Source organism: Semicossyphus pulcher, unplaced genomic scaffold (genome assembly GCF_022749685.1).
Source record: "Semicossyphus pulcher isolate SPU_LCO1_2020_fin unplaced genomic scaffold, fSemPul1.0.p SCAF_7, whole genome shotgun sequence".
In the NCBI taxonomy this organism is placed as follows: domain Eukaryota; kingdom Metazoa; phylum Chordata; class Actinopteri; order Labriformes; family Labridae; genus Semicossyphus; species Semicossyphus pulcher.
In genome coordinates, this window is record NW_027211748.1 from 17,506,258 (window position 1) to 17,628,345 (window position 122,088).

The window sequence follows — 122,088 nt, forward strand, 5'->3', positions numbered from 1 at the left end:
CATTGTTCACCTGCATTGTGTTACATGGGAATGAGGACGGCAGGAAACCTACCTTTTGTTGATCTCTTATATTTTGTATTATCACACCAGTGCTGCTGCACAACACCGGAGCACCCGAACACACACACACACACCTTCACATTACATGCACGAGTGCTTCGACACTTCAAAGGCTTCAGCCGGCGCACAAAACAAAATTGCAGGAGGTTAAATTAGAAGGAGAGCACGGGCGCTTCTTCTTCAGAGGGAGAGGAAGCACGTCGGAAGGACCTTTAATCTCCCACAACCCTGCCAAAGTGAACACCCGGAGGAAATGACATCACACGGTTCACTGTGGTGCTATCGCATTGCAAAAAAAACCAAATCCATTGCTGCCCCAGATATTATTGTCCCCAGCATGACAGAGGTCATGTTTCGTGATATTATAAGTTTGTCACTGGGAGGCTGCTGTGAGGTGTTATGTTGCTAATCCAAGCTGACAATGGAGGAAAAAGTAGTCCAAAAAAGACATTGTGTTGTTTTTCAATAAGATGATGTACAACTAATTCATTACAAGAGTCATTATTTATTGTAACTATATAAAGTAACTAAACAGTCCCACTTGACTCACTTGTTTGTGTCTGGTGGTTGTTTGCTACATCCGTAAACATTAGCTTTTTATAGTAACCTCCAGGGGCATCAGCTCACTGAATTTGGGAGTTTAAATAAAGTTTCAATGCTCCAAAATACAACATTTTTTCCACAATCTAAGTCAGGTTTTTGTGATCAACTAGCTTAAACATTTTGTTTAGGCTAGCTATTTGCGTGATCTGTGTGCATTAAGTTTTTCTGGTGCCTTTCTTTTTGCAACATTAAAAGCAGGAGTGTTTAATCCTAAAGTCCCGTTTCTCTGCACCACTCACTTGCACGCCGTTGTCTATAACACCAAAGAAAGAAAAACAACAGCCTTAAACATGATTCTCAAGTTATGAATTGAAGGGGATAAAGTGCAAAAACAACATCTGATGTAAATTGTAACCTTTAAAATAAGCCTGTGCTGCTCGGGCAGCCCAGCTTAACTCATCATCTCCGTCTTTGTGACAACCTATAATTGCAGACTTTTTAAGCAGCCCTGGAGATGTGTCGTAGATAAGCTGTCCAGCTTAACACAGTCAAGGCTTCTCGGTCGTTTCCTTCAGGCACGGCGCTCCCGTAGGCGGCGGATTTCGTGCGTCGTGTCATATTTCAAAGATGTAGTTCAAAACACATTAGACTGAGATGACTGATTTGTGTTGTAATTAGCAGGAGAGAAATTAAACATAAGCATCATGGTTCTTGCTTGTTTCTGTCAGTTTTCTAAGCTAAAGGAGATCCCCGAGAGCATGAAAGGCCACAGGAGGACAACAGTTGTTCAGGTGATTAGTGGTCACTGCGTTAGTAAAGGCAAACTCTTTAATTACAGAAAACACCAATGGAGGTAAATACTCCGTCATCTGATAGCATCTCGGGTAAAGTAACCCCAGCCCCCTCTTTTCCCTTAAACACCAAACACAGAGAGCAGGTAACGAAGCTGTAGCCCTGAGGTCCCTCTGTCTCCAGACTAATCAAGAATGACAAAAGAAGTCAATCTTACTTGTTTTGTTGGAGAAACATTCACGCAATATGAAGCAACTGCCAGCGATCAGAGTTAATCTATGTTACCCAGCACAGGTTGGACAGTTTATTCAGATAAACCCCCTTACTACTTAAAGAACATTTCTCTGGAACCAAAAAAATATGCAACTTTCCTCCGTCTTTTCTGAGGCAAATGAACAGCTTGCAAAATGACAGAAGCCTTGTTTTAACTTGACTCATCCAGCTGCCACTTTCTGTGATTATCTGTAATTAAATTTAACGTACTGAACACAAACAGCAACGCTGAACAGTTTTTAAACAGGACTTTATAAAGTTTATTGGAAAAGCGTTATGACACTGTATGAGTAAGTGTTCTCTAGCTGGATCCAAAGGCAAGTTGTTCCAAAGCCAAAGGACAGCTCACTTTCAGTCTTTAATGTTGAAAGAGGACTTTCGAATGGAGTGCAGGGGTATGACCCCAGAGAGTTCACACTCTCAAACAGGCATGTAATTAAGAACTGTGAACAACAACTCTGTGAAGATGATGCTTGTGTTTTGTTGTTTAACGTTAGTTAAATGTACCTACTGAAATGTATCTATTGGTTTTGTGCATTTGGTATTGCTCATTGCTTCAATAGCGCCCCCTACACAATTACCTTTTGTAGCGGCGGTAGCATGTTACACGTATGAAATTTAGGTAGGCACATTCAACATCCTAAGACTTGAAAAATAATTATAATCACTGTCTAAAACCAGCAGGAGGTCCGCAATTTTAAATTGATTTTCATAATATAGCATTTTTTTCCATTTTCAGGGATCAAATTTTAATTAACTCCTCTTAGGCCATTCATCTGTTTAAGCTCAGAATGAGTCACTTAATAGAAAAGAGAAAAGGAAAAAAAACCCTGAGTTTTTGTCAAACAGCGTGGCAGCTGAGAGCCGTCTAATGTGTATGTTTTCCCACGAAACGCTAGATGGTTTGTAACTCCATTGTGCACACTCAAATCCAACCCAAACATTACCTGTATGACAAGCTGCTACATACAAGTGTCCTCCCAGAAACAGTTCATCAGTGACTACAGATAAACCACAGATTAATACTTCTTCAGAACAAAAGCCTGGCCACTTTTTTTATGGTCAAAGATCAACGGAAAAGTAGAACCGGAACAAGTTGTCTGTTGCAGTGAAACAGTTTGGAGGTTTTCTATCATTTTCTGATAAAATCAGGCGCGTTGCTTTGATGATAAATCATTTAGAAACGCGTGTGCCTAATTAACCATGTGAGAAGATGTGTAAAGAACTCGCTGTGGTGCTGCCGGCTTCATTTTTCAAGCTGAGTCACCAAAACCGCAACCGTGGGTGTGCCGTTTATTTTCCCCTCCATCAGACTTCATCTAGATAACAGAATTTGGCGAAGATTATGAAACAGGAAGTAAGTCTTAACATATCAAAGTCGCACATTTGATATTTTTTTAATTGGTCATTTGTGACCAGGCAGACAGATTAATATTGCTTTCGTCTCACGACTCCTCATTATCTTGGTTCTTTTGCAAACACTGAGTGACAAGCCTCTGGATTTTTTAATCAGTCAACAGCATATATTACTGGTGATAATTGTTTTTGGGCTTTTCTTTTTTTGCCTTTATTTGATAGGACAGCTAAGGTGAGACAGGAAATGTGGGGAGTAGAGAGTGGGGGAAGACATGCACCAAATGATCGGCAGACCGGGAGTCGAACCTGCGATCAGTGCGTCGAGGGATGTAGCCTCTGTATATGGGGCGCCTGCTCTACCAACCGAGCCAAACCAGCGCCCCTATTATTGGTGATAATTGGATAACATAACTTGAAGTTGTTCCAGTAAATTTTTCTAACAATCGAATGCCTAATAGTATTTAGATAAGATTAACCACATGGGGAGTTTTCAAACTCTTTGGCATGGATTCAATCTCCTGCTGCAGATCAGATTAAAAACTGGCACATCACCAGATTCAATAACCTCCTAAGCAATTTTTCTTATTTATTAAAAACCCAAGATAAGGCTGTTACTTTTGCAAACAGATCACGTTGCGTGATCATGCAGTCTTGGAAAAACAAAAGCATGTGTAAACTGATTTCAACGCTGAAAGTCACATGAACCTCAGACATGCAACATGTGCTAATTACCTAATACTGGCACTGTGGTCATCCTGCCATGATTCCTGATCCTACCTCAAACGATGAGCTGCCAAGTGATCAGAGCCGCAAATACATGTCTGCCCTCTGAAGAGGTGATGGACAGCAAGACGTTACACAAACAAGTCACAGCTTATACTAGCAATTATCCCTTCTTACTCTTTGTCCTGCGTGAAATAAAAATACCTCTTTGATGAACTTAAGATGAGTAATAAAGAATGGCACGAACCCTGCGCAGTCTTGTTCTCGTTAACAGAAATACTGATGAGCTGCATGAATCTTGCTCTCTCTGAATTACTAATGATGCTCATATATCTCCTCAAAACAGCATAAAAAAATACTCTGCATGTACACCCACTTTTCCAAACAAGCACAAAAATTACATTTTAAAAAATTAGATTAAAAACACTGCATTACGTGGTGTTGTAATGTGTTAAAATCGTGTGCCATGATCATGGAAACAATGCAATGCAAAGTGCACGTGGAAGAAGGAGGACTAACGTAAAACGGTACCAGTTTGCATAGGTTAAGGCATCGAAACAGCTTGGTAAGGTTGAGTAAAAGATCGGGGCTTTGTTTAAAATAAGAACTTACGTTACGTACACAACTTCACTAAAGTTGTACATCTGACGAAAAGTAACAAAAGTCAACCTTGCCTTTGATCTCATACAGAACCCAAACTCTCCTTGGTGAAACACCTGTGTGAGTACGTTTATTTAAAAAAAAAAATCACCTTCCGTTTTTATCACCACCACATAACACGGTGTTAAGAGGTCGTGTTCACGATTGTCTGTGAGATGAGCATACTATAGCTAAACACACAAGACTGAAGACTTGGTGTTGGATGAATGTTTTTGTTGTGTTCTGTCTCATCATTGGATTAGTCAAAATAAATAAAATATAAAAACGTCATAACAGTACTCTTAAAGGGATTAAAGCACTGGAAGAAACTGAAACTTGTGTTTTTACTTTTAGTCACTGAAAAAATAAAGAAAAAACGTGACTTAAAAATAACAATGACCTGCCGTTCCTTCCTTCTTTGACTCTGTTACAGAACATTCTCATGATCAACACACTCATGTCTCAAACATTTCAGAGTTACTCATTGGGAGGCTCAAGCTGCTGTGACTAAGATTTAACTTCCCCCAAAGCACAAAATGAAAATAATGCATTTAATATTGAAGGATTTGATTTGATAGAGTTGTCAACCAATGCCAATGACTCACAGACGAGTTTGCCAACCTTAGAAAGTTCTTGCATTCCAAACTCACTTTCTGCTAAGTAATCTGTTTAAACAAATAAAATATGCTCATTGGCAGAAAGCATTTAATGAAATTATAGCAATTTTTTTCTTTTGTCAAACAGTAGAAGACTAGCGCAATACATTTCTGACTCAAAAAATCTGACGTGGCATCATCATATATTTTTACCTCAATGTTATTTGTTAAGTTACAATTTGAATTTCATGTTTACGTATAATATGGGCCACTATAACCTCACTTGACTTTCTTTTACAGATCAGTAAGAAAGAGTATGCATTAATAGTTGCAACAAACCTTTAATCCCTTTTTCATACAAAGATTTTCAGCAGTGTCGCCTTTAAAATCCAACCATTGTACAGTAACTAAAGAAGCTTTAACTAGTTACACCTGTTATACTGAGAACACTGTGTGCTTTCCTTGGTTGATGCTGGAGCTGGAAACGCTTTCAACTCAAGTAAACGCCTACAAGATCATAAAATCCCCAACTGGACAATGAAGTTTGAGTTGTTAAAAATTTTATAGTGAAATACCCCTGCCTGTTCTCCCAGCCAAGCAGAAGTCAAACATTTACTGACCCTAAAAATAAATGTTTTCTGCCGATTGTATAATTACATGGCGCGGGTAGCGGGGATGTTAGCGTGTAATGTGATGCCGTTTTGTGTGTTTGTGAAGGGAAGGGGTTGCGGAAAGGGGAGGGAGATGGGGCGGGGGAGCTTTGGTACAATATAATTAAAATAGGATGGCCTTCACAGAGCTCAACTTGTTATTGTCTTTAAAACCTCACAAAGACGGCATGTAAAAATAGACATGTGGCAGAGGTTTTTCTTCTTCTTCCTCTATATTTTTTAGAAAGATTTGATGAATGAATTCTGCTTTGAGGTGGTGACATTGATCAGCTTCTTTCTATTTACTGAAATGGCGGCCTCAGCGTGCCCTCAATCGAGTTTTTGTTCCTGCACATACCAGTTGCATGTATGTCCGCTGTAAACCTGTCAACACAATAAATCCCCTCACTTTAAAAGGTCCTTAAAAACTTCAGGTAAACCTTCAACCGTTGGTGTTCCCTGAGTTTCACCCCAGACTTGCCAGCGCTCGGTTTTCTGACTTATGCAATTCCATCCAAGAGGTATTTTATTGAAGTGGTTGCCTATTTGCCCGCACATTAAACGCCTAAGGAATGCGTCCCTGGGTTTGCTGAGGTTGTTTTGATGTGCATTCAAAAAGCCGGTGTGTGTAGAAGGAGCTCATTCACAGCTCACAGGCACTCAATGGCTTCATTTGTCCCTGAAGGTAAACACTCACAGAGGAGGCCCTCAAATATGGCCTTTTCAAATGCCAAGGCCCCCACGGCTCTCCATCTTATGTGACAATGAACAAATTCCTATTCAAAAGCACTTACTGTGCGATAGCGCAGCATTGTGGTGCCATCAGCACACCTGGGTAAATGAATGAACCACTGTTTGACAAAGCATGTTTACAGGTTACGGCACTGTTCGTGACATCCGTGTTTGACACATTGAAATCCGTCCAAGATAAATACATTTACTTGGGATTAAAATAATTCTGTCATGAAGCCTTGTCTGACTTGTTGGTTGTCAACCTTTTTTATTGGATGTATTCCACAGACATGATTGAGTGCGCTCCATCAACAAAATGCTGGCCATGTTTGAAATGTGTTCTTGCGGTTGTATTAAAAGCTTAATGTTACTGTGCTGTAATGAAAGTGTAAAAAAAACAAGCTCAACATGATTTCATACAATCAAACTGTCGAGAAAACTGGTAGATTCAATTTGGCTACTTTAAGGCAGCTTTTGCAACAGGTTTGTCCATTATATTTAGCTTGCTATTCAACCTGTCTACCGGATACTTTTAGATAATTATAAAAAAACATCAATTTTTGCTCACTTTTTAAACAGTTTATCCACTAAGCTAACTTGTAACTGTTTGTCCATTAGTTTTAGCTAACTATTTCAACATTACTCTAGGCTGACTTTATAAACTGTTTGTCCATTAACCTATAGCTTGCTAATTCAAAAGTTTATCCTTTACTTTAAGCTAGCATTTTAACTGTTTGTCTATTACTTAGCTAGCTAATTTACCAGTATATCCATTACTTTAAGCTAGCATTTTAACTGTTTGTCTATTACTTAGCTAGCTAATTTACCAGTATATCCATTACTTTTAGCTAGCTAATTTAACATTTTATCCATTACTCTAAGCTAGCTATTTCATTGGTTACTCAATCACTTTTAATATCTACCAGTGTGTCCGTGATTTGAAGCTAGCCTTTTCAGCAGTTTTCTAAGATAGCGTTTTCATTGGTCTATCTGCCACTTTTAATAGCTATTCCAACAGTGTGTCTGTTACTTCAAGCTAACTATTTAAAAAGTGTATCTATTACTTTTAGCTTGCCATTTTATTTATCTGTTACTTCTAGCTTTTAAAACCGTTTATCCATTACGCTACATAACTCTGAAGTGCGCAAGTCATCGACGTGTAGTTCATAACTTTAGCTAGCTTCTTATGTCAACAAATTATTTATTCTTTGAGCTCTTTTAGATGTTTCCAACTTTTACATAACTTTTCTACTGCTCATTCATTACTTTAACTATTTCAACTGCTTCAATTTAAACTAACGATTGAGACTTCTCTGCTAATTAGCTGACAAGTTTTTAAAAACTGCAACAAATGGTGACCACTGACCCAAGATGGGTAGCTTACAGGTTATTTATGCTCTCTTTTTTGTTTTGGTTTTCTTTCCTTAGCTTTTCATGTATCATCCTAACTTAAGAAGAACTTGTGCTGTAAAAGTAAGTTGGGACCACTGGTTGTTACCTTAAATACCTTTGTTACCTTTGGTGATAATAAGTTAAATACACTCCCGCATTGGACACCTGCCAAATGCTTGTGCACAATCGTTGGCATCTTCGTTGGCATGAAAAGCAAAATAAAAACATTAGGTTGAACATGCCAATGGAATCTGCTTCTCAGAATTAAAAACAACAAACAAGAGGAACAAAAGTGAAGCCTTCTTGAATTAAACTCAAATACCATTGACAATGTCTGGATCAGATAGTCAAAATACCGAGACACCACAACAAATTTTACCCTGCAGGTTCCCAGCTTGCTGCAATGACTCATCACTGCTACAGTCTATCCCAAGATGCACCACGTGGTGTGGCGGCATTCCCAGGTGAGGTGTGTGTTTGATTGTCTGTCATATCTTTCATTCACCTACACACAGACAGCCCTGTGAAATCCTGACGGTCTTCTCTGTCAACGCCTCATAGGGAGATATGTGGAATAACTTCAGGGCCAACAACAACTATGAGAGACTGTGTAGGTGCGAAGATGCGTTTTTTTCCTCGAGAGACGCCTCACATTCCCACGACACCTGTAAACTTCCACTCTGACTTGTATTGTTGATGCAGTCAAGCGACGTCCCACACAAGCCAACACTCTCATACCATGATGAAAGGAGTGTACTCTTGCATGACGAAAACCCACAACAAACAACTTTTAAACCATCTGACTGACAGTTTGTTCCATCATCAGATACACAGACAGGTTGCCAGGGTGTGTTTTGTTTTCATTTTTGCTCATGCTGTTACATACAGAGTGCTTCCCCATAAGTAAAAAAAAAAAAATGCTATTATAGATATGGAAATAGTCAAAACCTTGTTTTTATCACAATCAGACTCTTGTGTTTTGGAAGATCCCTCCTTCAATTTCTTGCTACTATGAGAACTGTTTAATTGGATTCTTGTCAGTTCTTCTTTTAGCTCTGGTTTGGTTTCCACCACCTCCTGAGAAATATAACTTGCTCTGTCACTGCGAAATGCTTCTCTGTGTTCAGCAACTAGCTGCTAACTTTGTAAAACCAATTAACTAAAGATGCTAAAATGCTCCATGTTGTTGCAGGAAAGAAAATGGTTAGTGCAGCTTTAAAAGACATGCAGTATGAAAAATATTTATTAAATGTTAGCACATGCACAAACATGTCTACATACATATCTATACATGTGAATGTCTATACATATACATCGCTCTGGGAAATGCAACTCTTTAACATAGGAAAAGAAGGGGGACCACATTGCATAGCATTTGTTTATAGACCCTCTAAGAGAGTACTTATTTTTTTCTAGCTTAACACATCTTAACACCGATTAAATAGAATGAGCATGAGAAGGGGGAATTTCCATCCGAGCAGAATCAATCGTCTTGCCAACAGAGTGACAAAGGCTATCAAATCCTAATTTATTTTGTTCAATTGCAATGTGGGTGAGGAGACCCCAAATACTGCAATAAAAGGGTCGGGGTCGATCTTTAATTGTATTAAAGATGCTTTCCCAGAAAGTGATGGGCAAGACCAAAGCATTACGTTGTTAAATCTCATGCAACTAGGGTTCACATCCTTATACATTTTGGATAATCTTGCTTTAGTCCAATGGGCCCTATAAATGAGTTACCATTGAATAAGACTGTGTCGAGCACAAGTGTGTGCCCTTTTATCTGCAACTTCCCATGTCTCGTCAGGTATTCCCTCCCCCAGCTCCAGCTCCCATAAGATTTGATGTTACTTAAGCCGCTTTCCCACTGGTCAAAAAACCTGCTAACACCCGGCTTTTTTGCTTAATGGGCAAGGCTACAATCGGCATTCAGACCCGGGTCAAATGACTGCAGTAGACCCGGGTAATTATCACCTCGGCTCCAGTTGGCATTGATAGGAACACAAAACCTGTGTCAACATGCTAATCTTCTACCCCTTCCCGATGCTATGCTCCGTTGGTAACTTCTGTGACTCCTTGTCATCACAGCTACAAATTCCACACATCTCCGTCCGAGCAGCGCTCGAACATCGTTCCAAATTTGTCAGCGCAGAGTTTGATAAACAGACTTAATGAGTAATAGATACAATAAATACCTCACCACCGTAACATCATCTCTGTTGACTAACCCTGTGATGTCGGACGGTGACGCAGCAGAAAAAAGACCGACAGGAGTATACTCCACTGGCAATGGGAACAGAGACAATCGGCATTTATAAGCGGGTTTTCTCGGGTCTGAAAAACCTGCGTCAACGTGTTGAATTTAGGTGGGACAGGGGTATTAACGAGGTGGTTTGTAAAGAGCAACATTGTTCTAGATTAAGAGGCATAAAGGAGGCATGTTTTAAAATAAATGTCATACTATTGTTTTTATATCAGGGCTGAAAATATGTTGACATAGCTAACATAAGATCAAGACTTATGTAACTGTTTTGTATCTTTCATAAAGTATTTTATGTTTCTTATTCATCAAACCCAAACCAGGACCCGTCTAAGGCTTAAGTATGAATCTTCATAGACTATCATTGTACGATTCAAATGTTCCAAAAGTCAAACTGTTGCTGGCACAGACTGAATTAACAGTTTTGCAGTAAGTGTCAAACACATTACTTTTGTTTTGGGTGCACATCTGGATGGAATAAGTTTTTCTAGCACACATGTTGTGAGTTTTGGCACATCTCTCACTTGTGTTTGTTCAGAAAACTGTTTGGCAGACGATGTGCCACCTGATGAGGGCGAATGAATTCAGTGAATGGATGACTTTTGCTGTTCCAACAATGCAGCTGCCTTATCGCAGAATTAATCAAGATGTAATCCCTGATGAAATTTCTGTTTAGATGTGCATACTGATTGACTTCTTGTTTTATCTGAACTCGATAAGCTTGTCTCTGAGCCTTGGATTGCTCAACTGACCTGCACAAAACAAAGAGAAAGAAACATCCTGCGTATCCACTCCATCAGCATTGTTTCGGCTCACCCCATCAGTGTGCAAATCATGTAAATTGCAGGGAAGGGTGGGTACGCATGCTGTAATTTCAATGGAATATGTGTGCTTAAATTAGAGCGCGGCGTGGTTAGGGGGGGCGAATGAACCGAAGCGCTGGGGCCGCTGGCTGGTGATTGGCTGTGTGTTGTGCTAACAGACAGGGCCTTTCCACTGGTCGTGACGGGCGGTTCTGATGTGGCCGACCACGCGGGCCTGATGACGGGGTTGCATGTGTTCCTTGACCCTGACCATAATGGACAACTTTTACCCGCCGGAAGAAAATTACAGCCCCTCAGGAATGTCGCTGTTATTATTTTTCCTTCTTCTTCCTATAAAAAAGAGAGGACATTTCAGCGTGTAAGCAATCATAAAACCATTGCAGCTAACCATCCGCTGAGGGACATTAGCTTTTTTGTCGTTGTTGTCCATGTAGGAGGGTAATAGATGATTAAGAGGGAGTGCAGATGAGTTTATGGGGATGTTCTGCTAAATTAGACAAGGAAAATCAACACATTTGACTAATTTCTTCCTCTGTAACCCGCCTACTACTTCACTTACTCTCTTCCATGGCTGAAATCACTTTACTTCTGTAGAGGGAGTGGATGTCGTACATTGTAAGGAAGTGTGTGCTCAGGTTTTCGTTCAGAGGGAACTCATGTTTCAAGACTTTCCCACACCAAATTCTAACAATACAACTCAAACACTTTAACACATCTCTCATGGGAGCAGAGCAAGTTTAACTCCCCTGAGATTTAAATCATCCTCAAAATACATCTCCTGGACGATTCCTCCAAACCAACCTGTGCACGCTGGTTAAACTAAGTGACTCACTAAAGTCCTTATAAACTGAAATTGCTTGATATATTTGGCTGGAGTCATTCGGGTAAATTTAACAGGGTCTGTAAGAAGCTAAATAGAATAACCACATGGGTCAACACTAAAAGTGAGGCTGGTTTGGCTCTGCAGTGGATCCAGCATCTGTTTAAGAGCTATGAGCCTGACACAAATGGGGAGCTCTGGCTCATAGCCTCCTTTGGAAAGCGGAGCCCAAACAGCACACAAACAGGTGGCAGAGCTGAGCTGTTTCATCTCTTGGTAGTGAAACTCCTCATTAGGGTTTAGGTGAAGAGATTCCGTTGAACTTTGAGACACAAACAGGTTTTTTTGGGGTCCTTTGGTCCTTCTGTTTTTTGAAGTTTGGAGATAAAGATCACTGGGATTAGCACAGCTTGAATTCACTGAAATGACTCTGAAGGTCTGAAGGGGGATGGGGGGGTAACTGAGGTACCGTCAGTGATCATATCTGCTGTGGAGGATCAAAGGAGAGGAGCCTCAGCCCTCAGGGATGCTGTTGCCTCTTGTGGCTCCTCACCTCGCTTCACCTGTCCCGTCAGGTGTGTAGGACAGGAGAGGAAAAGAGAGAGAGGCGGGGATGTTCGAGCTTATTATGTGACAGATGAGAGAAAGGAAGAAGGCAGGCGAAGAATTCCCTTCAAACATTTTACACAGTGTTTAGGTAATGAAAGGTGTCCTGCAGGCAGATCCGGATCCATCATCTAAATTAAGTGGCTGTGTAAAGCCCTGTGTTCTTTGTGGACATGCATACCATTTATGGATTTTGACTTCCTCAATTCCATGCACACATATACTTCTGGAAAGACATTGCTAGTTTTAGGTTAAAGCTATAATTTTAAAAATTTTTAGTAAACTAAATATCTGTTAAGTAGCTAATAGGGTAACATTTTTATCTATCCAGGATGATTTATAATGACGAGTAGAAACCCGTTCCTGGAAATTGAAAAAATCAATCTTGGAAAAAGTTTGCAAGTATTGTAAAGTTTATGAACATTGTTGTTAATAGGCACAAGACCTCAGAAGAGGTCTGTTATTATATTCACACTTTAGCTCCTTTTACTCTGAGATGAACAGCTACACTATGTATTAAAGGTCAGAGCTCATTGTTCCTTTCACAGTAGGATTTCCTGTGTAGTTGACAGAGGACATCGGCACGCTGTCTCAAACTGTGACTCAGCTATGTGTCCTGCTCTGTCGAGCAAAAGTCACCTGGTGATTTGCATGTTTTTATAATTTCCCGTCTGTTAAAATCAGATACCAGCACTGATTCCACTGAAAAGTCTCTGGTGTATTCTCTTTAAAACAATAAGTGGAGCATGAAGCTTCGAGGAAGCACATCCCATTGTGACAGTGAAACATTTGACAGGAATAGCAGTGAAAACTTTCCACACTGTTGAAATGTAGCAGGGAAACAGCAGGGAATTATTTGACACATATTTCCTGTTCACACACTTGGGGCAGCAGTCTTTGATTCAGACCTGTAATTTATCGCTCGAGCGCTCTGTGATCTCCTGTGGGCATGAGAGTTAATTGGCCCTCTGTGTAGATGTTGAGATAGAGATCACAGCACTACAACCTCAGCTTTGGTATGCTGACGGATGGCAGCTGAAGCTTTTCTAAAAACTTGTGAGAGTCGAGAAGTCAATGAACCCCGGGGTGAAAAGGTCAATTTTTCACTTAGGTTGCGCTGATATTTCCTTTCTGTGCAACATTATAAAAACAATATTTAAAGAATATTCTTTAGTCAAGTGAAAACCCCATACTGAAATTAGGGATTACATTTGTCCGAATAGTGGCGCTAAAAAGACAAAAGCCTCCTATTCACTGCATGTCAGGTCTTGGTTGATTCATACCTGATCCTCATAGCAAAGCTACATAACACTGCAGTGACTTCTTCTTTAATTGTTACTGTATCTATCGGCATCAACAGTCGACATCTTCACTTTGTCGATTTACAGCAGGGTTTTAAGCACTGCCATTGTTTACAAAAAATGAGTGACAAAAAAATGATGGTCGCCCTATGATAGCTGTGCTACTTAAACATAGCGGATTGGGCAAAATATCTAAGTGACAATTCTCCCTGTCCAATCCATGGTCTAAAGTATTTAACTTCCCCTTTTAGTATTGGCTCAGCTGTTTTGGTACCTCAGCGAAAGTGGTACTAAAATAGGCCAGGAACTATGCACAACCTTTTACCAGTGTAAAACTAAAAAAAGAACAATTCAAGTATGTTGAGTCAGAGAGCTCGGATGACGCGTTTCCATCTGCTCTCATTGTATGAAATTGAAGCCAAAATAGTGACAGGCGCTGCCGTCTTGCAATGGTGATGTAATTTGGAGCCAGAGTTGCGCAGTAGAGATTGGCAGGTGGAGCCGGCGTAGCCACTTCTGCTAACCAAAACACTCACTTGACTTACCGAAAAAAACAGCAAGGTTCCTGCACGTCGCCGTGTTTAACAGCTTCTTGTGTTGAAGCAGACGTCCGCAGATATGGAAACTTCAGTGACTGTTTGTTTTATGTTTCCTCTCTCAGTTCGGCTGCAGGATTTGTCAACAGAGCTGTCAATCATCCTTTTTACAGCATCAAATAACTAATTAAAAATTAACTTGTCAGAAAAATGAACACTTGGACGTAAATCAGCATGATAAGAACTAACTATAATAACAGAAACCATGTTTGAGAAACATTTATTTGACGTGTATTTTGATTTTATAGTTTGACTCGTGTCCCACCTGTTAACATGGAGGAGGTGGGCTTTATGAGCTATACTGCAGCCAGTCAGCAGGGGGCGCTTCACTTTTAGGGAGCTGTCATGTCGTCCATCATTTTATACAGTCTATCTTTAACATGCTACCATTCTCATAACGACACTCAAACGTTAATATGTTGATGTTTGGCAGTTTGGCAGGTCCACCATGTTAACCATGCTAGCTATCATGTTAGCATGCTAGCTATCATGTTAGCATGCTAACCTTTGCTAATTAGCACTGAACACAAAATGCACCTGAGACTTAATACATTAGAATATATAGAATATCAGATATAGTTGAAATATTACAACCTATAGCTTTATAGCAGGCATGGCTAATAATGGCCAACATTGTTATCAGTCTCAATGAAACGTCACTGCTGTCTTTCAAGGAGATTTATGTCCATTTAAAAAAATAGGATTTATTGCTGTGGAGTCGTCATAAAAGAGTTTAAAGAGTTTAAGTAAACGAACCCTCAGACTGTACATCTCAGGCTGTCTGGCACAAAAGCATTTGAGCTGTTAATGCACATATATACCAGTAGTGTTTTTCCATTGAGAAATACTCAGTGTTACAATACCTCCTAGGCCATAAATCAGGCACAATAATTACAGAGACAGTAATCTGTTTAATTGCTGTGAGGTGGGCGAAGGTTGTGTCTCCCTGTCTGCACACCTAATACATCATCTACACATTAATCAACGTGGGAGGCAGTCTGCGACGGCCACTCCTCCTAATATACAGTAGTTACTACATCAGACTGCGATGTGAAGACATGCTGTGTTTGCTGAAAGTCTGACGAAAGAGTATCAGTTGATCTCATTAATCTGGTTGGAGATTATCAGTAAGTAGCGTTCATTACACGTGTGTTTATGTAGGGATTGCAGATGTGTCTAATTTACATTCACAGACGTTATTTTTCTGAATCTAAATGCTGCAGGATGTTTGAATTCTTAAATGATCTTTGTCTTATGCACACGCACACAGTAAGCCAACCACGTGTGCAACCACCCTGCCCCTAATCATAAATGGGGGGAACTTTTAAAGCTCTCTGGAGAGACCCCATCATTGCACCACTGAAATATATACCCATCAAACAAGCTATTTCTGCTCTCAACTTCTTCATGTGGTTGAATTTCTATTTTTGCCTCAGCCTTGAATTTAAACTGAAGGATATTGTATACCCTGACCGACTCTCATTGCAAATTATATGAGGGGGATCATGTGCAGATCGGATGAATCACAGTAGGTTATCGTAACCAGCACAAAGTCAAACACAAGTCGTGCTGAAAGCGTCCTCAAACCCCTGTCCCAAGGATGCGTCCCAAAGGTTTATTTTTACTCAGCTGTGAATGGTTATGGCAGCAAACCGACATATGGCTGTAAGATTGAGTGGTCTTGGTGGAAAATGGGGACGGAAATTATAGAGTCGGAGAGCTGGTGTCACACAGGCCTCTCATTCCTCCTCTTCTCCACGAGCTGATCGGGTAAATACATGAGGTTTCCCTGGGACTGGGAAACAGTAACAGGAAGGGTTCATGTGGATGTCGGTCACATGCATCACCTGCTTTAACAACAGGAGAGTTTTTATTGACCTTTTCATCCGTACAGTTCACAATGCAGGCCTGCTTTCTTTTCAGCTGTATCCTACTTCTAAGTTTTAGAGTAACAAACTTGTATAAAGCTCCGTAAAGCAGATTTCATTTAAAGATTCTTTTTAAAGTCAAACTAGTACAAAAAGTTTTATTAACAGTGGATGTAAGGCTTTGAAACGTAGGTAACCAAAAGTAAGGAAAGTTTGAATGGGGTTTGGTTAGATCAAAGTTCAGGGTTAAAATTACACAAGAGAAACATCTGCGGCAGTAAAAGTCACAATCTGACAGATTTGAAGATAAATCCTCCAGATCTCCTCTGTTTTGATTTGCCTTTTTATGTCTCCTTCATGTAATCCTTTTATGTTGGGAAATGTATCTGAGACTTTTCCTACATGTATTGAATTTCAATGTAATTTCAGAATATTTCATAAGAGAAAGTTTTGTGTGAATATTGTAAGCTGTAGAAATGAAGTTAGATCATGTATTTTATTAAAGTTATAAAAACAAGGTTACTTTATTTTTGGCAGCATCTTAAAGGGGACATATTTGAGCTATGCAATCAAGTTTTGTTTTAAAAATCGTATACATATTTTAATTTAATTATTTTTCTCAGCCTCTCCTTCCTCCTGAAACGAACAAGCCGTTTTGCACATACAAAGGTTAGACCTTAGCCCCGATTGGCTGACAGTATTTGGAGTCACTCCAAAGTTATAGAAAACATGGCTGCTCTTGGATCGGCTATTCGGCCTTATATGTACGAGCCAGAATCGGTATCGGAACGGTAAGTTGAAATCTCGACAACGACTTGACTACAAGCTTGTGCAAGAAGGCAGCCTGAGGTGAACGACGGCGAATGCCGATTGGTCGATTTCAGCTAAAGCAAGGTTCTACGTAGAAACCTACAGCTGTTCTGACCGGCCCATTTCAGAGGCGACCTTTTTAAAAATGTCATTCTTGAAAAACACGGAATGATGCAGTTTTCACTGTGAACAATAACACCCAAAAATGTGAAACCCATGAAAATATGAGAACATCCATTCAAAAGACATGGCCCCTTTAAGTTTACCTCAAGCTAAGTCCTCCTAGCCTCTGATTGGTTAGTTCAGTTACATGTGATTAGTAGTGAGGAAGTGTTGAAGCTGATGAAGACTGGAGAACATTCACTGCTAAGAAAGTAATCCATCTCCATCCCACTCTTTATCAAACCCTCTGTTTACATTATTTAGTAGCTGAAGAACAAGATGAAGTAGTAGCTCTCACACTTCCACACCTGTGAGCCATTAAGCACTTCTTTTTTTCAAAGCATCAAAAGTAGCACAGCTGGAGCAATTTGCCTGTTGCCTGTTTTGATTACGAGCTCCTAAACAGTCGTTTTTATGGCGGCATGGAGCTGCTTAGTCACTTTCTCCTGCCCAAACTGTCGCTGCGCATCACATTTGGGGCAATTCAGTGATTTAAACTTGCTTCTGACCGTCCCCTTTGATGTCGAGCATGTTATACATGGCTTGATAGTCTTGGAGAGTTTGTTGTGGCGCGGGACACACTGTACTTTGTGCGTGTGTTTACTCTGCTGCTGTCTGTCTAGGGCCCTTTTTCAAAGAGCTAGCATAAACAGCAGCTGAAAAAAAACGATTCCAAATGAGACACAATGAAGGATCCAAAAAACCGTTTAACCTCAGTAAGCAAAGGCTGTCCCCAACATGAGCTCATTGATCGGACTGTAATTACCAGGACTTTGAAATCAGCTATTGTCAAGCAGGAGTTGAAGTGGAGTTGCTGTAAGGGGACAATGAAGCCCCGCTGCAAAACGTCTAGCGAGTGACACTGATGTCAAACACATGTTTCCCCCCGCAGCCCAACAGAAATAGACAAGCCTATTTAGAGGGCTGGTTTGCATGCAGGCTCCAAGGACTGATGTTTGCAATCTGGGAGCCACAGCGGGTTTTTACATGATCAGTAATTCAAAAAGTGGTCGGCCAAAGAATTCCTCTTGTGCCTCTTTGTTTTGCTGTTGCCATGCACTTGTGCTAAAATATCATTTGGTGCTACGGGCCGGCATTAAGACGGCAGAAAGTATGTCGGCCGCCGTCCAAAGGACCTATCAAATGTCCAGAGGAGCTGCGGAGGGGAAAACACAAATATTTTCAGTAGCAGGGAGCGAAACCAAAAGGCGCTCTGGTGGACAATCAAAGTGAATTAGGGGGTTTCTCGTGTGCGCGTCGATGTTTCTTACAGCTGTTACCGTCCAGATAATATCCAGATGTAGGTTTTATAGATTTGTAGCTGGTTAAAAAAGCCAGTTGAAGGACAGGGAGTAGAGGTTTGTTTTGCGGTACTTATAAGGATCTGAAATTGTCATTATCCAGACTGCAAGGTGTCTCTGTGCTCGCTGTGCACTTGTCTTTCTTTATGCAAAATATGAAACACAACAGAAGGTTACCGAAAGCTCCTACAAGCCTTTGAAGTGACATCTAACAGCCAGGTGTCCTTTGCTGTCTCAAAGAGGACAGAGGAGGATTTTACCCTCTATTGTGCCACAAGAAAAGACTTCTCAATTAGCATGCTGCCTCCAGCAACTTTTATTTTGAAGGTTTTGTTCAGTGAGAGAAAGATCTTTGTGATGAACCACTCAACACACACTGGCTTTTCCTCTTTCTATGTATTTTTAATAAAGGAAGACATCTTTACTTCCTTCTCACACAAGTGGGACACATCTCTGTGTGTTTAGCGGGGGGTTGTTTACTTTTAAAGACCAGTGCAATCACAAGGCAGTTGTCAAAGGAAAACATTATTCAAACTGCCCTGTAGATTTGGCCTCAGGATGTAGAGAACCGTCATTTTAGATATGTCATTTTCACATAATCCCTCAGCAGCGCCGGGCATGTCGTGGCACTGCAGCTCCACAGCGTCGAGGAAACAAAGATGTGTAAATATAGAGAGCTGGAGAAGGACCGGGGGCTTTGACTCTCAGTTTGGATAAGTGTAAAAAGAGGACGCGTTAAGTAGCTGACAACACAAACTGACGCGCAGCGAGTGCCTTTTTTTCTTTGTTTTGGATGCTTTAACAGTTACAAGGGTGGTTTTCCAGGAATCTGAGCAGCTGAACCCTGAAAGTTAGGCTGAAAATTTACTCACTTCCCTCTTCTCTTTACTTTCTAAACACGTCTACAAGTTGTTCCTGTAAAGTATGAAGCTGCATTTTATTATTTTGATAAATTATTCATCTTAAAGTTATTTTTCAAGCATACATTCCCTCATACCAGCTTCTTTATCGTAAGGATTTTCTGCATTTTTATGTGACCGTAAACTATAGACGAGTAAACTTTCTGAAACCACAGCCTCTCTCTAACCGTCTGTTTGTTTTGCCACACGCACATGAATGTCCGAGCTGCGTGCCAGCGTCTCTCTCGCCCTCTCTTGTTTCCTTCACTGACCTCTATGTCTTTGGCCTGTCGGTCAGAGCCTCGATCCAGATGTTTGGATCTGGATCTCCTCCCGTCTCTCTCTGTCCCTTGTGTGCATTTTGTGGATGTTTTGCTTGCGCTGTCCTTTTTGTGCTCTTTTCAGGTCTTGAGGTCAGGTTTGCAGTTGCCTAATGTCCTCACATTTACATTTAAATAAATGTCTGTTCAGTCACTATCTATCGCTCAATGAGATAACACAATGGTGATTGAGCCTATGGCCCACTGATGAAAGCCTTTGCATTTGCAGTAGCACAGACTGGCTGTCTGGTGCGACTTTCGCAGAAAAAAATCACAAACAGTGCCCAGTTAGTGACGTGTTTTCCATCACCCAGCAGTGGTTGGTCTATCAGAGAGGGTAGGCGGAGCTAAGCGGCTGCTTTTCCGGTCTCTGCAAGTGTTGAGATGAAACGCTAGTGTGCTATGGCTGAACAAACGAAGAAAAGATCGATGACTACAGATACAACGTCAAAAATAAGTGAAAATCCCCCAAAAAAGAAAGAAATTCAACATTCAGATGAAGGCAAAGAGTCTAAAAAGGAAAGTGAGGAAAATCAAGAGTTACAACTAAAACCAACTGTGGACACTGCGACACTGTCTGGATATTAGAGTCTGTTTATCGCCATAGGTGCCGCCAAAGAGAACGAAACTGAGATCTTCAAGATTATTACTTGCACAGCCGAGCTAAACTGGTACCCCATTTTTTAAATGTTGGTCTGAAAAAAACCCAGCAATTTGAAGACCTTTGCATAGGGCTATCGACCGACATTTTTTACTATTTTCTTTCTGACAATGATGATTGGGAGTAGTAGAAGTATCATGGCTATAAGATACTATACTGTGAAATCATCGGAAACATAACTCTCTGTTAAGTTCACACTATCACATTTTAGTTTGTGCACGTTACATAAAAGAAATACATATTAATATCTGTATGTCTTTTTGCTAAGCTACACCAACTTGTTCCAATACCACAAGACATTAGAGTAATATTCATCTTGTAATCTGACTCTAACATAAAACAAATATGCTCATTTCTCAAACTGTCAAACCTTTCCTTGAATCGTGTGCTGACCCTCGTATTTATCTGGCGGCCTCCTGGGGGGTCTGGCCCGCAGGTTGGGATCTGCTGCTCTATAATAACACAGTGTGTGTATTATGAAATGGGCTTTGATAATAAGGTTTTACGTGCTCTACTGTACTTGCTGATCTTACAGACTTTAGACTCCTCTGCTGATGAGTCAGTTTCCAAGAAAACATAACCAAACATGAGATCTCTTAATGGGAAGTAAATATAGTAGCACTGCTGTGCACTTTGACCCTCATTACACTACAAGTGAATGGCTCCATGTGAAGGCTGTGATGACCTACTGTCACGTAGTGCCCTTTGCTGTCTCTACACACTATCTGTCAGCGACGTGTGGGCTGGAGACACTGAGATTACACCAGCATCTCAAGGCCAGTCAGCTATGCGCTCTTTAAGCCAATATTGTTCTTAAGTCTGCTGCACAGGAGGATGGAAATTTCCCTGCACTTGAGGAATACCCTCCTGTAAATCCAGCCCGGACCGCACACAGCGAGCTGCTGGTGTAACAACCATTTCAGGTATTTCATCTTTTCTGTCTCAAAGTGACTCATCAGCTGTTTGGATTTCCCAACCATGCCAACAGACTTCACACAGGTGATAATCGGGGCACCCTGCATGCCTGTGAGGGGAACGACCTGTCTTGACGTCACGCAGAGATCAGAGTCCTGATGCGACACGCGAGGATTTCCCTCCGTTGCTAGGCGCCGGGTTTCCGTGTGGAGGCAAACACGGGGTTCCTGTTCGTGGCACACCTGTGTTTGAAGTTGACACTGCCACGCTGTCCAACCTCTCTACCTGTTGCTTCATCGCAATGTTGAGTAACCATAGTTATTTTCCACTGACAATAATCACACTAAAGCATCTGCCATAAAAATGTGACAATAGTGTTGGCATGGAAACCAAATAACTCCCCGAGGGAAAAGGTGAAGCTTTTATGCTGTTAACCTGTTATAGCATGAGAAAGTGCATTAGTTCCTATCAGGTCAAAGCTAAAATTATGTATTTAATTAAGCATGTGGTTAACGCATTAATCACTGGGTAGGAATGACGTCTTTGAAGTTGCTGTGACATAAATGAGCGGTCTGTTCCTGTGAGAGAGATGTTATTCTAACCCTGCGGTAAGTCTTTGATAAGAGAGTTTGTGTTGACGGCAAATATTTGTGAACATAAGAGAGGATACTGCAACCGAAGCTTCTGTAAGCAATCACGCAACATGAGGTGTATGTCAGGTCTCCCCTCCGACCCCTCAGAGGCTGAATTTGCTTCATGAATGCAGCCTTCTCATCACGGGCCAAATACTCACATGCTCTGCCAAGTATCACAGAGACGGATGCTCAGCGAGGGAGAGCACACGTAGACGAGCGAGTGTGTGCTGTGAGGATTTTATGACCTTACAGTAGAAATGAACATGTTAGGAACAGTTGTTAAAGTGTCTGTATGACGAGACAATCCTGTTTGGGGTAGACAGTAGCTAGGTCTGTAAGGGCTCGGCTTGGGAACCGAAGGGTGGCTGATTGAAGTCCCGGTACGGACCAAGTATGGAGCTGGGGCTGGTAGCTGGAGAGGTGTCCTTGAGCAAGACGCCGAATCCCCAACTGCTCTTCTTCTTCTTCTTATAAATGTCTGATTCAGAACCAGAGCTCTACTAACAACAGCTGTGAATGTAATCTGATCTAAGTATGTGTCATTACTACTCTCACACCTACAGCAGACATGTTCCAATACTTCCTGTTACTGATTCTGATACCAACATCTGAGTATTATCAGATAAAGACTTTCCAACCAGTGAGATAACAATAAATATACCAACTATAATTTATTTTAACAACTGTAATGGTTTAGTGGCCTAAAAACAAGCAGAGCTTACGTTAGCAGCAGCTAAACAGGCCGCAACTGAATTCTTCTGTTAGCTAAAGAGAGTTAGATTAAGTCTTTTTTTTTTAAACATGAAACTGCTTTTTTGTGTTTCAACAGATTTTAATCATGTTTACTTTAAATAACCAAGAAAAATTCTGCCGCAAACGCGATAATGGGAAAACAGATTGCTTTCGATTGCATTTTTTAGACACCGCACTTTCTCTCTTCACACGTTAATTTACCTGACGTGTTCTTTTCTGCAACTGACAAAAACCGCAGTTGCTTGCGGCAGCCATCGCACATTTTTTTGGCCTTTTATGCCTGTATCTTAGAGAGAGAGAGGACAATGGATAGTGTCAGAAACAGGGGGAGAGATAATGGGGACGATGAGGGCTGTAGCCTCTGTATAGGACGCACGTTCTAATCGCTGAGGTAACCCGGCGCCCCGTTATACAGTATCTTTAAAGGCTGTGTAGGCTATATAAGGTACATAAGGTGAAGTTTTGAGGGAGTGATACATTCTGGCACGAGATCAGTGCGTTGCCTAGCACACTTGCCAATTCCTGATAACACATTTTAGGCTGTATCTGAGGTATTTTCAAGACTGTTATTCAACTGAACTCTAACACAGGCAGGGCTAATTTAGGTCTGCAAATCAGCAAAGTTCAACTAACTCCTTAAACAGACAAAAAAATGTATATGACATTATCTACATATCTCTTTTCCTCCAAGTGGGTCAGAGAATCATTTTCTCTTCCCAGACTTCTCACACCTTCTGTGCTAGTTGCTCAACAAAAGCAGTTTGTTTGCAAAGAGAATTTAAAGGAAAGAAAAAAATTATGTCACTGCAACAATCAAGTCCGTCATGTGACCGCTAAGAAGGACAAATCAGGCATTTCTAAGTCATTGCGACATGGACTGAACCTTCGGCACCTGCTTGGAGTGACTCACTTGTATTAAGAATATCACAGTCCCCTAACAGGACTAACTTAAGGGATGACCTCATGCAGGACCACTGCAGTCTGGCTTGGCATGAACAATAGCAGGTCTGTGCTGTGTCCATCCTACATTTCTCTCGAGCATGTCTGCGACCGCTGACCACGGCTTGAGTCACATCCTTCCCCGCTCTCCCGCATGTTTACGGAGCGCTGGCGCTCAATAGCCTATGATATCACGCGCCCTGGGTATTAAGAGTCGCACTGTTTGTGAAGACCTCCAGCACGGGGTGGAAAGAACCATCCAGGGTGCGCTACAAACCACAAGCCTGATACAGGACCCCCCCTTTCCTCCGAGTTTTCCCCTGCGTTCAGCATTCCTCATGTGTTTGTGGGACAGGTGCCTGCGGATGACACTATGTCAGCTCAGTGTGATGACTGTGGTGACATCACACACGAAATGACGCAGGGAGGCGATGGAAAAGTTTCTCTAAATAGACATTTAATGATTTAAAACAGCGTGGTTACACAGAGGGAAAAGGGGAAACAGGTGTCGGGGTGGAAAACAGGGATTTATAACAGATATTCGGTTCACTTTGTAACTTAAATGACCGCACTTCATGTTTTTATGCAAAGCTGAATGTCCGAGGAGTCACACTGACTAAGAGAAAGCACAACAGCCATGCAAGAAGGCATCGCTATGGCATGTATCAATGGCATCACATGGAGGTAATGATACAAAAAAAAGAGTGAGCTTTTAAATTTACAACAAATAACACTGAGTTCATTAACATGTAACAAATATATACAGATAATCAACAAATAGGAATTGTGGCAGAACAAAGCAGCTTCTTATCTCAGACTGACCGGAGCAGGTGTGTTTGACCTGTGTGCAGGTGATTACAGTAACTTTACATGAGATTTGTAACATACTCTTTTAACCTATTTGACCCTATTTATAGTTTGTGTACATCTCTGCACTACTTGGGTTGGGTGTAAACTTTACTCCTGCTTTCCTTAGCCTCGCTCACGTTCGGAGCCACACAGTAGTTTAACATAATTACTTGTATTTTGCCTAACCGTCAGCTCCTTCTAATATTTGCACTGATGACAAATTAATATACCTTCAAATACAAAAACAAAAGAAAAAGTAGATACTGACAGTTGATCTCGTGACTGACACCTGCCAATTGATAGCACATTAGCGGCTCGACTCCGCCCCCTCTGATTTCCACCTGCCCACTGCCTACTGGGTCCGGAGCTGGTAATCTGTGGAGGAAATGAACAAGGCTTAATCAAATGTACAAAGAAAAGGGGGAATCGGACAGAAATCAAGTGGAGGCGGCTGATGCTTCCCACCCAGAATGAATGAAACATAAAGGAAATGAGATGAGGATGTTTGGCAATTAGTGTCAACATTAGCAAAAAGACCGACATGTGCAACCTTGGTAATCTCAGTGTGGAGATCAGGGAAGCTCAACAAAACCAAAAAAAAAAGAAAGTTCACTTTCTCACATTTCGCAGGACGTTGCCACATTGCCTCATGTTCTACACTGTATCCCCTTTTCATAGAACTGCATCATTTAAAGGCTGGTTCCCACCACATTGCATTGTATTGCCCAACTGTTGCCTAATAACTGCACATATGGGCACTCTGCACAAGTAGTACTGAACTCTTTAACCTACCTCCATTCTGAGTGATGTAGCGCACCCACGGCAGGGCCTGATACCCACTCTTCTCAATGATCTTCAGGTAACGCACCTGCAGAGGGAAACAAAGGTGAATGACTCGTTTGAACATGACCGATAAAGGAGACAAAAAGTCTTACATGTACCCCAAAAACAGAACTCTATTGTGTGACTACTTCTGCTTTTCATAGAAAGTAACACTGCTGATCCTAAACCTGACTTCAACTTATTCTGTACAGTGTCTCATCCCAGCATGCACTGGGAGAGGTCCAGCACACACCCTGCACAGGATGCATTTCTTTCACTGGGCTAACACAAATGGACAACTTAGAGCATTCAGAGCTGAAGTTGTGGGAAGTGCTGATTTGAGAACTTGGAGCATCCAAAAGAAATCCACACAGACACAAGGAGAAACTTCGACCTGATGGGTTTGACTCAAGACTTCCAAACAAGCACTAAATAGCAATGTCTTTAATTGTTCGCAGGTTCTGAGCATGTAGTGAGCTGTAATTATAACAAGTTTGCATACTAAAAGTGTACTTTTAATACATTTTTCTCCCATAAAGCAATGCACAAAGGACATGGAGGTTGCACTCATATATTGTATCATCCATACTGTGTCATACTGACTGCAATTTTATATCTATACTATTTAAAGATATGATGTACTGTAAGTATGAATTGGAGAGTGAGCGATTGTGTCTGATCATAGCCAACTAAACTCTACTGTGTCTATTATCACCTCCGTACAGCTCTGTTGAATATGAACATGAAGTAGCGTACTACTGATTTGAATGACAAACTTTGTGATCTAGCTTACATACAGAGCAATGGTAGTGAAGTTCAGAGTACTGCAGGGGTGGTTTGTGAAGTTGCTATGAATATTTCAATGAAATATTTGACTTTTTACTCCGAGTCTGTTGTGGCTCTGCAAGCGGAAAGCTTTTGCCACCTTTCAAGCCTGCAGGTAGCAAAGTATCGAAGTTTCAAAAGACAGATTTTCAGTAAAGTGCTCTGAAAGCTGCAGGCCGTACGTTGTAGTAAGAGTGGTGTTGTTGACGAGGAAGCAGTAGTATGAGTCACTCTGAGAAGGAAGCAGATACAGAAGAACTTTCAAGGGACACAGAGTGAATTTACACAACTGTAACATGCTGTTTTTTTAGGGTTGTGAGGGGAAAAAAATGCAGTATTAGCATTATCGACTACAACTTTCACAAGCTATTAACCAATATTTCACCAGCCCCGTGTTACCACAGAGCTGAATTACGAGAAGATGCTCTAAAAATAAACTGCCAGCCTGACCATCACTGAACACGATTGCACATCGGTTCTGCCGGTCAGGTGGGAAAAAACCCTGTTAAAACATATGTCAGTGTTACAATCTGTTCATGTTCTGTAGATTTAATGAGATGTACTGTATTAAAAGTTGAAATATTACTTTATTTATTTGAATTATCTTTTCTATCATCATTTAACCACAATGACACAGAGGATTTACTTCCCTGTGGTGTGGCATTGCATCTTGTGTTTGCAGTAAGAACCCGTCACCGTGCCCTACAAAAATAATTACAGACATCTTTCACGCTTCAGAGTGTTTTTGCAACAACTTTCAGACAAACTTTCTGTAAAACGAATAAATCAGACCTTTGCTCTCACGATTAGCAGAGACGCGAGCGCGGACATTTTAGGGCTGACGCGACCCCTCTCTGGGAGAAATCGCCGGTTCCCAGCTCAAAGCGGGGCAGACAGGGCAGGAATTTGTGGGTCAAAGATGGCAGCCCTCTGGTGAGGCCTCGGCAGTGGCCGCCTTGTTATTACCTTCCACTACACAGTGAGGTCAGCGAGAGAGAGAGAGGGAGAGCGCCGTGGCCACCAGACACATGACGACAAACACACAGACACGGGATCAGCCGGTTTGCCTGCGCAGCACTTCTTCCAGAACCCAGCAGCCAGACACGCAGTCGGCCTGACCGTGGGTACGCAGTCAGCAAAACGCCACCAGAAGCCATCCTCCGCAAAATATCATTATGGCTTGTAAGATGAGAAGGGGAGCGCAGGATGTTTGTTGTATCTCGTTCGGTAAGTACAGACTACATGTGTGGTCTGGATTTATCAGGATTTTGAGAGAAGCCATGTCCCGAAAAGCATCTGCCAGCTTGTTTGGGTTCCCTCAACATCACCTAAAGACAGGAGAAAATGTAACTACAGTTCTGCTCTTACTGCCGCCCGGCCAAAGTGTGGGCTTCCTCCACTTCTAGTTAAATTTACAAGGTGCTGTGACGTGCATCATACACACTTGACATGTGCTGTCCTCTACACTTAGTGGTAGAGTTAAGAGGAACTTTCTCATGCTTTGATATTTACATGCGTCTAATTAAACTTCACACGGCCTCTTCTCACACATAGAGTAGCTGCTACTGGCTGCATTAGAGTCTGAGACCCGATCTGCTGCTGCCCTGTAATGAGAGAAAGGTTACAGGCCTGACACAAGAGTTCGGTGGGAATATGATGTTTAATAGGAAGCCTGTGAGATGGTGGGTGCACCACTGTGGGATCACAAACACTGAGCAAAGTCTTAAAGACTTGAAGGTATCGTGGAGGCTTACAACATGGGAACTAAATGCAACTCAACAACAAATAGTGATATTTTAGGTATATAATTGCAGAGTGCCGGTAAAAAAACATTTCCAATACCGCTCTTAACTTTTCCGACCGAGCCGTTTTACTTTACATGTGAAGATTGAAAACTTGAAATAGAGTTTGGGGCTGAACCCTGAAATTGTTGACTCAACTATTTAGTAGAGAACATGTTGAGATGTCGCGTTAGAAGAGAAAAAAAAGTCCCCCGGGTGCAGTGTGGTTTTAGAAGCAGACCCTTTCAGGTGGCTTGACAGTTGTAGATTTAACGGAAGAACAAGTCAAGTTTGACATTTGGTCTGTTTCATATGTTTCAGGATATCGTTCAGTTCAGTTTAGACGGTCTACTGAACATGAGAATGTAAGTAGATATCGTCATTACAGCTTTTCATGACTTTGAGACTCACTGTATCTTGTTGAGATGTCCATCAATAGAAGGCTACTAAAGCTAAGAATCTTTTATGCACATGCTTTGGGGTTTAAAGTTTCCTGATCATAAACTTTTGTATGTATGGTAATTCAAAGTTAATGTATTGTATACAGTGTGCTGAGTTACTGAATATCTGCCTGGTACGCCTGTTGCTCTGCAGCACATAAGAAGACACTCCAGAGGGTCAAAATCGACTGCCCTCTCCCCTCCCATGAGGATATTTACAACACATGCTGCCTCAGAAGAGCGTGCAGCATCCCTGAGGACTCTGGGTTCATACCATTTGCATTTGAACTGCTGCCCTCTGGATGGCATTTCAGGGCAATCAAAGCACAAATTAACTGTTTTTATGCCAGAGCCACAGCTGCAATCAACATGTGAACATTGACACCGTGCAATAGGACTACACTTCCGCGAGCAAATATGAAATACAAGGGTGTGTGCAATACTCAGGAGGGCGCAATCAGCAATATTGTTATTCTTTTTTAAATCTCTGCAGCAGTAAGGACGGCCATCCAATTTTGTTTTACTGTACTTGTGCACTACAATGACGATAAAGGTCTATCTATATATTAAATAAGTGTGATCTTTTAATGACTATAAGTTAATCCAGGCAGATACTATTACTGATAATCATTCTAAAAAAAGCAGACACTCACCACCTCGCTCTCATCCCTGTGGCAGTGGCCAAAGGATGAGTCCAAGTCAGCAATAGTCCAAATGTTTGTATTCAAAAATGCTTCATGTCTGTGTTGTGTGTAAAAAGGTTGTGTACATTGCTGTGGTCAATAAAAAGGCTGCATGTTAAACGTAAATAGAGTGGATTGTTGTTAAAAATGCATTTTTGTATTTTAAACAACTTAACCACTTGGTAGAAGGTTACAATGAAAAACTCAAGTTTTCTGACGTTAGTGTTCAAAGGAACTAAGAAAAAATATATTTTCCCATTGTTTCTTTCTGTCTTGTACAATAAGAGTATAAAAAAATACGTAACTTTAAAGTAAAAGCCTTTTTTAATTTACAATGTTATATAACGTAGGTAAAGGCTTTTTCTCGTGAATCTGCAGAGCCTCTCCACACCTCCCGTTCACCATGACTTCATGCGCTTGCTTTAATTCGAGCATCTGCTCATTTATGGATTGGCAAAGATTTAAAAGGAAGGAAGGAAACAAAGATTATTTCTTTCAGCTGCCAAATTACTTTGGAAAATCACGAGCATTCTTGTTTTGCCGAAACCACGCCAAGTAAAAGTATTATATATTTCAATTAACATCAGTTTGTTTCCGTGTGGGCTGCGTAATGTCCATACAACTTAATAACATTTTATGGACTATCGAAGGAAATGTGGAGACGCTGGAAAATATGACCTTAAGCTTATTTAATGACAGTTTAACAGAGAGAAGAAATTAAAGTTATTTAACAAATAAAAAGTGTGTTAGGAGAGATTCAGGCCCCCAGATGTTGAGATTTGAGATGTCAAATCTGTGGTTGTTCTCAATCTGAGATAAGAAATGTATATATACTTTGTATGCTTATGCTGTAGTAAGAATTGATTCATGCTAAATGACAAAGCTTTGTCGCTCTATTGATATAACTTCCCCGTGCCTGGCAAACACTAATTTGTTATATATCTTAAAAGTGTGTTTTAAAAAAAGAGCGTTTATAACCAAAGTCTTTGACAAAGTCGTGTGTTGCTACAGTTCAACACAAACCATAGGAACTGATTATCTTTTTTTAAATATTACTTTTTTTGGCTTTTGCCTTTATTGGATGGACAGCTGAAGAGAGAAAGGAAATGTGGGGAGGAGAGAGTAGGGAATGACATGCACCAAATGATGGTCGAGGACTGTAACTTCTGTATATGGGGCGCCTGCTCCACCAGCTGAGCTACACCAGTTTTTTTAAAGAAAATTTTTTTGGCTTTTTATGCCTTTGTTTGAGAGATAGGTCAGTGGATAGTGTCAGAGGCAGGGGAGGAAAGAGTGGGGACGACGTGCGGCAAGGGGCCGATGGTGGGCGTCGTACCCGGGGCCACTGCATCAACTGAGCCTCTGTACATGGGATGCGCAATTTAACTGCTGAGTTAAACCGGCGCCCCCGGAACTGACTGATCTTATATCCTACTAAATAGTGAAATCTGAGGGAACTGTGGTGGAAAGATTTATCGTATTTACAGCGGAGAATCTAATATTTCAGAGTGAAATAAGAATGACAAACGAGATCGTTCATGCATTTGGCTACATGAGCAATAATCTTTTAGTCTTTTCATTTAAAGAAACGTCCCTCGTTATTTGAGGCTGAAAAAAATGATGAAACGTGTCGTTTGTTCCTAGAAAACTACAATTAAAATGAATGCACCAGTAATTTACAACCTCTGGTTTAAACATCACTTAAATGAGCTCATGTTTTAGATGATTAAGCACAACGTGGAATGAGATCTGGTTAATGTAACACTGGGGTGTAATTTTACCTGCAAACCTTCCACTAACACAATGATATGATTTATGGTAATGGCATAATATTCTAAAATAGAGATTGGCAGGTTGCCATTGTTTCCTCACATGACATGAGGAAACTTAATTTACTGTGGTGCTACACACGTAATCACAGGACAACTGTGATTATACAGTATGTGCAGCACATCTGTGTAAATCTGCGGTCAGCCAGAGTTTTCATTCAGACATGAAGGAAAAGCATGAGCTTCTCTCTCAGCATCATGGGAATTACAATCAAAACCCAATAAATCTTCTTACCTGTAACTAAGAGAGGCATTTTCTATCACTGTGATTAACATGAAGGCAGAGAGCCATGACTAAGTCAGGTTTGTTTAACACTCTACCACAGAAGGAGCCTCACACTTTAACTGTGCTCCCTTACTGCCCCCTCTGGACAAAGACAGGACAGGAGAATATGAATTGTTTAAATTCCTGCTCTGGAGAGAGAGTTTGTCCGAGCTGCTGCGTGCCATAAATTCTAAATGCAGGATGACAGAGAAACAACAAAGAACCGCAAGATATTTGGACTATGCATGCATGCATGTGCACTGGACTGTAAACAAACAGCAAGTGCAAAACAGAACTGCAGCATTTGTTTGAGTCGATTCCCAGATGGGTTTCCACATAAACACACAACAGTTTTTTCATTTTCCTGTAATTAAACTCGATCCTTATTTATTTAATAGCTCCATGTGGTACTGAGTTTCAGCTTATTTTACCTCTACCCGTGTAGGTTAAACAAATAACCCTGTGGAGTTGTTTGCAAATACAGACTGACAGAGGTCATGTGAGTCTGTGTGCGAGACGTACCTGGATGCCTGAGGTGGTGAAGTACGGGATCTCAAACTTGACACTGATTGGTGGCTTCCCCTCCTTGTCTTCAGCCTCGACACTCGGCAGACCGAAGTGGGCTCGCATCAGATACTCTTTTCCACCCTGTGACAAGACAACAAAAACTCTGTAACACTCTGGAAACACCACCAAATTAAATCAAGTGCAGAAATCAAATGACACGGCCAGAAACAAGACTATATGATACTCATGAGTCATGTTTGCTGCTCACAGGGAAGGACTTGATCGACCAGACGATCTCGCTGTTCTCAGGCACCCACTTCACGCTGCCCACTGTGGTCTTGAACTTGGGTGAGTCAGCGTCCGTTGGCACAGGAATGTGGATCTCCACGTTGTTGGCCGTGGAACGCCTTTTGAACTGGCTCTTCGCCTGAGACGAGAAACAAGCAGGTCAAGTTAAACATGATGTCCCGCCTAAACAGCGTATTAAAGCAGGGCTTAATAACAGCTTTGAGCGCGTATTAAATGGTGTGAAACAAGATATGAACTAAAAGAACCACAAAGTCCCTGAAAACCATTACAATATGTTCTACTTTGCTGACATGCCTTGAGCCAGTCAGGACAGAACTACCAAACCAGTTTCTTAACTTTTTTTCTTTTAAGTAATCACTATGGAAACCTTTTTCGACAACAACAACGTTGCTATGAATGTCCTGACAACTTGTATAACAACTGAAAGTGACGTACCTTGATCATGTACTCGATCCGACTGTGGGAGTGCTTCTCAATAACAGATTCAATCCAGATCAAAGGCTTCACCTGAGACACAAACAACATACATATTTTACCCACAATTCATTTTGAATAGGTTCAGTGACTTTTAACATGCATGTAATTCAAATGGCATGTGACACGATCGCCACCTAGTGAACAGGAGATTTTACTACAGCAAGGACCAATTTTAAGCCCTAGAAGGGTTGGACAAAAATGCGGTTTGTTTTCACTACAACCAACAAAAACAACAAAATGTCATGTACTAAAGTTTGCATTGTTTCAAATCAGGGTCCTCAGTGTTACTGGTTATAGATTTATGAGATCGATACTGATTTTGATTGGTGTTCACACTCTCTTCTTGCTAAAGGTCAGAGCCACTAAACTTTTTAACGTAATACATGGGGGGCTGGAAGGTGTCTGATCCTCAGTACTCACATGAGTGTTGAGGCGGTATGACATGAGCTCAAACTCTCCATCGGGAGGAATGAAGGAGATGGTGCGGTCGTTCTCAAAGCGAGACAGGCGGACACACTGGTGAAACTTGACATCTTCCAGCTCTACTGATTTACTCTTCCCACCTACAGGAAAAATACATGTATACATTTTAAAAGGAGAAAAATAAAGGAAGAATTGCATGAGTCTGAAGTCAAACAGCATTTGCATTTAACTTTTTTTCCAGTCAGCATTAGGAAACAGATGGATGGGATGAATGACAGGACAATACAACCACTATCTGGAAGAATTGTCTGACTCTTGCGTCCTTTGAAGGGGTTATAAATTACCAAGTAAACTTCCATCAATCCCTTTTTAACACAAAAGGACCAAAGTCAGTAACATGGCAGAACTCACGTCCAGTGTTTTCAAACAGAACCTTGTCGTTAAGGCCGAGCCGCAACTCAGGCATTCCAGACAGGAAGACGCGCATCTTAATGGAGCCGACGATCTCGCTACGTAGGACATTGCCATTGGCACTAACCTGCAAATAAGAGGTATTATTAGTAACAGTGGGTCAAAGAGAGACAGACAAACCCATCAAGGAAAGCATCAGAGCAATCACCCAAGCAGCCAATAAAAAATTCCGCAAAATCAGCTGCCTCATGTTGTGACGCACACAGGGAGGAAGTTTACAAGCGCTATGACCGCCATTCGTTAAGCAACACAGCGCTTCTAAAACAAGGAGTTCCTACCAGGAGGTTGACTGACTCAATGACGTCCAGGAAGACCTCGTTCTTCCTGTACTTGATGCCCTCTGACCTCCAGGAGACAGCGTTGGTGACTGTGGCGGGGGGTCTTGGGGCGCCGGTGTCAAGCTTGTGCCCCTCCTGGGTTATGTATCTGAGAGACAAAAATGTAAACACTGAAGCAAAACAGACAAAAGGGGAAATCAACTGTCTGCCGTGGTGAGTTCCCAGAAAGCATCAAAGAAGAACAGAGAGTCTCATGGTTTCTATAAAGGGAGGATCGTCTGACTTATTGCTGAAGACTGGGGGAAATCCAGAGTTAGCTTGCTACACGTCTACATCAACCACAATCCAGTATGATTAAACGGTCAATCACAAATCTGTGTTAACCACATTGCTGAGAGTTTAAACGTTCATCCAGGACAGTAGCCTCCATATGACTGCAGATATAGCAGAATGACAATCTGTAACATCGGATGTAACGGCTTCACATCAATCAATCAGATAAAATCTCTGAATGTTAAACACTGTGTGTCACACTGGTTGTTAAAAACACAATGAAATCATGAACATAAATGCTTAAAGAAAAAATTGATCAACAACCCCTTATAAATAAAATAAATAAGATGAGCATGTAAAACTTAAGCTCTAAAGCTCATACACTCTTCAAAGCTTTCTTTCTATACAGTGTGAAGTATAACATGTGACTGATGACGTGAAAATCAGCAGCTTCAGAAACAACTTCTTTTAGTTTGACAGTTTTTAAAGTTTTGCGGCTTAACTCAGTGGCAGTCCAGTTAGGGTGATATAAAGAGAGAATAGTTGTGAAACTTGCTGAACTTGCTGACACTTGAAAGACTTAAACATGGGAACACTTAGGCTACACCTTATATTATGTAATAAAGTAATGCATAAAGTAAAGCACATTCATCAAGCAAAGGAGCGTGTTCAGAGGCAGACTGCTGTCCCAGTCCTGCTCCACAGACAGACTCAGGAACTCTTTTGTCCCCCTGGCCATAAGACTCGATAACTCCTCTCGGTGATGGCAGGGAGAAGCAAACAATGCAAAGACTGAAAAGTGAATTCACATGATGCACATCTGCACTAGGGATGCACGATATTATCGGCCCGTTATCGGTATCGGCCGTTATTGACTTAAAAATGAACTATCGGATATCGGCCAACACGCCGATATCCGCCGATATATTAAAGATAAAATAATGGGCTGCTGCATACTTGATTAAATGGAAGTTTTTCAAAGTGTCTGAAATAGAAAGCAAAACTACTATTTGCAATGACTGCTCAGCTTCGGTGATGTGAGGAGGAGCCAAGGCAAAGTCTTTCAACACCACAAACCTGATTAACCATCTCAAGACCCGTCACCCCGACCGTTGTAACAAATGTGATAAGAGTATCACCATTATACTGTACGCTAATTCCAATACAGAAGAGAGTTGATGATCTCTGCAATTAGGTGTGCGGGAAAAAAATATCGGTATCGGTAATCTGCAAAATGAGTTGTAAAATATCGGCATACCAGATATCGGCAAAAAATCCAATATCGTGCATCCCTAATCTGCACTGTGCCATTTTTGCATTACTCATCAAGTTTAAATTTGCACCACCGCAAAACAGCCACTACTCAATGTTGCAGTGTATAGTTGTAATTTTATGAGCCTTTATTTTTATTCTTGTTTCTGATTTGATTATTTTCTTTATTACACAGCTGTGTTAAAGTTCCTGTGAGGAACTCGGTTTGTGTTGACTTTGGCGCCCCTTGTGGACGAAGCCGTACCTGTCTCTTCGCTGATTTTGTCCTGTACATGCTTAAGTGGTGGTTTTTAACAATAAATCTCATTCTGCTTTCTTTTAACAGTCATGTGTATTGCTCACTATTTGCACTGGAAAATTTAAACAAAGGCAGCGTGCAGTTTATCACTTCGACTTACACCTACCCCCACCAGCAGTTTCAGGCATTAAAAATAACTCTATGGAAAGAATCCATCTTGTTGCTGATGGTCTGTTTCTGTAGCTCAAATAGATTAACCACAATTAATTTCAGTCTGTTTCAAAACCAGCAAAAAAAACATTCCAAGGTCTGCTATTTCTCCATAACAGACTGTTGCTATGAAGAACAGACCATTGCTAGGGAAGGGCCTCTAATCACACAATCCGGAGGACTAACTGTAACCATATGAATCAGCCGCTAAGTAAATTTGACGCTAGTCTGTTTACAGAGGGGAAAAAAGACGAAACAGAGGACAGAAAGCAATAAACTCTGAAGGGGTTCCATTCGGCTACAACAACCTGCTCACCATGAATTATCCCTTACACAACATATAAAAGCCCAATAACATTATCTTTTTATACAGTCTCTCTGAAAAAAAGTATTTTTAAAAAAAGGAAGAGCGACTATGAGACTAAAAGTATTAAAATCAGCAAGTTGTAGTACTTTGCTACCAAAATACAAGGGCTGCTTTACGTTTTACAAGCCACCAGATGTCACCAGAGTGTGTTTCCTGAGTTGGAAGGCCTCCAGCTTCTTAACTGTTGGGACTTCATATGTTTTTCTACATCATATCATTGTTAACAGAATAAATGTGGATTTTTATAGCTTGTCAGATAAAACGTTGGACTCTAGGAAAGATAAAACATTTATCATGTCATTTTGAGCAATATGTAGACTAAAGAACTATTTTTAAAATAGTCCAAAGATTGACCAGTAAGGGCAATATGAATTTGTTGCATTTCTTATGAATGTACATAAAGTTGACTGCAGGCTGTGCATAGGAGGGTACTCACTCTTGCAGAATCTTGCTGTCTGTGGTCTGAGGATAACCAAAGTCCATCAGCTCATCCATCAACTCGTATATGATGACAAAGTTATCTCTGATGCTCTCTTCCTCCAATTCTTTGAAATACTCTGAAAAAACCTGAAGATCACAAACACTGTTTTATTATCATGTTTACCTATCATTCTGTACATAAAGTATATGGTTGTATCCGTTTTGTTTATTATCTACAACCCTACCTGGACAATTTTGTACAAGAAGGAGAAGACCAGTGAGACGCTAGCATTTTTCTTGGATGTTGCAACCACTGATGAGGTGTATGTTAAGAATGACACAATACCAAATCTTGACAAATTGCTTGTTTACAAATATCATACAGTAAAAAATAAGGATACAGTAGAGGTTATTGTGTTTGATCCACATGAAACGGACTCCTCCGTGGGCCAGGATTGGAGAAAGAGTCCCCTCCTCCTCTTTGTCCATCAGCAGGGTCATGAAGTGCTCGATCTCTGACATGTCCACATCTCCACGGTAATTTCGGCACACCAGGACCTAAAAGGAAAACAGAGTATTTGTGAATCCTGCAATATCAATTTTATAATATTAGGGCTGGGCAATATGACAATATATATCGGTAAAACAATATGAAAATGTCTATCGTATGTGTTTTTCTATATCATCTGAACTGCTTTACTGCTATTTTTACATCTTTTTGACAATAGTTTATGTTCTAAGCCTTACACGTGGGAGTGAACCATAGAGGGAGGCGCTGTTTATTAACATGGACATTAACGTGCGGAAAAGGACTCAGGCTCAGCCCAAGCAAAAACGGAAACTCTGTACTTTTTATTTGTCGATTATTAAATTCACACAGGATTATCCCAAAAAATAAGCTTTACCATGTGGTGAGGGACTCATTACACTTGTTAAATTACCAGAAAACATGCTATATCGTGATATATATCGTTATCAAGATATGAAATGTCCTATATCGTGATATAGGATTTTGGCCATATCGCCCAGCCCTATAAGGACATAATAACTAGCTGCAGTGTTGATGAAAGACCAAGGACTATCAAAGCTTCAAAGTAATGACATAGTTTAGAAAAAACCTACCATTTAAATTCTCAAAAAATTGCAAACAATTTTACGACATTACCTGAATTGTTTTATAGTTTAAGAGTCAACTCATGAATGCGGCACACAAGTAGCTGCCTTGTCCACAATGCATGTGTTGTTTTGACTCTTTTACTCCATCAAAACAGAGCTTTGGGCGGAACAAACAATTTTAAACCTTTATGCTGGATGTTGGAAATAGGTTGTGTGTTTACATAGAAAAAGCAGCAAGTAAGCGTGAAACTCAACACTTTAATGGGAGTTTTATCAGCATCTTTACATCTCCTGCTGCTAACAGCTGGTCACCTGTTTAATAGCCTGCGTATCTGCCGTTGTCGTTACGTGGCCTTGTTTTCTTCCGTTTTACCCATAATGTGTTACTAACCTCCTTGTTTTTCAACTATATGAGGGCTTAAATTGCGAGCTAACCCCATAATTTAGCATATAAACCTCTGCCGCTGCATTAGCTAACTTGCTGCAGATTGAGCCACATCATAATCTGTCACTGAGGAATGTGTTAGCTAGGCTAACGTTAGCTTAGCAATGCAGCAGTTATCTTACCTTTCCTTTTAAATCCAAGACATACACCGCACTCGCAGACATCTTGAACTAATTTATTCGAGCTTAGTTCAGCTCGTTACCAGTACCTTGTTGTTAATATTTAATAATAGCCAGTTATGGGTTTACATGAAAGAACAGACATTCATTCATAATACTCAAAAGAGGAAAGCAAAGCAGACACCCTTCCCCTTTCGTCACACCATGTCAAAATCTAATGAGCGCCCCCTGTGGAACGGGAGGGTGTACTGACAGTAATAGTATGACCGCTTAGTGTGGTGTAAATGGCCTATATTGTTACATGGAGGCTTTGCATCAGACAAAACGGAACAACCTGCTTTCCTCTGCCGCCGATTATGGTTTAATCTTGCAGCTCCCTCTACTGTTTGGATGGTTAATCTGCAATAGAATTGAATGGATTTTATTATAATTAATCAATATTTATTTTATCAGAACTCTGACTCTTTTATCACTTCATATTTTGAAAAAACATCGAATTCTAAAAACTTTGGCTTCTCTTAGTCACAGGAGCATTAGCGAGGTCTGTTACTGAGTTATAAAGCCTGGGTTGATGGAGATGTGTTCAGGACTCTGTGCATGCCAGGCAGGATCTTCCACACTAAACCCTCCACCCCCTTTTTTATGGATTTCACTTGTACAAGATTGGACAGAAGTTGGAGATCGATTATCAACTCAAACATCCCTTAAATTGACATTAAACAGTGTACCCTTGTTCATGAAGACAGTAAGAGAGTGTTATGTAACTTTTGTGTGTGCAATCTTTTTGTAAGCCTGTATCAACCAGCTTTTCTTGCCTTTCTTATCTGCCTTGGATGTTGAATTTTACACAATCAGTCCCTTATTATGTATTTCCATTGTGATTGTGCAAACATGTGTGTCTAATTTGAACTCATTAAACTCATTCTTTTCATTCAGCTGCACTTAATTAGTGCAAATCTTCTTTGTCATAAGTGCTGATGTGACCGTCCTCCCTAACTTAGTACTGAAGCCTAATAAACGTCATCATCTCACTGACGATAGCTGTGGTACTGTTAATCTTAAATGGCAGCCAAGCCACAAGAACTGTCTGCTTCAGAGGTGAAAAGACTCCTGAAACACAAGTCGAAGTATTGCTTCTTCATTTCACTATAAATATAGCTCTTATTAATATGTTAGTGTATTTCAATACACAAAGCTACTTGAGTAATTATTGAGGTAGTACAGGCTTAGCATTAGGCCTTAAGGATAACTCAAGAACACAAACAGCTGGTACTTTGCACAGCTGTGTTTTGTGTACAGAGGCCGAGATGTGAAGTGCTGACGGTTTAAGAAGGCGTACAAGACAACATTTGATGCTTGAAGTTTGGTTGAAAACAAAGAGAGGAAATAACGCATCGATATTTGACAAAGTAAACACACATGTCTTTGAAGAGGGGACAGAAAAAAACATGTTTTATGAGTGAAAAGTGGCAACCATTTTAGTTTCTTTCCCTCTTCTAAGATCACCCTCCCCTTCTGGTGTGAACAGCCTTTCAGCACTGAGCTTGTGCAAGACAACTGTGCCTCATCAAAGTGACACGTCTCTCATCTCTTGGCCGGCAAGATGGAGTCTAGACATTGTCAGAAGTCATAGATACAAGTGGACAGAGTTACAGAGCCAAATATAACAGATTGCCCCTTCCCTCAAACACTTACATACACTATACACAGTGTGTATGTGTGTGTGTGTGGCTGTAGTTGGGGATCAGTGGATGTGGTTGCGTAGTTAATAGACATGTTTGTACAGAAGCCTCGGAGCTGAACAGGCCTGGTGACGTGTTTACTTCTGTTGCTGAATGGGCTTGTTTGAGTAAACTATGAGTCAGTGCATCACATAGGTGTTACGCACTTTTTAAGTCATATGCAGGTGTTGCCACAGCAAACTTTAACAGTATGGGATATTTTTTGCCTCCTTACCGTAAGGAATAAATACATTTTCTGTGATGCTAAGAGTGTTATACAGTTACAGCATTTTAGCACAAACTAGCATCAGTCAACGTGTCGCCTGCATGACATCAAGGAATTAAGTCTCCTAAAACTGCACTACTTACTTACTATGTACTCTTCATGGCAGCGTCCATATACACTCTAATCTGTTCCACCATTCCCATGGCTTTGTGATTTATACTTAGCAGGACTTCGACTCTACTCCCAAGGCGATCCTGTGGCTTTTGGGGGAGTTTTTACCATACAAGGAGAAGAGGAGTTTAGCTCGGTTTCCTGTGGGAGGTTTCTGATTTCTCTCACTCCGCATCTGATTCACTCTGCCTCTTATTTCTCTCTCCCTCACCTCCTCCTCCTCCTTCTTTCTCCCTCTCCTCTCCTGGTTCCTCTCCAAACCTTTTTTTTCTTTTCACTGTACAACCTAAACAAGATAAAGAATTTTAATATTAAAAGAAAACATCACAAAAACACTCCCAAAAATAATATTTGACTTCAAATTGTCAGAATTGTATCTTAGAAATGTGTAAACATGACACTGCTCGCAGTGAGCATCCTGGCAGACCAAATAAGGCGCACAGTCACCACTCTTTATCATTGCAGGACATGATGTAAGCTTGTTTTAGCTATCAAACTGCCACCACTTTCATAAACTTCTGCCAAAAAAGGGCTGCAGTTTCCCTCCCTTGCTAAACAGAATTCTACAAGTGCACTTACAGTACTATTGCTCTCTAACTCTGAAAGAGAAGATTTATGATTGTACATGTATGTTTCCCTTTGGTAGATTTCTACAGGGGGATGTGACTCCTGTACATGTTGCACATTGTGTTTCACACTGTTATTTACATATTGATGGATGGACAGAGCTGAACATCCTAACAAAAGATCTCAGACATTCTGACATGTATGGGATGACTTTCACAATACACAAAGGAACATTTAATACACCTATTTACCTGGAAGAATTCTCAAAATATTAAGAAGCTTGGTTTTTTTACTGGGCAGCAAATACACGCCCCCATTCTTGCAGAAAACACAGACTCTCAGGGTTGATTTTCAGCTCACACTTGATCACTGGTGTCCTCTGTGCCAATATACAGCCGGTATAATATCTGTGTATAGAATAGCATCAAATAAGGGGGTGCAAACTGCAGTGGTGTGAGTGCAACTGGAAAATCAAGAGATGCATGAGTCCGAGTTTATCCTCAGATGTAACTAAAGGGGCCTCCGTACGCCTCACTGTTCTTTGACTTTGCTTGTAATCTTTATTTTTAGCCGGGGCAGCTGGGACAGGAGAGTTGAAAGCAAGCAAGCAGACTGGTCCATTAGTGATGTCATCAGCACACACAGACACACACAGATATGCCCCTCGAACTCAGAGCGTCGAATTAAGATTTGTCATGAATTACAAAATAAACATCAATATTTATTCTATGTTTATGTTTTTCTCTTTAAGTTTGCTTTTCTCATCATTAATTTCTAATATAAACTAAATAGGAATAACGTGCAAACTCATTTTCTTGGTGCATAAAATCTCATTCCTAGAAACCATCGCAGTAAAACAAGTCATATCCGCTTGTCAACCATGTTTTTCTGCATTGTGTGCCTCGAAAATTACAGCAAACAGGTCTAAATAGAGTTCTGTCAAAGCAACAGTAATTAAGAGGATGTTAATTTCAGGAGACCTGTGATTTATGTCCGTGCAGCTCGACTGTTAAGCCCCGTCTGCCTGTTGTAGATCACACGCAGACAGCTAGCTCTTTCCCCAAATTTTCTTTGGCTGGATCATTTTCCATACAGCCCTTTTTCATTCAGCGGCAGAATGAAAACTATGTCCTTTTCTAACCAACTCTGGTATTAACATCAATTTGAACATTCCTGAGGAAGAACACAGGCGTATGGATATGCAGCTCAAAGGGGGGGAGAAAAATGAACCTTCAGTAACTCATATTACTAATGTGAACAATGTCCTTTTGATGTCTGGGCTCCGGATCAGTCTGCTGCTTCTTATCAGATATTTCTCTCATTGCTCCTGTCCAAAACAAAAAGGCCATGACCCAAATAAGGAGAGGGCTGGGATGTTGCCAACACATCTACACCATGTTGTTCCTGCAAAGAGCCTTGAAGAGGTGAGGTTCAGATTAGGGAGGGGGGCACAGTGAGGTCTAGAGTAGCCAAAGTGGGGAGTGGCGGAAGGGGTAAACGGTGGGAAAGGGCTGTCACTAGAGACTGGGGCTGTCTCCAAACCTCCAGTCAAGTTTAAATCACACAGAGCTGCTCCGACTCTCACTTTGCATCCCCCTCTCCTCTCCTCCTCTCCTCTGCTCGCTCTCTCTGAGCTCCCTCCGTCCGTCTCTCTCCTCCTCTCTGCATCTGCTGGTTTCTCTCCCAGTCAACCTTCTGAAGGATCTTCTGAGGCGTCCTCCTCTGAACATCTGCAGCAGCTTTCACCTGAAGAAATAAAAAGTTATTTTACCTGAGGTTTGCAGAGGCTGACACCCCACCGTCACCATGGAGGCCATCAAGAAGAAGATGCAGATGCTGAAGCTGGACAAGGAGAACGCCATCGACAGGGCGGAACAGGCTGAGTCCGACAAGAAGGCAGCAGAGGACAAAAGCAAGCAGGTGAGACGAGGCTGGTGTGTTGGCCCGACAGAGCAAGGTCTTGTATAACATTAACTTAAAATATAGTGAGCTAGACAATGATTTAACATTATAATAAATTGTACATTCAAATATAAAAGATAAGATAAACTTTTTTGATCCCATACAGGAAAATGTAAGTTTCACAGCAGCTTAAAGATGTACTTGGAGCAGATGCACAGCTAAAAAAACAACAACATTGTAACACTTTTTACATTATGAGCATGTAAAATATACAAAATAAAGCACAGAAATAAAAGGTATATAATGTATTATACACCTGACCATTATACAGTCATAAGTACAAAAGGAAAGATTTTAAGATAATTAATGCAACAAAATTAGTAATGGATACTTTGATTTGACGCCCTGCATATTTCTGGTTGGGTTCTTTTCATTGTACATTTTTTGTACATATTCTATATAATGATGAGTATCAAAGGCATTTTTAGTAATGCTGTCATATGGTATCAACTATATTTAGTGGAAAAAATCTACTTTTTTCACATTTAGTTGCTCTCGTCAAAGTTGTTAATAGTTGCAATTCATGTACCTATATTGAAATGAGTGCCTTGGTCTCTCATCCACTAACAAGCCACATTTAATAGGTAAATAGTTTCGTTAATTACAAACATAATTTGGATTAAAATAAACAAATTAATATATACGCATTACAAAGCCACCTCTGCAGACGGGCTCAGTATTAAATGTCAAGCATTTCCCAAAGCACCAAATGCTGATTTGCACTGAGCAGCTGATACTGCGCCCCTGGGTCGTGTCTTCTGTTGGGCAGGAAAAGGAGGAGGCAGTCCACAGGGATGCACGAAAATATTCGCAAAGTGACGACTGCTCAGATACTATCTACAGTGAACCTGAGGGGTTACTTGACACTACCAGAAGTGTTGCTGCAGGAGTTAAAACAGCACATCTATAGCAGCTGTACTTAAGCAGAAGAGAACTGCATTACCCAGCATTCTTATCTGAATTTAAGTCAGCATCATATCAAAGCAAAACCTATCTGCACAACCATATTTGGTGCTGCATTGCTAAAGCCTTAGACAGCTTGATGGTTTGAGGGCTCACTTAATGATAGCATGCTTGTCCCCCTTCATACACTCAAAGAAGAATCTGGAGATGTAATGGGATATTTGAGGTTTCCAAAACGGGGCAATTATCGCACAGTGGGAGGTGGTGTCGTCATCATGGCGGTACGAGAGGAATGCTAGAGGGCAGGGAGTTTGAGAGGCACGGACAAAGCCAGGATCTTCATTAAAGCAAGTGGAAAGAATCCACTCTCTCCGGTGGCTAATGCACTAATGACACCCTCAGAGAGCACAAGGAGTGACAGTTGTCATTTGGCACCGCGCATATGGACCCCCAGCATGTCTTCCAGATCAAGAAGCAGTCAGCATGAAATCCTAGAAGATTACGCCGAGCTCTTTAGTTTGTTTGGATGGCAGGGAGACAAGCAGCGCTAAGGGATGCTTTCTTTGCTATTCTTGGCACGATGGGACCGACCTCAGAGTGCAGGAAAGCTGACGGAAGGCGCTGGAAATACACAAAACTAATACTCAATATCAACATACATAACAGACGACAGACTCCAGCATAATCTCACAGTCCAGACTCCTTCATGGAGGGTTTACTTTGGGACTATTTTCTCCCTAAAAAATAGTCCTGATAAAAATGTTTGGCAGCATGTTCTGTAGATTACTAAAGGGAATGGGAACACATGCTTGCAGAGTAGCTAAATGGGTGGCAATGTAAGCCGTTCTCCTGTGGGGTGAAATACATAAACAACTATTAGATGGATTGGCACAAAATGGTGTTTAGACATTTATGGCTCCCAGAGGATGAAGCCCAATAACATAGTTGTTACCCTGATTTTTTCTTACTTGCCACCATGAATTTCATATTTGTAGTTTTAAAAGGGATGTATGCGCAAATATTTGATGGATTGCCGTGGCATTTGGTGCAAACTTGCATGTCCTCCCCTTCAATTGTCCAATAGTTTGTTTTATGACCAATCACCTTTAAAACTGATGTTCCCATCAGCCTCAGCTAGCAGACGTTAGCATGAAAAGCGCCGACTGTTTAAAATAAGTAGAGGTGGACTTTCTGATCTCAAGCTGATGCAGAAACCTATCTTATGGCCAGCAGGGGTGACTCCACTCTTTGCAAAAGAAGTCCATGAATGAAAGTCTATAAGAAAATGAGCTTTCTTCTTATTAATTTGTTATCTTAATCAAGTTTCAGGCCGTCGTTGTCGTCATGGTTCTTTTTTGATTTATAGACCTATTTCCAGTCAAATAGAAGCTAAACAGGATGCTTTAAAGGGGGTGTAGTATGCTAATTTCAAGCTTTGGTGCACATTGGTGCTTAGTGCAGGCCCTCATACAGCCTCTGCCTGAAACGACTCAGTCAGCTCTGTCCCTTTAAGAAACCCCACCCCTACAAGCCCACTTTCTTCTGATTGGCCAGCTCTCCAAAGCCTGCTGAGGAAGTCAGTGTGTAGAAAAAACTGTGTGAAACCTGGCGTTCACAGCAGTCTGCAGACTGAGCTGAGAAGCCTGAAGATTACTCCAACATACTTTTATGTTGGAGTAATTGGATTTGAAACTTCACCCACGTTTAGTCTGGACATCCAACATTGTAACATTATATATATATGTCTTAAAATGTTAAACAGCATAATACCTCCTCTTTAAGGTGTACATGGCTACCTTGGGATAGGATAGTTTCTGCCACAGCAACCTTGGATTGAGGCATAGCAACAGGTATCAGGCTGCTAGTCCAAACAAAGTCACTACCGGCTCAAAAATAACACGCCAAACTTAATGGGTAATTTCCATTGTTTTATACAGTATGTGATGCACTAAATTAAAATAGTGAACTTATTTAATTTTATACCAGCTAGACGCCACCATGCTAACATCATATATGTTGCGATATGTTAGCAAACTGATCTTAGCATTCAACTGAAGCTGCAGTCTTCAAAGTACGGCAAGCAACTTGGATACTTGTAGACTTCTAGTCTTGTCTTAAGAGACATCCAATATAGCTTGGCTTGGTATCAATACCCCATACATGAGAGTGGTTCTAGGTATTGAACAAGTCTACTAAACTGGTTTTCATCTTTAAAAAACCCTGTCTAAAATACTGATTATTCGATCAGATTTTTCCATGCTGTGTTTCACTTATCCTTTCTAAGTTCTGTCCCTCCTGACTCTCTGCCATGTTTGTCTTCTCTCAGCTGGAGGACGAGCTGCTGGCTCTGCAGAAGAAGCTGAAGGGAACAGAGGATGAGCTGGACAAGTACTCGGAGGCCCTGAAGGATGCTCAGGAGAAACTGGAGCTGTCAGAGAAGAAGGCCACAGATGTGAGTTAACCACAGCAGATGCCATCTGATACACATTACAGTGGAACACCACAACGTCTGAGTTTCAGTCTTCAGTAAACTATTGATAACCACTGTTTCAGATGTTCCAGCTAAATATTACGCCATGACTGACAAAAGACCAGTGATAGAGACACGTCCAGATGTGATTTTTGATGAAATCACTGAATTAAGTGCTGTTATTACTCAGTCTGAGTGTTGTTGTTATATCTCACACACTCCCACAGGAGGCCGTGCCCGGACTCGCTCTAATAGTTTAGTGGTGATGATTTTCTAAAGTGATGAAACATAGATCATTGCAGAATGATTAAAGCCCTGAAATTCAGAGAAAACAATCATTTAAATCTTTATTGAAAGCTATTTATCGAGCTGTACTTAAAAATAAGTGCCTCATTTCTAAAAATCACTTGTTTCTATGATTTAATGAAACAAGGCATCAAAGAGGGCTGTAAGTAGGACCTAAACACTAAACCTTTGATCTGTTACCCAGCACCCATTGATCAAACACAATGTAGAAGGCAACTTAAAACACTGAAGTGACTCCTGAAATTACTTGAGTGTTGAGAATCATAATGTGAGTTATTGGTGTATCACTGAGGCCTGTAGCAAAGCTTTTCCTCAAGCACAGACAGAACTTGGCCAGCCTGTAGCCGACCAGGAATCCCAGGAATGCAGCTTAAGCAAACAGAGAACCCCATACTGCAGTTTCTAATGAAATCAATGCTCTGGCCTTTTTTGGAGTGGAGGTTTTCTCTGCTTTGTTTGGCCTTACAATAAATATACCTTATCTATGACGATGGTGAACGACCATTCACCTTTAAAGAGCATCTGTCTTTTGCAGTTATGTCGCAGTTGGCTGGAAAAGACCAGATCTGAGGGAGTGTTGTCTTTTAGGTAGAGCGAGAAAACATGGAGACAGACAGACTCAACTTAGTTTTCTTTTCTGGGACGTCACAACCAATATCATTGATATGACACCAAAAATACTTTTATATTGTGGTTTTACTCTGTTTTATTGTCTTGTTATTTTTTACTTTTAGGAAGATATTGAGAAATAACAAAACCATGTTTTGTCATACACAGGTATAATCACTAAAAGTTATTGTTGTTATCTATTAATGTGTTATTTTCTTGATAATTACCTTTTTATAGGTTTGGTATTTAAAATCTCAGAAAATAATAGAAACAAGTTCCTATAATTACAGTTTCCTAAAGCCCAATGTGATGTCTTTGGTCTGACAAATGGTCGCTAATACAAAGAAATACAGTTTATTCTTAAATATGATTTAAAAAAAGAAAAGAAATTATATTCTCACAACCAGTGAAACCAGTGGTTTGGTGGAAGATAAAAAAAAAACCATTAGGGGCCTGATCCATTGTTAAAATAGTTGCTGCTCTTTTGTTTAAATCAACTGTTACAGCTGTAAAAAGGACACTCAAATTTAACTAAATAAACTGCTTTAAATGCAAGTAGTCCCCTCACTATGTCTCAAACATCCAGTGACATCAAGTGAGATAAGATCCCAAAGGTTAAAGGTCAGATTACAAATGATTTCTTCCTCAGATGACCTATCAGATGCCAAAAGATCTGTTTTTGTTTTTAGATGTTTCCACCACTACTAGACGACTTGCTCTAATGTCATTTTCACTGCTAAAGGGGGGTGCTGATATGTATAAAAGTGACACCAGTGACAGAGAAAATAACTCAATGGAGAGTGAGGAGGAGGCAGAAGGGGGCGCTGGAGGAATGTGTCGCCACCCTATGGCTGTGGGTCATGCCTGCAAGCAAATCAATTTACATTCCAGGCCGCTGCAGGTCAACAACCCCTGTTGAAGAGTATTATTGCTGCCACACCCAAACCCCAGACCCTCCCTCCTCCTCCTCCTATAAAGTAAATCTTTGGACCTTTGGTTTCTATTCAGTTTACAACTCTCTCCCTTTACACTTTTACAGTCAATCCCTTAATTTGCTCCCCCACAAAACAATATCCGATCATATGTCATGATTCACATGAGATATGATTCATCAGACTGGTGAATTGGATGAATCACAACTGTACTCTTCCTCTCGTGATCTCTGCCCTGTTTCCTTCTGATGAGAGCAGAAAAAAATGCAGCCAAAGCAACACCTTGCGTTTGCCATATAAGTCCACAATAGAAAAGGCAGGCTCACAGAGAATTTACACACCTCTTTTGTGGAGGAAAAAGAGCAGTGCCTTCCCCTCCTAAATCCTGTGATGTCATCCGAGACCAGGCTTCTTCACAGGATTGGAGGATCTCGCCATAAATTTCCTGAAAACTCCCTGCCCTTTTTTTTTCTCCCCATCCCAACAGTGCACGTCCCCTGACTTCCTGCCCGAGAAAAAAAGTTTTCTTCGGAGCCTGAAACCCCAAATCAATAACTTTGTTTTAAGGACACAGTCAGTCGATAAAGACTGCTACTTTTCTCCGTTTGCTTCCTTTGCGTTTGATAAAACAAAGAAATCGAAATAATGGAGGTGGTGAAGAAGAAAATCCAATCCCTCCAGCAACAAGTTGACGATGCAGAGGAACGTGCACTGGAAGTACAAAGGGAGTTGGACACTGAACGGGAACTGCGCGAAAAAGTGAGAAAATGTATCTTTTATCCAACGTCTGTCGCCTTTTTCATTGATCTTTAATAATCGCATACCTGTTCAGCACCTTTATTGAGACTTATGTAAAGATTTTAGTCGCTCTTGGACCGCAGGTAGCGATTTACATCCTCCCACAACGCTGCTTGAAGAGTTTCTAATTTTCCCTCCGTATCCCATTAGCAAATCGGTTGTTTTTATATTGTAAGGTGTCAATATAGGTCGTTTAAGGGGCTTATGGGAAGTTGAGGCATCGTTGTAGCAACATTCCTTCGCGGACTTTTGTTCGGCTGTGTTATCTAACCCAAACCCGCCCTATATCTTCTCAAACACGTAGAAATGCAACTAGCGCCCTCAGTTTTACATTAACTGTCAGCGTGGTTGTGAAATACTAAAAAGGGCCATTCGTACAACGTTTTAGAGCTGGGATTTTACCAAATATATGACAATGACACTTGGTAACTAGTTTGTTCCTGTTTTTTGCTTTGTTCTTCTTGCACTTTAAGCTGTTTAGACTGAATAAAAATAGGCACATATCTATAGAAATTACAAGCTAATATCCTTCCTCCTCCTCCTCTTCGGCCTCTACACAGGAAGAAGAGAGCAGACATGGTTATCTGTGATATCAGTCCCACAGGAAACAGGCCTAGAACTAGTAATCTGTTGTCCCACAAACATACATGGGTGTACATTACAACAGTTACAACAACTGAGCTGTAAAAGGTCAGATGTGTCAGGGTAAAGCCTGTCACTGTTTTATACCAAATCAGCAGTTTACAGAGTATCTGGTCAAGCTACAAAGTTCAGAACTCACAGTGGTTATTTAGAGTGAAACTGATTACCTGTAACAGATCTGACCTACATGACTGAGAAAAAACAGGTTTCAGATATATTATTGCCTAGAGAGTTTTGGGATGGGTTTCAGATGAAACATAGGCACAAAAAATAAAAATGGATAAATAGCCCATATTATTTACACCATTTGACCACAATGAATAATATACATTAGAGTATAACACAAAATAAAAGTGGCATAGGAGGAATTAGGAAAGGAAAGGAAGATACATACAGAGAGTAATTTGATGTGTCTCATATAATAAAGATGCATAATTATATAACTATTGATTAATAGATAACAATATTTAGACGTTTTAACTGCAAGAAATTAGTATAATTCAGCTGATTACACCATACTGCAGTGTTAATGAGACCAATGATTTGATAATATATTGCTAGTTTTCAACATGCAGCTTAAGCTCTCCTAAACTATATCCTTCCTCTTGGGGCTGCAGCATGTTTCCTGTCCGACCTCTGACCTTTCTCTCTTCCTCTCTGTGTCGCTGTAGGCAGAGGGCGATGTGGCATCCCTGAACCGCAGGATCCAGCTGGTGGAGGAGGAGCTGGACCGTGCTCAGGAGAGACTGGCCACGGCCCTGCAGAAGCTGGAGGAGGCTGAGAAGGCTGCAGATGAGAGCGAGAGGTGAGAATCAACAGAGATCAATGAAAATGTATTAACAAAATATTGTAGACAGAACATCCACTGCAAAGTTGGATAATGATTGTCTTATGGCTTTCAGATCATGTTAATTATTGTCTGGGTTCAACACAACCCTTGATCTTAAAGCAGGTTCCTCCAGTTACAGGCATAGCGGTATACATGCAAATGTTAAGAACCATAAATTGGAAATAAAAACAGTGACAGAAACTTCATCTTTCTTTAAATTCAGAGGGTCCCACTTTGGCCAAAATTACCCACATTTTGATTGGTTGGAATCAGTGAAGTAAAGTCTCATGGGATGAGTAGGCCAGGCACATTTCAGTTGTTTGAAGTGGATAATCTGGCAGAAATCTGGAACTATAAGATAACATGACACAAAATAAGATCAGGAAGGAAACTGAGTGTTTAATTAAAGGTGTTGGCTTTATAAGAAAAAGACCCCCAAAAAAAACGAAAAAAGATAAATTAGAGCAAAAGAAACCAGGAAGCCAAACTATAAATCAAAATAACATGGAATCTACATACAGATAAAAATGAGTGCATGATAATTTCAATAAGGAATGTCCAATTAAAAGTTTTATCAAGATAGTAACTTCAAGCATCACAGAGTCAAATTAATTTAAAAAAAACAATACTATAAGTTAAAAAGTGGTTAATGTTCCCACATTTCTTGAAGAAGTCATTTCTGTCTATACTTTTGTCAGTTGCGTCCAGTGACATAATTCCTATTAGATCATTTGTAGTTGTCATGGAGACAATGAAAAAGGTGAAAAACGGAGTCCTAGCATTGGGACAAAACGTTCTAACCTGTGGTGTCTTTGTGGTCCTGTTGAACTAAACACTGTCTGTCTTTGTGATGATCAGAGGCATGAAGGTGATCGAGAACAGAGCCATGAAAGATGAGGAGAAGATGGAGATCCAGGAGATGCAGCTCAAAGAAGCCAAATGCATCGCTGAGGACTCGGACCGCAAATACGAGGAGGTGCGAGCACGAAGGATGACCTTTTAAGATTACTTTTAGGTTTTCATTTTATATATATTTCTCTCTCTAAACTTTTCTTTTGTCTTTTTCAATGTCAGGTTGCCCGTAAACTGGTGATCCTGGAGGGTGAGCTGGAGAGAGCAGAAGAGAGGGCAGAAATTGCAGAGCTGTAAGTACAACTGCACTGAAGAAGCACAAATGTCATTCGGTAGTCGCACAGATAACGGAGACAAGTATTTCTCTCTTCATACAGTAAGTGTGGTGACCTGGAGGAAGAGCTGAAGAACGTCACCAACAACCTGAAGTCGCTAGAGGCTCAGTCTGATAAGGTGAGTGGTGTTAATCTCGAGGATGTTTTTTTTTATTCAATGTAAATGCCTATATGATACGACTTCTTAAAAACTGTACATCTTTAATCAAACGAAATGATTCTCATCCATTTTTCTCTCTAGTACTCTGCGAAAGAGGACAAATACGAGGAGGAGATTAAAATCCTGAATGACAGACTTAAGGAGGTAAATTCGATTAATCTCAAGCTGTATCCTCTGGGACGAGCTGTGACCGGACATTTAACATGTTTTTTGTGTTTTTTTAAAGGCGGAGACCCGCGCAGAGTTCGCAGAACGGTCAGTGGCCAAGCTGGAAAAGACCATAGATGACTTAGAAGGTACGTTTCATTTGAATCCTTCTATTCAATCCTTTCCTGACTTTACTTACCGCTCTCAATTTCCTTATTCTTAATCTCAAATCTGATTTCTCTCTTCCTTCCATGTCTGCATTTTCCTCTGAACCGCCTCCTCCTGCTCTTGCTCTCTCTGACCTTTGACCTGCAGACGAACTGTACACTCAGAAGCTGAAATTCAAGGCTATCAGCGAGGAGCTGGATCATGCCCTCAATGATATGAACACCATGTAAACCTTGCATAAGCTCTGAATGTTTTCACTTTCTCTTTGTCTATCCTTGCCTGAATTGAAGCACTTTGTCTCTTCTCTTCTCCCTTTGCTCTCTCTTGTCCTTGCTCCTTTTGCATTAGTACAATAAAGATATTTCTCTTTACCCTGTCTTCTTCTATTCCTTTAAAGCCTCGAGTGTGTTGTTTTGATCTGCCCGCTCTTAATCTATTTACTCATGTAGCCATGCATTTTATATCTGACGTTACCTTTTATTGCAGAGTCCCTAGCAAAAGCGAAAGAGGAAAACTTAGGAATGCACCAAGTCCTGGACCAAACGCTGCAGGAGCTGGGTAGCTTGTAAGACGCCAAGAAGAACATCAAACAATAAATAAAAAACAAAGCATTTTTTTGTAAAAGATATTTTCTACATGCCATCCATTGTCTGTAATTTCACTCTTATTCCTGGTAGCTAAAACACATGTACCCCCTTTTTATATATTTATGTTTCTTTTGTTTCTTTACCTTTTTAAATAATGGTTTTGGGTCCATATGATATTCAGTTTCGGTGCTGGAAGTTGTGTTGTAGACCAAACTCTGAGCACAAATAAAAGTGACGATGATGCTGATGATGACAAAGTGAGTTTTGCATGTTATGTTGGCTGTGTGTGTCTTCTGTTGACGTGTGTGTGTCCTTCAGGCTGTTTCAACGCACAGCCATAAACTAGGAGCAGCAGAGACAGCTAACCCCTCAATTTACAAGTGCTAACATGCACAGTGGTTTTTGTTCTGCTCTGCTAACACAGTGAATTCCTCAAACACAGAAGTAAAAATGGAGCTTAGCTGCTGGCAGCAGCAACTGAGTACTGTTTAATTTATGATACATTTTCATATCACCACATAAGGTTAATATCAAAGATCACGGTATCCTCACAAAGTCCTAAGTGGCTCTCATTATAGACTTTTAGTAAACCATTAGTGTAAGCTAGTTAAGTGAGACATCTTTTGCAAGATAACATTCACCAACTTTTTTATTTGGTTTTGTTTCTACAAAAGAAAAGGAATAAATGAGTAATAGATACTAAACCAAAGTAACTAACCAAACCACACATGACAACTGAACAACTTGGAGTCAAAAGCTCTGAAAGCAGCAAATACATTTTAACGTTCACAGGAAAAGCAGTGACTCCTATAAAATGCAGTACTACAATGTAGTACTACATGTTCTATTCTTAAAAGGATGCATCAGAAGATGTGAAGTATACACCTTTACTCCACTACATTTGTCTGACAGCTTTAGTCACTTTTCACATTACAGTTTTTCATCCCCTTCCTGTTATGTGAAAAGCACCTCCAGTTTGATATGAGTGATTTTGCACGAGATCCTTTCTGCTATTCTGGACAGGACAAGGACAATACAAACATACTGTATATCGAGCTTATACTGTGGGACATGATATCTGCTGATTAAACAACCCAACAGTGTATAAAGTAGTTAAAACTAAAACAAATCGTATTAATAGTAAAACACTGAAAGGTACAATTCTACTGCATAATTGATGGTTTCACTTTAGGCACTTGCAGTAGATTTTTCATAACGCCACATACTTTTACTTTATTAAGGTCTCATTGCTGGACTTAAACCTTTATCTAAGTGTTTTTATAGTGTAGTATTAGTACTTTTATTTAAATAAAGGATCTGAATCAGAGTTATTATAGTTTTGCAAATTTCATTAGGTTTTATTTTTATTTATTCTTTCATTTTTGATTTCAGTTAAGTTTTACTTAGTTTTAACTTAGAGTTTATAAGTATTTTTTTATTTTGAGGAACTGACTAGTTCTAGTTTAGTTTTTATTTAGTTTTCGTGTTAGTTGAAGTTTTTCAGGTATTAAGAGAAAAGCCTTGATTTAAAGAAGCTGAAAAGGGTGGTATGAAAGAATGCATGACATCAAATATGATTTTCATTAGGCTTTTTTATTCGTCCAGTTTGAAGATTGTAGTTTTTATTTTTATTTCAGTTAACGAAAGTATTTCTTAATATTGCTAGTTTAAGTTTTAGTTTTCGTTAGCTATAATAACCCTGATTCGAACAGCATAGCCATAGCCTACTTATTTCACGGAAGTTGATACCCACATTTTTTGACAGTAACGCCCATTGGTCCCAGTAAAATATAAGCTCCAGGTGTATTCCGGGCCAGTAGGGGGCCTCATTTCTATACATTAATATATCTGCTTCGCCGGGCGGGATTTCCGCAATAATATCAAGTATGGCGAAGACATACGACTATTTGTTTAAATTACTGTTAATCGGCGACTCTGGTGTCGGGAAGACCTGTGTCCTGTTCAGGTTTTCAGAAGACGCCTTCAACTCAACGTTTATCTCAACCATAGGTAAGGTTTTGGTGATGGAAACTGTTGTCTTTCTGTCTGTTTACAGTACGCCAATGGTGTGTCCGAGGGGCTCGGTCTAATTGCTGGAAAGCTAGCGATGAGACGTTGATAGCTCAAAGTACTTTCTTTGTCATTAATACGCTTCTGTTATTCTTTTAGTTGTTATTAATGTAATTAACTCGTTATTAAGAAATGGGATGGGGAAACATTATTATATGTGTGCTTTGTAGAAGGCTACCGCACGAGTATATGTTTCTGCTGATTTATCAACTCATGCCGGGTGGCTCCCCTGTTAGCATCGTTAGCATCGTTAGCAGTTAGCCGAATATCACTCACATTAGCCATTAGGCCTTGTCTACATTCTGGAAAGACACCGGAAAGCCTGCTATTTAGCGCGCAAAAGCTGACATATGCAACCATTAAAAAAACGTTGTTTTTTATGTACGTATCAAGAATTCATATCAAGAAGATAATAAACCGTGCCGACGTTTATTATTGTTGGCGCAGCAGTGTCAGCTAGCATTTGACAGGTATACCAAGCTAGCAAGCTAACGTTATGATTGAAGTGTATGTTCCTGCTGTTCCCTCCAGGCATTGATTTCAAGATTAGGACAATAGAACTTGACGGAAAGAAGATAAAGCTACAGATATGGTAAGTTTATCCCAATTCCTTTCATTCACGAAGTGTGGCAAGGTGGCAGCGTTTTCCAAATGTTTAGCTAATAATTATTAATAGCACACACTTAACTCCAGGCAAGCTTCCTTTCAGATGAGGCTGCCTACATGTCCTTTATACTCTTACAACTTGTAAGAGTGTATTTCTCTCTTTATCTATATAGTTTCTGTGCTCAGCAACAAAACCACTGGCTTTATATCCTAGTAATGTATCACTCCAAAACCTTCATTGATGTCTAATACACCAAAGTGTCATACCTCCTCCCTATACTACCTTGTTAAAGTCAAGTTAAGATGAACCAACCTCCCTAATGCATACCTGTCACACTTAACTGCAGAAAGAAATTGATGAAATTCGGTTTTCTTTTATTTTTAGGGACACTGCTGGCCAGGAGCGCTTCCGAACAATCACAACAGCCTACTACAGAGGAGCAATGGTGAGTTTCTTAAGTGTTTTATTGTATTTATAGACAAATGCCACTTTCATTTGAAGCTACAGCTCCTGAGCACTGCCAACTATCAACACATCTGATAACCCTTTTCTTAACAGGGCATCATGCTTGTCTACGACATCACCAATGAGAAGTCTTTTGAAAACATCAAGAACTGGATAAGGAACATAGAGGAGGTGTGTATTAGCTATGTCCTGTTTACTAATTCCTAAATCATCCAAACAGCAACATGTAGCAGGTTGTTTAAAGATTTTACTTTTCTTGATTCAGCATGCATCAGCTGATGTTGAGAAGATGGTTCTTGGCAACAAGTGTGACATCAATGACAAGCGGCAGGTGTCCAAAGACAGGGGAGAGAAGGTGAGAAGTTGTCACTGGGTTATATTAAGAAAAAACAACAACATTGGTTTCCAAATGACTCTGTTGTAAAATAAAAAATAAAACATTAACAGACTTAAAATGTATGTTAAATATATGTTTAAGTAATTTACTTCCATTATTTTTTTAGCTTGCATTGGAGTTTGGAATAAAGTTCATGGAGACCAGTGCAAAGGCCAACATCAACGTGGAGAATGTAAGTAGCCATTCTTGTTTGAGTTATGATATGGCTAGCAGTTCATATATGAATATAACAATATTGGTATTTTTGATTTGGTTCACAGGCATTTCTGACACTTGCTAGAGACATCAAATCAAAAATGGACACAAAATTGGTAAGAAGAACTCTATGATAGATTGATATTTTGCATTGTGTGAAATCTACAAATGTAACGATTACTTTTCACCATCTCTTAAATATTTCTTTATTTGAAACATGTTGCTCAAGTTTAAAACTTCTACCAATAGCAGCATGCTTATTGTTGTGGAAAAGTTCATGTGCATTTCTGTAAATAGAGTTTTTGAACCTAGAGCAGCGACTTAGGCAATATTTGTACATAACACAGCAGTGACCTACTTATTTGTCACATTTGCAGGAGGGTAACACGCCGCAGGGGAGCAGTCATGGAGTCAAGATCTCGGAGCCTCAGAAAAAGACCAGCTTCTTCCGCTGCAGCTTACTCTGAGGGCAGAGGCCTGCGACACAGGCTGCCAGCTGGCTGGACATAAATGGACTGTGCTTGCTCTTAGCACTTCCTTCCCCTTCCCTCTTTCTACCCATCCATGGCCTGTCCACCCAGTCCACACAAACCATTATATTCCAAGTAAGCAGAGGACATCCACTCCTCTACTCCTCCTCTGAAAGCTTCCAGTGGTGCAACTCTTCCATATTTAGGAGATCTGTTGTCTTCATGGGTCAGAGTGCTTGACTGGTCGAGGACTCAGCCAGGAGCATTCTCTACATGTTCCTTATCACAGAAAAGACAGGCTCTTACTTCTGATGTTAGTCTCTTTGTACTACGCATTCATACTTCACACAGCCAGTAGCACAACTGAGGATGAGTAATCGTTAAATTAATGTCAAGGTTTTGGGATTGCAAATACAAAAAGTGATATTTATATCTATTTTTATTAGTGCTCTTTCCTGTATCCTGTTATAAATTCCCACCAGAGACTGAAAGGCTTGAACTTAAGTGAAACAGAGTTGCACATGCTTTCATTTTCATTTCAGTCTTTCAAAATCATATCATGCAGAAGGCAGTCAAGGGTCAGAGAGAAATTGGATTGAAATGTGAGTTCTTTTGCTTTGCAAGGAGTCCATGACAATCACTTGATGTGTTTCATCTTGTCCCAATCATTACACACTGCCTCTAACTCTATTGAACCTTTCCGGAAAAGCTTTCAGGTGCTGGAAGGCGGTTTGGCAACACCAAAAAAGAGCGTTGGGAGATTACAAGTTTCTGCTCGAGCTTTCTGTGGTGTTGTAACCTGCAAGAGAGTATTGAACATGCAAAACTGCTCAGTACGTCGTTTCAAAAGAAAAAAAACTGCATTTTAACACCACAATTTACAGAAATATCACGTTCTGCATGCTGGTCAATATAAATAATCCTCCACAATCAAGAACTGTGTAATTAGAGAGGCTACATTTAACAATTATTTTTATTATTGGTTACATGACCACTTATTTCAGGACCTATTTCTTAAGTCTGAAAAGGGTCAGTGTCTCTTAGAGGCCCAGTTTGCCGATTTCCAACCTCAGTCCTATCATGCTATTATGGGGAGCTAATGCCATTATGGTAGGGGGAAAAAATGAAATTTCGCTCTGTGCCTTTGGAGTATGCTTTCCGCTTCTCCAATGGGCCCTGTAAAACCTCCGCTAAAGCTTACTAAACTTGCTAAACTACACTTCCTCAATCCAGGACATCCGCCTCCAATGTCATGTCTACATTGCCTTCAGCGATCAATGTCCTTGATTGGAAAACAGTAGTATTTCACTCCAGCGTCTCTCGCTGGGCCGTTCCTTTCAGAGGGAGGGCGCAATGCACCCTGGGTGTTGTAGGAATGCAGAAGGGGCGAAACCACGAGCTGTTTGTAAAACTTTCTCCGCAGCTATGGCGCCAATTTCATATCTTATTGCTTCTATCGTTTACAGAGAACACCAGCTTTGACTGACTGTTTTTCCAGGGGCAAATTACTCCTTTAAGGTTCTCTAAATCCAAAGTTATAATCTCCAGTCAACAGTTAAAAAAAACACAAAGAAAAGAAAAGAACACATTTGAGACCCTAGAAGTAGCAAATGTCTTGTATTTGTGCTTAAAAAGTTCACCTAAAATGATAATTCCACTATTAGAATATTACAAGGCTATTTGTTTCCTTGTTTCAGCTCTAAATACTATGACTTGAAGGTTTTGTAGCAGCTCTGATTCATCGTTAAGCTGAATGACGTCTCTGGTTTTAGGATCAAAAAGTTTCACACTGTAAGCCCCTTCTCCTGCTATCCACGCAGCTCTCCTTGCACTTTACCAGTAACTCGTGTTGTGTGTGTAGTCTGTGCCAAGTGATAGTTTCGCAATACAACAATACAATTACTTAGTTGAAAAAAAGTTTGATCTATTGCGTCTTGGTGGTATAATGGGCATAATTCCTAAATTTTACTATACCTACTTATAAATGACTTAATCTCCTTTTGCTGTTTCACTGCTAGTGATGCACTGTCCTGGTATACGTTCACTGAAAACATGCCCTGTCGTACTTAAATATATATATATTTATATAAAGGAAAGTAATTTGCAAGCCTCTGTTTCTATGCTACTGCCCTGCCAAATTGTAGTTTAAATTTTTTTCTTTTTGGCATATTACACGAGCACTAGCTTGATGTAAGCTGAAAGGTGGTCCCATAGTATTATTGTGCATTTACTCGTGTGTTTGTTTGATTGTAGCTCCTGTAGTTTGACAGCTAGGTGGCACCGCAGGCACAGTACGTGTTACAGGAGACCACCTGAACTCCAATTTGAATCAGTATTTTAGTAAGAACACGAGCCAGAGTGAACTACACTTGTGTATCCAAACATATACCCACTTTTTAACATTTAAATCTTTTTCAATTGTTCCTCATGTTTCCCTCCTACATCTGTTACTCGTCTGAAAATCAAACTCCTATATGCACATTATAAAGGGAGGATCTGCTTTCGCTTGCCTGCACTTTTTTTATTTTGTTAATATCAAATAATTTGGGACCTCATGACTACCATGGCCATTTGTCTTAACCGCAAATACTCAGTTCTGTCATAGGTGAGCTATGCATTGTGAATCTTGGACCTGTGCATATTTGTGTAATGTAATTTTCAGACATACCTGTAGGCCTGTACAGTTGAATGTATAGGCTTTTTGTTTTCGTGTCATTCACTGAGCCAAAAACGGGACATGCTCTGTTTGTAGAAATGGCATTGATACATCAAAGTGAGTTAGCATGACGGAGGGTGAAGTAGGAAAAGTCTGGATGTTAAAATGTGGAGGTAGAGCTGTCGTCTCATTCGAGTGATGCTGTAGCTTTAAGTCATATAAACAGAAACGTAGGGAGCAGACTGTTGTGGGACTCAAAGCTGTGTCGTTTTCAGTTGAAATGATACTCCCTCTTTGTTTCTGTTTTTTAAATCATATCCTATCACGCGTCATAATTTACCTTTTTACAGCCATATTTTCATTCCATCGATTGTGAAGTTCACAGGGAGAATAATACGAGACATTTTGAAAAGAAGAAAAAAAACATTGTAAATATCACACTGAAAAAAAGAGATCTACTTTAATTGTACTGTACTTTCTAAACCCATATGATAATGTATCTACAATTTGTAGATATGTGTACTTTTGATTTAATAAAATAAGATTATAAAACGTACTCTACATCAGTTCACTGTCTTTATTGGCTGCCTGTCAGAGGAAACAACACTGTCAGTTGACCCCGTGCTCCCACAATGCAGCTTGACTGCTTTCATGACAAATAGCCGTCCCTTTATTGGCCCGCTTTGACCCACTGGAATATTCTGGCATGTGTTTCTTTTATAGTCGGCTGTAACTGAATCCCTTTTCATACAAAACACAAATCGACTGTTGATGGTCATAGCTAATGAGCCCTGTCTTGATGGGTTGGCTGATGCCACCATCTCATGATAAAGCTGCAGTCACAACATGACGGGTGTTATTTCTGCAGATCGACATAAATATAAATAGACGTGTGCAGTAAGGACAGTAAGGCACCCATTGAAAACAATTCAAAGTCGGTTACAGTATCTAGTCTGAATGATATTTGTCAAAGTATGAAGAACATCAGAATATCTTTGGTTACAGTTTTTATTACAAAATAAAACACATAAATATAGGCATCACAAGAAGAGAAAGTTGTTTTCTGAAATGTCAGGATTTCTGCAATTTCCAGACATTGTGCATTATTCAAAGTCCGTCCTTAGCTGGTATTCAAAATATAAAATGCACTTGATTTCTTCATTTCTTCATATCCGTATGTGGAAGGTGCTGTGAACACAAATTACAATGCATCATGTTTGATTTCCTCCTTAGAATTCAAGGTAAAGAAGGGAAGGTAAGTAAATGCATATTGGAGAACAATCATTCGTACATAACATAAACACGTGTCCTCGTGTATTGTATATAGGTGGGTTTAATGTGATTCGCTGGCCTACCTGAGGAAGTCTGGGGCTCGAACGATCATGTGCTGGAAGTCTTCCAATGACAGACGTCCGTCGTTGTCCAGGTCGGCCTCGTCGATCACCTTCTCGCACACCATCCTCACCTCGTCTTCCGTCAGCTCGTTACGGGTCAGTTTGTTCAGTGTCTTCTCCAGGTCCGACTTACAGATAAAGTCGTCATTGTTGAAATCTAACAAAAAAAGATTGATCTAGTTGAGCAAATATTCAAGTCAAGTCACTCTAACCAGCAAAGATGAATTGCTTCCTGTCTGTGAAGGTTCTCAGTAATCCAGGTCATGGTAATTCTAAGCTTAATCCAAGTTCTTGAAGACGTTTCACCTCTCATCTGAAAGGCCTCTTCAGTTCTAAACTGACTGGTGGACAAAGCTAGAAATATAAGCCTCAGTTAGAACTGAAGAAGCTTTCAGATGAGAGGTGAAACGTCTCCAAGAACTTCCACCAAGTCCATTTGCCTTTTGGATTAAGTTTAGAATTAATGCTTCCTGCTTCTCAAATGTGACCAGTTTGGGCCATTTTTTGATATTATAGGATACTATATTAAATATATTTGGATTTTGGACTAATGTAGGCAGACAAAACATTAAATTAAATATTTCATTATGGCTTCTCCACTATTTTCTGACCTTTTTATGGCCTTAACAGATTTATAATTAGAATACTTGATAATGACAATAGTTGTTTTTTTACAGCTACTATTTATTGACAATATTAAGTGTTTTAAAATGGGAATTCTTGCTACATACAATTGCTTAATAAATATGGGGAGAAAAGAGTTGGGGATGACATGCAGCAAAGGGCCCAGGGAGGGAGTCGAATCTGCGGCCACTGCGTGGAGGACTGTAGCCTCTGTAAAGCCCCTTTCACACACGCACTCCTGAAATCTTCCTGAAAATTTCAGGACTGTCTGACGGCAACATTTTCTAGAGTTACCCTTTCACATATATACAGTCTATGGGGTAAAGTCGGGGTCAAAAATTCGGCCGTTTGCGTTCACACAAGCAGCCCACCGGGGTAATATCAGTAAATGTTCAGGAGTGCAGTGCATTTGTGAAAGGGGCTTATAAAGGGCGCCTGCCCTACCAACAAAGCTAAACCAGTGCCCTTATATAATTACTTCTGCTTTTGGTTTCTGTAATCTTGGTTACAGGTGGGCATGTTATTGCCCCAGGCAGTCAGGGTTGGACTTGACCCGTTAGTCCCCTCATCATACCTTGTTCCTCCAAGCGGAGCATGACAGCCCCCTGCGACAAGGGGCCAGACGTTAGTTTGTGTGTATTTTCTATAGGTCTGAATAATGAATGAGAAGTTTCCTCGACCCATGACCACGCTGATGTGTACGTAACTTCTTCATCCGTCAGCGTTTGTTAATTAGGGGGGACCTTAGTGCCCAGCACATAGCGGGCTTTGAAAAGCTCTTTGGCTCTATAATGGGCTGGTTAATCTTTAATAACATTCCATGCACCATCCGCCATGTTTACAGCTCCAAACCCCCTCACCATGCTGCCTTTGCATGAGCCGGTACGATATTAAAATTAAAAAGATGTTCATTTCTTATCCACTGAAAATTACTGGGGAAAATGTAGTTGAAAATTTAAGGTATTTAATGATTTTGTCGCACAAAAGCGGCGCCAATAATGGTATCAGGGTGCCTATTTACACTCTTTAGTTACATGGTAAACTTAATCTTCCATTTAACTGCCCCAACAACTAATTTGGCTCTGTTTTATCATCTTGATAGTTGATGCCTGCCACAATTTGCATGTGCATGATTCATTAACAGAATTTTAAACAGTTTGACCCCATCCTGTTAAATAAACTGGAAATTTCTGTGCTCTATATCCCTAGCTTGGTTTGTGGCAAAGGAAATCACTTCACTTACCGCTACAAGCCTTTTTTTTTAGCATATTGGGTTTTAATATTATCAGAAGAAAGGTAGGTTGGCATTTAAAGGGGAAAATTTGTTTAATTTCACCACTTGTAGGGTTATTTACCGTAGATTTTGAAGGCGTAGTAGGCCTTGAGGTCGCGCGGGGCCATCTCACTCAGGACCGAGAACATGTCTAAGAAGTCGTCCAGTGTCATGTTTCCCTCTCCGTCCTCTGAGAAAACCTCAGCGATCCTCTGGCGAAACGGGTTGTCCTGAACAGAGGGGACACCTGTGCTGTTATAACAGTCTGATAGAACTTGTGTTAATAATTCAGTGCATTCAGTCATACAGAACTATGAACAGGTGCTTGTTGGGTCTGGTGGCTCCCCTGTGCTCTAAAACTGTGTTTTTATCATATGTCCGATTTTTCTAAGCGACAACATTGCTATAATTGGGAATGACGCATGAAGATGAGGGAAAGTATAATCCCCACAGTCAAACTCTCCCTTTCTCTGGTCATGTCAGAGAGCAACGTGTTGACACTCCTGTTTACCTTGCTGTCATTGTGTAAAGAGGCATATAATTGACCCATTTCCAACAAGTGTGCCCTGAGGGACTCACCAGCATCCTTCGAGTTTAAAGGAGTCGGGTAACGTATAACCTTTCAAAGAATTCTGTCGATTAGTTGGCCATTAATTATGGATTGGGAACACAGGGAGAGAGCGGGTCTGTAGGGAGTGTGTGGACCAGTGGGTCTACCTTCAGCTCGGGCATGCTGCCAATCAGCTCGTATGGTAGCTTCACATCTGGGTGGCTGGTGTAGTCAAGAGGAACGAGCTGCGGAGCCAAATCCCGATAGCGGTAGAAGAGTCTAGGAAAGGTTTGAAAAATTTACTTTCAATATTATATTACCTGATATCTTTAATATTGTGCGGTTGTGTATCAAAGAGGGGCGACTAAAAGAATGTTAGAAAGGTCCTGCTCGTCATCTGCAGCCTCTATTTTTCTCTATATTGTGGTGAATACGGATAAACAGGGTAAAATTAACTACATTAAAGTTTCTATAGCAGGATTTTAAAAACCATGTGATCTCGATGGTACACTGCCCCACAGCAGACCAGGTCTCCTGATACTGTAGTTTAGAGTTACAGTGTAGTACTGTGTAGATACCAACAAAATTCAGCTGTGTCAGGTGTGTTGCACAAGTATGACTCAAACATTATCGGTGAAATAATTGTCTCACCTCAGAATTTCTTTCCTTGTAAAATATGTGCAGTCCTGCAAATGCAATCAGATGATGTCAGGAAAGTGACGTTATTGCAAAATATAATAAGATGCATGTGTTCTTAAACAGTCAGCTGCTCAAATACTCGTGCATACGATGATGGAAGAATCACTCAGATATTCACTGGAGTAATAGAAACAAAACCACACTGTAAAAACACAGTCATGCATTTAAAATTCAAGAAAAAGTATCGAAGAATTGTTAACAAAATGTACTTAAAGTATTAAAGGAAGTAGATCCAGATCAAATCAGTGTTTTGTTATTAAGTTTTTGTTACAATAACATGTAAGCATGAAGTTAACCACTTATTTTAGGAAGTATTATCTATAACAGTGCTTTATATACCCTTAGATAATCATGTGTTTTTGTGTTAAATGTTAATATAAAAAGTAGCTAAAGTCACTATATCTTTAAAATAAATTAAGTGAGGTAAAAACTACATTTCCCTCTGAAATGTAGGAGAGTAAAAGAAGCATCTTATGGAAATAAATAAACTACAAACACCTTGAAATATTACGAAAGTACAGTACTACTACAAGTACTACAGAAGCTGTGACTAAGCTTTGTTCAACACTATTACTAAAGGATGAACCACCTTTTTTTTTAAAGAAGAAAACATTGCAAAGAAGTCTTAAAAGTGTGCTAATCTTGTTCACAGATGCCGGTAGCCAGTTTCAATAAGAGAAGCGCTCTTTATAGTCGTCTCTTTGAGAAAGAACAGGAGAGACACCCACCTGATAGGCATCTAGCTGCTGTGCTGTAAAGATGGTCTGTTTATTCCCCATGTCTGAGCGCGCTCACACCGAGCTTCAGGTCCATCGCTGCTCCAACATCAAGTGCTTTTTTATGCTGCGTGGATATGTCAGATATGAAATACTGGGACAAAAGGAAGCCAGAGCCAAAGAGGAGATCGGGTGACGGGCCCTTTGGTCCCCATTATAATGGCAGCATTTCATCGTTTTCTCCATTGTGAATAGCAGCCCCTCTGACAATGAATAAGGGCTGTCGTCCAGCATCATGCCAAGTGGTATCAACCCCCTTTAGTGCCACTCCATGGCCAACGCCTCGGTCACTGCTCAGGTTACACTCTTTAGAGGCAGGGTTTTGTCGTGGGCAAATAGGCTTTTTGAGGGGAGACAGGTTTAGTCTCGGCTGAGAACTTGATTATTGGATATTTATCCAATTATTGAACACATTCTACTTTTTAGATTTTGACCAGGTATTAAAAATAGGTCTTAAATATTTGGAATTGTTTGTTTCGCATAAGAGTCATAAGACTTAAGACACTAAAATGAAACTAAAAATACTTCATTCAAGGATATCTACAGGTCTTGAAAAGTCATTATGGTTAGCCAGCATACTTTTGGCTGGTATAATGATTATCTAAACATTACAGGGTACCTCTAAACCCTGGAATTGTTGAATAAATGAAACATTAAAGGTTTTTAAAGAAGAATGGCATTTGTTCTTTTCACTTTGGCTGCTTCTGTCATAGGTAAGTCTCTTTAGCTTAGTTAATTCTCTTTGCAAAGTCACACAGTCTCTTTATTAATTGTTTCATCTTATCCACAGAGAGAATCCTTCTTAAGCTAAATTATAACTCAAGTTTTTACCTTGTTGTACATTGTTACCAGTCAATCTGCCAGTATATGTTTCTCTGTCATGTCTGTGTCTTTTATTTTACTTACCAGGTTACCCTTCCTGTGAGCTCTATTACACTGGTATAATATAAAGAGAGGCTGCACCCGATTTTGTTAACATAATTTTTTTGTTGTTTGAGCAGTTCATTGTCTGACCACCCTACTGTGTTTGATATTTTCTCTTTACAAACCATTTGATTGACACACTGACACGTTGACCTTTGTTTATGTTTCTCTGAGGGATCGACCTGAATGTCAGCCAGGGTTATAAGGTATTTCACCGTATCCAGAGAGGTGCTGATGTGACTTCTACGGATGTTGCGTCCTCTCATCACCTCCAGTGTGATTACAGGTTAGATACCCAGATGGTACAATCACATGGCCCCCACACCTGCTTCTGGGTGGTTTTTGTAGTATGTCTTTCACAAGCACAAGTGCACACATTCTTGTTTTGCTGGGTTTGAAAGCAGACCCCAACATCCTTAATACAATGCAGTCCAAAGTCCACAGCATCACCACCTCTGACTACAGCCTAAAACATTATAAGCTTCACAGCGGTTGTTTTGTTGCATGGCTGTGGCATTAGATTGCATTAAAGTGTACAGGTGTATTAGTAAATCAGTCTTAGTTTACTATTCTATATAATCAAACCGCTGTACGGTATGTTCACGTTTGCTCAAGCATGTAAGAGGGTGTTTACAGTGTGATGATGCAACAGTACAGTATAAAACAAGCTGAAAAGTTGTTTCCTTTTTGTGGTAGTTATTTATTTTTTAAGATATACAATCTACAATATGTTTCAACTATCAGGTTAAAACATAGATTTACATTCATATTGTTCGACTTCTTTTCATGTCAGGCTTGTCATCGGTGTACAGGAAGGTCTATGGGAGGCTCTCTGCTGTTACACAACGATCACCCTCAATGTGTTCAAAACCATTGTTCTTATACATCCAGTATAAACCACCCAGAGCACCTCAGCGCCCTCTGGTGGTGACATATAGGCTCTGCAGACCGTTGATGCTATTCTGGATCTGATCGGGCATCCTTTCAGTCTAAACTAACCTGTATTCTGCTCTTTTTCCTACTGCTTATATTAGAAAAGTGAGACCAACAATATGGGTTTGTTTTTGTCTTCTTCATTACGATACTCGTCCACAATGATAACTAGATTATTCTTAGTATAAAACAGTTTGTTCTAAAACCTTTTTTTCCCCCTAACAGATCTTTCCCCAACAGATATTCCTCAGTGGGAGTCCTCATCTTGGTTGGAGGACAGCTTTCCAACGCGAAAGACTTCAGAGGTAAAGGCCTCCAGCTTGTCATGTACAACTCTCTTTACCCTTCCCATCCTCGATTTCATGGTACTTCATCCAGGTGAGTTGCATCTGCAGTGTTCCAGTGTGTTTTATATATAGTTTACACACCTTTAAATCAGATTGATGCGGTTTAGTTATACTAAATCAGAAACAAACTCAACAGACCGACAGCATCTTTTTCCAGTTCTGTGACCCTACTCATCACAATCAAACAAAGCGATGACTCTCTTCATGCAACCTATAGAGGCCACAATAACAACGGATAGCAAAGCAGTTTAGGAGGCAGTGGATTTAATATTGATATCACAATCTTTCAATTTGCCCTCTTCTTGGTAGAAACAATGCTAGGATTGGGCAAAGTTGCTCTCCAAAGAATCGTGAAAGTTGGCTTATTCCTGCAATTTCAGGGCTGCAAATTTATGGAAGGACTTTAACTAAATATTGTTTTAAAAATAAAAAAAATCACAGTATAATCTTTTGTTTCTCCATTTATTCTGGCTGTCTAATAATTCACAAAACATAAAATCTACACATTTACATCTGTCACAGGATATCACTTCCATCACTGCCATATATTATAATTTATGGATATTTACATATATTACATTGCCACATGTTGGACTCAGCACATTACTCATTAGTCGCAATTGAATTTTAAAGGGCAGCTGGCAATCTATGCACCCAAACCCTGATTAACATTGTATCACTAATGAGTATCTGTGTGGCCCAGCTACAGAGACTAGGTGTTGTCAGTGGCAGCCGCAGCTTCCAGCCACCATGTCATTATACTGTTTCAGCACCACATTCTCGTCATCATCAAAGTAGAGCAAGTTGATGGAGAAGAGCTTGTCAGGCACGCAGCACGGCGTCTCGATGCCTTTCATCAGCTTGAGGGCGTTGATGATGGACTGGACGGTGGCGTGGTTGGTCGGCCTCATGTTCTGGCCCAGGGGGAAGGGGCAGGAGCCTTTGCAGTGGTAGGCGTTGTAACCGCGAGGCGACACGATCCAACCAGACCAGCCGATCTCCTCAAAGTCGACGTACAGGGGGAGACGCTGGCAAGGCGAAGACACACCATCCTCCTCGCTGTAGTCCAGAGAGCGTGCGCTGCGGGAGGGTGGGCCTGACATGGGGGCTTGGGGCAGGATGGAAGTGGCTGAGGAATCATTTGGGTCTGGTGAAGGAAAGGAGAACGATATGTTAGAACGTTATATACATCAGTTTCCACGAGCCTTAAAGGTCCCAAAAGTACAAAGTCGAGCTATATTGGGGTTGAAATGGGGTACAGTATAACATTATCTGTTTTCTTCTGATCGCTCTTATTTTCGTAGGACAACTTTCATAAGAATACGTCACAGCAAATGTTGATTAAGCTTTGACAGACTGGTACAATTAGGATTGCAGCTTCATTCAAGAACATTAAATCCTTCACTAGGTCAATTACTACCAGAACACATAAGACAGGAGAGGGGGGTTGGGGGCCAGGGTTTCCCTCAGGCCCCATGATTCTTATCTACACCTCTGCTCATCAGCAGTGTGTCCAAAATAATACCTGGAGAAGCTGTTCAATTAAATTGCGTTAAACCTGAAAGAAGTCTCACCTAGGCTTTCAATTGTAGTAGAGCGGCGACCATCGTCGGTGAAGAGGACCAACATGGGCTGTTTGCTCTGGTGGTGGTTACGTCCTGAAGCGAAGCGGATCAGTTTCATATCCATCTGGCTTCCTCCCAGTGTCCGAACCACCACATGGAGCCCCAGGTTACTGCCTTCATCCATCGTCCAGGAGCGGACCTGCACAAAGAGGTTGACAATTAAAATACAGAATTCAAGCATTAATGTTCAGAGATCTACTGCAGGAATAAATGCAGGCCTGACGGAGAAGGGGATACTTACTGCTTGTGTAATGGTGAACACTTCCCAACCAGCAGAATGGACTGGGATGAGTCTAGAAGACAGCAACTTCCTCTCCTGTGTGTTGTTGTTTTTGCTGGGGTCAAGCAGCTGATAGACACTAACCTGGAAGTAACAGAAGACATGGAGGATTACTGTTGTGCTCTTTGCATTTGCATGTTTTTACCTCATGTCATTAGATAATTTCGTTACCAAACTTTTTTTGATGGTTCATACCTGGCAGAAGTGATGTCTTTGAAATGTCACAGTTGCCTGAGGTCGCAGTTTGAAAAGATGGAGCTCTGCAGTGAGGATTTTCTCAGTTCTTGCAACCGTGGACAAATTGAACCTGTACTCCACCTGCTCACTGCGCACTAAAATGGAAAATGATATCATTAGAAACCTGAACGAACATTGTCTAAACTACTCAGGAGCAAAATTAAGCACGCTCAAGAATCAACTCTTACATTTGTCAAAGAAACTGCGCACTGTATTCCCCTCCAGAAGGTTCGGGTCCTTAGTCACACCGTCCACATCAGCCACCGTGTTGTACAGATCAAGCATGTACTGAGGAGGCTGCTTGTGTCCATGGATAGCAGGGGGATCCTCCATTCCAAAAACTTCCAAAAGTCTCTTGATAGCAGCTGAGCGGACTTCCTCCGGCTCGTTCTCAACGGTGAAATGATTCTCCAGGTAATTGAGTGAAGGCCGTGCAGCGGCGGTGCAAACCAGAGCCGCGAGGCTGATCACGAACATCAACATCTCTGAGGTCTGAGTAAGTCCTTGGTGCACCCGTGTCCTCGTATCACACAACCAGCCAGTGACTTGGAGTTGGAGTGAGTGAAGGGTCCTGGAGGGTCGACTTTTTATATCAAATGGTCCCGTTCACTCCTCAGTGCCCCCAAAGTCTTGGTAAACAGCAGTAAAGATGCTATTTGGTCGCAAATGTAAATCACCAATCAGCGAATGTAAAGGGAGACTAATGGCGGCGTTAACAAGGTGTGAACCCGATTGCAGATGCTATTCAAGCCCATTGTCCCTACGTCTGGCAATAAAGGCTCAAATAAACTAAAATCAGACTTTGAAAAGGTTTGGTACTGAGTACCATGAGTAACTATGTTGTTGTGGAATTTATGTTTTCAATTCTATGTCGTTTTATAGTGTAAGAATGTAAAGAGTAAACAGAATCAACTTGGGCTGATCTCTTGAGGAAGTGCACTCTCCATGGGAGGTTAACTGCGCCTAAACGAATCCATCAAATTAGAATAATGGCCACTGTGTTTTAGGTGAAAACCAATTACTTCGATAAAGAGACGGGTGTCGCTGGCTACACGTCGCGAGATTTACATAACTGCTTATCAAGTTCCAGCTGGATAATCACCAAATTTGCAGTTTTATTTTGAAGAGATCTCCTGCGGTGGCGCTTGCAAAGATCACCTTCTCTTTCAGACAGCTTATTGTTTAGTTCTCCTAAAAAAAACTGCGAATGCAAGTTTTCCGTGTATATTGTTCATCAGTTTGACTAGTCGTTCTAAATTTACAGTGAGAAATCCCAAAGATGATAGGATTACAGTTTTTAATGCGTACGGTCTGTAAATACGTATTTTGAGTGCAGAGGTTACCCTGCAACACTTTACAGAACTATCTTTAATTTGATAATTGTTTCTAGGCATAAAATCAATCATTTATCTTAGATTTTTCTATATGGTTTATTTTTTCAAGCTTATTGAACTCTTTATTTAGAAGTTCAGAAATGGCCAAATCACTGCGCCATTTGGTGACTTTGATCTTTACGCACAGTTACGCACGAGCAAAAGACAGGTGGACACTGAAATACACTTTGTTCCCCCCCGACTGAAATAAACATTTAAGGGATCAAAGCTTTCTTCTGCGTGTCACCTTGAAAGCAAGTCATAAAACCTCTCCTCTTAGATGACAGAGAAAGAAAACACAAACTGTTGTTTCACACGTTGATATCACAATAAGGACCTTTTAACTACGTGCACGTGTGTTTTTTCAAACAGGCATTTGTAAAATAGGATGGCTTCGGCTTCTTTCAAGTGCCTCTTCAAAGACTTATTTTGGCTCTTTGAAACATCAGACTCAGATACTGATGCACAATCATTTAATCGATCTCCTATAGTCCTGCAAAGACCTGCTTTTGAACTCCATCTTTTAAATTTACTTTTATAGTTTATAAGTTACTTCACCCTATTCTTGTAATTACATGTGTAAAGTCTGGTCTGTGGTAGAATTTATAAAGTATAATTTTAAGTTTATTAGTGTACCTGGGATATACCTGCCATACATTTCTAAAGTGTTTTATCTTTTATTAGCAGTTTAGGAAAGTGTGTTGTGCAGTGATCCAAAAACAAATCAAAGATTTCTGTATTAATTTTATTTACAAAATTATCATTTTTTACATATATTACATATAATACAATAATACTTTAGGGTAGCAAGTTATTAGACAAATGTGTAAGCGTATTTAGAGGGGTCATCAATGCAGCTTCTGTGAATTCAAACAGGAAGTTGTTTTCTAGTAGATGGCACAGTCTTTAGCTCTGGCAAAGGCAGGAAGTGATGGAGTGGACAGTGCGGATCTGTCCATGCTGGTTCAGGAAGCTGTGGCTCTCGTAGCCCTGAGGAACGCAGGAGCTGGCCTGTCTGTCAGCCCATAAGTGGCAGATTTCTGGATCAGATGGACTCCTGCAGGAGAGAAATTTAAAGAACATAAAAATCAGTTTTTGCTGTAATTTAAACAACCACTAAACATGTTGTGCGTGTGTTGCCTTAAATCTAAATCCATCATAGACAGACAATAATTAAACTAACATTTAAAAATATAATGAAAACCTCAATTACAATCACCTACTGTTGATATGTCGAGTGACCACTGACAATTAAGTATGTGTACGTGTACGTTATTTTGTGCTTATACCTATTTGTCCATTGATATATTGAAACTTTTTATTGTCTTTTTTAAATAGAATAATTCCTTATAAGTTCTTATAAAGGTGGTATGATTCTGATGGATTTGCAGATCTATATTATAACTCTGCAATATGAGGAATAAGACAAGTAAAATTCTTGTCATTTATCCCATCCTTCTATCTCAAACTACCCACCACTCTTTGACAGTGATAACAAATTATTGCTGTGCAGCCACATTTACCAAACAAGGGCATAAAACTGGATTCTAAATTTAAATTCGGGAGCCAAAACCATCCAAAGATGCTGAATATGTCAGACTGAATTTAGGGAGACAAAGTCTAAAATTTGACCCAATACATCTGTACTTGCATTCGATTGAATAGTGAAGCTAAGAAAGAACTTGGAGACTTAATTTGAAATATTTCACTCAGTGTAAACGTGAAATGAAAGTTGATAGAGAATATTTATGTCATACTTCATACAGTGTGGCAAACAGTGGTTTTTGTCAACCTCAAACCTTTAAAGGGTGAATAAAATAAGAAAACTGTCGGATATAGGGTTGATTAGATTCAAAGATAGACTTTTTTGTATTTGTTTGTACAACAAAAGTCCACTGACATAATGACATCTTTTCATTCGATTTTGCCGATTTTGATTCTGCTACAATCTCAAGATAAAGCAGAAGGTAGAAGAGGGACATTTGGTGTAGGAATTAAACTAAAAAGGTAAACATTCTGAGTGCAGAAAGTGTCAGAGCTCACAGGCAAATGTTATGAGTGTGGCTGAGTGTGTGTGTGTGTAGCAGCAGCTTTGTTCGTACTTACCTGAGAAGACATCGTTTTCCTGTAGTGCAGCCACCCAAACATCTGCCCACATCTATTTCCTGTGGAAAATTAGCAACACAGAGAGAAGGCCGTCAGCTCACAGCTGGTCACACATATTGACACAGTTCAGTCTGAGGGGGCAGATGCTGTTTAGCAAGTTAACTGCTTTGATTTGACACCTGCGGGGGCCATTTGTGTTTGCGCTGCACTCGCACCTTTGGTGCTGGAGGAGACCAACTGTGTCCAGGAATTCAACTTAAAACTTGTTAAAAAAACAAATCTAAAACTTTGTTTAACACAAAAAATCTGATGTTAAAATGACAAATAATTACTTTTATACTTGTGATATTTGGAAGCAGTGGAATAGCAGTTCAAGGGAGAACAATCCTCATTGTCTACATGGCCAATACAACAATTTAAATCAGAGTTTTCTGTATTTTCCAAAATTAACTGTATTTTTCAAAATAAAGATGTTCTGGGACTCAAATCTGCCAGTCCATCGTGTATTTATTGCTGGTTGCGTCTGAATAAGCATGTAACACATCCTGAAGTCTGGCGGTGCAGCCACCGTCCAGAGGATTAGCTTGATTAAGTGCTGTCTCCCACACATGTGTCTGATGAATAAAGATACTTCATTACTGTCTGGCACCCAACTTGATCCCCCGTTTCCTCTCAAGTTGATTACAAAAGGAAGTGTGAAACCGGCCTCACAAATGGATCACTCCACTGGTGTTAAGTATGTCATGCTAATCCAACAGGAAATGAAATTTATTTTGAAAGGCTGGATTCAAAGATCTAAAGACTGAGGAGTTATGAGCGATAGAAACAAAAAGGGACCATATTTTTGTGATAGTTCAGAGTGTACACTTACTTTAAGCCTCTCCTCTTTGACTCCATCAGCATGGTGGACTATTTCATAGTAATACTCCACATATGGGACCCTGTAGCAGCTTTCCTTCAGCTCACAGGCCGCCACCGTCTGGATAAGGTCCACTTTGTTTGGGGTTTCCACCAAGGCTGAGTCAAACTTAGTGGGGACGCAGGAGAATCCCTCTGTGAATGATTGATAAAGTCAAATTTAGAGTTATATTTACAACTAAATATAAACCTATGATCAAAATGTACACAAACAGAATAAGGGTAAAGAGTTGTGTACATCAGTAATGATGATAGTTGAACTTATACTTAATATAATGAATAGCTGTGAATCAAATACTCCCAGTGCAGGGCTGCTTGCTTACAGGCCTCCAGTGAATATAAATATGCCAATATTACATGTTTAATTTAGACCTAAAGCCCACTTTTGATCAACATGTATCAATGCATCAGCACAATGACACTGGGCCCGTTTTATCAGGGGTTTACAATATATGATAGACGATAAGAAAAGGAAAAAGTCCCAATACCACTGAAACTTGGTAAATACCTGTAAAATATACCACCTATATTGTTTTAAATAGGCTGTATATTACGTAAATAATCTTAAATGGGCCTATTTTTCAGCTGGTCGGCTGCTGCTCACTCAATTAAGTCCCTCTTCCGGTATTAGTTGTTGCTAATTATAACAGACAGCTTTGCATCAGGTACATACCTGGTTCCCCCTTGGATCTGGAGCATCCTCCCACGTCGATGACTGCCTCATACGGTGTGTCAGAGTAATACGTCTTCAGTGCGGGCACGCGCATGCACTGGCTCAGCTTGATCTCGCAGTGACACTCCTGGATCACTTCCACCTCCCGGGGTCCCTCGAACAGGAGCACCCGGTCAACACGCATCCCGGTCGGCTCACACACCTGGTTCATCCCGCAGGAGGGCAGCTGGGTCAGGGGCTCTGGGCTCTCTGGAGCTGAGGGTCTGCGTGTTCTCATCTTTTGTGAGACGAGAGAAAATATAGGTTTTTCTTAGACATGTCGAAACACGTTTTTAGCATGTAGGCCTAAATGCTTTACTGTAGCTTAAATTTCGAGACACATGTTTTAAAATCTGTAGCGCAGGTTATGATTTGTTTTATTGTTTGATTAATGCATATTTTCCCATCAAAGTCGTTAATTTGTCAAAAAAAAAAGCAATTGTTTTACTTAATACTACACATAATATTGATTTAATTATCAAGTAATCTCAGTTGGAGTTTCAACGTTGTCATCTTAACTGCAAACGTTTCAGCGCCCCCTTGTGGTCGGGAGGTGGAACTTCACTTACTTTTTTGCTCCTGAGAAATTCCAGCATTGAGGAATGTTTTGCGTAGTCCTGCTGTCCTGATTCACGTGAAGGCCTGGCTGCTCCCCCACAGTGAGACCTGCACATTCCCACATCAACACTGACAGGACTCCCAGAGATGTCTGGTGAGAGACAGACACACACAAACACAACTGATTTAATACAATATTTCTATAATATTAATAAACCAATTTTAATGATCTCATTTGCTTTTAAAAATCTCAATCAGTTTGACTCTCCATACATGTGGAGCAGGCTTCTGCAGAAGTATTACAGACATGCATTTAATACCAGACTCATGCATTTGCTGATAGATGATTGAGTTCTCTCATGTGGGCGAATGTGATGCTTTACCTTGTCCAATGTAGACAAAGTGGCTCTGTCTTTTGCAGCACACTCTCTGTGTGAACAGGTTTCTGTGATCTATGTGTTTGCTCAACACCCCGGTCACTGGAGAACACAACAAACATAGTGTGAGTTAACATTATCAACATTTTACTCCATGCTTTTATTTTGAAAAACTAAAACATAATATTTTCCAAGATGCAGTTTCAGTTTCACGAGAACTCCCACAAAAGTGCGGGAACTTTTTTTCCTCAAAGTCATTTGTAATAAAAAGCAGTATTTAGAAGTTCTTTAGTAGGCCTATAATTTATGAAAAAGTAGAACCACCCCTCTCACAAATATTCTTAATAACAGATGGATGGCTCTAAGTTTAGAGTTTTCTCTGACTTATTATTTTCTTTTTGGATTTGCAGGAAAAAACTTAAATATTAAGTTAAACAGAAAGTAAACTGACTCCACCGTGATGAGCACTTAAAGAACGCATATGAACACATCACAGTTTCTTGCATCTTATCCTCCTACGACTCATGTTCACTGGTCATATCACATGCATATACAAGTATACTAGAACGTGTTGAGGTCTATCCACACAGGGAAAAGCAGCTTCTACACACATCACATCAGCAGTAGAATAAAGAGCAAACAGTACTTACAGGTGAGGTGGAGGGCACACAGAAGTAGAAGGATCGGTCGGGGTAGATCCATGACTGTAGGCTTATTCTGCTCCTCAGCTGCCAGATCCTGAGTGTCCCTCTGCTCTCTGACGCCTCTGATATTTATACGGGATCAAGCTACAGCCCCAGAAACAAACTCTCAAAGTGGTGTGGAGCCAAGAAAAAGTGAGAGCTAATCAAATTTCCATGCTGAATGCTTTGTGGGATGGATTCTTACAAGCACTTCAAAGGAAATCTCTGCAGCTTTTCTGTTTCTGCTGCGTGGGACCCAGAGGCTCGAGTGTGTCGACCGGCCCGAGCTCACACTAATGAAGGGCTTAAGTAGCCTTGAGCCATTAAAGTGTCGCTCAATCAAAGGCATTAATCATCTTTTATCTCAGGGGGAAGGTGTTTAGCACCTCAGACTTAAAACAAAACCCGGCCCAAACACACAAACAGGATCAGCGTGGGGGCCTGAGCCTCCCCTTCACTGAACTCCAGCACCTTTGTGTTTATTCAACATGACGCCAAATGGCCAGACCTCTCAGAGCAGTCAGCTTCTTCTCTCAGGAGGAAAGAGAAGGATTAAGGATTGGAATAACATACTTTATTTAAGTAACCAGTTTCTTACATGTTAATCTTTGTTTATGTATAATATGACTGAGGTAAAATAGAAACTAAGAACACAGTATGGAGGCAAAAAGACACTGAATTGACCTCATGTTTTGTCGCCTAAAGGGATAACCTAAATACTCTGTTTCGCTCCTGTTTTCTGACAAACTAAAAAATATTCCCAAAGTCTAATTTTAATCACATAAAGGAAGTTTAGCTGTTGGTATTTTATTCCTTCCCCGCTCCTGTCTTAATAAGGTGTTAGTCCTTCTTTGATGTGTTGGTCTGATCCCCTCATTTTCCCTGGGATCAACGGATCATCGTTCAGAAAGCCATCGGCACTCAGACACCCTGATTAAGGTGACGCCCACAGCAGTTTCTATTGCTGATTCCTTTATTGAAACTGTATAATCCTGCTAATACCCAGATTACTTTTTATTAACTTGATTTAATCATTTCAGTCAGGAGTCAGACCAAACCTTAATGTGTTTTATGTAATTTAAATGTATGTTGTGTTTTGTAAATAGAATCAACTTTTAATAAGTATGTCCTAATTTCACCAGAGGTCAGAGGTCATCAAGGTTGAGCCTCACACCCAAAACTTTATTTAAATACATTTTCATGCTGGACATTTTTAGACAGGAAATAATCTTAATTTTTTTGTTCGTAGAAAATTTGAGTCACAGCTTTCTTAAAGTGCCTGATTTAGTATATTATTATCTTCAGATACATCATAAGCTCAATAGCAACTGGTGAGTGTTGAGGGTACAAAGACTGTGTGTGGATCTCTCCATCACAGCACCCCTGTGGGGGAGTTTCCAGGGCACCCGACACATGCCCCTTTCCCATTGAATTAAGCGCATTGACACAGGGTTTTTCAGACCCCGGGAAGACCTGCTTGTAGATGCTGATTGTCTTTTTTCCCATTGCCAGTGAAGTATACTTCTTTCGGTTTCTTTTCTGCTGCGTCACCGTCTGACGTCACAAACGCGCTCGAAACAGGGTTAGTTAACAATGAAGATGTTACTAGGTCTTTATTGTATCTATTACTCATTCAGTCTGTGTATCAAACTTGGCGCAGACAAATTTGGAACGATGTTGGAGCGCTGTTCGGATGGAGACAGGCGGAATTTGTAGTTGAGATGACAAGGAGTCGCAAAGGTTACCGACTGAGCATAGCATTGCGCCGGAGAGGGGGCGAAGATTAGCGTGTTGACGTGGGGTTTGTGTTCCCATCAATGCTGATTATAGCCTTTCCCACTTAGCTAGAAAGCCAGGTGTTAGCTGTTTTTTTGACCAGTGAGAAAGCGGCTACAGATGTAGCAAATTGTGAGCCTTGTTCCTTGGGAAGACGTTCTGGGGTGGATTAGTATATAGAATCCATTTTGTCTAAGGACAGACCAGTCTGTGCGTCTGTGTCCGTCAGGAAAAAAAGACTAGTCTGCGACTTCAGAGCTGTCTTATTTTGGTATGCGCGCTGAGCAGATTAGCCATCAGTAATCGATCAATACCTTGGAGAATACTCAAACACCTAAGAAGAAACAAAATTGAACAAGATAAGACAAGGATGAGAAAAATGTCTGTAAATCAGTTACACTCTCAAAGACTGTAGATGCTGCTGATGTGGTTATAATGTGAATATATTCTGTTTTTTGTACTGCTGCACTCAAGAACTTCTTGTCTAAATTTTTACTTTATTCTTTTAATCTAATTGATTTGTTTTTTGTATCTATTTTTGCTAAGTGTCACATGTCTTTTAATGTTCTTAATGCTCTGTTTTTAATTGTGTAAAGCACTCAGTCTCGATCTTACATACTAATACTCAGAAAACAACCTGTTCTTTCTGTTATTAATAAGGTCAACCTTTTACCAACCTTTTTTTTATGTTGTTGTTTCAGTCCAAAAAATTTAAAGAAGTACCCCTTTTTTTTCCTCTAACAAACACACCTGTTTGAATGCAGCCTCCCTCCCCGCCCCACTAAACCCAACAAATTAATTCACCATTGCACGTGCTCAGATGATTACTGATTGGTGATTGGATTAGTGAGGCGCTATAACCTCACAGCTTACGCGTTATGATGACTGTCAGACATCCCTGTGTCCACTGTGGTCTAGCAGAGGTTGACAGGAGTGATGGCGAACAGACGGTTCATCAGCATGTCTGTAGAGACAGTCTGGCCTTGTGTCCGTCTGGTGTCAGGGTCAGTGTCTGGGTCAGTGTGTAGTCTGGTCTGAAGGTCACGGACTCGCTGTAAATCCACTTCCTTTAGCTTTTGGTTCAGGTTGTGAAGGTAAAGTAGCATTTTTTTGTTTGAATTGATGGAAAATGAGAAGACTTTTGATGTTTATTTGTTACCTTTGCAGCATTCAACAACTTTATCTCTTGCAAACTGCAAAACAGTAAAATTTGAGTTATAATAAGAGTATGAGCACTTTTAGTCTTTATAAAATGTTCCAAACTGAACTACTTTATCTCTTCTTCCTCACTCCCTCGTCCACTCACAGTAATGCTGCTCATAAGCAGTACATATATGTAGTGATAATCCCATCAAGATGCTGTCCAAGCACTTACAGGTGGTACGTTCACGTCTAGGGGTTAAAGAAGCCTCTGTAAAGCCTGGCTATTGTCTGCGTGGGAGGAGTCCAACGCTGTGGGATTACAGGGCGTCATGCAGTGGTTCTAGATTATAAACCAGGCGACAATAGTGCGGCATAGGGAGACAAGAGGCGAGGAAGAACAGCAGGACTACCGGAGCATCTGGGCGTCCTCAGGCTCTGCTCCTGATGCATGCAGATGGTTTTGAGTTCATATTCTGCTCACATCTTTTACGACCACTTTTTTCATCCAGTTTTTGGTTCTTGGGAATTTGTTTGCTTGTTAATTTAGCTTGTGCTCTGAAATCCTTAAGAAATCGTATTTCACAGGAAAGCATAGGACCTTGTCTTGGACCCGCACCATGTCTTTGAACAGCAGGAATAATAACATCAACACAGAAAGGAGCAAAAAGAACATAAAAGGCAAAACATGTGAGTACAGACATCGCTGAATTGAGATTATAGGATTTTATGATTTAGACGCAGTAGATAACAGTTTTTAATTTTCCTTTTCTATCTCTCAGGGGCTCACTTCAAGACGACTCCACGTCAGGAGGAGACCTTTACTCTGGAGATGAAGGAGAACCTGACAGAGGAGCAGGAAGTGATGCAGCGCACTGCGCTGGGGAAGGCCTTTTATGATCTGAGCCACTCAGAGAGGGTGATGAATGATCTGATGTTTGGACGGCGGGTGGGGCTTTACGAGCTGAGGGGAGAGATCGGCTCCGGAAACTTCTCCCATGTTAGATTGGGGATACATGACCTGTCCAAAGGTGAGCGGCTGGGTGCTTCGTCTTTTATTTTTACAGCTTAAGTGATCAGATGGACATGTGGCTGTGACGATTGCAAGGATTTAATGAGGATCTCATGTTGGTCACAATTTCAAGCTTCTCACATTGTCTTATTTTATGTTGATAATTTGAAATAAGGGGCCAAATGTTAAGTAACATGAAGATATTATGTGAGTTTAAAGGTCCCTATCTGGTTATGATGCAATGAATGTGCAAGTGTGCCAGAGTTATTACAGTATTGATATGTTTTTATGAGGTGGTCATAAAGGCCGCTCATTCCTCCCAGGTAAATAAAAAACCTGCTCTGTAAACACTTCTGATAATTTAGGTCATTTTAGAATAGAAAATACTTTGTCTACTTTTTGAATGCAAAAGGCAGAAATGTGTCGTTGATTTGCGTGTGCAACTATATGCCATATAAAACACAGGGCAACACATTTACAAAAGGTGGCACGTTTAAAACCATTCAGAACACTTACAATAAAAACAGATACAATAGAGCAACATTAGAGGTTCTAAAGGATGGATATTAAAGGGGTGTTCAATAAAGTGCTATGTGCAGTGTGAGCTGACTTTAAAGTGTCCTTACTGATTCAGATATTTTGTAGCAACTGGGACAAACCTTTTATATTTATTAAGTATTTTTGATACATATTTTATATAGATATAATTTTATAAATAATTTCTATATTTATTTTAATTCATATCTTGATTTTGATACATTTAAAAACTATATTTATTATTATAAATATTTTTGATACATATTGTTTTATTTAAAAAAATGTATGTTTATTTTTATAAATATTTTTCTCTGCATAGAGGACTGTACTTTTTGCCTGAAGACAGAAGTTTTCCTGTAATATAAATAATCATTCAAGGTTTCATATTTCTATTCCTCTTGCAATTTAAATAATTAATAGAAATTAATATGTCAAATGGAGTTTATGTATCATAAAATGTAATGTCTTACAACCCTTTAATTAAGCTATGTAGACAGACAATGATATCGCAATATAAAAGACGAATCTGAAGAGTGAAGACAGGATCACTGATTGCCAGTGGTGTAAAATCAAAGAGGACTTTTGCAGCTTCAACAGATGATCATCCTTTTAATTTGCATCTGAAAGTTTAACTATCTATGTGACACACAATGTTTTCTTAAGGATTTCTACAACAACAATTCAGTGGTTGCCTGATTCGAATATTAGTTTGAAACTTGCAGTTTAAAATGAATGTACAGACATCTAGATTAATTTCATGTAAGTTACCTAAATCAGCATAAAGCAATATGTTACTTCATGTCAGCCTAGTGTGGGTCGATGCAGAAGTCAAAAGATGTTGCTAATCTCATCAAACGGGCATCCACTAATCCATGAAGCCTTCAGCGTTCCCAAGCCTGGAGCTTGTTTGCATCACGGCAATGCTGATGAAACACTGCTCTAAAAGCAGTCCTTCCTAACATGAGATAGATTACATTAAATAAAAGGTAAAGTCTGTTTATTTCCTGTTATCTCACTTCCTGTGTCCATGTCTTCATCTGATAGAAAGAGTGGCTGTAAAAATCCTGGATAAAGCTCGCCTGGACAAACAAACACAAGCGCTTTTCGAGTCAGAAATCTCCTGCATGGTGAAGCTGGCTCACCCCAACATAGTGCGCCTGTATGAGGTGGTGGAGACGATCAAGCGGCTCTACCTGGTGATGGAGTTTGCCAGCGGAGGAGAGCTGTTCTCCCGTATCAGCACCAGGGGGCGCCTGTCGGACCTGGAGAGCAAGCTTGTGTTTTCTCAGGTCCTGTCTGCTGTCAAACACATGGTAAGACAACAGCAACTTAAGGTGGACGTTGTGAGTTATTTTTGTTGTAAGTGAGTTATTAAAGAACGGACTAATTTTTAAAGCAGAGCACATAATTTTAAGATATTTTTAGGGAAGCCTTCTCGTACCTAAAACAAACTTTCTAATTGTCCTGTAAGTAACCAAATCTAAGCGCTACAGTCTCAATCTGTGCTCTCTTTCCCCAGCATGATAATAACATTGTGCACAGGGACCTGAAGGCCGAGAACGTCTTCTACACCAGCACCTACTGCATCAAAGTCGGTGACTTTGGTTTCAGCACGTCCTGCCAACCCAACGAAGTCCTCCACACGTTCTGCGGCTCTCCACCGTATGCAGCCCCTGAGCTGTTTACAGACAACTGTTACATCGGTCAGTGTGCAGATATTTGGGCACTGGGCGTGTTGCTCTACTTCATGGTGACTGCAACCATGCCATTCAAAGCTGCTAACACAAATATGCTGAGGTGTTGCATCCTGCAGGGCTCCTTTGTCATCCCCTCGTATGTTCCCACATCATGTCAGGAGATCATTAAGGGTCTGCTGAGGCCGATTCCTTTTGATCGCCTCACTATGGAAGAAATCATGGACAGTGACTGGATGACAGGTATTGAATTCCTGCAGCCATACCCAGCTTGTGGTCCGACACCCTCCCACCTGGTCGAGCCCTCCTACAATCTCAGCTCAGATGAACTGAACGTGAAGGCAGCACTGGAGGATCTCGGCATCACTAAGGCTCACCTCCTCAACAACAGCACAGACTTGAGAAGTCCCATCACTGGGGCCTACAGGATTCTGCTACACCGCATCCAAAAGAGGAGGTCTGTGGAGGCTGTGGGATACAGCCAGACGTGCAGCAAAGAGGCTCAGAACAGACTGAGATGGAGAGCAGGCTCAGAGGGAGCGCTGAACAAACGTCACTCTGTGGTCTGTGGCATCATGTAGCTACATTTATTAAAGCAACATTTTGGGAAATGAACTTATTTGCTATAACTCCACGTGATATCAAAGTTGAGAGTTGATTGTCCAAATCTGTCTGAAAAAAATCTTAATAATTTACAACAGCTTGTTTGCTGTTGAGACATTTTCAAGAGTGTGTGGGCGTGGCAGATCAGCTTTTGATTGACATCTCTCTAGCAGCGCACACAAATACATCTCATCTGAAAACCAGTGTAGTGCAGCCCTAAATATTATACTCGAGTCTGAATCATAGACTGTATAAAAAGATGGACGACATGACAGCTCCCGAAAAGTGAAGCCAAAACATTTGGAGCGCGCCCCCTGCTGACTCGCTGCAGTATAGGTCATAAAGCCCGCCTCCTCCATGTTAACGGATGGGACATGAGTCAAATTATAAAATCAAAATACATCTCAAATAAATGTTTCTCAAACATGGTTTCTGTCATTATAGTTAGTTCTTATCATGCTGATTTATGTCCAAGTGTTCAATTTTTCTGACAAGTTTAGTTTTAATTAGTTACTTAATGCTGGAACGGTGAGAGGAAACGTAACTAAAACAATCACTACAGTCATTGAAGTTCCCATATCTGTGAACGTCTGCTTCAGACCATCACAAGAAGCTGTTGTGCTGTTAAATACTCTGACGTGCGGGATCCTTTTTTAAAAAAAATTTCCTCGGTAAGTTAAGTGTGTGTTTTGGTTAGCGGAAGTGGTTACGGTGGCTCCACCCTCTGATCTCTACTGCGCAGCTCTGGCTCCAAATGACATCACCATCGCAAGATGGCAGCGCCCGTCACAGGTGCTATTTTGGCATCACTTTCTTACAATGACAGCAGATGGAATCGTGTTGTCCATCTATACATACAGTCATTGGTCTGAATCAGAGGCCCTACCATCTGAAAATGAATGTATTTAAATTGGCCACAAAATGCTTTGCTGTCCATATCACAGAAGTAAGCATACATATGCATCGCGGCTTAGATGCCCATATTTGTTCTCAAAGCTTTGAATGCAATTCTAAATCATGTCTCTTTGGCGTTAGCTGACCCAAAACCGTACACCGAAAATTGATAATCAACAAACCCCAGATAAAGTCGTGCAGCTGGACAAATAGTCACCCACGGTCCACACTAAATACCTGTGGTTGTAAATAACCTTAGGATAACACTAATGCTGGTTGTAAATAGATAACAGCTGCCGTTGACTATATAGGATTGATGTGAGGAATTTATTAGATCATTTTTTGTCATACATTTCCTAACACAACCACCACATATCAGGTATGTTCACAGTGTCCAAGGTATTTTTGAGTCCTGAAAAGAGCAAGACTTGCCTGTTTCTCCCTTCTAGTTTTTATGGAGCCTGGGTCTGTTGAAGGTGGCAATGCTGCTTTGGTTGTGGTGGTCATTCATAGCCAGATGGTACGGTAGGTAGTATCAGCGTTGTCAAAACCTGGAGCTTGCGAACAGAGCCTGGGTCTGTCGACAACGCTGCTTGGGTTGCGGTGACCACTAAGGGTCATGTAGTAGGTTAATTATAAGCGTTAGGATGAGGGCACAAGGGGACGGGTTTCTTTACTGAGCGCTTACCCTTATCATAAGGGCAAAAGGAGCCTGTGTTTAATTCAAATGATAAGCTAGGCTAATCGCCTCCTGACTCCAGCTTCATACATCACACATAGACCTAAAATAAAAAAATTTTTTCATATCCCCGAAAAATTCCCAAAATGTTGAACTTTTATTCACTTTCTTTTTATTCTATCAAAGCTTAAAAGACAGGAAGTGGCTTCAGACTTTAATCAGAATCAAGGTTCTCATTCTATGGAAGTATTTTGACATAAGAGTTATTTCTTTATCAGGTCACAGTTAATGAAAGTAGACACAGCAGATCACTGTGACCAGACATGGCTCTCTTTTGTCAGCTAAGAAAACATCCAAAGTTTTTACAGTGTGAGCTTCTCTTCAACCGACCAAGCATGGAAGAAACTTCTCATGAGGGCTGAGGATGATGGTTGCAACAGGAATGTGGACTTTTTTTTTTATTGTGTGAGTGACATGTCAGAAGTGAAAGAGATAGTCCTATAGCCATTTTAAAGACTATTTAGTGTTTGGTTTTAAAAGATCGACATGGACTTTAAAGAGCTTCATATCTGAGACAAATTACGTTTTTCATAATTTTTTCGTTTTTTTCCTTTAGCTTTTTGTGAAACATAGATCTATTTTATGCCCCTTTATTATTCTTTCTGCTAAATTAACATCAATTCTTGTTCAATTCATTCATAATATAAAATGAAAGATAACCTTTCAATAAATAAATAAGCAGGACAAGGGTACAACTGTTGTGATATTAAAGAAATATTCTCAAAGTTTGTCTTTTTAGTCACTATCTATTGCAGAATGAGGTAACACAATGGTGATTGAGCCTATGGCCCACTGATGAAAGCCTTTGCATGTGCAGTATTACAGACTGGGTGTCTGTGGCGACCTTCGCGGAAAAAATCACAAGCGGCGCCTATGGCAAGCCGTTTTAACATTTAATCGAACCACGCTCCTATCTGTAATTACATAACATACACATACACATTTCATAAAATGGCGTCCTGTCTACCCGTCAACAGATATCAACAATACTTTTATGGATATCTGCAATTGTATTGTTTCTAGTCCTAATCCTAATCGTAGATATCTGAAATTACATTTTTACTAGTCATAATACGAATTGTGGATATCCATAATGACATTTTTACTAGTCACAATGTATTTTGGATATTCAAAATTACATTCTGGATATCTGGAATAGTTTTTCATTTTGGATATCTGAAATGAAAATTATGACTAGTAACAATTGGATTGAAGATATCTGAAATGGGAGTTTTTCCTAGTAAGAATTCTATTGCAGATATCCAGAATGTTCATTCTAGATATCCAGAATGTAATTGTGGATATCTGAAATTGAAAGCCCAATACACATGAATGGCAAAAGTGACGTCATTTGTCCTAGGAAGAATGGCGTTGTGGATATCTGAAATGACAATTGTGGATAGGAAGAATGTCATTGTGGATATCTGAAATGTTCTTTTTGACTAGGAGGAATTGAATTACAGATATCTGCAATACATATCCAGTCTAGCTATTAAATGTTAAAACGGCTTGCCATAGGCGCCCAGTTAGTGACGCCTTTCCGGTCTCTGCAAGTGTTGTGAGTAAACAGTAATCTACTATGGCTGAACAAACAAAGAAAAGATGGATGACTACAGATACAGCTTTAAAAATATGTGAAAATCCAAAGAAAAAGAAAGAAATTGGACGCTCAGATGAAGGCAAACAGTCTAAAAATGAGTTACAACCGGAGCCAACTGTTGACGTCTGGATAATTGGCAGGTGTGCACCAGCAGTTACCGTTTATCGCCATGACGTGCCACCAAAGAGAACAAAACTGAACTCTTTGAGATTATATCTTTAAGTAGATTTGAACACATTTTTATATTTTCTAAATGATTTTTTTATTTCAAAGAAAAGGAATGATTAATATTCTAAATAGAATAATGCATCACTTAAATGTGAATGCGAAGTTTATATCTAGAAGCTAATGTAGAAAGAATAGATTATTTTTATTTTATTATCAGCAAATTTGTTTTATTTTCCGCCTCTTATATCTCATCTTTATGTCCAGATTATATATAAAGGAGTATCTTATCCTATGACATTATATTACATTTGTTCACTGTTCGGGAAGCTGGCTTAGCTTAGTTGGTAGAGCAGGTGCCCCATGTACAGAGGCGACAGGCTACCTCCATGCATTAAATGCATGTTCGATTCCCGGTCTGCCGATCATTTGCTGCATGTCAACCCCAATCTCTCCTCCCAATGTTTCCTGCCTATCTTCAGGTGTCCTATCAAATAAAGGCAAAAGCAAAACATATGTGTATTTATGTAATAATGAATGTTTTCATTTGCGATTCCCTGAAAGCTTTGACCTTTAAGAACGACTAACATAATAGTCTTATTATTTATGATCCTGCAAATTTTACTGCTCGTGGAGAAAGAATGTACTTGTTATGACAGTTTTTAGGGAAAAGTAGCAGAGTATAAAATATTATGGCAATAAATAAAATGTCACGTTGAAGTAATTGCTTCGTGTGAAATGTTTTACGACTTCTTTCATCTATTGTTACCCTTTTCACCTTCCTCTGATTACAGTCATGATTTATAATTCCTACATTCATTGATCATGAAGTTTTTAAGGTGGCACAGATAAAGCAACGGAAAACAAGTCCGTGCGTATCGTTTGTATTAGCCTCCTGTAACACTTCTTAACCTCATTGTTTCTGCTCTGTTTGCGCTCAATCGTCCTATTTCCTGTAATTCGTCACCTTTGTCTCAGTCTTTTTCCATTCATTGTTTCACAGCTCGTACTTTCCTCTCATGTTTTTTTCTCTTCGATAAAAAAAAAGGCTGAAGTTTCTGATCAAGATGCCAACCTGCTGTCTCTTTCTGTCCGAACACGCTGAGGCAAACAGCGCAGCACGTCCGTCAGTATTGTTGTGATATAAACAAGAAGAGACGAATCCTCAGCAACAAAATCCTTTTCAAGCTGCAAATTCTTTGACCTCCGCAGGTGCAGCTGTTAGTCTTACCGAGAGCTATTTGGATGTCCATCAAAATAACATGCCATCACTGTCTCTGTCATTATTTTAGTATTTGCAAATAGAAGTATTTGCCAGGTTATCAATCACCTTTGCCTTTGGGCGAAGTTGGAAACTCATTCAAACAAATGATTCACCAGTGTGCTCTACTTTTTCACACTGATTGCCCTACTTTCGTTTAAAACATCGCTGCACTGTCTGATAATTTTGCCATCGATGCATATTTTAATCAGCACGCAGAGCGAAAGACAAAGCCTCCGCAAAGTCAGTGTGTGTAAGTCATCAATCTCCTCAGACAGAGCAGTCAAACACTGTGCATTACTCAGAGGGAGATTTTATCAGCTGCGTGTCCCAGCACTTCTTGTGAAAGCCCGTAGAGACGAGAGAGTAAAGCACAGAGATCAGTGAAACAATCCATCCAGCACCGTGTCAGATCTGATTCTGCTGGTTGTAAATCAGCACATTACATTCACAAATACTCTCATTGAAGCTTCACAAGGTGCCAGCTCTGCAATCAGAATGTATAAATATTTAAATTTTACTGGTTTAATTTGTTCACTATTTCGCTGTGCATTACGGGAAAACCAACCATATGAGTCAATGTTCAAATGACTGTGAAATTTAACGTTTCATGGCAAGATATGAAAAGATGCGTACAGTGTTCAGGGGTCACAGAAGAGGATGATTGATTTTCCCAGCATGCATTGGTTCAGGTGCAGTAAAACAAGAAAAATGTCATTTTAAAAAAGTATCTCAAAATTATTTAAATGTATGTTTGCATCCGCCTTAAAGGAAAACAGTGTGTGAAATTATTATTCATTAATTTACTTCAGATCCCCCACAAGTTATCAGAACAGTGACGAGAAAAGACATTCGAGCATCAACACGAACATGAAACTTCAAAATAAAAGCACAAGAATAAAACAAAATACAGGTATTTGTCACCACAGAAGTAAATGGTTAAATCAGGAGTTCACATAGTGAGCTGCCTTAGCTTAGCTTTATGAAAGTTAGTTCTTGCTCCCTTAAGGGCATATCATCCAGAAGCACAGCCTCTCATACCACTGTTAGGCTGATGACACTCAGCTCTATCTCCCCGTTAAACTGACAATCCGTCAGATCTCGCCTCTATTAAAAACTGCCTTGAAGACATAGAAAGTGAACGCAGTTGTGAAATCTTTCAGTTTAGAACCATTTCAAAGTTAAATCCCATTCTCTCTTTGTTGTAGCTTCGTCCAACTACTTTCAAACATAACGAGAAGAGACTCTGAACTTGGTGTTAACGAACATCAACAACATTGCCCTTCCGTTTCTGCCGTGGCATTATGGGTAATGAAGTCCTTGAATCATAACTTCGCCTCAAAACATACCTGTCTATGCTAGCTTTTGAGTCCCCTGGTCCTGAAGAGGCCGCCTGTTGTGTTTCGCTTTGCTCGTTTTGCTTTGGTTCTTATGTATTGCTTCTTTTATACAGTGCACGTTGGTCAGCACGTTTCTTTCTAAAATCAATCAATCATTATTTATATAGCGCCAAATCATAAGTTATCTCAAGACACTTTACAAAAAGAGCAGGTCTAGACTGTATTATTACTGATTATTTAGAGAGAGACCTAACATGAAGCTGTACTTAGCAACATTTGGCAGAAAAACATCGTTTTATCATGTTCACCAAGCCATCTGCCTCGACTGGATGGGCCGGAAACTGATCATACTGTGATCCGGATTACATTTAGTGCTAGCTTGTTGCATACTTACATCAACCTTTGTGGACTTACTTACAAAGAGCAGGAGGAAACATAACAGTGTGTTAAATGGTTAATGTCTACAATTAATTCAAAATGCGGCTGCACGAATTCTCACCAGAACTAAAAAGTTTGAACACATCACACCTGTTCTTAGATCCCTTCACTGGCTCCCTGTCAAAACCAGAATTGATTTCTCCTTCTTGTGTACAAAGCTTAAAATGGCCTTGCTCCTCAGTATATAACAGACATGCTAATCAGCTACAATCCAGCTAGAACTCTTAGGTCCACAGACAGCGGCCTTTTGACCATCCCACGTTCAAATTCCAAAGCATGGGAGGCTGCTTTCAGTATCTATGCCCCAAGACAATGGAATGCCCTGCTGGAGGACCTCAGAGGGTCCCCAACACTGAACACTTTTAAAAGCAGATTAAAAACTATACTTTTTTCATCAGTTTATGGCTAAAACGTTTAGGGTGTGTGTCTGGTTTGTGTGTGTGTGTGTGTGTGTGTGTATAAGTGTTGTGATATTGAAATTTGACTTTTTATTTACTTCATTTTGTACTCTGTGCTCTGAATTTTGATAATGAACTTTGTGATAATGTTGTGTTTGCCTTTCACTTCATGTGAAGCACATTGTGTTGCCCTGTGTATGAAATGTGCTATATAAATAAAGTTTGACGTGTCTTGACTTGACTAATGTGTCACTTATTACCTGGGAATGACTGTGTTGAGATTCTCGAGAATGAGTTCAGCATGGTGTTGCTCTCTTTAAACTGCAGTCGTATCTGATAGTAAATCACTTCAGACAGACATTGTTTAAGGAAGGATTTGTTACATATTTACTTGCTGTGTCATATTTACCATTCCATTCAAACTTGAGTAAAGTCAAATATTGCTAGTATAAACTGTTTAAAGATAAAAAACATCAGGTGATGAAGGAGAATTATACTTTGTAGCAGCCTCATAGAGAAACCTTACAATGACATCATGTGTTAGGGAGCTCAGGCATATACATATACAAATAAAATGCTTTCAGACATAATAAATTGTGTCTGATATGTTTTTTCTGCAAAATACGTTTAATTACCTTGTAAAAATCGTCCCAAGGCATCTCCTCCTTCTCCCTCATTAAATGTTCCTTAATCTGCTTCGTCCCAGCCCACGATACGTTTCTCCTTTTGTAAACTTACAGCTGAAAACAAAAAACGTCTCTGCCATCGTTTTGTGGCAACTTGTTGAAACTTAGCCAGCTTGAAATTTAGTAATTAGTAGTAGTAACGTTAGTAGTCAGTAGTGAGCTACGATGACGGTTACAGCTGGTTGCCATAGGTTACACATAATGATATGCACAGCGTCACCCCGTCCATTAACAGGATTGGCTCCTTAGGTTTGTGACGTCTCAAACCTGCCAATCTGAAAACGTGTTGTTCAGTCTGTCCTTGGTACACTGCAGTTTAAAAGCAGACAGGCCCAGCCATGGAGATGACTGCTTCTCTTGTCCCTGATATGTCTTGTAGCACATGAAGAACACCACATGGAGATGTTTACAAGGTTAAACGTTTGATTTTCACTGGAGGGGTATTTAAATCATACATTGTACCTCATGCCTGGAACAGAATATCATCTGAAAAAGATCAGTATTAAGTCCCCGGCTTTTTGTTGCTAACACTTTTTGTTTTTTTAAGGGCGGCTGTGGCTCAGTGGGAGAGTGGGTCGTCTCCCAATTGGAAGGTTGGCGGTTTGATCCCTGAATGCTACAGGCATGTAAAAATGTGATCCCAAAATTGCTCCAGAAGGCAGAGCCATTGGGTAAGAATGTATTAAGTTCCTGACTGGAGATTGGCGCTTTGCATAGAAGCCTTTTCCATCAGTGTGTGCGAAAGGGTGAATGTGACAGTAGTATAAAAGAGCTCTGAGTGGTTGGAAGACTAGAGTGCTATTTAAGTATAGTCCATTTACCATTCAGTAAAGTTTTTAATGCAGGAAACTCTTGCTAAACACGTAAGATGTATGACAATAGTTCAAGCTGCAATTCTTTGGCCATGCTTGTAGCCAGTAGAGCCTTACTGTCACAGCCTGGTGGATATTCAGTTCAGTGGTAAATGTGTAACAAAAGCTATTATTTGGGAGTCGCCTCATTCATTCAAAATAAATAGAGCCAATTTCCTGCTGCCGTGTTGTTCAGCCTGTCCTTGGTACACTGCAGTTTAAAAGCAGACAGGCCCAGCCATGGAGATGACTGCTTATGCTGTCCCTGATATGGCTCATGAAAAACACCACATGGAGATTTGACATAACATACGTTTCCTCCATTCATTATCTCTGCCACTTATCCTGTTCAGGGTCGCGAAGGGGCTGGAGCCAATCCCAGCTGTCATTGAGCGAGAGGTGGTGTACACCCTGGACTGATCGCCCGTCCATAACAGGGCTGACACATAGAGACATGAACCTAACGAGCATGCCTTTGGACTATGGGAGGAAGCCGGAGTACCCAGAGGGAACCCACACATGCACAGGGAGAACATGCAAACACACACACAGGCCCCCTGCGTCTGAACCGGGATTCAAACATGGAACCTTCTAGCTGTGAGGCGACAGCGCTAACCACCGCACACCAAGCAGCCCATAATGTATGTTGTTTAGAGAAAATACTGTATTTTAATTTAAATAAGATTAAACATTTAGTGGGACAAGAGGAAACATTTTGTATATGAAGTCATGAACTGTAAAACAACATTGAGTTGGAGCAAGTTTATTGCATTAGGGCTTTTAGGGGAACACGCACACTGTAATAAAACCTGTACAAAAGATGTATGAAAACACAGACACAGAAGTTTCCCTCTTCTACGGCACATAATTCAGACAGAAATGAACATTTACAATTTGTGTTAGGACATAGGTCATGTGGTCACAGTACACTAAATATCTATATACTTATATCATTTACACTCCATCACCATTAATTAAGCAGCTTGATGAATATTCTCAAAAAAAACAAAAAACGGTCACAAATATTCTCACAGAAGCAGCCAGGATATTAGAAACATGCATATGTGGCGTGCAGTTAATCTGGCCTGGGCTGTCCAACCCTCCATGAGCTTCTGACCTTTAGCTCAGTGCAGAATAAAAGCAAAAGTATTGCTGCAAGATTTCCTCGACCAGCCTTCCAGTAAGGCGCCATAAAACTGTTTGTTGCTTTGATAAGATTTGACACAGGGAGGAGAGACGAACGATGGCCATTGTCACGGACAGTTGCTCTCAGCCTCTGATCCGATTTGAGTTGTGCTGTGAAGAGCAAAGACATCAATTTAGACACGACGTCACACTGGTTAGGAAAAGAAGATTGTTCCGACTCAAATGTACACGAGCTGAGAAGATGGACAGCTCTCCAGGATTCACTCACCTTCCCGCTGGATTTCCTGCCAGTCGTTTTTGCTCCCTTGCGGTCAATCTTATTCATCAGGTCCTTCACCCACTGATCGTTAGGGTCTGTGCAAAACTCACGCCCCTTCCTCATGGTGAAGCTGGAAGATAAATCATGCACATGAAGTTTATTTTGCTGGAAGAAAACAGTGTAGGTCAATGAATTCTGTATGTGTTGAGACATGGATTCTTATTGGTTGTTCCCGTGTTCTTACATCACAGCAGCGATGTTGCAATCTCCATCCGGCACCTGCCATCTGTACCTCACCGCATGTTTTTGGGTTTTGCTGCCCAATTTTTTCACATACCACAAACAGCAGTCTTCATAGGTCACTGAAGGATCACAAATACAGTAGAGTCAGAAATGCAGCCACCACACTGTGCAGTATAACATATTATGCAACATTAACAGTACAAAGTCCATTAAATCAAGCCGATAGATAAAAAGGTAATTGACACAATCAGGAAATGCTACGTACACAATGAGGCCTCTTCTACCCACACGGATACTTAAAGTCAATAAACCAGCTTTGACCTTCATTTTATCTATAAATCTGTTTATGGTGACACTGCTGCCAGGTACCAGCTGTTCTGTTACATCGCCTCACCTTGTGCCAGCGTCAGACAGAGACACGACCCGATCACCAGGAAGAAGAGTGTGTTGAAGCCCATGGTGCAGAGTGTAGATCAGCTCTGAAAGGAAAGACAGATGGATGCAAAGACTTTCAATGTTTACCTGTAATCAGGCTTATCACAGAGCCTCCCACACCTTCACAAGTGCTGTGTGAAACTTCAGACCTTGGACACAGATTTTGACTCAGCTCTCTGTGTACTGAGAACATGTGCTTTCTATCTGGATCTAACAACTTTCAGCTTTTCAACACTGCAATCATTTGTCAATAAGCAAATCATTTTTTTCTCATTGTTTTTTTTTTTTACATTACAGGATTTGTTTTTTTTGTTTTTTTAAACATAGGATTTTTCTTTTACATTACATTAAAGCCCCTCTGGAATAAAGCAGTGGTTTTATAACAGTTAGATATAAACTTCTTTTTTCTTTCAAATGAATCTTTTACTTAAATATGTTTGCATTAAGGCATAACATTGACATTTTAAACATAAAAAGTGCATATTAAAAGGTGCTTTTCAGCTAAATCTGAGACATTTTCAAAATAAAGTAACCACAAATCCTGACAAAAGTGACTAAAAAATAAAGTGTCTATTACAAAATAGTGAGAAAAATCAAAACAGAAACAGAGTGCGCTGTCTCTATTAGGATCACAGGTAACTCACCTGAAACGCTCTACATGTATTGTGTTCTGCAGCTGCCTCCGTGTGTCTGTGTAGGTGAGGCGAGGCGCCTTTATATAGCACAGGTGCGTTCTGACAGGGATTAAATTTGCATAAACCTTTGCCCCTCATCTCACCTTTCTTTCTTTTGCATTGATGTGCGTACCTTTTAAAGGGTTATTTCCCCAAAAGGTCATGATGAAAATGTGATACCTGTGTGTAAAGAGAGAGAGTTCAGATTCAAGTGAAACAAGCTTATCTAGGGCCAGAAATGTGATCTCTTACAGTTTTGTGCGATGACATTTCTCAAGAAATTAGTAGAATATTTTGGGCGGGAAGTCTTCGTCTACATTCTTAGGAATGACTGAGGGTCTTCTTCGTCTACATTTGGATCTAGAAACAGGAAACAGATTTCAGCAGAGAATCTGACCTCACGTTGCCTCGGGTTGTTGTTCTTGGAGTCTGGTCCTTAAACTCTTAAAGGTTCCCTTCAGACTGACAGTTACATATTGAGAAATATTAAGTCTTCCATAATCGCTGATGAATGAAGGTGTTTAGTGTCATTTACCTTTCATTACGTGTTCTAAACTCGTGTCCAAAAAGATTCACTGAGTAAATAGTAACACTTACGTGCAGCAGGTTGAGAAAACAGACACAGACAATCAAACGTTTGTGCTGCGATGGATCTGTTGAAGCGTATCCTGCAGGAACCATTGGCCTCACAAAGTATTGAGAAGTATGCTAGTTATACAACTGATTAGATATTTGCATACTGGTCTTCTTACTCCAATAGCAGCATAACAATGATGAAATAAACTACATTCACCCATATGTCAACCATCCATTATCTATACCACTCATCCTGTTCAGGGCTGTGGGGGTGGGGGGGGGAGCGGGAGCCTATTCCAGCTGTCATTGGGCGAAGGGTTGGGGTACACCTTGCTGACTGCCAGTCAATCACACGGAGACAGGCAACCTTTTGGATTCACCAATGAAGGAATGGGCATGTCTTTGGACTGTGGGAGGAAGGAGTACACGGAGGTAACCCACAGGAAGAACATGCAAACTCCACACAGAAAGGCCCACTTCGTCTGAACCGGAAACCTTTGTGAGGCGACAGCCCTCCACTTCACCACTGTGCAGCCCCCATATATTATCTACATGCACAAATGCATACTTTTAACACATATCCATATAACACATTATGACATGATGTATTGATGTATTAACTTATGTACTGTATACAACAGTTAAAATGTATGCTAGATATACTGTATGCACACACTATATATATATATATATATATATACATATATTTATATATACACATATATACATATATATATATAAATATACTTTCATGCACACACAATACAAATTACAGAAGGCTCCTCTGAAACTTTCAGTCAGTAAACTTTCTAAGCTTCATATGAACGTGAAGCATGGCCGACATGCTCACAGAAACCATCCTACCCCTATTTTCCGGGCTTTTTTATATTGGTTACTCATTAAGCTCAACAATATTACATTCAATTCTGTACAAAGCCTTTAAGCTGAGATAAACTGTGTTGTCTTTTGGTTTGAAACATAAACCCTGTGTGATATTTAGAGAACATAAGTTGATGTACAATATAAAGTTTTCCTGTCGCTCTTACTTTTAATTGTGTCTGGAAGTCCCCAGATGGTACATAGAACATTTTATAGGGCTGTAAAGGTTTTTATCTTAGACTCATTATCGCTCAGCTGAATGAAAACCTGTCTGACCCCTGCAGCTGGCGGGAAAGAGGAAACAACAAGGCAGCAGTCAGCATGTATTAAAGCCACTAACAGACAGTATGTGTATCTTAATTAAACAGCATATATGTGTCGACATTATTAGTCATTTTTAAGCAGTTAAATCAACTATTTAAAGTTGCTGTACTTGACTCCCTGATGTAGGAAACATAAGTTGCACAGAATCAGATATGAATCATCCTGCCATCAGTCATACTGAAATCTGGAAGTTGAGACGTTTTGCATCAAAAACACATGTCAGCGTTGCCGTATGGCGTGCCCGCCAATAAAAGCTTTTACTTTTTGATTCGTGAAAAAGCACAGTGTTCTTTTCACAGAGAGACTTCTGTGACAGATATTAATGAGCCCTGAGAGCCTGAGTGGACATCTGATAGCGCTGTTCGCTGTTTATACTCTTGACAGGAATCACATCCAAACAGCGTACTGAAGCCCAATGAGGCGTTTCATGGGCCTGCCCTTTTCATTTCCTCTGCCTGCAGGTTAGTGCTCACTCACTCCACTTGTTTACCATGCTTCTTCTTCAGGACGCATACATTGCGTCCTACAGAAAGAATCTCAGATCTTATTGTTCCTAAATGCCACCCAGGTGTTACAGCAGTACATAAAAATTTGCTCTGCAGTGATTTATTCACAAATTGCCTCAGTCTTTCTGCACAATTCTTGTCTTGCTCGCTGCAGGCCATGCAGGTTTGATCTAAGCACAGCATAAAATAGATCAGATTTTTTGTTGGAAGAACAACCTGGAACGTAAAAAAAAAAAAAAAAATCCATAAAGTTGGCTGGTATTATCTGTATTCCTGGTTATGACTGCATGTCAGAAATATCCTGATGGATTAATGCCGTTTGTCAGGAGATGATGGTCCACTGCCAAGAGAGCTTGGACTCAGGCGTTGCAATGATACAATGTTGTCTTCATCATACCTTTCAGACAATGTGATATGTTGTTTTATAGCTTCAGCGCTGCTGTCACTTTGCATGCATATAAAAGAAGATGTCCGCATTAATCAGTGTGTTAGAAACTTTACTTTGGCAAAGGTACAGAAAGAGCTGGAGCAGAGATAAAGACAAAGCCGTCTCACATCCGCAGACTGAAGAATGATTGATTTAACCTTAACTCCTGTTGCAACCATCCATTTATAAACTGCATGTGCACGCAAAGTAAAATTAAACCGAACATAAAACCATCATAAAAGAATTTGTCTCAATTGCTTAAATTTCATTTTGTACTGATTTTACAGCCTCAGGGGGAGTTTATGTTTCTGGTGCGCTGATGACAGACTTAGAGGTTAGAGGAAAGGAAAAATCAGTTTGTTTACTGCTGGGAGCGTGTGTGTGCAAAGAGAACACTTATGTTCATTTGAAATGGTTCTGGTGATGAGTTTATTGCTTAGCCCTGATTGTTGTAGGCGAGGAAATATTGTGGAGTCGCCAACATGAAAGGCATTCCTGTTCGTGTGGGCCTGCATGAGCTTCAACAAAATCTTTGATTTCCCTGTAAATTTCCCCGTTGTGGGACGAATAAAGGATTATCTTATCTTATCTTATATCCACTGTAGTTTTAAAGTTCCCATGAGGAGGTATCACTCTGTAAAACAATGGACAGTATTTGTAACAGGTTGGGACAGTAAACCCTGAAAGAGTAAACCAATGGTTATAACTGATGGGTTTTTTTGCCCTTTCGCCCTCATTAGTAGTGTAGAGAAGAAAGACTGGGGCAGTCAAGCACCAAGGGGCAGAAGTTGGAATCGAACATATGGCTGTTGCCTTTGTACATGGGGTGCCTGCTCTACCAACCGAGCTAAACCCCGCGCCCCAAGGGAAGCAGTTTTGTAGAAATGTGGGGCGGTTATAAGACACCTTCCAGTACTCATTTTGAAGTACATTTTCAAGATGTTTTTTCCCAAAAATGCTGAGAAATCTTTGGTGTAAACTCAGCATACATTTGTGATTTCTCATAAAGGAACAAAACGTGATGTGTGGCCACTTTAACAGAGTTTACGCACTAAAGACACAGCCCTATATCCAAGGAACTAAATTCAGATCAGACGAATGAGTTCACCTCCAGTGCCCTCATTTAGTGCCATTGCAAGTCATGTGCAATTAATGTATCAAAGCGGTAAATAATGTGAGGGTGATGTGTTGGTGGGTGTGACGCGTCTGACTTTTGCCCAGGAGGCTGAAGTTCCTGCTCCTTCACTGAGCTGCAATAAATATAAAGTGTTTTTAAATCTGTTTTTAATGTTAACCATCGTAGCGGAAAATTTGAATGTGTTCCTTCTGCTTATGACTCTGTTGCATGCAGTTGTCTCTTTGCAAAGGAATAAAGCTCCTCTCTTATAGCATGCTTCATTTGATTTTCAGATTTCCACAACACCATAATGAAGTCATTTGAAAACTGAAACTGAACAACAACATATCTAATCTGTGTTTTTGCACTGAAGTCCTATATTCATGTAAATTGCTATGTTCAAGTTTAACTTGTAAATTAGGTCAGATAGAGCAAGTAAAGTCAAGTCAAGTCACAGGTTATGTCAAGTCAAGTAAAGTCGAGTCCTTAGTTAAGGAAAGTCAAGTCCCAAGTCAAGTCACTTTTTTTTCCACCCAAGATGCAGCACTCTTACCTGTAGTGTCCGGTCTTTATAAAGAGAAAAGACAAGGTATTAGTAGCTCGTCTAATGATGATATTATTGGCCAATTTATACAACCTGTTCAAAAAGTATGACAATGAATTGTATCTGTATTATCTTGGCACAGACGCAGCCATGTTGATGGTCTGCTCTGAGACCGTATTGAGTAGTAACGAGTACGACTGATGAGACTTCTCTTTGGGGGAAAACATCAGGTAGCTGGGGGGGTTTGATGTCGTGCGTTACCATAGCGAGGAGTTTGACTGACAGCCAGTCATCTAATCATGACAATCACATACCGGGAGCTTTTTGAGTCGTCCAATCATGATTCTCAGTGTGCGCTGCGTACATACTTGATAGTTAGACAGAAACTTGACAACACTGAATTTTATACTTTTATATTTAACAGCTAACATTCAAACTTATGAACACACGCAAGTCATCAAGCCTCAAGTCAAGTCAAGTCTCAAGTCATGAATTGCAAGTCCAAGTCGAGTCTCAGGTCATTTATTTTTTGTCAAGTCAAGTCGCAAGTCATCAAAACAGTGACTCCAGTCGACTCGAGTCCAAGTCACCAAGTCTTAAGTCCACATCTTTGGTCCCTTGTTCCGCTAAATTGACCATTTTTGCCAGTCTTCCTCTGCATTATTGTGAGTGCGTCATAAGCTACAATCTTATGCTACAACCTCAGCTGTATTTACACATCCCTGCAGCTTTGTTCTTCAGATGAAACATCACACCGTCTCAGAGGAATGTTTGTGTCGTAATAAGCTCTGTTTTCATCCAGAGTAACTCCCCCTGGGTTTTTGTCTGAAAGTGTTAGTTACAAACATACGAAAGAAGCTTGTTTTGTAACAGAGTGTTTGAGGTGGTCTTCAAAGCACGTACACATCATTATACACGCGTCACACACATCAGGAGGACAGAAGGGCTGCTTGCTGCCTGAACAATATTACGTTGCCTGCCGGAAAGTTGCGACACTAAATTTCTCCAGAGATAAATTTGTCCTGCACAATAAAAAAAGCATTTAGCTGTGGTATAATTATGTTTTGGCGAGAATCCAGCTTCCTGGCCTGCTACCAATAAAAATGTTGACTCATTGACTCTGCAGTGGACGTTGGACATCGTCTGAAAAAGTGAAACTGTACCGTCTCGGAGAACAAGCCAAGCCCTCCTGACACATTCTGTACAAACACATGCAGTGGCTTGTTTGAGATGTGCCTGAAGGGAAATGTGAAGTCTGATTCTTTCTGAAACCTCGGTCAGGATTGTGCAATGCTTACTGTTGTGAAATGCGCGCTATTCGGTCGTGCTTAACCATAATTGAAGGAACAACACAAACAACTTTATTCTGTTTATATCTGCGCTGTATTTGCTCCACTCTTCATCTGACATCTGGTCACTTTCTGATGGAAAGTCTTCATACGTGTTTATGTAGCTGCTTTTTTGACCTCCATTGTGTTTACAGGAGGGAGAGGGGAGGCCAGATGATGACTAAATGTGTTTAATTCCTCAGTAGAGCGCAGCTGGGAGTTTTACGATTGCCTTATCGCATGACTTAAAGATAATACCAAATTACACCTCATAAAGTGCAGATGATAATAATTGATTTAGGTGGTATTAAAAAAAAGATCCAGGACACACGTCAGTTGTAGGATTTGTCAAGGTGTGTAAATGTGAATAAATCTTGACTGACTAATGTACTGACAACTTAATTCAGCCGGTCTTAAAGAATGGAGACAAAATACAGATAGTTTCTTTAAGATTTTAAGTTCTTATTTATATAGCGCCTTGCAAGAAACCCGAGGTCGCTTTACATGGGAGTTCAAAGAAAAGCAAATAAAACACAAGTACAAAGAAAGAAAGCAAAGTGAGCAGATCTCAGAAGGGAGAGAGATCCAGAGGGTGGGGGCTGCCACACTGAAGGCTCTCTCCATAAAAAGTCTGCAGGCGGAAGTGGGGAGTGGTGAGCAGGCCCGTGTTTGAGGACTGCAGATTCCGGCACGGGGTGTATGAGCAGAGGAGGTCAGAAAGGTAATGTTGGAGTCTGGGCATGGAGGGATATGTAGGTGAGAAGGAGGAATTTATAGGAGATGCGGGACCTGACCGGGAGACAGTGAAGGTGGATGAGGGTGGGGATGATGTGCTGCCAGGGCTTGGTGCAGGTCAGAACCCTGGCAGCACAGTTCTGCACATACTGGAGCCTGTCTGTTTGCTGGGTATCCCGGACAAGACTCCTGCAGTAGTCCAGACGGGAGGTAAAAAAGGCATGTAATTATCAGATCACACCGTTGATCGGTTTATGTCTTGTTATGTGTTATTTCATAAAAGGGAAACGTGCAAGAAATGATTCACAAAAATATTTTAATTTTATGTAATTTTAATACATTCCATATAATTATTTATAAGAAATACACATGTATAAACATTTATCTAAACGTGCAAGCTGATACTTCTCGACTGCCGTCCTTCTTTTACAACCAATGATGTGATGATTCAGACAGAAGATAACTACAGAGGAAAACAAAAACACAAGTACTTTCAAGATGGTGTGCAGGCCGTGCAGAGCAACAGGAAAATGCTATACTGACACAAACATACATGCAGAGAAGCAATAAAGATTAAGACATTGATAAAATATAATGGTGATCTTGATAAAATCCTGATAAAAGTTGCCGTTAAAGATAAGTAAAATTGTGATTTTGTTTACTTTACACTCAAGCTAAGCAGCCAAGAGTTGTTTAAATAATACTTTTTAATAAGGCATACAAACTCGAGCCATACACAGCTCACCTCCTGGTGAAGGACTTTGGCCCAACTTAGCAGCAGACTGGCAGAAGAGGAGGACAGACATTTAAAATGACATGTTGGGTTTGAGTCACTTATTGTGAACATTGCAGAGTTCCCCCGATGCAGAAACAGAAAACTATACAGTATGTGATAATTGTCCACACCGGAAATTCATCTCGGCCTTCTATACATCCCACACTGAAATTGTGAAACAAAAGGCCCAGACCTTTGAAAAAACTTCCACAATCTGTTAGATCTGCTGAATCTTTGGACTTTTTTCTTCTCTCTTTGGTTTGTTTCTCGTTATATTCTGTTTAATTTTATAATTTATATATTTTTTTTGTTTTTTATTTGTTTTGTTTTCCTGTGTTTGTAATGCACTTTATAACCAAGTCCTTTAAAAGTGCTTTAAAAGTAAAGCTTTACTTACTTACTGTACAAAGGAGGCTTACCTCTGGCTTTAAATGATAGTTTGCCCTCTGGTGGTAGGTGAGGGGAACTGCATTGGCTTAATTTAAAAAGATGACATGCAAAGCAGCTGATTAGCAGGTTAGACAGTCTGTACACAACGCAAAACTTTCATACAACAAACATCCACATGAAAACTGTTGACTTAATGTCCAGAATTCCTCCTTGTTCATGTCCCGAAATGTCTCATCATGAGGCACTCCTGGGTTTGATCAGATCAGGCTGGCCTGTTTATCTGGGAACCAGTCAGGACTGCAGAACAGTCTACAATGTGTTCGCGTTTGATTCACAGGAGAGTAAATGTGGCTTCCATAAAGGCACCAATACTCCAGTAAAAGAGGAGAAGGACAGTGTAAACTCATGTAAACAAAGATTGTTTCAAAACATTCAAACAGGATTTGGCAATTGTTTTATAAGGAGGGAAATGTATTCCACATGTTTGTTAGAAGTATACACACTTTTTTGGTTTTGGTGGTCACAAAAAATCAATGGGCTGTCTTAAATTGAGTCTGCTTAGTAAAAAAAACCATGATCATTGCCACATCAAACATCAAACATGTGCCAAAGCGTTTGCTTTATTTCCTGTCTTTCTTTCTAATAATGACGCACATTAATCCATCACAGTGGAACATCATGTCTGATTTTATTTTTTGTGATGTAAGGTGTCTAATAATGTTATATAAAAAAAGAACTCAATCAGAATGTATGACATGTGAGCTATGCTTTGTTTGTGTACCTTCACATTATTGCCTGTCATACTAAATATCACCACCAGAACAGTAACGCACTGTGACTTCTGAGGAAGGCTGTAGACTTACAGCTGACTGGAAAGGTAAATAAACAAGTAATGCGTCATGTAAAAATTATCTTGTGAACTGTGTGACTAAGAATAGAATAACCCGCAATGTGTGAAGGTTTTAAGGAGAGAGCCCTATTTAGAAAAAGACGGAATTAGATACATTCAGACGTGATGAGATTGATCCTATGAGAGGATATTAAGTTGCTGCAGCAGGAATAAATACGGATAAATAAAGAAAGTAATAAATTATAAGAGGTGAGTAGAACTAAAACTATGTGCAAGTTAAAGTGACAGCGCTGTTATAAGTTGCAGAATCATCAAGTAGCTATATGTAAACAGCAAACATAAATTTATATATACTATATGCCTCATTTCCTTTTTGTAGGCCCATGTCTATCTATGATTGTAGGCTACATTGAATGATAACAGACCTAAAAAATACCCATAGCATTGAAGAAAATGTATTAATAATATGGTATGGCTATAGTCTAGTATAACATAGCACAAGATATCACTATAACAAACTATATAAAAATGTATGCTGTATAAATAGAGAGGGAGGGAGGAGTTGAGTGGGTATTCATGTGACCTTTGACACCTACAAACCGTTACATCTCAGCTGCTCTTTAGCTTGTGTATTGTTGCTCTCTTGGCACATCTTTTTCTGTGTTTCTTTTTGTTCACCATTACAGCCGTGAAACATTTCCTCCACCTGGCTTATTTTCTTATCCCACAAGGCCTGGAGGACTCCCTTGATGCCATTCAGTCATCTTGACCACAATGATGATGCCAACTAACTTATCCCCAACTCAACTGACACCATCCTCCTCCTGAGGGAAATGCTTAAATGTAGGGATGCACGATATTATTGGCACGTTATCTGTATCTGCAGATTATGGCTTGAAAATGACATATCAATATATTTTCTGTTGATAAAACAACGCTTTAATTATGCCTAAATGATTAATGATTCCCTAAAAAAAAGAAATAAAAAAGAAAAGAAATGTTACAAATAAATATGGCATTTTGTACATAACACAAGTTTAGGTAGTTTTCTTATATTGTCCAGTGAATAAAAAGCACTATATTATGTTATTTCTGCATCTGCCAGTGGGCCACTACAAAAGAGTAGGCATGATATCAATTCCACTACAGGGGAGACTTGATGTTTTCTGCAATTAGGCGGAAACATGTGCCTAATATATCAGTAGCGAAATCGGCAAAAAGGGTTCGAAAATATCGGCATATCAGATATCAGCAAAATATCCAATATCGCGCATCCCTACTTAAATGTGTTTGAAAGCTCTAAAATTATTATTCTTTTCTTCTCAAGAAACTCACTTTTTTCATAATCTTTCCCATGCTACTCAAAGACCTTTATGTATCGTAACATTTTTTGAATATGTGTACCAAAACATGGAATATTTCTTTAGGGGCCGAGGCGCTGCTGTTCTAGTGGGTTAAGCTATCCAAGCTAACAATTAGCTGTTCTTTGAGGCTTTATGAAACAAAAATTGTAAATAAAACTAACCCTAGTGACAGCAACGATCTGATAATGTTTGTGGTTGATTGAAGGGCACAGGGGAGGTCAGGGGGTCGCTCACTGCCTCAGTAAACGGCGGCAATGTGCTCACTGCCACTGAAAACATCTCTGCCTCAGCCTGTGTTATCTGCGCGGTGGGTTGTGGGTGTGTGAGCGTGAAGTAAAATGGCGGACTTGGCAAACGAAGGTGAGTAAGTGGCAGTATAAGAAAAACAATACAGATACGGTGCCCTTAATAGCGGCGCCTAAACATTGTCTACAGATTTAACACCATAAGGGAAGCTGCTCGATCGCATGTTATTATGTAGTTCAGGAAAATTGTGGCTTCGCGGCGTTCACGAGACTGAAACGTTAGCATGCAGGCTAACGATGCTAACGGCTCGGCTGTGGGTAATACCTGGAGTGTCTCGGAACGCCCTCAAATGCTGCCTGCTGCTAGCTGGCTTAGCTTCTAACGCTAGCACCCGGCTATTTATAGGCTGTGTGTTTTGCCATTTGTGGTGAGCTAAAGGAGCTAATGTGGATGTAAACCAAAGCTTACAAGGCCAACGAACAAAAGCACTGCTCGTAAGAAAGACAGGTTAGGAGTGTTTGAACACGTAATATTGGTTTATAACTCGCTTATTATTCAGTGTAACGAAGCTAGCATCAGTTGCAGGATTGACGTTCATTTAGGCGCGTAGAGAGAAAAACGTCAGGCACGAGACAAAGCTCTGCTTCCTGTATAATCTTCATTTTCAGCTCTATTGTGTTTGCCACTGTGATGATTTGCTGCTGTGGGGGAGTTCAGTGAGAATTTTTGTGTCATTGCTTGTCAAGCGAGATGACTCATGCTGGATCGAGCGCATTAGCAAGCTAACTATAGCCAGTAAGCTAAGCTACGTTCAGGGGCTTTGGGGAACAACCGGCGGCGCGGGCTATTTCCTGGAGCGGGTCAGATAGTGTTAGTGCTAGCTTGTTAACATAAGCCGGGAACATCTCGGGCTGCTTGAATTTCGGCAGCGAGTATCATGCTGCATGCTGGAATTCATACATACATTAGTCAACATAGATGACTGTAAGCCGCACATGAATACAAAGCTGATTGTTAAATATAGGTCACACAACATTATCATGTTTTCAGCCAATAAACGTGTTTCATCCATAATCAGTCAGTGTGAGCAGTAAGGGGTTGTGATAAAGACGTTGAATGCCGCTCCAGTAAACAATTGTGCATATGTGCTGTCTACTGTTCTGCTGTTAGCGCGTGCATTAATGCCCCTGCACGGCTCACAACGATGCTACACCTGCTCAGTGTAACAGGCCCAGCCCAGACAGAGGAAAACCTTTGTCTGCTAACATTATAGGATTACAGAGGTTACCGTGTGCAGGTAGACGCGTTAAGTGGGCAGAGGTGACATCATATCATTAACTGGCCTGCCGATTGTTATACATGGTAGGTTTTTATATGAAGCATGTGGATTGAATTAATTCCCCGTTTTGGTTACAAAGATGGCTACAGTTTCACTTTCTGAAGCAAGGTTATTATAGTGAATGAAAACTAAAACTAGCAGTGAAAAAATTATTTCGTTAAAGCTCCTGTGAAGAGTTTTTTGCTGGGTATGAAACAGAGTGAAATTAATTCTGATGACTCTATATGACCTACAAAAGGAAACCAGACCATCAGCAACAAGACTAATTATTTCTTTACATTATTTTTAATGCCTGAAACTGCTGGCAGGGGGTAGGTGTCAAACGAAGTGATAAACTGCACGCAGCCTTTGTTTACTTTTTCCAGGACAAAAATTTTAAGTGAGTGATACATATGACATTTAAAGAAAGACATTTTTTGTTAAAAACCATTTAGGCATGTACAGGAAAAAACCAGCAAAGAGATAAGAGGTACGGCTTTGTCCACAGGGGGTGTCAAAATCAACTAAAACCGAAAGTTCCTCACAGGAGCTTTAACTGATATAAAAACTACAATTTTTAAAATTGATTCACTCTGTGGTTGCTATACCACTTTGTCCTGCTCTGTTTGACGTCTCGAGAGACACTTGCCTATTAAAAAGGCCTAATGAAAATCATATTTGATGTCATGCATTCTTTCATCCTACCCTTTTCAGCTTCCTTAAATCAAAGCTTTCCTCTTAATACCTGAAAAACTAAGACTAACACGAAAACTAAATAAAAACTAAACGAAAACTAGTCAGTTCCTCAAAATAGATATAAAACTACTTATGAACTCGTAAAACTACACTGAAATCAAAAACCATAATGAAAGATTAAATAAAGATAAAAACTATAATAAGTGTTCTGAACAGTTTCTGTTTCTGACCATGTAGAATAACTGGAAGTTTGATGCCTTTGTATTACATGGGGTATTCGTTTTTTCATACTATTTTGGTATTTGACAGTTGTTCCTTTTATGTCAACATAATTTGATTGCATTTCTTCTGGTACCAGTAGGATTGCAGGATTAACTTAATTATAGTCTAAAGAGTTACTTTGTCTTTTGACTTTCTGACATGAAAGGGATATGTTGGATGTTTTTGGATGTTGGGTTGTATGAGGTTCTTGTCAATACACAGTGTATTACCTACAGTAGATGGAGGTCAACACTAAAGCAAAACATACTGAAAACTAAAGAGTGAGATAGAGAAAACACAAGTATCAGTTTAACTGCACTATATTTTAAATATTTTCAGCTGCCATCTGCTGTAGGCAGTAATTTTACTGTTCATAAGTACCTCTTACAAGTACCTCTTACAACTTCTCTTCAAAAAGTCTGAGCTAACCCTTTAACTCAATTTGACATAATTCAGCGTTATAGAAAGGTTTGTTTATCTTCTGTCACCTTCACACTTGTTTTGGTTTGTGACCCAAATCTTTACCTGCCATACATTCTGTGAAATATAGGATGTATAAGTGCACCAACCTATTATTTGGGATTGCTTTTGGCATACCATGTTAGCCTGTGTTTATCACTGTGCATTGAAACTAAATGATTATGCTGATAACTACTTATGCACATAACCATATAGCTTTATCAACGCTCATGCACTCACTGTTGCAGCAGAGAAATATAGAGGGCACAGAATAAATACTCCATCACTATTTTGTTTTCTATTGCAAACCATTAAAAAGAATCAAACAAGGAGGACTGCTTTAGACATTAAACTGGTGCTGTGATGACTAGCCTATATCTTCTCTTAACAGACAAGCCTGCCATAGCGCCCCCTGTGTTTGTTTTCCAAAAAGATAAAGCACAGAAGGTAAGTTTCTCTATTATTCAAGTATTAAATGAGGCTGCAGTCACATTTTACGATCCTGCAGACTTTTTTCTGCTCATATTCAGTCTGGACTGCGCTTTTGAGAAGCACATTTAGCAGAGGACTTCTTGATCTTACATCTTTCGCGATTAGCAGACTTGTTAACAAGGCTTAATGAAATGTCAAGATATTTTGACTTAAAGTACATTTGTCTTGAATTCATACCAATTTTCTTATTGCAGAGACTGAGTACAGCTAATGTGAAGCAAGATGCTGTGTGTTTTATTTTGAAGGATTACTCTTAATAAGAGCTAATAAACTCGTTGTGTTCTGTTGCAGCGATCTGCGGAGGGCTCAAGTGCAGAGGATGGAGAAGGTAAATCTAACATTGAAACTGGCCACTTTCTTTGTTCATTTTATCTTCATCAAAAATGTATTTGAACTTCTTGAATATTTTTCTACCGTTTTCAGATTCAGATAAAGACGAGGGAAACTATTGCCCCCCTGTGAAAAGGGAAAGGACCTCTTCGTTCCCACCCCCACATTCTGGTAAGGGCACGTTGTGACTAAGCAGAGCATTTGTGTTTCTCTTGGTTCTTGCTTGTGGTGTACACATTGATTTGTATGCTGAGTGCAATGCCTGTTTGCTACTTTGCAGTTCCCAAGAACAATGTATTCATGCCCTCAAGTTTCTGCCAGTCCCCGACTGGGAACTCTGACTCTGAGCCAGGTGAGGCATCAAGACCACCATTAGTTTCTCTGAACAGCTTAAAGGCCCCTTCTAGTAAGAATCTTTTGTTTTAAAGGTCAAACATGTAATTTTTCAATTGTCTTTTTACTGGGCAACAAACATGATAAATTGTATAAACTGAACAAATAATAACTTGAGTGCCCAAGCGTTGTGTGTCACAAAAAAATGTGTGTGTCTCTGAAGTCATGACGTCAATAGTTCTATGGTTAATGTCAGTTTTGCATATCCTCTGCCTGCAAATGCACCCTCTCACTCTAACAAGCTCTAACTTTCATGTGGTAATTTTACTTCTGAGCTAGCCCTTAAAGTATCTGCCATGGAGGTCTGAAGTTACTCATGAACGGAGAAAAATAAATGCAGTTACAGAACGCTAGCACAAGTTCCACACACAGCCAAATTCAACAGGAATAAGTGGATTTTTCAGGAATGATTTTGAATTACTGGATCGACTCTGATGATGATTTTAAGATATGGTCTGTGTCAGTTTGTGTTGGGTTCGACCGAGCTGAGAAAGATGAAGCCTGTTTGTTCAGTTTGATTAAGAGAAGCTTCTCATCATGCCCAGTTATTTAAATAAACCTTTTTTATTGTGGGAACATTATGACCTGTTGTGACCTGTGAGCAAGCCTGTACTTAATGTAGTTCTGTTCTGGATTTTGGCTTTTTGAGCTGCCAAGTTTAGCTTGTTCAAATTTATGACACCAATATTGATATTGGCTATGTAGAGGGGTTTGTATTGTAAAATGCCACAATGTTATGAGCTGGTGTTTGGATGCAGTGTTAAGTGCCAGTAAACATAGAGGAGGAGTTTATCAGGGATTATAGGCCAGTTGTGTTCTGTGCTTGTGGGCTGCTGTGCCTTGTTCTGTTTGGGCTTTACAAAACACTCACTGGCAACTTCATTAGGTGTTATTGTACAATCTAATGTGATGTAATTGAACAGCTCTGCCTTTGATCCTACCTTTACATGTATAATAATGTTCAGTTTCTATCGACACTGTCAGGAAGTCAGTAATTCTCCATTATGCTTATTATAGAGGTTGTCGTCTGTACATCATGTTGAGAGGTTTTGTCCGCCCTATTTTGCAAACATGAAAGGGGCAGAATTTTTGAAAGCACAATATAATGCACTCCAGCTCAACACCACCACCCACTCTGACCTCAGTCATAAACATGGAGTAGAATTATAATCTTTCTTACAGTGTCAATGAACAAATGAAAAACTTAACGCTTCGTTTAAGAGGATTTCATGTCGGAGCGGTTCTATTTGATCACATGAGAATGTACTGGTGTACCTGTTGAAGTGTCAGGTGAGTGTGTAATGGTTGTTCTCTGAATGGTTAGTTTGTATATAATATAATTTTTAGTTTAGGTCTGAATGTTTGTAGGTTTGATCCTAAACACACAGAGTTGGTTGGGGTCTCATTTCCATGCTTAGGCAGCTGGTGTTTTGGATCTTCTGCGGGTCCGACATGTTTCTGTGGGTTGCATGTTGTTCACCATCTCAGACAGAATATTTGTTTCTGACCACCATGTGCATCATTGAAGGGAGAAATGCAAAACTGCACCAGTTGCCAGGGAAGCCATTCAGATATCAATATCAGTATTTGACTTACAACAGGACTGATTAGTACAGGCAAGATAAACACAAGTATTTAGGTGCTCCTGTGGGACTTAAAAACTATTGCAAATGTGTCTGTGTGAGTTTATTGAAGTTGAAATGTTTGGTAACAATTTTTGGGGTGAGTTTGATCGGTTGCAACAGCTCAATTGTTTAGAGTTGGCATTGGCAGGGGTGATGTCACCAAGTGACACAGCTGTCCAGAGAGCGTCATCATGAGTGAATAAACAGGGCATAAATAATAACCTTTTTTTAGCATGTTACATAAAAGCACTTTTTTGAAAGTGGAAACAAAGATGAAAATATTGGAAATGAAAAACACTGATTTAAGGTAAAAGTACTTGCCTGCAGAACTATGCAAAGTCTGGCAGGATGACGGAAGGCTTGCCGCGGTAGTTGGTGTTACCGGTGTTACACCGTGTTCAGGCACCCACCGATTGCATAACTTCCCCACCGCCCCCACCGTTGTTTTGCCTTTTTTGGGCGTATAGAAATATGAATATACAAGGAGCCTCATTCACCTTCATTAGACCTTAAGAAACATCATATAATGCAAACTGATGCGGACTCGCAGCGCTGAGAGGGGGAAAGCACGGGCGCAGTGGGAGGGAGGGTGCGGGTGATAGCGGACTGAAGTAATGATGTGGACGGATCACGACCTTATTGAGCCAGGTGCTCTACATGTATTGAGCGTCATCAATTACTTTTTTTTAAATGCCCGGTGTAATCGGTAACACTGGTGGTGTCACGATTTTATTAACCCGTGGGAAAATTTCCCCACTGCAGCATCCCTAGATGACTGTACTGTACTGGCGACGCTGTCCTGTGCGCTTCTCTTAAGAATTAAGTTTGGTCAAATGAAATGAGGCACAGGTTATTAGAAAAGGACATTTTGTTTAACATAAAGGTTTGTGAGACACAAAAAATGATCTTTTAAATCTCTTATGGAAAAAGAAAAGGGATGGTGCTTTTAAGAGGGATTTCAGCTCACTGATTAGGAGCAGGTCATGTCAGGCTAATAAAGCCACTGAGATTGAGAGTGAGAGCTAGAAAAAGATCAGAGGCCCGAGAGCCGACCAAGCAGTGCGCAGGAGTTGGATCGCATCAAAACTCTTGAATCTGTACCAGGGTTGCTGTGGTGATGGGCCCTTTGGTTAGGAAGGTGCAAAGACAGAAGGAACGTACCCTTTCTAAGTTGCTGCGTGACTCTTGGATCTCTGTTTAATGTCTGCCCCGTCTTGTGCTCCGTCTCACCAGAGGAGAAACCTGTGGGATTCCGTTTGAAGCCACCAACTCTCATACACGGACAGGCACCAAGTTCAGGTCAGTGTTTGAGGTTCATATTTTCTCACACTGACTTTATTGAAAGGGAAAAAAAAGACTTGTGCCCAGACTGCATCTTTTTGATATGACCTCTCTTAGAAATGGAAAGGGTACAGCTAGACTTGTACATGTGATCCAGAACATCTCATTGTGTTGAAAAAGTATGAGACAAGTTGGCTCTGTTGCAGGCGTCCCAAGTCAAAAACCCAAGGAACAGCAACGCAGTGTCCTCCGCCCTGCAGTTCTCCAGGCGCCGCCCTCTAAATCACATATAGAGTCCAGTGAGTGCAGCTCAGAGTCATCTGCACTTATTAGTTGTTAACTATAAAACATCACTGAAATCTTATTTGATTCATTCTTTAAACCTGAATATCAATAGCATGGATAGTGCATGTCCTTAGCATCGTCTACATGTGCTGTACAGGCTAAATTTATTATGGGACATGTAAAAAAAAAAAAAGGGGATATTTTTTTTCTTTCTGTTCATTCAGATTCAAGTTGTGGAACCAACGGTGTGAAAAAGTCATCAGATGGGGCACTTGCGACCCCGTCCATCTTCCTGAACAACACAGAGCACTCAGCCGACCAGGCCAAGTCACAGGTAAGGAGTGGCTAAATACCAGCCTGTAATAATTGTGGGTTGGGTATCAGGTACAGGCCTATCTTAAGGCATTTTCAGAAAAGCTAAAGATTCTTATTTATTTTTATGCTTCTTTGATATGAGGAAGTGGATTGAGTGTTGTGTTCATAAGATGTTATGCAACTTTAAAAGAATCACTTGATTGCAAGTGGAATCTGTTCGTAAAAGTGTTAAAAGCTGCTGAAATTGCATCATAAAAAAGACGGGGGATATGAAGTTGACCGAGAGGATTTTTTTCTTATTATTTTTCAGAAACATGAAAATGAGGAAGATGAAGCAAGTGGTAACAAAGACGGAGGCGGAAGAGAAAAGAAGGATGCAGATGTAGCAATATCTTTTGTATTTGGTCAGAATATCAAAGACAGAGCAAAGGTTGGTTGGTTTCACTCGACTTGTGAATGTTCTGACACACAGTGAGCGTGAAGAATGTGTGACAAACATATATACACGTTTAAATGTCAAAGGCAGAATGAGTTTTTACAGATGATCCTCTGTATAGCAAGTCACTTCATTGTGCTCTACACTTGATGTGTAATTTGTGGTGCTATATATTTTTAGACTAACATGACGTTAAGGATCTCGGTTCGGTTCCTTTGAAAATCTCTGGTAGTGTTTAATGACTCCTGTTCCTGCTAGGTGTGTTTCCTGTGCCGAACTTTACAGTGTGTAATAGAACTTTGTATAATGTTGTGATCACTGTGGAACTATTGCAGCAGCACAGTTTGGACAATACTTTGACAATTTGAAAGTGGTCGGTTCCTGCTCACTCACTTGCAGTGTTTTACAATAGGTTATTTTGCCTTTCTAAGTAGAAGTCCAAAACTAACACATTTCTTTTCCTCTAGTTGGAAGAGAACAGTACGGAGGAGAAGTCAAAGGATAGTGTGCCACTGGACTCTCAATCAGAGGGCACTAATTATTTCTTACAATACATCTCTACCCCAAGGTAATGAAAATGTGTCCTCCTTCGAGTATTTTTAGCAACTCATCTTAAGCCATGATTCACTTCCATCAACTTACTTATGTCTCTTTTTCTTTCCAATCCTTCCAGTTCAAAAAATGCCCCAAACAGTACAGACAGTGGGGCAAAATTTGTCTTTGGGCAGAACATGTCTGAACGAGTTCTGGTGAGTTGTTGCACGCTGTTGCATTGTGAGTCCTTAAAACCTTATGGTTGAGCTTTGAACAAGTTCCAATGATTATCTTTTGTTGTGTTTTCAGAGTCCCCCGAAGGGGGAGTCCTCAAACGAGGAAAATAAAGAAGTTACAGCTGCCCCTGCTTCAGAGCCCTCATCGCAGGAAACCACCCCAGAGAAGGGTAAAAACATGAACCCACGATTTTTCAAAAGGTTTCTGGTGTTTGATTGACGGCTTATAGCCTGAAGAGATACACTCGGCTCGACACTCCAGTGATGATAACAAATGACAAAAACCCGAGAGTTGGTTAGATAAACAGCCGTACAGAAATGTAACATTCAGATTATCATCCTTACAGAAGCAGTGACTAAAATGTTTTTATCTATTTTACAGGAAGTCTTTTAATATAAGCAAAATATGTATTTGTGTTTATAAGATCTGTGCATGTTATACATACCACATGTGTAATTTGAGATGCAAATTTCATACCACTGGTTTGCTGAACATCATACAACAATGGAGGCTATAATTATACACATTTTTGTTCTTTTGTTTTATAGAATGGCATTTCCTTTGTTTGGCTTCAATTATAAACTGTTACTATAAAGCCGAGGTCACTGTGTGAACACAGTCAACAGTAGTCAGTTATTTTGTAAACATTGAAGGCAACATCACAGAGTGAGATAATAATATAGTTAATATTTGTGGTGAGACTGTCCTCTCTCTTTGTTCAGTGACAATGTTAAGAAATTCAGCATTTCATAGCTGCTCTTGCAGAGGCATTTATTAAAGCAGGCTTAGAGCTGAAGTGCTTATGATCTGCAGCAGCCGCTGCCGCTCCTGTGTTAAGTGACGGAGTGCCAGCAGAGTCTTTCATGATCACCTTTTAGCACTAGATAATCCTGAATTTTGCAGAGACAGTTGTTTTTTTACTGGGAGTACGGCGAGACTCTCTTGAACAGACGCATTAATTCAGGATAAGAATCTCCAGCTTGGTGCAGATTTCTCATCACTCTACTTTATCTCCCCAGTGAACAGCGTGTCAGAGTCTTTGGAGGAGTCTGCAGCAGCTTACACCAAAGCCACAGCCAAGAAGTGCATCTTAGAGAAAGTCGACGTCAAAACTGGAGAGGAATCAGAAAGCAATGTTTTACAGGTAGAGGGCGGGCTGTCTTCTTACAACACATGAATTAAAACAATGTGTCGGACAGCAATAAACATCTTTTTTGTTGTCGCTCTTTTACTTCAGATGCAGTGCAAGTTATATGTTTTTGAGAAGACTGCTCAGTCGTGGATAGAGAGAGGTCGAGGTTTGCTGAGGCTCAACGACATGGCGTCGACAGAAGATGGCACGCTACAGTCACGTCTAGGTAAGAACGTCTGCAGAAACTTCTATAAACTCTTACTGTTGGAAATGTGGACAACTTTGTGTTAGTGCTCTAATAATTAAAGGGAAAACTGAATGCTTGTGTTTGTATGTGAATAAAAGGTTTCTGCCAGATACATGTGGGAGGATTAGAGAGAACACTTTTCTCAGTACAACACAGATGGTTCTTAGAAAGGGTTTTATCAATACAATACCCTATTTAGAACACAAGGGGGAGCCCACTCACTGCTGTTTCCCCATGAGAACTAAACAGTACAGCATGCTGTTAAAACACTGCATATGTATAATGTTGGAATGTGGAGCAGGAAATGTTTTGTTCTTTGAAGAAAAAAGATTTAATTAAAGACAAAACATCCTTTTCCCAAAGTCTTTAGTACCTTTTGGTTTAAAGAATGTTTTACAACACTTTTATTTCAGTCCGTAGGTCAATAGTAGAGAACATTTCTTATCGCTGTATGCTGATTAACAAAACACAACATCCTCTGTCACCATGGAGAGGATATTTGCTGGGCTTAAAGGCCTATTAATTGTATCTGTTTTAACTTTCAATACGTCACAGCACAGACATGTAGAAAACCACAACAGTAAAACAAATGGCTCTAAAGTCCGGTAATCCATTCATGTATGTTTGTGTTTCCAGTGATGAGGACCCAGGGCAGCCTCCGGTTGATCCTCAACACTAAACTTTGGCCCCAGATGCAGGTGGACAAGGCCAGCGAGAAGAGTGTACGAATCACTGCCATGGACACAGAGGACCAGGGGGTCAAGGTCTTCCTAATATCGGTACGTACTACCATTACACCAGCGGTTGTTTCCCAGGCAGGGGGTCATTCTTTATAGCTGCAGACTGTCAATACCATATACCTCAGTTTATCAGAGCAGGGACGTCTGATAAAATCAGACGTGTCAGCACAAATACGACAGAAACCGAAAGTGTTCTCATAATTCAGCCTCTCACACAGTGAATACTTAACGGCACGGCATCACCAGCCTTGTATCTACAGACATATGGCTAGTTAGTGTTTGCTGCCTGTCTACGGTAAGAGATGGCGTTATATAAGTAAAATCCACATACTCATAAGGCTTTTGCTGTGGCTTCACAATGCTACAATATGGCCAGAGCCAGATTTTAACAGTCCGATAAACTTCAGCAGGTGCACAAATATTGTAAACATTAACATCACAGATTATTGGACTGTTACTGAAAGCAGCTAATATAGATCTTCTGTATATTATTGTTTTTTGATGTATACTGAAACAGAATTTTAAACTCTCTGTGATATATTGCCTCGCCACATTACACTACATACTGGTATATATGGACCTTTTATCTACCTCAGCCGCAAAGAAAATCAATACATAATTTAGGACGGGTTCATATTAAAGACAGGCCTATATTTTCTCCTTTTTATTAGTAATAAGTGTCAGTGTTTTATATCTGCTCCTGTTCTTTTTGTTATATTCTCTGTTGGTCATTTAGGATAATGTGGAATTACACAGCATGTGTTCAGTATGTAAAATGACAGCTATACAGTACTGTTACTAAGTTTTTACAGAAGTAATGCTTTAATTCATTCGTAAGTTTCAGTGGGGGTTAAGCCGAATATAAACTTCCTTTTAACTACACGTTTGATTATGCACGATGGCTGCTGCGCGTTCCGTGTTTTGTTTGGCTGTGCATGTTCTCAAACGTTAGCGCTACGTGTAAGCGAGATGCAGTATGCACATGACCGGTAGGGGCGGTGTAGCGGCAGAGGGGAAGTGACAGCAGCAGGGACGACAACAGCCAGAAAGTTTTGAAGAAGAGCTGCCATTGCACAGTCACAAGCATGCCTGTCAAAACAGCTGGCGACAGATCAGTTTCATCTTAGAAGTCAAAGTGGAAAACTGCAAGACTAATGGAAACGTGCTCTGTCTATCGAACTCACAAAAGCTGTCGCTGTTTCTGCTGTAATCTCAGGATTAACATAATTGTAACCTCTTGAGCGTCACCATGTCTGTTGTTTGCATCCCAAAAATTCGGCAGTAGTTACATGCGGCCTGAGCTGTCTGGTGTGCCCCCTAGCGGTGTCCTCCAGTAATACGTGTTGTGCATAGGCAAGTATGTGAACAATTACGTTCACGACTCAGCCGGTTGTGTATGCGAACGCAAGGTTAAAAAGAAAGTAGTGGTAAAAAGGCATAATCCCTCTTTTCTGGCAAGTTCCTAATGTAAAACACACAATGTATCAGTGTGTTGTGAGAAACTTCTCTTTCAATCAGTTTAGCTGAGCCCTCTCCCGCTCTGTGTCTGTTGTCTTCAGGGTAGCTCCAAGGATGTAGGTCAGCTGGCTGCAGCGTTACATCACCGTATCTTAGCCCTGAAGAGCAGGGCGGAGCAGGAGCCCGAGACCCCGGCGACAACCATCCCTGACACCGAGGTACCGCAGTCCAACGAGGACGACAGTGACGAGGAAGACAATGCCTCTGCCTCAGCTTCAGCCTCCACTCCTGCTACGAGTCAGTGATTTTTATCGTTGGAGTGTGTTTATTGCTGCTTTTTGCTTGTTGGTACCACATCAGCAGTTTGTTTGGTGATGTATATCCAGATCATTCTCTTACATAACTCCTGTCGACCTGCTGTCACTTTCTTCCTGCAGGTAATTCAGAGGGAGGAGAGAGCCAGGCAGCAGGAAGCACATAGCGTCACTCTTGGACAGCCTGCTTAGATGCTGTTGTTGAGGCATTTTTCTGTAGGCATCTCCATGGACACCCCTTGACCAACATGGGTCCTCAAGACCAGTACTTTTGGATATTAGAAGTCTAGCTCCAGGAAATAACCCCTTGTGCCGGAGTGTCTCACCCAACTCGTGCAGTTCATCTTCTCTGCATTCAGCGTAATATCTGGAGTCGTTTCTTCCCTCCCTCTCCTGTTTTGTGTTTTATTTTTGTTTTCGAGTATTTTTTCCTCTCCCCGATAGCAAAAATAAAGACTTCAAAGCTTTGGTTTGGGACTTTTCTGCTCATCATATTGATGAGTGTAAGGGTGTTTTCCTCTACATTTTAAAGTATGGCACATGTTAAGACTGCAGTTTCTACTTTGGGACCTTTTTACTCACTCTACAGTCGTCCCTCTGGACGCCACACATCCAGAGGAGCTTCATTCACAGTGTATTTGACTAGTCATCAGTCAGTTGTTACTACATCGATTCCAACCCTCCTCCTACCTGCCCCCATCCCATCCAGTCCGTGCGTTAGGTTTGGCAAATGTAATTTATTTTGGATCGTCATTTTCATGAGGTATCTCGACACATATGTGCTGTTTGTAATGGCTAGCCAAGACCACTCAAGTTGTCATTATTAGCAGTTTCTTATATTTCCTATTGACCTATATTATACTGAATAAAAGACTGAAACAATGCAGTTTCTGCTAATGTGAGTTCATGATGTGAGGACAAAAGAGCAAAAGGATTCACCTCAAATTTTTCTCAAAGTTAAGAAGATGTGTTCGTCATTCACCTTTTTTTATTTTTGTCATTTTCAAAATCAAAAGTTAACGCATTGGTCTCCGTTCTGCATGAAACTTATTTCTTTTGTTCTTTTTAGCATCCCGAGGGTTTACTGTGTTGATACATATTTTTTTTATTTTGAAAATATACAAACTTTTTATCCATTTTCATTTGGAAAACGTATTGGAATGAAGACTTAATTTCATGTGTGGAAAATTTGAGTGATAACTGTAATACCTTTTTGAATGTCATGTACATTTGAATATATCATTTAGTAGCGCACCATGTTTTCTCATCTCCTCCAACTGCCCCCTTTACAAAATAAACCATTTTCGACTGACATCTGGTATTTTTTTTTTACTTTGGAAACATTATATTTAGTGCAAAGTCCAAACTTAAAAGTCTAATCTTGAAGATTTCAGTTGCGTTCTGTTTGGTAATCGGTAATGGTTGGAGTACACCTCCCAATTTAACCAGACGTCTGGTTGGCTCCCTTTGTCACGGTTGTAACTTGATTTTCCTTGCTGACGGTCGCTTTCCTTTTTAGACTGTTTGCCTTCATCTGAGCGTCCAATTTGTTTCCTTTTCTTTGGAGTTTCACTTATTGTTGAAGTTGTATCTGTAGTCATCGATGTGTGATTTGTTCTGCCATAGTAGATTACTGTTTACTCGCAAAACTTGCAGAGACCGGAAAAGCAGCCGCTTAGGTCCCCTTACCCTCTCTGGCAGACCAACCACTGCTGGGTGATGACGTGTCACTAACTGGGCGCCGCTTGTGGTGTTTTCCACGATAGTCGCACCAGACACCCGGTCCTTAATAATACTAATTATACTATATTCTGCAAATTCAAAGGCTTTCATCAGTGGGCTGTAGACTCAATCACCATTGTGTTACCTCATTCAGCATTTATTTAGAAGAAAATCTTCAAGATTAAACCTTTAAATACAAATTTTAGAGAAAAACTGAACTAGAGTGTGGTGTCCTTTGACATTCATTGTCTGTAGATGTTTTTCATTCAAAACAACTGCTTGAGAAATGACTGAGGGCTTCATCTGTTTTGTATTCATGTGTCTGGTCTGGCCTGCAGGTTGATGTATGCTGTGCTCTGACTCCCCCGAGCAGGAATCAGACCAGAACCTGCTTATATACAGTATGCATCATACACAAGGTCATGAATATTTGATGCCTGTACCTATCACAACAACCCGATGCAATCAAATACATCCAAACCAGGAACATAACTGCCTCTACCCTGCCTCCGCTTATCTGCCTTTTTGTGGTGACTCAGGAGGAAAGTAATTTCTGAGGTGTAGTGACAGCCATAAAAAAAAAACCAAATTCTGACCTTAGATGCTGGGACAGTATGAAATATAAATCGATCTGCATAATTTACACGTCTTTTTCCTGCAGCCTTCAAAGCCTAACACCAGGTTCCTCTGTTTGTGCGACTACCAGAGAGGCCTGCAAGCAAGCAAGCAAACTTTATTTATACAGGACTCAGATAAACAAAACTCACTAAGTGCTTTACGGGAAGAAGAGAAGTGGGATAAACGAGAGAGAGGGCATTGAAGTGTATAACCGACAATATCCTGGGAGTAAGAAAAGAAACGAGAGAAAGCCAGAGAAAACAAATACGTCAACACACCGCTCCACAATTCAAGAGTAACACAAACAAAAGCACAGTCATACTTAATTTCCAACCTTGAACAGGCAGAAGTCTCTGCTCTGAAGCCATCTCCCACAGGTCAGAGAGGGCAGAAATGCCTCTCCAGGTAAAGGGAGCCTGACCATGTATAAGGCTTTGGAATCAATGGAGAGAAGCTAAAACTTGAGCCATGTGATGTAGGTTTGGTTGCTATTAAAGCCTTCATTGTAGAATTGTGGACCAATCGAGACAGAAAAGATCTTCTGAGGCAAAGAAAGAAGGTGTAAAGGTCATCAAGCTGGAATGTACTTAAAGCTTTGACGACTTTTTCTGAATCTTCCGGCTGAAGAAGTATCTGATTTCTGCAGAGCTCTTTAATGAGAAAGAATATGATTTTAATAGAGTTCAAAATTGATGATGTGATTTCCCAGGATGCTCTAGGCTGCAGACATGAGGACGCCGCTGTCGATAACAAGGGTAAAACTACCTGACAGACCATCACTCTCATTTCAGGGCATTTTGTGACAGTTTCTGAAAACAAACAGGCACAACCTTGATGAACTGCTGAGACAATCACAAGCAGGGAGTGCTATAATAAATCAAATGATTTGAGTTAATCACATTCACTCCGGTCAATACTTCTGGCACACGAGTACGGGGATAAATAATGGGATGGCATTTCAGGCATAAAAAGCAAATAAACGCCCTTCTTAAGTCCAGGATCTTTTTAAAAACCATGCAGGTGCACCACCAGAACCAACTAGATTCCTGGTCAATTCAGCTACTTCTTATTAACTTTAATGATGTATTCAAATTACCCCTTAAAGGGGGGGTATTATGCTAATTTGAAGCTTCAATTTAGGGGCTAATTTCCTGCCCCTACACGCACACTTTCTTCTGATTGAAGTTAAGTTCAGATGCTCCATGCAGTAACTCTTATTTATCCATCCATCCATTATCTATACCACTTACCTCCTGTTCGGGGTCACAGGGGGGCTGGTGCCTATCCCTGCTGTCTTTAGGCGAGAGGTGGGGTACACCCTGGACTGATCGCCAATCAATCACAGGACTCTTATTTATTAGTAATCGAAAATTTGTAAAAAGCGGCAGCCGATGCAGAGAGGCTACAGTCCTCAATGCGACTGCTGTTCGACTCTTACCCTTGGCCACCTCCCGTGTGTCATCCCCGCTCTCTCTTCCCCTGTTTCCGACACTATCCACTGTCTTTCGTATAAATAAAGGCCTTTGTGCAAAAATCTTATTCCCCATGTCCCAAATATCTAACTGATGTCTAAAAACATGGGCGTAACATCCACAAGGGACAAAGAGGACATGTCTCCCTTCCAAATCCCATTTATCTCCCCACACTTTTTTTAATCAGCTTAAACAATGAGGTAGCACTCCAGCATCTGATACTTTAATGTAGGGTCTACTGGATCAGTCGACGATCTCTGATGTGCTTATTTGACATTAATTTCTTGTCAAATGTCTTGACGGTACTTGCTGTATAAGCGACCAGACCTTTTCTTTCCCACAGTTTGATGTTCAGTAAGATTACGTGTTAAACATGCAGGGACTAAGACATCTTTCTCTGATGTTTAATCGCCATTTATCGGGGTGAATGATTCATTTAAGGATGATAGACATCTTAATCACAATACCAGCATGTAGCTTAACAGTAGCTGAGAAGATGATGAAAGCATGTCATGCAGAAAATGGTTTCCAAATACTTTATTTTTCTTGGAAAGGACCTACAGACCTGCCCACCCTATCACCACCTTCAGTTCCCTCCCTTTTCCTCATGCTGTAACTTCCTTACTGTGGGACTTTTACTCTTTTTATTCTTCTAAATGTTTCTACATCTACATCTGTCCTGAGGTAAGGTTGTCACAACAGTTCGTAATGAATGGCAGACGGTGTCACACTAATGTTTTTCCTCTCTTACACTGGGATTAAGATTTTTCCCCCCTCCACAGGAAGAAGTTACCCATGCAGTAAAAAAAAAACCTCAAACATTCCCTCCTCTCCTCTTGCAGTCTTTGTTCATTTTTATGGCTTCAGGCATTTTTTCCTCAAAAAGTTGTCACGCAGGAAACTCATCACCAAAATAAACAAACTCTCATCCAATAGAAAAGAGGGGAAGAGCAGCTAGATGAATATTCTAAGGTGCTCTTACCTGTTAAAACAGAAGCGTGTTGCATAGTAACATGCCTGTTTTTCTTTTTAAGTGTGTGCCCGAGGCACCAGGGTCATACAGGGATATCATCACCACGGTAACAGCATAAGCACCATGTGTTGTCAGAAGCAGCACCATATGGTAAATATTTGTGGTATATGGTCGTAGTTAACACATTCTATCAAAGGGGAATGCAGCGTATCAACAGGGGGAAAGGGAGACTCCTGTGACTAAGGAAGGAGAGTATTTAGTTTAGTTTGTTTGCCTTTGAGCCCAGCCATACCAGCAGCGTGGCTCAAGGGATGGAAATGTTGGTTTGTCGGTCAGTCGGTCTGAAAAACTATTGAATTGCATTTGATGGATTGCTGTGACATTTTGTTCAGGCATTCTTGGTTTTCAGACAATGAATCCTAAAGATTTTTGTGATTCTCTGACATTTTTCTTGTGGTTTTGAGTGAAATGTCTCAACAACATGACATTTGGTACAGTCAATCATGTCTTACTCAGAATGAAATGTGAGATCGCCCCTAAACCTTCAATCCACCACCAAATACCTGCAGAACACACGGCATTCCCACCAGCCTTAGCTGTACTAGGAGTTTACTGCTGCTTGCTAATCTAGAATGTTGTTTTGCGCATGCTAGCAAGCCGACATAAGCATTAGCCTCAAAGCCCTAATGTGTCATTTGAAGGATTTTTAAGAGGCCTGAAGAAGTGAAAATATTCAGAATGTTAAAAAATATATTGTGATTGTTTTTTAAATCTTTGTTATCGTCTTGTGACCCCTCAGATTTATCTCAATCCACCTGTTTCAAACTACCTCTGGGTAGAAGTTGGCTTAATCATAACCAATATGTGTATCCTTGAGGTCTAACAAGTATGTTGACTGTACTTCCTTCCTAATTTAACATTGACAGATTTGAATACTGTGAATTGCAACAGCCATGTTTGCTAGCAGTGTGCTAGCTGTGCATCCTAGCTTAAAACTGCCACCATCTGTTTTTTGTCTTTTAAAGCTCTTTGTAACTTGTTTTTGAAACATACTAGGCTATATAGATTCTGTTTATTATCATTATTGTAACTGTAAGTCGACAAAAATAGCATGAAAGCAACGGCTGGATGTGAACTGAGCCTGTCGTGTCCTAGCTTGCGAGCTAGTTACACACAAAACGGGGACCCACTGATAAAAACGTCACTTTATAGGCTGCTTGTGGTCTGAAAATCCACATGGTATTTTAATGTGAATCCGGGCCTGTTAACAATGTTCTTTGTTGTAGTTTCTCAAACTAAATGTTCCCCTCTGTTTGTGC

General features: G+C 40.3%; 9 protein-coding genes across 17 annotated transcripts; 4 read left to right on the forward strand and 5 right to left on the reverse strand.

Annotated features, from left to right (window-relative positions):
- Positions 1 to 23,860: 23,860 nt before the first annotated feature.
- Positions 23,861 to 38,031, reverse strand: ap1m1 (adaptor related protein complex 1 subunit mu 1). The gene is made up of 12 exons (XM_069684439.1): positions 37,849 to 38,031; positions 36,567 to 36,723; positions 36,411 to 36,478; positions 36,182 to 36,312; positions 33,386 to 33,533; positions 33,048 to 33,174; positions 32,634 to 32,776; positions 32,172 to 32,243; positions 31,696 to 31,854; positions 31,443 to 31,568; positions 25,068 to 25,143; positions 23,861 to 24,650 (listed from the first exon to the last, which is right to left on the reverse strand). The coding sequence occupies exons 1-12, from the start codon at positions 37,888 to 37,890 to the stop codon at positions 24,628 to 24,630; spliced, it is 1,272 nt and encodes a 423-aa protein (XP_069540540.1). The 5' UTR covers positions 37,891 to 38,031; the 3' UTR covers positions 23,861 to 24,627.
- Positions 38,032 to 42,047: 4,016 nt separating this feature from the next.
- Positions 42,048 to 52,487, forward strand: tpm4b (tropomyosin 4b). Of its 4 annotated transcripts, none has more exons than XM_069684253.1 (9): positions 42,048 to 42,450; positions 45,722 to 45,847; positions 49,824 to 49,957; positions 50,840 to 50,957; positions 51,056 to 51,126; positions 51,211 to 51,286; positions 51,410 to 51,472; positions 51,555 to 51,624; positions 51,791 to 52,014. In XM_069684253.1, exons 1-9 carry the CDS (start codon positions 42,337 to 42,339, stop codon positions 51,871 to 51,873), a joined length of 855 nt encoding a protein of 284 aa, XP_069540354.1. In that variant the 5' UTR covers positions 42,048 to 42,336; the 3' UTR covers positions 51,874 to 52,014. The 4 variants fall into 4 exon arrangements, with proteins under 4 accessions (XP_069540354.1, XP_069540353.1, XP_069540356.1 ...); XM_069684252.1 differs by lacking the exon at positions 51,791 to 52,014 and adding an exon at positions 52,130 to 52,487 and having other exon boundaries at positions 42,050 to 42,450; XM_069684255.1 differs by lacking the exons at positions 42,048 to 42,450; positions 45,722 to 45,847 and adding an exon at positions 48,200 to 48,471.
- Positions 52,488 to 54,098: 1,611 nt separating this feature from the next.
- LOC138611270 (ras-related protein Rab-8A) lies at positions 54,099 to 59,651 on the forward strand. Its single transcript, XM_069684256.1, has 8 exons — positions 54,099 to 54,240; positions 54,832 to 54,892; positions 55,292 to 55,352; positions 55,466 to 55,543; positions 55,638 to 55,727; positions 55,876 to 55,941; positions 56,030 to 56,080; positions 56,342 to 59,651. Exons 1-8 carry the CDS (start codon positions 54,117 to 54,119, stop codon positions 56,429 to 56,431), a joined length of 621 nt encoding a protein of 206 aa, XP_069540357.1. The 5' UTR covers positions 54,099 to 54,116; the 3' UTR covers positions 56,432 to 59,651.
- Positions 59,652 to 60,256: 605 nt separating this feature from the next.
- On the reverse strand, positions 60,257 to 64,409 carry cib3 (calcium and integrin binding family member 3). 2 transcript variants are annotated; one of them, XM_069685362.1, is made up of 6 exons: positions 64,359 to 64,409; positions 63,583 to 63,617; positions 63,099 to 63,210; positions 62,464 to 62,611; positions 60,446 to 60,641; positions 60,257 to 60,278 (listed from the first exon to the last, which is right to left on the reverse strand). In XM_069685362.1, exons 1-6 carry the CDS (start codon positions 64,407 to 64,409, stop codon positions 60,257 to 60,259), a joined length of 564 nt encoding a protein of 187 aa, XP_069541463.1. The 2 variants fall into 2 exon arrangements, with proteins under 2 accessions (XP_069541463.1, XP_069541464.1); XM_069685363.1 differs by lacking the exons at positions 63,099 to 63,210; positions 63,583 to 63,617.
- Positions 64,410 to 67,332: 2,923 nt separating this feature from the next.
- admp (anti-dorsalizing morphogenic protein) lies at positions 67,333 to 69,235 on the reverse strand. Its single transcript, XM_069685547.1, has 5 exons — positions 68,941 to 69,235; positions 68,711 to 68,847; positions 68,477 to 68,599; positions 68,185 to 68,374; positions 67,333 to 67,757 (listed from the first exon to the last, which is right to left on the reverse strand). Exons 1-5 carry the CDS (start codon positions 69,233 to 69,235, stop codon positions 67,333 to 67,335), a joined length of 1,170 nt encoding a protein of 389 aa, XP_069541648.1.
- Positions 69,236 to 70,939: 1,704 nt separating this feature from the next.
- pnhd (pinhead) lies at positions 70,940 to 75,498 on the reverse strand. Its single transcript, XM_069685577.1, has 7 exons — positions 75,447 to 75,498; positions 74,803 to 74,898; positions 74,431 to 74,570; positions 73,823 to 74,099; positions 73,103 to 73,284; positions 72,232 to 72,290; positions 70,940 to 71,182 (listed from the first exon to the last, which is right to left on the reverse strand). The coding sequence occupies exons 1-7, from the start codon at positions 75,496 to 75,498 to the stop codon at positions 71,032 to 71,034; spliced, it is 957 nt and encodes a 318-aa protein (XP_069541678.1). The 3' UTR covers positions 70,940 to 71,031.
- Positions 75,499 to 79,015: 3,517 nt separating this feature from the next.
- On the forward strand, positions 79,016 to 82,219 carry LOC138612035 (serine/threonine-protein kinase NIM1). Its single transcript, XM_069685333.1, has 4 exons — positions 79,016 to 79,085; positions 79,178 to 79,426; positions 80,989 to 81,257; positions 81,464 to 82,219. Exons 1-4 carry the CDS (start codon positions 79,016 to 79,018, stop codon positions 82,217 to 82,219), a joined length of 1,344 nt encoding a protein of 447 aa, XP_069541434.1.
- Positions 82,220 to 91,360: 9,141 nt separating this feature from the next.
- ccl25a (chemokine (C-C motif) ligand 25a) lies at positions 91,361 to 93,385 on the reverse strand. Its single transcript, XM_069685132.1, has 5 exons — positions 93,341 to 93,385; positions 92,656 to 92,740; positions 92,263 to 92,380; positions 92,028 to 92,148; positions 91,361 to 91,909 (listed from the first exon to the last, which is right to left on the reverse strand). The coding sequence occupies exons 2-5, from the start codon at positions 92,717 to 92,719 to the stop codon at positions 91,883 to 91,885; spliced, it is 330 nt and encodes a 109-aa protein (XP_069541233.1). The 5' UTR covers positions 92,720 to 92,740; positions 93,341 to 93,385; the 3' UTR covers positions 91,361 to 91,882.
- Positions 93,386 to 103,496: 10,111 nt separating this feature from the next.
- On the forward strand, positions 103,497 to 117,298 carry ranbp3b (RAN binding protein 3b). Of its 5 annotated transcripts, none has more exons than XM_069685284.1 (17): positions 103,497 to 103,545; positions 106,557 to 106,612; positions 106,949 to 106,985; positions 107,081 to 107,158; positions 107,268 to 107,393; positions 110,239 to 110,304; positions 110,493 to 110,585; positions 110,796 to 110,905; positions 111,197 to 111,316; positions 111,790 to 111,890; positions 111,996 to 112,071; positions 112,166 to 112,262; positions 113,113 to 113,237; positions 113,331 to 113,451; positions 114,109 to 114,251; positions 115,772 to 115,967; positions 116,108 to 117,298. In XM_069685284.1, the coding sequence occupies exons 1-17, from the start codon at positions 103,524 to 103,526 to the stop codon at positions 116,149 to 116,151; spliced, it is 1,611 nt and encodes a 536-aa protein (XP_069541385.1). In that variant the 5' UTR covers positions 103,497 to 103,523; the 3' UTR covers positions 116,152 to 117,298. The 5 variants fall into 5 exon arrangements, with proteins under 5 accessions (XP_069541385.1, XP_069541387.1, XP_069541388.1 ...); XM_069685286.1 differs by having other exon boundaries at positions 107,268 to 107,339; XM_069685287.1 differs by lacking the exon at positions 110,493 to 110,585.
- The last annotated feature ends 4,790 nt before the right edge of the window (positions 117,299 to 122,088 follow it).

Coding starts and splice junctions, on each gene's coding strand:
- ap1m1 (XM_069684439.1), bottom strand. CDS start 37,890: ATGTCTGCGAGTGCGGTGTATGTCTTGGATTTAAAAGGAAAG. Junction 32,777..33,047: donor TCTGTTTGAAAACACTGGAC/GTGAGTTCTGCC, acceptor TTTTTCCTGTAG/GTGGGAAGAGTAAATCAGTA. Junction 32,244..32,633: donor CATACCGCCTCAACACTCAT/GTGAGTACTGAG, acceptor TTTGTGTCTCAG/GTGAAGCCTTTGATCTGGAT.
- tpm4b (XM_069684253.1), top strand. CDS start 42,337: ATGGAGGCCATCAAGAAGAAGATGCAGATGCTGAAGCTGGACAAGGAG. Junction 51,127..51,210: donor AGGGCAGAAATTGCAGAGCT/GTAAGTACAACT, acceptor CTCTTCATACAG/TAAGTGTGGTGACCTGGAGG. Junction 51,473..51,554: donor TGAATGACAGACTTAAGGAG/GTAAATTCGATT, acceptor GTTTTTTTAAAG/GCGGAGACCCGCGCAGAGTT.
- LOC138611270 (XM_069684256.1), top strand. CDS start 54,117: ATGGCGAAGACATACGACTATTTGTTTAAATTACTGTTAATCGGCGAC. Junction 55,544..55,637: donor GGATAAGGAACATAGAGGAG/GTGTGTATTAGC, acceptor TTCTTGATTCAG/CATGCATCAGCTGATGTTGA. Junction 55,942..56,029: donor CCAACATCAACGTGGAGAAT/GTAAGTAGCCAT, acceptor TTTGGTTCACAG/GCATTTCTGACACTTGCTAG.
- cib3 (XM_069685362.1), bottom strand. CDS start 64,409: ATGGGGAATAAACAGACCATCTTTACAGCACAGCAGCTAGATGCCTAT. Junction 63,211..63,582: donor ACAAGGAAAGAAATTCTGAG/GTGAGACAATTA, acceptor AACCTTTCCTAG/ACTCTTCTACCGCTATCGGG. Junction 60,279..60,445: donor CGAGCCCCAGACTTCCTCAG/GTAGGCCAGCGA, acceptor TTGTGTTCACAG/CACCTTCCACATACGGATAT.
- admp (XM_069685547.1), bottom strand. CDS start 69,235: ATGTTGATGTTCGTGATCAGCCTCGCGGCTCTGGTTTGCACCGCCGCT. Junction 68,848..68,940: donor GCGCAGTTTCTTTGACAAAT/GTAAGAGTTGAT, acceptor TTTCCATTTTAG/TGCGCAGTGAGCAGGTGGAG. Junction 68,375..68,476: donor TGTTCACCATTACACAAGCA/GTAAGTATCCCC, acceptor CTCTTTGTGCAG/GTCCGCTCCTGGACGATGGA.
- pnhd (XM_069685577.1), bottom strand. CDS start 75,498: ATGGATCTACCCCGACCGATCCTTCTACTTCTGTGTGCCCTCCACCTC. Junction 73,285..73,822: donor CAGATCCAAGGGGGAACCAG/GTATGTACCTGA, acceptor AATCATTCACAG/AGGGATTCTCCTGCGTCCCC. Junction 72,291..73,102: donor TCAAAGAGGAGAGGCTTAAA/GTAAGTGTACAC, acceptor AATTTTCCACAG/GAAATAGATGTGGGCAGATG.
- LOC138612035 (XM_069685333.1), top strand. CDS start 79,016: ATGTCTTTGAACAGCAGGAATAATAACATCAACACAGAAAGGAGCAAA. Junction 79,427..80,988: donor GATACATGACCTGTCCAAAG/GTGAGCGGCTGG, acceptor TTCATCTGATAG/AAAGAGTGGCTGTAAAAATC. Junction 81,258..81,463: donor TGTCTGCTGTCAAACACATG/GTAAGACAACAG, acceptor CTCTTTCCCCAG/CATGATAATAACATTGTGCA.
- ccl25a (XM_069685132.1), bottom strand. CDS start 92,719: ATGGGCTTCAACACACTCTTCTTCCTGGTGATCGGGTCGTGTCTCTGT. Junction 92,381..92,655: donor CTGTCTGACGCTGGCACAAG/GTGAGGCGATGT, acceptor GTGATCCTTCAG/TGACCTATGAAGACTGCTGT. Junction 91,910..92,027: donor GCAGGAAATCCAGCGGGAAG/GTGAGTGAATCC, acceptor TGCTCTTCACAG/CACAACTCAAATCGGATCAG.
- ranbp3b (XM_069685284.1), top strand. CDS start 103,524: ATGGCGGACTTGGCAAACGAAG. Junction 110,906..111,196: donor CCGACCAGGCCAAGTCACAG/GTAAGGAGTGGC, acceptor ATTATTTTTCAG/AAACATGAAAATGAGGAAGA. Junction 111,891..111,995: donor CAATACATCTCTACCCCAAG/GTAATGAAAATG, acceptor CAATCCTTCCAG/TTCAAAAAATGCCCCAAACA.